The sequence below is a fragment of the Pelecanus crispus genome, chromosome 18, assembly GCF_030463565.1.
Source record: "Pelecanus crispus isolate bPelCri1 chromosome 18, bPelCri1.pri, whole genome shotgun sequence".
NCBI classification, from domain to species: Eukaryota; Metazoa; Chordata; class Aves; order Pelecaniformes; family Pelecanidae; genus Pelecanus; species Pelecanus crispus.
In genome coordinates, this window is record NC_134660.1 from 386316 (window position 1) to 508415 (window position 122100).

Genomic DNA, 122100 nt, shown 5'->3' on the forward strand with positions numbered 1-122100 from the left:
TGCCCGGGGGTTGGCGGGGGGGTGGGGGGGGGGGAAGGCGGCGGAGCGCGGCTCGCTGGCGCCCGGGTGGGAACCGGGGGCGGGAGGGGGCCGGGGAGGCGCCGCCGGGGCCGCCCGCGCTCGGTCCCACCCGGTTCCTGCTGCCTGGCGGAGGAGGAGACTGGAGCTGGCCGGCGGCGCAGGGCATGTGCGGGCTCCCCGCCTCCGCCCGACGGCCCGGCCCCTTCCTCCCCCGCCTCCTCCTCCTCCTCCTCCTCCTCCTCTCCCCCCCCCCCCCAGGCGCGGGATCCGGCCCCCCCCCCCCCCGGGGATCCCGCACCCCCCCCCCCCTCGGGGATCCCTGTGCGCGCGCACCGCGATCGCCCCCGCCACGCCCCGCGATGATCCGACGGATCCCTCCCCCTTGCCACGATCCCGCCTTCCCCCCACCCCCGGCTGCCCCCCAACCCCCCCCCCCCCCCCGGGGCGATCCCCGGTCCCCCACCCCCGGGGGCTGGGCTGATCCCACCCCGGGGCGATCCCACATCCAGCCCCCGAGGTGGTCCCAGATCCACCCCCCGCAGGGGCTGATCCAACCCCGGGGCGATCCCACCCCCCCCAGGGCTCGTCCCACCCCGGGGCGATCCCCCATTCCCCCCCCGAGGGCTCGTCCCACCCCGGGGCGATCCCCCACCCCCCCCGGGGGCTCGTCCCACCCTGGGGCGATCCCCCACCCCCCCCAGGGCTCGTCCCACCCCGGGGCGATCCCCCATTCCCCCCCCGAGGGCTCGTCCCACCCCGGGCGATCCCCCACCCCCCCCAGGGCTCGTCCCACCCTGGGGCGATCCCCCACCCCCCCCGGGGGCTCGTCCCACCCCGGGGCGAGCCCCCATTCCCCCCCCCCCCCCCCCCCCGAGGGCTCATCCCACCCTGGAGCAATCCCCCACCCCCCCCCCCGGGGGCTCATCCCACCCCGGGGCGATCCCCCATTCCCCCCCGGGGGCTGCTCCCCCACCCTGGAGCGATTCCCGATCCCCTCCCGGGGCTTGGTGGGCCCCCCCCAGGCGATCCCCAGTTCTCCCCCCCCAGGAGCTGATCTTCCCCCCAGGGCAATCCCTGATCCCCCCTGGGGCCTGGTGGGTCCTGCACCCCCAGGGCACTCCCCGATGCCCCCCCAGGGCCCGGATCCCCCCGCCGGTACCCCTCCCGAGGCCCAGGTCTCTCCCAGACCCCCCCAGGGCCCGTACCCCTCCAGCACCCCCCCGCCGGTGCCTGGCTGCGCCGCGGATGCCCCCGGCCCCGATTCCCCTGGGAGCCCTGGGCCCGGGGCCTGCCTCCCCAGGGCCGTCCCTCCTCCCCCGGGCCCGCAGCCTGTCCCCTCGGGGCGATGCCCCCTCAGGCCTGCGGCCCTGCTCCCCCCGCCACCGGATCCCCCGCAGGGATCCCCCCACAGTTCTGCCCCTCTGAGCTCTGGGGTCCCCCCACCGAGGCCTCTCACTGGCTCACCCCCTCAGGATCCGGGGGGATCCTTCCCCTAGAGCCCCCCTGGGGAGAGCCCCGGCCCCCTGGGGGGGGGAGGTCTTTCCCCAGAGCTCCCCAAATGGGCACCCCCCGAGCCCCTTGGATCTTGGATCCTGCCCCCCCGGGGAGGATCTCGCTGGATCTGTGGTGTCCCTTCCTTTGGGACCCCGCTTTTGGGGGGCGATCCCCCTTGGGAGATCCCTTGGAGTCCTGTTGGCTCAGATCCCCTGACCCCGGCTCTGTGGATCCCTCCCACCCCACCTCAGAGAGATCCCCTGAACCCTTCTCCCCTCCCATCTGTGGGGATCCCCCCTGGATCCTGCCCGCGCACCCCCTTTTCTCCTTCTCCCGCCGGGGTGGGGGCCATGCCACCATTCCAGATCCCCCCATCTCCACCCCCCAGGATCCCTGGGACCCCCCCACGCGCCCACCTGCTCCCGCCTTGTTGCCCCTGCCCCGCACCCCCCTCCAAGGCCCCCCAGACCTCGCAGGGCTGGGTGTGAGGGGGATCCCAGCTCCTCATCCACCTGGGGGGCACACATGGGCGCCTGGGCCAGGCGCCCCGCTCCCCATCAGGGGTTGGGGGCCCGCCCCAGCGTGGGGGTGCCTAGCGGGGGTCTCCCTTTGCTTGCAGAGCCGAGCGGGAGTGATCTCGGGTAGCGCGCGAGGGAGCCGGCGGGGACCGTCCTGGGCGCAGGCAGGTGGAGGATGAACGGCGAAGCCGAGTGCCCTGCAGACTTGGAAATGACAGCTCCCAAAAACCAAGGTGAGCCCCCCCCCCCCGCTGCCCTGCCACCACACTGGGGGTCCCAGCGCAATATCACCGCTGCCACGTTTTAAAAAAAGAAAAAATAAAAAAACCTCTGGGCGGCCCTTTTGTCTGAGGGATGGAGGAGCCCTGCGGGCACCAGCAAATCCCGACCGTGCCGGGCGGGGGCGGGGGGGGGGATTTGCCTCTCCCGATCCCGGCTCCGCCACGGGGAGCACGCACACGTGTGCGAGCGCGCGGATGCACGCGCCGGTGCGCCGTCAGCCCCGCCGGCCCCGGCGAAGGGCAGCTGCCGGCCCGCGGTGCCAGGGATGCGCTTTTTGGGTGGCTGGCGTTCTGGCCGGGGGGGGGCTGGCACGAAGAGGTGCTGCCTTCACCGTTCACATCTGGGCTGCATTAAAAGCCGAGCCGTTACCTTGGGCCTCCGGCTTCCAGACCCTGGGATGACATCAGAGGTTCAGCTTTTATTGGAAAAAGGGGAGGAAAACAAGAAAAAAGGGATGTTTTTATTTGGGGCAACCCGCCTGGGCAGCGGAGCTCCGCTACCCCACCACCCAAAACCTCCCTGGGTCCCCCCGAAATGCTGGGGAGCGCAGCCCAGCCCCTCTCGCTGCCTGGTCCCCCCGTCTTTCCTCCCTTGCCGCAGTCGGTTTGTTGCCCCGAGCGAACCCGGCTGAGCACGTGTCCTTCGCTGGGTCTTTAGATGGATTTAATTACACCGGGGCAGCTTTCCTAATATAGACCCGGCCCGGCCGATGCCAGGAGAGCCGGGGATAAATCGGTCCCAGGGCACAGACAACCCCATTCATCTTGGCGGGTGAACTCCGCAACTCCGGCATTTTTTGGCAAACCTCGGCCGGAGGGAGGGGGGACGGGGGGATGCAGGGCTGAGTGTGGGGTCCCCGTTGCCCCCACCCCGCTGCCAGTGAGGATTTTGGGAGGTTTCCACAGTTTCTTACATATTCCTGTGGGCTGTGGTTATTTCGGCCGTCCGCCGGCGGGGGGGGTCACGCAGGGCCAAAGCTCTCGAGGCGTTCCCGCGTTGGGGGGGGGAAGCTGAGGCACGGGGCTTGCTGATGGGGGCAGGTCTGGGGGGTCTCGTCCCTTTCTCCCTCCCCACTTGATTTTCATGGCTGTGCTGCTTTCAGTTATTTCTCCTGATTTCTGAAAGTAAAGTTGGCACCAGCTTCACAGCCCGATTCTGCCTCGTTGCTCCTTGCCTGGGGCGGTCTGGAAAGTGGATGGGAAAAATAGGAAGACAAAATTTTGGGCTCGGTGCCCCCCCCCAGCTCTGATCCCCACTCCGAGGCACTGCAGGGGCCGGGGGTTTCCCGTCTCTTTCCCCACTTCGTGACGTTTCAGGGCTCTGAAGCCCTCCAGGAGTGCGGAGACACGACCCAAGCCACTGGGCTCCCTGCTTTTTGGGGGGGCTCTTTCCATCTTCCCCCCCTCTAATTAATCCCTAACGGATTGACGAGGTAACTATGGAGACCAGCCAGATCCCAAACTGTTGTGCCTCAACCCCTCAGCTGGCAGGTCCAGGAGGCGAAACGGGGCGGGGGGAGGTCCTGGCTGTGCTCCCCGCCGGCTGCATGTCCCGCATGTCCTTTAACATCCCTCGCTCGGATTTGGGGCTCGGGGGGGGATGCCCTTCACTGGACTGATGCAGGGGCAGGACATGGAGGCAGAGGGGGTGTTTTCCTGCTCGTGGAGTTTCAGCAGGGGAGCCAGATGGGTTTTTCAGGGGGCTTGTTTGCATTCCTGGGGGCAGAGGCAGAGAGAGATGTTCCCCTCGAATCCATGACCGGCTGCGCTGTCCCCGTCTCGCCGAGATGCTCTGTGCCCCTTAGGCAGCTCCGAACGCCCCAGTCTCCTCCTGGCAGTGATGTGGGGCAGGGAGCGCTGTGGAGAGCCAGTCCTGCGCCCGGGGAGCCCTTGGGCTCGGGTGCCCGTCCCGGGCTGAAGCAGACAGGGCCGCGTGGGCAGGCAGCTCGGAGCTCTGCTCCTCCTGCAGCCCGTCCCCGGGGACCTCTCTTTCTGCTCCCAGGGCCCGCTGCTTTTCCCCAGGGCCACCCATCTCTGCGGAGCACCTCGGGCTCCTCTCCCCAGCTGGCGTGGAAGCTCGGAGCAGAGAGCCCGGCAGAGGAATTCCCCTGGCGAGGAAGCAGCCCCAAAGTCGGTGCTGGATGGGGCGTTCGGTGCTGGGATATCCTGCCCGCTGCCTGCCCTGGCGTGGGGCTGCTGCCCGTCCTGGCCTCCCGGTTGCTCCAGGCTCCCTGGCTTTGCCATGTGCCCGTCCCCGCCATCCTGGCAGCTTGTCCCCGTGGGAGCTGGGGACGCTCCTCCCGGCAGCTCGGGGGATGTTGGGGTGGCATAGCCATCACCCTGCCCCGTCAGGGACCCTGCTGCGAGGCAGCGGGGCTGTGCTGGGCTCTGCCCCCTCCCCGCTTTGTGGTCTCTGAGCTTTGACCTTGGCAGAGGTCAACACGGAGCTAGGTCCCAGGTGATGGCAAGGCTCTCCGAGTTGAAGGAAAAGCAGCGCTGGGGGGTTCCCCATTGCTCCGGACACATCTTTTCCACTTAGAAAGTGGGTTTCCCTGTTTCCTCCTTGGCTGCAGAGCATGTCGCTCCCATCTCGCTCCGCAGGGCTTTGCTCCTGTGCATCGGAGTGGCCCTCTGCTCCCGTGTGGCAGAGCCATCGCCTTATCTGATGGTGTACTGGGATGAGCGAGTCTCTCTGGTTTGCACCGAGTGGATTTTCTAGCTTTGCCTGGATTGTTTTGGCCCGTAGAAAGTTGCTCGAGGGTGATGGAAACAGCCATGTCCCTTTGATCTTTAATCTCGAGAGGCAGCATGTGGAGATTACGTGTCCCGGCGTGTGGTCCGGAGCTGCACGCTGGGAACTGTAGTCCCCGTGTCCTGCCAGGAAGGCTGCCTGCCCGTCGCTGCTGCTAAGTCTGTTTCTTTGCTGCTCAGACCGCTGGTCTCAGGAGGACATGCTGACTCTGCTGGAGTGCATGAAGAATAACCTGCCCTCCAACGACGGGAGCAAGTTCAAAACCACCGAGTCCCACCTGGATTGGGAGAAAGTGGCTTTCAAGGACTTCTCTGGGGAGATGTGCAAGATGAAGTGGATGGAGATTTCTAACGAGGTAACCGACTGCCGCATGGGGTTCAGAGGGGTCTGCGAGAGGGACCAAGCGTCCCGGTGACCTCCCAGGGCTGTTTGAATCGTTCGAGTTCCACACCCTGAGTCCTCGGCCCTTAGTGCTGACACCATCCTGCTGCCATTGGTGTTGCAAACCCTTCGGAGGTGCTGGGATGGGTCATTTGCACGGCGGCATTACGAAACCCTGTGGGTTTATGCCGTGCCGAGCGTGGTTCGGTGCCAAGGGGGGATCTGCCCTGTCCCCTGCGTGCAGCCTGTTCACGTTTGTGTTCCTTTGTTACCCCGCAGGTGAGGAAGTTTCGGACCCTCACAGAGCTCATTATGGATGCTGAAGAGCATGTGAAGAATCCTTACAAGGGCAAAAAGCTCAAGGTATCGGGCAGGAATTGGGGTCAGTCCCTAAAGGGGGGCCTCCCCCTTCCCTGGGACGGGGGGCTGTCACCCGTGTGGCACCCCAGACCCACGTGGCTCTGCTGCCAGAGCCCCTGCAGGCACCTCACCGCCCGTAATCCCCGCGGCCGGCTGCCCAAGGCTCCGGAGGCCGCGGGCTCTGGGCCCGGGCCAAGTCCAGGGTACATTTAATATGGCCGGCTGTATTGCTGGCAGCCTGCATCCAAGTTTAGCACCGGGGAGGCCGGGAAGCTGCCGTCCTATTCCTGGCCTGCCCGGTCGGGTGGGGTGCTGCTTTTGGCCAGGCAGCTCCAGGGCAGCCGATGCCCTGCCACTGGCCCTCCCTGGGAGGTGAGTCCCGTCCCCTCCTCCTGCCTCAGTTTCCCCTATTGCAGCACAACTGCTCTGTGCTAACAGCTCTGGATGGCCGGAGGCTGCTCCCGAGATACCCAGCCCTGGGATATTGTAGTTCCTGGGGAAGGGAGCCCTTGTTCCCAGTGTTTCCCCCCTCCCTTGCCTGCAAAGCCAGGGTGTTCCCATGTCAGGGAGCTGGATCCACGGCAGGGCTGGATGGAGGCAGGTCTCCCGCAGTACCGGGGAGAGCTGGGAGCCAGCGGGGTTTGGCTGTGCCCTCCGCGGTGCCGCCAGCTCCGCGCTCAGTGTCTGCCGCTCTGCTGTCTCCCCAGAAACACCCCGACTTCCCCAAGAAGCCCCTGACTCCCTATTTCCGCTTCTTCATGGAGAAGCGGGCCAAATATGCCAAGCTTCACCCCGAAATGAGCAACCTGGATCTCACCAAGATCCTGTCCAAGAAATACAAGGAGCTTCCCGAGAAGAAAAAGGTACGGGGGGAGTCAACAAGCCCCTTCCCACTTGTGTGCCTCTGTGCTGGGCTCTGCCTGCCCAGCTCTCCCAGAAAAACCAGCAGAGCCCAGCCTCTGCCTGGCAAGGGTTTAATCCGGCTCTTGATGGGAGAAAGCCGGGTGCTTGTTCAGTCCTGTCGGACCAGTAAGACTTCCTTTCCTTTTTCTGTCCTGGTTCCCAGGATCCGTGGGGTGGAGGCTAGCTGGGTCTGTCCGTTGGTCTGTCTCTTCCAGATGGGCCTGGATGGTGACTTTGCTGTCGGGTGGATCTGTATTTAACGCTGGGGTTAAATCACACACCTCGCCGTGGTCGCCCTGTCCGAGCGAGGGATGGGGGGGCAGGCTCTGCCCCAAGCTGTGGGAGACGCTGGGAGGAGAGCTGCCCACCTCGCCTCCAGCTCTGGAGGTGGCCCTGGGCTTGGCCAGAGGCCGGGCAGGCGTTTTGGGTGCCCCGGCGCTCGGTCTGGGTGGGTTTGCCACCAGCAGGAAAGGTCCAGGGCACAAAGTCCTGCTGTGCCCTGCTGCCCAGGGCTGCTCAAGGGCAGGGAGACAGGGGAGATGCTGCCTCTGAATCCCTGGGTGGGCTGGAAGCCCTCATCTGGGAGCTGCAGGCCCAGTCTGATGGGCTGGAGAGCCCTTGAGTCCCTTTGGGGGGGGTGCCCAGCTGGCAGGGTCGACAGGGAGGTATCTGCCTGCCCATTCCCCAGTGCTGACGTCCCTCTCCACTCCCCCGGTGGCTTTGTGTCCCCAGATGAAATACATCCAGGACTTCCAGCGAGAGAAGCAGGAGTTTGAGAGGAACCTGGCGAGGTTCAGGTGAGCGGGCAGCCCCCCCGGCATTTCCCCAGGCCCCTCCAGGCAGACCCAGTGTCCCCTCCTGCGCGTAGCTCATGGAGGAAGCCCTGATGGGCGCTGCGGCTTGAAAGCAGGAGGGAAGGGGGGATGCTGAAAAAAAAAAAGAGCAAAGAAAAGGTGTCTGAGAGCAACCTTCCAGCTGGGAGACTTGGTGAGGAGGAGAGAGCGGAGGACCAGCGGCACTCTGGGGGTTAGGGTCTGCGAGGGGAGGACAGGAGCCGGGCCACCGGCACCATTAAAAGCTGAAGCAACCGCCCCGTTCCCCCCAGACCTTCCCTTTGAACGTGGTCTCTGTGGCCCAGGTGGATCCTGGCGTTCCCGATGACCTGCCGCTGCTCCAGGGATGCAGCCCAGCCTGGCGCATTAAAGGGGGTGCTTGTAGCCGATGCTGCCCCAGGAGGGGCAGGCTCGAATCTCTCCTAAAACCCTCCTGCTCTTTTTGGGGTCCCCCTGAGCCCGTAGAGGCTCAACCCTGCAGGTTACCCTGTAGCGGGGAGGTTTAGGGGGTGCTCTCCTTCCACCTGCAACCTCTGTAACGTTCTCCCTTCGCCGCCTCCCTGCCGGGTAAAGGGAAGATCACCCGGATCTCATCCAGAACGCCAAGAAATCTGACGTCCCTGAAAAACCCAAGACCCCCCAGCAGTTGTGGTACAACCACGAGAAGAAGATCTACTTGAAAGTGCGTCCAGATGTGAGTACGGTGGGTGGGAGTGCGTGTGAGAGTGAGTGTCGAGGGGTCCTGTACCCCGCTGCTGCTGGGGAGAGGAGGGGGAAATGAGAGAAGCATTTTAGGGGGGGGACGGGAAGGAAGACACCGCTAGAAGCTCCCAGCAGTCTGGACGGAGGTAAGAAAGGGCTCTGCACATCTGGAAGAGGCTCGGGGATACAGAACCCCACTTTTTGCCTGCAGTTGAAGGGGTGACCGCAGCCTTGAGTCAGGGCAGGAAGGATTTCCAGCACAGACATCCACCTCTGGCCATGCCCCTCACTTGCACGCACACCCTTCCCCGGCCGCAAGCTCGGCTTGCAGCCACCCCGCGGCCCCAAGCTGGGTGCCGCCGGGACGAGATGGCGGGCAACACTATTTTTGCCTCTTTTTTTTTTTTTTTTTTTTTTTTTTTTCCCCCCTCTTCTTTTTTTGGATTTTACCCCTCTGCCCTCACCTCTGGCTTTGGGTTTTCAGGCCACCACGAAGGAGGTGAAAGAGTCGCTGGGCAAGCAGTGGTCTCAACTCTCGGATAAAAAGAGGCTGAAATGGATTCATAAGGCCCTGGAACAGCGGAAGGAGTACGAGGTAGGGAGCAGCCTCACCCGTTCCCCTCCACACTCGTCCCTGTGTTCACTCCGAGCCACTCTGCCTCCCGGCTGCTAGCCGCCGGCGGCTAGCCAGCCTCACCCGATAGCCAGCGTGGGGGTTCAGCCAGATCCCTGCAGGTCCCTAGCAAGTCTGAGCCCTGCCTCCTCCAGCAGCATTCGGGGAAGGGAGAAGTACCCCTGGGGAGATGATTAGGGAAATGGTTGGCTTCTCTTTCCTCCTCCTCTGGCCCCCAGCCAGGCGGGGATCGGAGCCCCTCTCCTGACCGCTCTCCTTCCTTTGCAGGAGATCATGCGTGACTACATCCAGAAGCACCCCGAGCTGAACATCAGCGAGGAGGGCATCACCCGCTCCACCCTCACCAAGGCTGAGCGCCAGCTGAAGGACAAGTTCGATGGGCGACCCACAAAGCCACCTCCGTGAGTCCTGTCCCTCCCCGTCTGCGTGCGAAGGATGTGCCCCTCTCTGAGCTATCGCTTCAGGCTCTTGGGCAGCTTGGGCGGGCGCTGGTTCTTGCTAATGAGGGAACCGGGGCTCTGCCGGGCTTTGAGAGCCCCAATCATTTCTGGGACCGTGGGCATGGGCTGTCGATGAGCCCATTAAACTGCTCCTTAAATATACATGAAATACACATTTGCAGAGAATCTGAGTGAGGTTTATGGTGATGCTGGGTGCTCCGGGTTAGGGGGTAATCCAGCCCCTAGCTTCCCTGAAATGCAGACACCTCTGGCACAGCACTTCACTGCCTGGTGCAACCCAGAGGGCAGCTGGGGGGTCTCGGGGGGCTCTTAGCATGCAGCCAGCTCCGCAGAGGGGACGTGAGCGGGGCAGGTTGTCCCTAATGCTGGGTCCCTCCGTCGGTTGCAGGAATAGCTACTCCCTGTACTGTGCAGAGCTGATGGCCAACATGAAAGACGTGCCCAGCACCGAGCGGATGGTGCTGTGCAGCCAGCAGTGGAAACTGCTCTCCCAGAAGGAAAAGGATGCGTACCACAAAAAGTGTGATCAGGTGAGCGACTGAGGATGGGCAGACGGGTGGACAGGCAGATGGGCACCGGTGTTGTGGGGAGGGAGGAGTAGGGTGGGAGAGCTTGGGGTACAAATCTTGCTGGAAACGAGCCCCTCACCCTTCCTCAGTGCCTGTTCTTGTCGTCGTGATCACCAGTTCCCCCTGAGGTCCTCAGTCACCTCCCTTGGTCCTCTGTCTCCCCGTCCATGCGTGTGGGACCAGCAGATGGTCCGGGTGGAGGATGCTGTCGCCGAGGGGGCTGAGGCTGGGTCGGGGACTGCACAAGGCAGGGATGGGGCAGGAGATCTCTCTGTAACTGCACGTCTCCCTCTCCCTCCAGAAAAAGAAAGACTACGAGATTGAGCTCCTCCGCTTCCTGGAGGTGAGTGATGTGGGGGTGCCTTGGCCATCAGGTGCTGGAGACCCCGAACGCAGGGAGGGAGCCCTGGCCAGGACCGACATGGGTTAAACAGGGACTGCACTGATGCTGCCCTCTCTGCTCTCCCCAAAACGTGGCTGGACCCAGCCCTGGGTGCTTGTGCGGAGCTGTTTGCACATAGTCTTGACCCTTCCCCAGCTGCCCTAATGCCTGACCCAGTGTCTTCCAGTTGGGCACTGGGAGGTGGGGATCGGCCCCCCCAGCCGGGAGAGGAAGCCGGGGGTGAGCGGAGGGCTGGTGCCGGAGGAGGGGTTGCTGTCAAGTGGCTGCGGCTGTGCAGGAGGCAGCGAGTTTCTCGCTTCCTTCCCTCGGCCGGGGCGTAGGCGGGGGGAGCTGCAGCGAGGCCGTCCCAGCATCGTGCTCAGTCTCCGGGCGGACGTGACGTGGCTGCGGCTGTGGCTGCGGCTGCAAGGGCAGGGAGTGGAAAACCCAGGGGTGCACCTGGATCCGGGCACCTGCCCGCCCTTCCTTTGCGGAGAGGAAGCAGATGAGACTGAGCCAGGGAGGGGACAGAGCTGGGGAAGAGGGGTGTTGCCCAGCGAGGGGGGTGACACAGGCATGGGGACCCCCAGGCTGTGCACCCAGGCTTGCAGTGCCTGATACTGGCCCTGGCTGGGGCGGCTTTTGGATCAGGACAACCGAGTGCATTAGTTCCCCCCTCCCCAGTGTCCCTATTCCCTAATTGCATCAAAGCCTCGTTAGTGTTGGGCCGTCTTAACCCTGTCTCTCTTCCGTGCCACCCAGAGCCTGCCCGAGGAGGAGCAGCAGCGGGTGCTAGGTGAGGAGAAGATGCTGGGCAGCAACCGGAAAGGGGCGACGAGTCCTGCATCCAAAAAGTCCTCACCAGAGACGGGCAAGGTGAGAGCAGCAACTGGAAATGCACGAGCCAGAGACATGGGATGGGGTTGCTGGCACCTCAGGGTGCTTTGAGGGCTTCATTCCCTGGTTCTTTCACCGTGTTTTTCCTGGGGTTGGAGGCTGCCAGTGCAAGGCAGGTCCCTCTGTGTGCTCACCCCCACCCACAGCCCCATGTCTCTCCCACAGGCGAGCTCAGAGAAGCCCAAACGGCCCATCTCCGCCATGTTCATCTTCTCGGAGGAGAAGCGGAAGCAGCTGCAGGAGGAGCGGCCGGAGCTGTCAGAGAGCGAGCTGACCCGGCTCCTGGCCCGCATGTGGAATGACCTCTCTGAGAAGAAGAAGGTTGGTGCCGTCCCCGACCCTTCTCCTCCGTCCCCATATCCACCGCCCTCACGCACCCCGTTGGGCATCTCCGGCAGCCCTGGGGACGCTGCTTGTCCTTGTCCTGCTGCAAGGGGCAGCTCAGCCCCAGGCACCGCAGCGGGGGACAATTGTCCCCGGGAGCATCACGGCTCCAGCGAGCCATCGCCCAGGCGCCAGCGTCGGCACTGATGGGTGCCCCCAGCTCTGCCCTCTCCCTCTTGTGACCGGGTGGGTCAAAAACCAGCAGTTTAAGAAACCTTGGAGGGTCCTTGAGCCTCAGTTTAAAGGCTTGATGGTTTTCCTGGCGGGGGAAAGTCCTGAGATGTGGGTGTGCGTGGCGGGGGGGCTGCCGGCGCTGCTGCGGGGATTGCGCTGGGGGAAGCTGCAGCGTCCTGCTGCCTGCCCTCCCGGTGCTTAGCGGCTGGGGGCTTGTGCCCAGGCAGCTGAGCTGCCTCTTCAGCCCTGCCGTGCACCCCTGCGCAGGCCAAGTACAAAGCGCGGGAGGCGGCGATGAAGGCACAGTCGGAGAAGAAGCACGGCTCCGATAAAGAGGAGCGCGGGAAGCTGCCCGAGTCTCCCAAGACGGCCGAGGAGATCTGGCAACAGAGTGTTATCGGAGACTACCTGGCGCGTTTCAAGGTGAGGAGTGAGCCGGGAAAGGAACTGGAAAGAGGGGTGACCACTCCCATCAGCAGGAATTGCCTTGCACTTTCTCCCCGGTTTCACACCCGAGGCAACAGGTTGGGGCTGGGAGCCGTGGGGAGGACAGGGGTCACGGCAAGGGAGCGGGCGCCCCGTGGTCTGTGGTGGAGCCGGCGGTAGCACCCCAGCTTCCCAGGCATCTTGGGTGCATCTGTAACGTGGCGTGGGGGATCTGTGCCGCAGAACGACCGGGGGAAGGCGCTGAAGGCCATGGAGGCCACTTGGAACAACATGGAGAAGAAGGAGAAGCTGATGTGGATCAAGAAGGCGGCAGAGGATCAGAAACGATACGAGGTGGGTCCCTGCTCCTTCCTGCCCCTCACCCTGCCCTCGCGGCAGTGCCACCCCTGTCTCCCTGATGCCTCTTTCTCCTCTGGCTCAGAGGGAGCTGAGCGAGATGCGGGCCCCTCCTTGCTCCACCAACTCCACCAAGAAAATGAAGTTCCAGGGAGAGCCGAAGAAACCCCCTATGTGAGTACCTGGGGTCTGAAAAGCTGGGTCTGGCTGGCCCGGCTGGGCAAGCGGGCTGGTGCAGGAGCCTGGAGCAGCCCCGGAGTGGAGGGACCGTGGCCTGGACCGTGTTGGGGATGGCTGGTGCTTAGTGCGGGTTGCTTATGGACACCCCGGTTCTCCATGCACGCCGTCTGATCCGGTCTACGTGCTCCCCGCTTGCAGGAACGGTTACCAGAAATTCTCCCAGGAGCTGCTGTCCAACGGGGAGCTGAACCACCTCCCGCTGAAGGAGCGGATGGTGGAGATCGGCAGCCGCTGGCAGCGCATCTCCCAGGGCCAGAAGGACCACTACAAAAAACTGGCGGAGGAGCAGCAGAAACAGTACAAGGTGCACCTTGACATCTGGCTCAAGGTGAGCATCGGGCCCTCGCACCCGGTGGGGGGCACTGGGGGGCCCTGGGGTTGGGTGTCCTTGGGGATGCTTGGTGTGGTCTCTGCTCACAGCCTTCCTCTGGGAACCACCGTCTCCAGACCCTTTTTTGGCATTTTGTTACTTAAAGGGCCTTTAAAAAAAAAATATACGCGGGCAGGGGGTGCCCTGTGCCAGAGTCCTTCCCCGCTCTGTCCCCCCTCGCTGTGCCTGCCCAGCCCTCCCTGCGCCCTGACCGTCTCCCCTGTCTCCACAGAGCCTCTCGCCCCAGGAGCGGGCTGCCTACAAGGAACACACTTCCAACGTGAGTATCCACCCGGCACCGCCGTGGGGAGCCCGGGGAATTGGGGCTGGGCTGGGATCAGCGCTGAGCGGGGTTAGGCTGTGCAGTAGCCGAGCTGAGCTCAGGAGAGCCCCTCAAAGGGAATCGCCCTCGTAGCAGCTCGGCAGTGGGGTTTTCTCCGTGCCGGGCACTGGGAAGGAGCCGAGCTTGAGCCCTGCAGCTCTAAGTGGTTTTGCTTTGTTCTCCCCCTGCAGAAACGCAAAAGCATAGGGAAGATCCGGGGCCCCAACCCCAAGATGAAGCCAACGATGCAGTCCAAGTCGGTGAGTGCACGGCGGCCATGCTCCGTGCTGGGGACACCCAGCACCCTCCGCCTGGGGAGGGCGTCCCGGGGGGGGGGGGGGCACACAGACATTCGAGGCATCCCTGGCGCTTTCTGCTGCCTGCCCTTTTCTTGAGACAGTAAAGCCAGGGCCCTCCCCAGATCTGTGCTCAAAACCCACCCAGGTCTGATTTTGCCCCCCTGCAGTCTGTGACATCCCCTTGCACCCGCTCTGGCCCCCTTTTTGGGGCCGTTTGTAACATAAAGGGGGAAAGAAAGGCTCCCAGGCAAGGAGTGGGGCAGGAGCCAGCTGATCCCGCTCGGTGGATGGAGGAGCCCGAAGGCTGATGGCCGAGGATGGGAGCTGGTGCCCTGGGGCGCCCGCTCGCAACCAACCCCCTCCCGCCCCGCAGGAGTCAGAGGACGACGACGAAGAGGAGGAGGAGGAGGAAGACGATGACGAAGATGAGGATGACGACGACGACAACGGTGACTCTTCAGAGGAAGGCGGCGACTCCTCGGAGTCCAGCAGCGAGGAGGAGAGCGAGGACGGGGACGAGGTGAGGCTGCGGTGCGTGCCGGGGGGAGGGCGGCGGGGCCGTCCCGGGCCCCGCTCTGCTCCCGTACCGTTCGCTGTGCCCCCCCCCACCTCCTGCGGGGCTGGGGGGCATCCGCACCCGGGCTCAGATAGGACGGTGGCAGAGGAGCTCCCGGGAAGGGGGGGGGCACGGGGAGGCGAAGGGGAACGGGATCCCGCCCTGCCCGGCATCCCCGGGGGGGGTGCGAGGAGCAGCCGCGGGGCATAGTTAGGAGCAGCCTCGGGACGTAGAGGTGCGGGTTGTGCAGAGCCCCCAGTGAGCAGAGAAAAATCTCCTGTCTTTTTCCTGGTGGAGATACTGAGTCTGGTCTCGGCTCCGTTTGCGCCAGTGTGAATGCCGAGTAAGTCACCAGAGTCAAAGTTTTACACCGGTGCAACTGAAATCAGAGTATGCTGGATGGCGCTGGGGCCAGAAACCGTGTCCGTGCCTTGTGCTCGCCACCGGACAGGTGAGGTGTTTCGACCCCCTCGTTGGTCTCAGCTCACGCCTCTTCCTTCCCTGGCTTTAGAGGGGGGAAACTGAGGCACGAGGCGGGTCGGGTACCCTACCTCGGATCGTGTAGCGAGACAGTGGCAGAGGTGAGGGTAGGACCCCCGCGCGCTGCTCCAGCACGCTCCCCTGCCCCCGGCACCCCCGAGCTGAGCCCTTGCGAACTCACTGCTGCCCCGTGTCCCCCCTCCGTCCCCCCCGCCCCGGGGTGGCAGCGGCGGGAGGGATGGCGTTGCACCCCCCCTCCATGGGGACCCTCCCCATGCCACAGCGGGGAGGGCGAGCAGGGGGCAAGGGGGAGATGATGGACAGCAGCCGGGGCCCCCCGCCCTGCTGCTAACCCCCCCCGTCCTCTCTGCCACCCCCTCCTCCCCAGAACGACGAGGATGACGAGGATGAGGATGACGAGGATGAGGATGACAACGACTCGGAGGGCAGCAGCAGTTCCTCCTCCTCCTCGGGGGACTCCTCCGACTCCGACTCCAACTGATCCGGCCAAGTTCTTAGAGTAACGTCGTTTGGTTTCTCGGTTTCAGTCCCAAATCTCCCCTCCAGCCCCCCAAAACCCCTTCCTCCTCTTCCTCCTGCCCCCCCGGCGAGCCACAGCCCCCCACGGGACCCCCCAACCCGGGGAGCGGGGGCCGGAGGGACCCCTCCGCCGAGCTCACACTACGGAGGGGGAGCCAGGCGCTGCTCACCCCCTGGGCCGGGGGGAGAGGAGGGGGCGAGCCCCCCGTCCCTCCCACCCCCCTTTACTCTCCTTTTACTGAGGGAGGGGAAGCAATTTTTTTTTTTTTTTTTTTTTTTTTTTTTTTTGAGATTTCACGATTTTCGGAGGGTCACCCTGTCCTCGCCCCCTTCACACCCTCGCTACCAGCTCTGGACTTTATAGAAAGATAACAAAAACACACAGGAAAAAAAAAAAAAAAAATCCCCCTCCCCCTTTTTTTTTTATTAAAAAAACCCCACAAATGGAAAAAAAAAAAAAACACCCACCACCCCGCGCAGACCCTCCCGTCCCGCCCCAGGCAGCGGGCGCGGAGCATGAGCCGAGCTGCTCAGGACTCAGCCGTTGGGACAATGTCTCTCCCCCCCACTCGCCCCCCCGGCGTCTCGGCCCCCCCCCAAAACCCTTGTACAGTCTGGAAGCTGCACCGGGAGCTCTCCGGGACCTCCGCATCCACGGCACTTGGGAGCGCCGGCCACGGACCGTGACCCCCCCCCAGCGCGTCCCCATTGAGGGGGGAGGGAGGGTGGATGGGGTGGGGGGGAGCGTGCGTGTGTGTGCGAGCGTGTGTGCCGGGGTGGGGGGCACCCGGGGCCGCGGCGCGCGCGGCCGCCCCCCGCCCGGGGTCCTGGCTGCTCAGCGTGACCAAGGGGGGGGGCGCGGGGGTGCTGCCAGAGCACCCCTCTGTGTTGTCGGTGGTTGTTGTGCCGTTGTATTTTATTTTATTCTTTTTTTTTTTCCTTTTTATAAAACAAGAAAGATCCATCTTTTATTTTTTCTTCCCCCCCCCCCCGCCCCATTTCCCCCGCATCCCCCCCATTTTCCCCCCCCAACCCCGGTGAAGCTGCTCCTCTCCCTTTGCCCCCCGCCCGCGGGGGACCAGCATTCCCCTTGTCCCGGTTGCCCCAGTGACCCCCAGTTTGGCCCCCCTGGGGCTCTTGCCTCCCCGGCCACGCTGTAAATATTGGTGCGGTTTGGGTTGATTTTGGGGGGGTCGATGCCCCCCTTCCCGGGAGGGGGATGGGGCTGCGGGGACCGGGGTGGGTGCATGGGGGGGGGGCCTGGCGGCGCCTGCCTGGGCCCCCCCCCCTTTTTTTAAGCAGACACGAGCACCAGCAATCCCACGGCACCTCCCTGCAGGGTTCCCGTCCCCCCACCCCGTCATCCCCCCCCAAAATGCCTGGTGCGATTGGGGACCCCCCCCCCCGGGGGGGCACAAGGTTTGTCCCTTTTGGTCCCCCCCGTCCTGTCCCTGGAGAGGAGCTGGGCTGGGGGACAGGATTTGGGGGCCACAGGGAAGGGGGTGGGGGCACCTACCCCCCCGGGCTAGGGAGGGAAGGCTGGGGGGGCTTTTGTGTGCTTTAATTTAGCCATTTTTCTCTTCTTTTCACCCAAATCTCAGCTCAGCGGGCGGCTGGGGGGGGCCAAGCTGCAGGTTTGGGTTTTTTCTGGCTGCAAGGGGAGGGGTCCCACCCCCCCAGCCATGACCCCCCTCTGGGTTTGCTGCTCTCAGCACCCCAAATCCAGCCCCCCCAAGACCTTGAGTCACCCCAAAGCATGGCGGGGGGTGACAGCCTCTGTCCCGGCCTCGCGCCTCGAATCGGGCTGGAAAACCATTTTGGGGAAAGGGACCCCAGCCCCGGGGTGGGGGGGTGAACCCGGCTGCCCCCGCACGGACAATCCCCCCGTGTCCCCCCCCGGGACCGGGGCCCCGCAGAGAACCCGGCCGGCGTGTGTCTGTCCCCCCGTGTCTGTCCCCCCGTCCCTCCGGCTCCCCCCCCCCGCCCCCCATTTGGGATTTTCCTTTAATTTTCTTCCCAATTTTTAATTCCCCCCCATCCCCTAAGGGGAAACCCATCCCTTTTTCTGCTGAATGTACCCAGCACCGTCGTGTTTTAGTGGATGTGTTTTTAGTACAAAAAAAAGACAAAAAAAAAAAACCTTTTTTTTTCTTTTTTTCTGTTTTAAAAAAATAATTAAAAAATAATAATAAAAATGAAAAATTCTTACAGCGCCGACAATTGGGGGAAAAGGCGTTTGCGCTGCAAGAGAATTGAACCTGAGTGCATTTTGGCACTGCCACAAAAACCCGGGATCCTTTAGATGGAAGTTCTTGTGAATTACATTAAAAAAAAAAAAAAAACGAACAAAAAAAAAATCATCTTTTTTTTCTAATATTTAAAGAGTGTTTTTGTAGGTTTAAAAAAAAGACAAAAAAAATAAAAAAAAAAAATAATCCCAACTTGGAATTTGTACGGCTGAGCGGGACGCGGGGGCCTCGCATCTGCGGTTTCCCGGTTTGCTTGGGTTTCGGTTCTTTTTTTTTTTTTTTTTTGGTTCGTTTTTTGAGTTTTTTGGGTTTTTTGGTTTTTTTTTTTTTTTTGTATAATAAAGTGAAAAATAATGTTTCTGTTCTCATGTCATTACTATAAAAAATAAAACTTTAGGAAAAAAAAAAAAACCCACAAGTGCAAGGAGTGGTTTTTTCCCCCCCCCGTTGTGGATGTGGGGGATCCGTGGGGATCACTCGGGGGGATCCGCTGGGGGGGCGATCCCGGGGGTTCACTTTTGGGGGCTGCATGGGATGGGGGGGATCCGCGGGGATCGGTGGTGGGGAGCGGGTTGGGGTCCCTCGGGGGGATCTGTTGGGTCCGTAATGGCCCAGGGAGCTTTTGGGGGGCATCTGTAGGATGAGGACTGAGGGGTCCGGGGGGGTCACTGGGGGGGTCTAAGGGTAGGAGGGATCCATAGGGAGAGCGGGGATCCATGGGGACAGGGGGATCCTTGGGAAGGTGGGGGATCCCCAGGGATGGGGGGTCCCTAGGGATGGGGGAGCCCTCGGGGTGGGGGATCCGTGTGGATGGGGGGGATCCATAGGGGTGGGGGGGTCCCTAGGGACGGGGGGGGGCCGTGGGGATCGGGGGGTCCATAGGGGTGGGGGGTCCCTAGGGACGGGGGGGCCGTGGGGATCGGGGGTCCCCGGCGTCTCTGTGGAGGGACCCGGGGGGGGGAGCCCCGGGGCCCCGCCCGGAGGGGCCCAGGCCCCGCCCCGCCCCTCTCGCCCCGCCCCCCGTGCCACACCCCCCCCGTGCCCGCCCGCCCCGCCCCCCCCCGCCCCGGCGCCCCTCTGACTGGGTGTCGGCCCCGCGCGGCGGCGGCGGCGACGGCCGCTCCCATTGGCCGCGCCCCGCACGGCGCCTCCCCATTGGCGGCGGGCGCGGGGGCGGGCCGTGCGCGCGCCGGGTGCGGCGCCCCGCCCCTCTTCACCCCCCCACCCCCCCCCCCCCCCCGCTCCGCTCCCTGGGCCGCCGCCGCCGGGCGGAGGGAGCGCCAGGCCCGGCCCGCTCCGCGCACCGCTCCCGCCCCGGCCCGCCCCGGCCCCGGCCCCGGCCCCGGCCCCGGCAGGGCGGGCGGGCGGGCGGCGCTGCCGCCGAGCATGGCGAGCCGCCGCCGGGCCCCGCGGCGGAGCGGCGGGGGGCGCTGACCCGGCCCCGACGGGCCCTCCGCGCCGGTGAGTGACCGACCCACCCCTCTCGGCCCTCCCGGCCCGGAGCTCCCGCTCCCGGGGCCCCGCCCCGCCCTGGGGCCCTGCAGCACCGGAGGGCGGCCCGGTGGCCCCGCCCCGCCGCCCCGGAGGACCCCCGGGCCCCCCCGCCCCCCCCCGCGCTGCTGTGGGCCCCCCCGGGGTCCCCGCTCCGCCGACCCCGTGCCCGGCCCCTCCCTGGCGCCGCCCACCCTGCGTGTGCCCCCCCACAAAAGCCCCCCGTGCCCTCCACCCGCTCCCGGCCCCCCGGGCCCAGCAGACCCCCCGCGCCCCCCCGCCTGTGGAGACCCCCGGCCCGCTCTCCAGCTGCCCACCCCCCCCTCCTGCCCCCCCCCGGGCCCCAGCCCGGTGCAGCACCCGGCTCCCGCAGGGGCTTCTCGGCCGTGCCCCCCCCCCCCCCCCCCCGGGGCTGGCATCGCCCTCCCCAGGCTGGCATCGCCCCCCCCGGCTGGCAGCGCCCCGGGGGGCAGGCAGGGTGCACCCCCCCCAGCTGGGTGCCTGCCTCCCTTTTGTTCGGCTCCCGCGGGCCTTGCCTGCGGGCCTGCCCGCAGCGGGGGGGCTGGGCAGCACCCGGCAGCACCCCCCGCCCCCCCGGCTCCTGCCTGCGCCACAGCGGCCTCCCCGATGGGGGGGCCCGGGGGGGGTCCAGGAGGAAACACCCCGCGGGGCGAGGACGGCGCAGGTCTGCGCCGATGCCAACCGGTGTTTCCTCTTTCCGCGGCGGAGGGAAGAAATCCCCGGCCCAGGCCCGGAAGCGGGTGCCGGGGTGTTGGGGGGGGCACGCACGGGGACCCCCCCGTCCCCGTGGTTGGGTCGGAACCCCCGCTCCGTGGCAACCGGGGGATGCAAGCCACTGGCCAGTACCCACCGTTTGTGGGTGCTGGCAGCAGCACGGCGCTGGTGGGGGTGTCCTGAAGTGAGTTTGGGGCCCCCCCTCTTTAGACCCAGCGTTGGAGGGGGGGTCTGGGGTGCCCTCTGCAGAGGGGGGACGTGGTGGTCGCCGTCCCTGCCCGGTCCCCCCCCTCCATCGGCTTCACGGGAGGGTGATGCAGCAAAAGCCACTGTCCGTCTGCGGGGGGGGCTCAGCTTTGGGGTGCGGGGGGGGGCATCCCGAGTCCCCTGTGCCCCCCTGCAATCCAGAGACGATGCTGGGGGCGGGGGGGGGCTCCTGGGGACCTGACGCCTCGGTGATGGCCGGGCATGTCCTAGGCCGGCCCTGGGGGGGCCCTGGCAGTGGGGCGCAGGGGACGTCTCCCCCATGGCGGCAGGCGGGGAGAGGCCTTGTTTATCCAGACGAAAGGACTGGGGAGCGGCCGTCCCTCCCTGGGAAGGAGAGGCCGTCCTGCAAGTTGGTGGGGGCCGGGCAGCAGATCCAAATCCAGGACCCTTCCCCGTCTCCCCTTGACCGTGGGGGGGGGGGGGGAAGCCAGGCTGGGGGACCCCCGTGGCCCCCCATTGCTGGGGGGTTTAACCCAGGACTCTGCCTCATGGGCTTGGAGACACCCCAGAGGTCTGGGGGCCTTGCCCGTTCCCCAGGGCGCGCGGTGGGCTTTTGGCTGGGTGGGGGGCAGGGGGGGTCTGCTGGCTGCGGGTGAGGTGCCAGCACAGCCCCTGCCTCCCCCTCGCAGCGAGACCCCTGCGCGTCCTGTGCTATGAGCGTTTGGCGTGACTTCTCCGCGAGCAGTTGCAAATGAAAATGGAGGATATGTCTTTGTCTGGCCTGGATAACAGCAAACTGGAGGTGAGCGGCCCCCCGGGGCTGTGTTTGTCCCCCTGGGCTGTCCGTCTGTCCCTCCGCGGCCCCCGCCTCCCTCCTCGTCTCTAACACCCCAACCCTTGCCCCAGGCCATTGCGCACGAGATCTACACGGACCTGGTGGAAGATGCTTGCCTGGGCCTCTGCTTTGAAGTCCACCGGGCGGTCAAGTGCGGCTACTTCTTCCTGGACGACACGGACCCCGACAGCATGAAGGACTTCGGTGAGCGCCCCGCGGCTCCCTGGGGACAGGGTGACACTGGCCACAGGGACACAGCCAGCGTCCCGCTCCCGGTGCCACCAGAAAAAGCCACGGAGAGGCTGCGGGGGGATCTGTTGTCCCCACACGTAGGGATTTGGGCACAAGCGCTGCCGAGGAGCGGCCCAAGCGTGCTCCCAGCGGTGCCGGTGCTGCCGGGACGTGACCGGCCTGTCCCAAAGGAGCCATTTTGTAAACCCTGGGGTGAACTGAGCCCCAGAAATGTTGCCCCGAGGCACGGTGCTCTGCCCTGGGGGAGCACGGCTGGGTGGGTGGGGGTAGGAGAGACCCCCCCCAGCTGCGCTGCTCCTGGATTCAGGCCCCCAAAACTGAGCTGAGGGTCTGGGAAGGGACCAGCGGCCCAAGGGACCCCCCCAGAGCAAAGCACCAGAGCTGGGGGGCGTGGCCAGCGTTGCCTCCGCAGCAGAGGGAGGTCTCGGGGGGGCTGACTCGTGTGCCTCCCACAGAGATCGTGGACCAGCCCGGCGTGGACATCTTCGGGCAGGTCTACAACCAGTGGAAGAACAAGGAGTGCGTGTGCCCCAACTGCAGCCGCAGCATCGCCGCCTCCCGCTTCGCCCCCCACCTGGAGAAGTGCCTGGGCATGGGCCGCAACAGCAGCCGCATCGCCAACCGCAGGTGAGCACGTCCCCCCAAAAAGAAAGCCGGGCTGGGGGCTCCCGTGGTCCCCTCTGTGTGGGGGAATCAAGGCACAAGGGGGGACTGAGGCTGTGGGGCTGCGTCTCTGCTCGGTGGGGGGGTGCAGAGGATTTGGGCACCCCCATCTCAGCACTGATGAGCCTGGGATGGAAATGGGGCATCCAGGCTCTCCCCGCTCCCTGCTTTTCGTTGTGGGGGTGTGCGTCCTTGACGCCCAACCCTGGAGGCCCACCTCCAGCTCCTCTTGCTCTAACCCGCCGCTTCCTTCCTTCCTGGAAAAACAAACCGGGAATCCTGGCTCCTCTGTGCCCCCCTTGCCTTGGTGGCTGCTGGGGACCCATCCTGGATCCGGGGCTGGGACTGTCTGGGGTAGGCAAGGCAGAGCTGGTGGGGTGCAGGGTGGATCCTGGGGTGCCGGGGAGGCCGGGAGGATGTGGGACGGATCCCGGCTGTGGGCCCCTGACCTTCCTCCCCTCCCCGCGCAGGATCGCGAGCAGCAACAACATGAACAAGTCGGAGAGCGACCAGGAGGACAACGACGACATCAACGACAATGACTGGTCCTATGGCTCGGAGAAGAAAGGTGGGGCGGTGCGGGGGGCACGGGTGCCGGCTCAGACGGGGGTCCCTGGCCCCCCTGAGGGCTGGGGGTCGTGGCCCGGCTGCTCCGTGGCCCTTGCAGCCGGGTCCTGAGCGTGTGTGCAGTGGGTGGTGGGGTGAGAGCAGCCGTGTGGGGGTCCCCGACTGCCCCCCCGTCCCTGGGGAGGGGAGCGTCCCAGCAGCGGGGGTGGAGGGTGGGCTGGAGGTGACCGCTGCAGCAATTGGGGCTAAATCCACCAGAAAAGGTAAAAGTCGTCCCTTCTCTGTCTCTCCCTGTAGCAAAGAAGCGGAAATCGGATAAGGTGAGGGGGCCGGGGGGCTGCTGGGGAGGGGGCCGGGGCGGGGGCTGTGGGGGGCACGGGGGGCGCACCCTGCCCCCCCCAACGCCCCCCCCTCTCCTTGCAGAACCCCAACTCGCCCCGCAGGTCCAAGTCCCTGAAACACAAAAATGGTGAGGGGGGCGGGGCTGCCGCCGGGGGCGGGGCGTCGGTGTGGGCGGGGCGCCGGGGCGGGGCGGGGCTTGTGGGGAGGCGAGCAGGGGCGGGGCGTGCGGCGGGGGCGGGGCGTTTGGGGGCGGGGCGAGCGGTGGGCGGGGCGCCTGCAGTGGGCGGAGCTTGTTGGGAGGCAGGCGGCTCCCTGGAGGGGCGGGGGGCACACGGGGGGGGCCGGGCCGCGGGCAGGGACCCTCCTCACCCCTCCTCTCTTCCAGGCGAGATCGGCGGGAACCCCGACCCCTTCAAGGTGAGCCTGGGCCGGGGGAGATGGCGCCCGGCCCCTCCTCCGTCCCCCGGGACAGCCCCGGCCCCCGCCGGCCCTGACGCCGCTCTGTGCCCCCCCACAGTACAGCAACTCGGCGGGGATCAACTACGAGACGCTGGGCCCCGAGGAGCTGCGGACGCTGCTCACCACGGTGCGCGGCCGGGGGCGCAGGGGCTCGGGAGGCACTGGCGGACGCAGGGGAGCTCCGTCCCCAGCCGGACGGGATGCACGGGGACTGGGACCCCCGGGTTCTCTCCTGGCTCGGCTCTGTCCCAGCGGGGCTGGCTTCCAGGCTGGGAATGGGGACGGTCGTGATCTGAGCCTGGTGACAGGGATGTGCGTCTTCCCCTGGAGAAGCCCAGCACCTCGCTGGGCAGTCCCAGTCCTGGGAGCGTGGTGGCCTGGGGCGGTGGGACTGGTCTGTCTAGGGGGACGGGACAGCGCTGGGAGGTTGAGGGCCGCGTGGCTGCTCCTCTGCCCGCTCACCCGTCCCTTCTCTCCCCAGCAATGCGGGGTCATCTCTGAGCACACCAAGAAGATGTGCACCAGGTGAGAGCATCCTGGGCTTTCCCTGCTCGGTGTAGGGCTGTGGGGGGCTTTGGAGGGGGGTCCTCAGGGTGCCTGGATCCCCATGGGAGCTGGGCCGGGGGGAATGACAGAAAAAGGCCTGACCCAGTCCCGTGTCTCCCATCAGGTCCCTGCGGTGTCCCCAGCACACAGATGAGCAGCGGAGATCGGTCCGGGTTTACCTCCTCGGTCCCTCCGCGTAAGTGAGCACACACACGGGGTCTGCAAGGTCCCAGGGCCACCGTCCCGGTGTGGGGACAGGGACGAGGCTCTGCCGCCCAGAGCGAACAGAGGCTGGGGGGGCTGCACGGGGTGCCCAGGGCCCGAGCAAGGATGGGGATGGGGATGGGGATGGGGACACCTCCCGGGGAGGCTTGGAGAGCTGGGATCGGGATGTGCAACCCAGCCGGGCCCCGGGGAGCAGGATCGAGCCCCTGGCGTCTCCCTTGCATCGAGGCGTGCAGCACCGTGGGCTCCGTCCCCCCATCCCGGGGGCTGGGGACGCCCGTGACACCTCTCTGCCCAGGTCCCTGCCCGAGGCGGAGGGCAGCGTGGAGAACGACAGCTTCGAGGTGGCGGAGAGCCAGGCCATCATGAGCCGGCTGCAGTGGGACGGCTCCTCCGACATCTCGCCCTCTGACTCAGCCTCCTCAAAAGCCAGTGAGTGTTTGGGGGGGGACAGATCCTGTGACACAGACCCCTCTGGGAGGGCAGACCCGGGTGTTCCTGGCATCTCTCCAGCACAAGAGGGGACGGACAGACGGACCGTGGCTATCCAAAGCCACCCCAAAGAGTCCCTAGAGTATCTGCTGGGGACATCTTGTCACCCACCTTCCCAGGGTGGGGGGGAATGTTTTGGGGTACATTTTCCTGGGTATGGATCGGTGATGGGGGGATCCTCTCTGTTTTGGGGGGGGGGTCCTGCTGGCCCAGCTGTTCCCCAACACCCCCATCTTCTCCCTTTCCCCCCACCCCAGGTACAAACAACTCTGAGTCCCGCAAGACCAAGAAGAAGAAGCCCCACTTGGGGCTGGTGAGCGGCGCCCCAGGGCTCGGCTCCAGCAAGAAGAAGAAGCCCAAACCCCCCGCGCCCCACACCCCCAGCATCTACGACGACATCAACTGAGCGCAGCGGAGCTGACAGGGTGAGGGGACGGACAGACAGACGGACACAGGCTGGGGCAGCCCCTCCCGCCCCGGCTGGGGCAGCCCTGCGATTCGGACACAAAGCGGGTACCCGGGGTGCGGAGGATGGAGGACTTGGCCATCGCTGTGGCCGGGGCTGGAGGGGGGGGGCTGGATTTGGGAGCCCCCATTAGTGCCCCCCTCCCCCTCGCCGCCCCCCCCGCCCCTGGTGCCTCTATTTATTCTGTGACAGTTTTTGTACATGGGGCTCCCATCAGGGCTCTGAGGGGGCATTGCGCTCGGAGATGGGGGCACAATCCCCCCTTCCCTTCCCACTGCCCACCCAAAAACCAGCTGGGCCCCCTCCCACGCTCGCTCCTCCAGAGCACCCTTACCCCAGCGGGGCGGGGGACACCTGGGCCCCCAGGGCAGGTCCAGACCTGGGTGAGGGGGGTGCAAATCCCTCCTGCCCCCGCAGTTTGGGGTCAGCCCCTGGCCTGGGGCTGCTCCCCCTCTCCGTGCCCCAGGCCGGCGCTCGCTGGTCGGGCTGGCTCAAGACAGGGGAGCATACTGGGGGGGACTTTTCCCCCTCAGAGGAGGCAAGTGGGGACCCCCACACACCCCAAATCTGCTGCAAGCAGCTGGATTTGGCTGCTGGGGAGCATTTGGGGCCCGGCACTGCCTCCGCAGGGCTTGCCCAGGTGCCAGTGGGGCGGTCTGCATGCTGCATCCTTCCTGTTTGGGGCTGTTTGTGGGGGACACCGGGGCTCTGTCCCCAGCCTGGGGTGGCGGGGGGCTGCTGTGACCTCCCCTGCTCCGAACGGGCCCCTGTGTGTGGAGGGGGGGCCCGGCCTGCCGGCACAGCCCTTGTGCCAGGCTGGGAAATGCGCCGTACCCCTGCAGGCACCGAGTGCACTTGGCGGGGGGAGCACAGCCCAGCTTTGAGGCTGAGCCCCTGCCCCCATGGCCCCAGGGCAGCTCTGTGTCCCTACTGGGGGCCTGCTGCTGCAGTTGGGGGGGGCCCTTTGGGACCCCCAACAGCTCTGGCTGGTGTTTGTACCCCCACGGGCTCCAGTATTTGGCTGGGGGGGGCCTGGGACCAGCACTCCGCTGTGCGGGCCTGGGGAGGCCAGGTCCCTCCGGCGGAAGCCAGCTCCCCGCAGCCTGGCGATAACCCCGCTCTGGCTGCTTGCCCTCGCAGGGGCTGCGCTGGGGATGGGGCTGGCTCAGCCCCCTCCGTTGTTGTGTCCTGTTCCCCCCACCCCCCCCCCCCAGCTGTCTGACACCCCGAGTTTGGCTGTAGTCTCTGGGGGGGGGGGGGGGTTGCTCCTGCCCCCCACAATGCTGTGGTGGTGTGGCCGGTCACTTTGGTGGGTCTTGCAAATTATGGTGCTCTCGACTCTGGATTCACTATTGTTTTACTGCTGCTAAAGGCTAGTGCTGTGGCAGGAGCCAGGGCACGGGGGGGGGGGGGGGGCCATGGAGCCCTGGGCACCCCAAACCATGGACAGGGAGCCCCCAGCTGCATGGGGACCCCTATGCTCCCTCCCTGCTGTGGTCGGCAGTCACTCCCGGCACGGCTTCGGGGGGGCACTGGCCACCGGAGCATGCCGAGCTGGCCTTTGTGTGCCCCGGGGCTCGAGGACGGGGGGGGTCCAGGCACCCAGAAACACGGGGGACGACCCTGGGCCCCCAGCTCCAACCACCTGGGGCGGGCATGGTGACTGGATGGGACAGCCTGAGCCCCTCCGGCTGTGGGAGAGGGGCCGCAATTTGGGGTCCAAGGGTCGTAATGGGGCTGGGGGGTGGCTTGGAAGTGCCCTGCCCCCTGGTCCGTGTCCTCGCCCACGTGCCAGCGCCGGCAGCTGCTTGGAGCCCTCCCGGGCTTGAGATTTGTATTTTTGCGCACGTACTCCATCCCATACGGGTAGTTGAGCCGTTGTAAGGTCTGTGTGTCCCATTAGTGGGTTGTGGCTGCCCCTGTAAATAAAACTGCATCTTGACTTGGTATCTCCGGCTCGTGGCTGCTGTGCGGCACCAGGAACTGCTTAATTACACGCATTTAATTAAGCAGGGCTATCACAACCCGCCCCCTGCTCCTCTCCCAGCCTGGCTGCCACCGCTCCATTTACCGAAAGCCACTTGCAGGGCTCTCTGCGGTTTTGCCGGCAGCCACCCCTTGGGCAGGAAGGCAAGCGCTCGGGCTGACTTTACACCTTTTATTTGCTTTAAAAAGTCTCTGGGAGGAAGTCGCAGCCCGTTCCGGCGTGGGGCCCTGGGCTCGCACCCAACTCACTGTTCACTGTGGCCAAGCTCCTGCCCCAGAGAAGGGGACGGGGCAGGATGCGTGCGGGGTGCGACGCTGCCCTGAGCGCGCACGGGAGCGAGCCCCAGCGCGCAAAGCCGGCACGCCTGCCGGAGAGGAGCGGAAGGCAGGAACAGAACCCGGCTGAGTGAGAAAGGATCACGCCTGCCTGGCTCTCCTCCCCAGAGCTGTGCTCGAGGCCGGGAGGGAGGAGGACAGCATCTGGGGGGGCACAGCCCCTTCTGGGGGGGGGGGGACGGGGACGACAAACCCGGCACCAAGACTGGGAAGAATGCACCAAGCTGCCGCCATGCCAGCTCCAGTCACCGTAACACTGCAGTGGAGAAAGCAGCGCCCGCCTGAGCGCCGTGCTCCACAGGGACAGGGGAAGCTGTGGCACCTCCCAGTCGCATCCCTACTGTCCGTACATCCCAAACACCAGGAAGCTGAACAGGACAGTGACACTGATCAAGGAGACGGTGGCCGGGGCAGTGAAGAGCTGCCGGTAGTTGATGCGGAGATACCAGATGACTGCCAGCACCACCATGACAGCAGGGACCATCAGGTTCCCCATGCCGAGGGGGAGGCTGCCAGCATCAGGCGCGGCAGCGCTGGTGTCGGGCAGGGCGGCATCGGCGCTCTGGGAGCGGTAGCAGTGGATGACGCAGTTGTCCGTGATGTGGAGTGAGCGCAGCGTCCGCCCCTGGTCCTGCAGCAGCTGCCCGCGATAGATGAACTTCATCTGGCTCTCCTGGCCCGGGAAATACTTGCTGCAGGAGGGAAGAGGGCAGAGATGGGGCTCACGGACGCACCTGAAGTGACATGGGGCTGGGGGAGCCCCCCCCATCATAAAATTGAGGAGGGTGCTGGCTTGGGGGGACAGTGACGGCACTGCCACCACGTGCCGTCCTGTCTTTAAACTCATCATTTTAAAATTGGCACCTCCTCGTTATTGTTGGAGGGATCCCTCGGCAAAGCACAGGGGTAGCAGCGCAGCGAGCACGGATGAAAACCCTCCACGGTTCTCAGGCAGAAGGGTGGGGAGGGGGCTGTTTGTACGAGGGGGGGGGGCACAAGAGCCATGGGGAGGGGTTTGCAAGCAGGCAGCGCTCCCTCGTGTCGCCCGCTCCCTTGGGACTTACCTCTTGAGGCCCCCCACGGTGTCCTCAGGCCGGACCACGGCCACCTCCTCTGTGTCATTGAGGAATTTGAGCCGGATCTTGATGAGGCCAGAGCACAGGTCGCTCCCCGCCGGGGCGGGCGGCCCCCCCTGGCCCCCCGGGGTGCTGGGCTCAGCGGCTGAGGTCCGTTTGGGCGAGCTCCGGATGTCCAGCAGCCGCTCCAGGCCGGGGTCAGCGGGGCTGCCACTGTCCCCCTGCTCTGCTGCCGGCCCTGACGCCGCTCCCCCTTCCTCTTCTGTTTTCTCCTCCGGGTTTTCAGGGACCCTGGGGGGCTCCAGGGCTTCGGCCGCCCCAGCCGTCCCCACGTACCGCTCCACACGGCTGAGCTGGATGACAGCCGTGTCCCCCGCTGCGACGATCGTTCCCAAAAGCTGGTTGCTGCTGTCAGCGACGTAGGTGGACAGCCACGCCAGGACCAGAGCCAGGACCAGCACGACGACACCGGCCACCACTGTCACCTCGTCCCCCACCCCTCGGATGAAGGTGGCAGTGGGGGGCTCCATCTCGGGAGCCGGGGTTCCCCCTCAGCCCGGCAGCTTTTTTTCTGGCTCGACTCCGCCACGAAGCCCCAGCACCGGGCGCGAACTGGCCGTGCGGTGGCAGCGGGGACCCCGGGGCTGCTTCGTGGTCACGTTCGGCCTTAAATCCCGCTGCTGCTCCAGCGGCGCGAGGAGCTGGAGGGAAGGGAGGTTGCTTTACTGCAGACGCTTCCTTTTTGTTACCGGGATACGAAACGGGCGAGAGCTGGGGCCAGGGCCATGCCCGCGGGGCAGCTCCGAGCCAGGCAGGGGAGGCGGCAGCCCTTCGGCGAGCGCGGGGTTTCTTTTAGGAGCCCCCGGCCCCGCGGGGAGGGCGATGCTGTCGCTTCCCACGCACCAGCTGGGAACGCGGGGCCTGGGATTACAGCGGGAGCTGGGACCGGCCCGGGCAGGAAGGAACCGGCGGAGGGTCCCGGCTCCCCAAGCCCCTCGGCGCCCAGCCAGGGTCACGGCGTCCCCGAGCAGCGGCCCCGCTCCTGGGGGGGGGGGGGGGGGGGGGGGGGCAGAGCCAGGGCCGCCAGCGGGGCGAGGAGCCCGGGCAGCGCCGGTCAGAGCCTCCCCGGTTCCTTCTGCAGCGGCGCCCGGCCCGGGACGGGGCAAACCCGGCGGGACGCGGCGGGCCCAGCTGGGGAGCGTTAAAGCCCCGGGAGGGGGCGGGGGGGGCCGGGCCGAGCAGGGGCAGCGGCGCGGGTCGGGGCAGGTCAGTGCGGGGGGTCCGGGGCGGGGCCCGGTGAGGCCCAGCGGTCCCGGGGGTCCCTGACGGGCCCGGGGGGTCCCGGGGGTCCCGCCCAGCCCCGCCCCGCCCGCACTCACCGCGTCCCGCCACCGCCCACGCGCCGGAAGCGCCACGTCACAGCGCCGCCGCCGGGGGAGGCGGGGGGGGGGGAGAGGGCCGCGGGCGCGTACGTATTGCGTCACGGCCGTGCCGCCACGCCACGCCCACTAGGCGTGGCCCGGCGCGCGCTGATGGCGTGAGGAGGCGGGAGGGCGGAGCGCCCGGGCTGGGAGGAAGGGGGCGTGGTCTCGCGGAGGGGCGGTGAGCGGTGGGCGGGGCCACGGCGGGGACGGCGTGGGGCGGGGCGTCGGGTGCCGCGCGTGCCCCGGGGCCTGGCTCCGCCCCCGGGCCCAGACCGGGCCCGCAGCGCGCTGGGAGCGGATCCGCACCGTCCCCCGGGGCCCCGCACCGCCCCCCGGGCCCCGCACCGCCCCCCGGGCCTCTCACCGCCCCCCGGGCCCCGCACCGCCCCCCGGGCCTCTCACCGCCCCCCGGGGCCCCGTACCGCCCCCCGGGCCTCTCACCGCCCCCCGGGCCTCTCACCGCCCCCCGGGGCCCCGTACCGCCCCCCCGGGCCCCGCACCGCCCCCCCGGGCCCCGCACCGCCCCCCGGGGCCCCGCACCGACCCCCGGGCCTCTCACCGCCCCCCGGGGCCCCGTACCGCCCCCCCGGGCCCTGCCCCCCCCCGGCCCCGTCCCGGCCGCTGCGGGGCCGTTGCCCCGCCTGTCCCCGCGGGAAGGAGACGCCGCGGGAGCCGCCTCTGCCGCGTCCTTTATTGAGCGCGGGGCGCTTGGGGCACACGGGGCGGGGGGCCGCGCTCAGGAGATGAGCCCCTGCGGCGGCAGCTGCAGGTAGCGGCGCAGGGGGGGGCGGCAGGGCCAGCTGGGGGACGGCGGGCGTGGCAGCGGGCGCCCAGGTGCCGCCGGACGGCGCAGCGGGCCAGGTGCTGCAGCCGCCGCGGTTGGCCCGCCATGCGCACCGCCGAGGCGTAGAAATCCCGGTGCTCCTGGAGAGGGGACGGGGCGGAGGCAGGGGTGAGCGAGCGGGGGGGGGGGGGGGCGGGGGGGGCCCGCGCCGGGGCACCCCGCACCCCCTTACCTCCCACAGCTCCGGGGGCACGGCCCCCACCCAGCTCTCGGCGGCGGGGGATGCGGTCGTAGGCGTTGAGGACCACCTCCAGCGCCGGCGGGTGGCGGCAGCAGAACCTGAGCATCTGCGGGCAGAGGCACGTCGCCGACAGCGGACACCGCCACCGCGCCCCCCTCCCCCTCGCCCCCCGGCACCCCCCCGGTCGCCCACCTTGGGGTGGACGGGGCCGGCGCCGTGGTCGAGGAGGAGCGCGATGGTTTCCTCGGGCCGCTGGTGCCGGTGCTCCTCGACGGCGTGGAGGGCGCAGTCCAAGGGGGTGTAGCCGGCGCAGTTGCGGGCGGTGGCGTCGGCGCCGTGGCGCAGCAGCAGCCGCGCCAGCCGGGGCTGCCCGTTGCCGCAGGCGTTGTGCAGCGCGTGTGGTCCTTGCGGCCCGCGGCCCGGGGGTCAGCGCCGGCCGCCAGCAGCCGCTCGGCCACCCGGTAGTAGCGCTCGGCGGCCTCGGGGCGCTCGGCGGCGGCGCAGGCGGCGTTCAGGGGGGTCTCGCCCTGGCGGCTGCGGCGGGCGGGGTCGGCGCCGTGGCGCAGGTACAGCTCCACGTGGGCCACGAGCCCCTGCCGCGCCGCCACGTGCAGCGGCGTCACCTGCCGGTCCCGCGTCCCCAGGTTCACCCGCGCGCCGTGCGCCAGCAGCAGCTCCGCGCACCTGGGGGGGCACAGGGGTGAGCCGGGGCTGGGGACCCCCCCCCCCGGGGACCCCTGCCACCCCCGGGACCCCACACACGGGTGAGCCGGGGCTGGGGACGCCCGGGGACCCCACTCACGGGTGAGCCGGGCTGGGGACCCCCCACCCGGGACCCCCCCCACAGGTGAGCCGGGGGCTGGGGACTCCCTCCCCCCCCCCCCCGGGACCCCTGCCACCTCCGGGACCCCACTCACGGGTGAGCCGGGCTGGGGACCCCCCACCCGGGACCCCGCACACGGGTGAGCCGGGGCTGGGGACCCCCCCACCCGGGACCCCGCACACGGGTGAGCCAGGGCTGGAGACCCTCCCCCCCGGGACCCCCCCCACAGGTGAGCCGGGGCTGGGGACTCCCTCCCCCCCCCCTCCCCCCCCGGGACCCCTGCCACCCCCGGGACCCCCCCGGACCGCGGGGACACGGGGGCTGCAGCGCGGGGTTGCGAAGGTTGGGGCCCACAGGGAGCCCCGGGCCCTGGAAGGGCGGGGGCTTGGCTTTGGGGGGCGGGGCTTGTCCCGGGGTGAGGGTGGGGCTTGGCTTGGGGGCGGGGCTCGTCCCGGGGTGAGGGCGGGGCTTATCCCTAGGGGTTTGTAGGTGGGGGTGTGGTTTGGGTGGGAGGTGGAGCCTAGCATGCAGATGGAGCTGCCTGTGTGGGCGGGGCTCAGGCTGTGGGTGGAGCTTTGCCGGCAGGTGCCGGTGGAAGGGATTGGGGTGTGTGGGCGGGGTTGGTATGCAGATGAGGATGTGGGAGGTGCTTGGCGTGTGGGCGGAGTTTGACATGCAGATGAGGGTGTAGGAGGGGCTTGATATGCAGATGAGGATGTGGGCGGGGTTTGGTATGCAGAGGGCGGTGTGGGAGGGGCTTGGCATGCAGATGAGGGTGGAGCCGCCGTGCGGGTTGGCTGGGGCGCGGGGGCGGGGCTCCGCATGCAGATGAGGCGCGGGGGCGGGGCCTACGCGAGGCTGTCGGGCGCGGCGCAGAGGTGCAGCGGGGCCGAGCCCCCCGCGCTCAGCACGTCGGGGTCGGCCCCGAAGGCCAGGAGCAGGCGGGCGCAGTCGGGGCGGGGGGCGGCCACGCTGTCGTGCAGGGGGGCCTGGCCCCCCCACCACCGCGTCCACCTCCGCCCCCCGCAGCAGCAGGTGCCGGGCGCAGTCGCCGTAGCCCCGGCCGGCGGCGATGCGCAGCGCCGAGGTCTGCTGCCGGCGGGGGCTCAGCACCCACAGCCCTGCCGGAGGGGGAGGCGTCAGCGGGGGCACCCGTGGGGGCTGCCCGGCCCCCCCGTACCCCCACCCAGGGAGCTGGTGGTGAGCCCCGACATCCCCCCCCCCCGCCCCCCCAGCCGGGAAAAGCCCGGGGGGGGGGGGGTAAACTGGGATCACCCCCCCCACCCCTTCCCAGGGCGCCCTCCCTGTCCCACCACCCCCAAATCCGAGCCGCCAGCCCTCCTCCCCCAGCCCCCTGAGGAACTGCATCCTCACCCTGGCTCCCCTTGCCCCCCCCCCCAGCTCCCCCCGTTATTTTGCAGGGACCCCCCCCCAGCCCCGTACCCTGCTCGGGCGACCACACCAGCTCCTCGCTGACCGTCTCCATGACCAGGTTTGCGGTGGTCTCGTCCTTGAAGATGCTCTTGATGCGCAGGAGGTCCCCGGTGTACAGGGCGTTGTGGATGGCGGGGTCCCGGCAGTACTGGGGCCGCCGGCGGGGGGTCAGGGGGGGCCGGGGGCTCGCTGGCAGGAACCGTCGTGTGGCCGATTCCCGAGCCAGGGCTCTCCGGCGATCCTCCTGCTCCTGCAGCTCCTGCTGGAGCCGCAGCGAGCGCAGGGCGGAGGAGGTGAAGGCGAAGGTTTCCTGGGCCATGGGAGGGCAGGGGGAGACTAGGGGGCCAGCGAGCTGCCTCCTGCGCCCGGGTGGGGGTTATAAATAGGGCTGTGCCCCACGCACAAATGCTGAATCAAGAGCTCAAGCCAGGCCGCCCTATAAATAACTCCCCCGGGGTGGTAAACAGAGTCACGTTGGCGCGGGGCTGCCAGGGAGTTGAACTTGCTGGTGGGTGCGAGAGGGGGATGGTCCCAAGGGGCTGGGACCCGGGTGCCCCCCAGGGCTTGGGCCGAGGGCGCACAGGAGCCCCGGGGGTAACAGCACCTCATGCCTAGGGGAGAAGAGGGAGAGCGGGGACCCCCCCAGGGGAAGGGTTTGGGGACACAGGGGCACGGCTGGCTGCGGCGGCAGAGGGGACGGCGACACACGAGCAGGCAGAGCGAGGCAGGGACAGAACAGCCCTTTAATGCAGGTTTGGGAGCTGAGAGGGGCTGGCCTGCCCAGAGGGGACAGGAGCTGAGGCCGTGCCCACCCCGGCCTCCCCGGGTCCCCCCAGCTCTCGGCTCCAGAACAAACATGACAAAGGAACAGGTGAGTGGCCGGTGCCTCGCCTGCTTGCTTGGCGTCCTCGCCGGGCCGCGGTTCGGCCCAGGTGGTGCCAGCAGTAGCCGTCTCCCCGGCCCCGCGGCTGTGCTGCCGCTCCCTGAGGTCAGCAGCAGTCAGCTTGGGCCGGAGCGGAGAAGAAATCCTCAGGCAGCTCTCCCAGGAGCCCATCCAGGTCATCTGCACAGGCGCAGGGAGGATGAAACACACGAGTTTTCCATGTGTATAGAGAAGGAATCAACTCCACGTACCAGGAACATGGCAGGACAAGACCCCCTTTGGCACTACAGGGGAGGGGAGACGCTGCCCAGCCCCAGGACCCGTTTTCCGTAGGACATAGAGCTTTTCCTCCCCACCCAGTGTGGGTCCAACTCACCCATGTCGCAGCTGTCAGCTCCCACTGGCTCTTCTTGCCCAGGCCCGGGGCTCTGCGGGTGCAGGGAGAAGCCCCCAGGAGACGGCTCCGTGCCTGTGCTCCACCGGCCCCGGTCCCCAGGGGCAGGAGCACCCCGGGGGGTCTGCGCGGGGTGGTCCCGGAGTAGCCCAGCCTGGGCCAGGACCTGCAAAACCCAGCAGGTTGTCGGGGGCCCACAGGAGGATTTATCTGTCCCTCCCAAGCCCCCCACTTCCTCCCCGGTTGCTCTCGAGGGTCCCCGCAGTCCAGACCCCCCGGTAATACCCTCGGGGGGTCCCAGCATCCCTGTGCCTCCAGGGCCAGCAGCACCTCACCTCCCGCTCTGCTGGCGATGGCTGCGAGAAGCTGCCCTCGGGCTCCGGCGGGTAGATCTTGAGCAGGTTGTTGGGGGTGACATTGAGGTAGTGGTTGCGGTGGGATGGGGAGAAGACGCCCACCTGCAAGGACAGAGCGGTGGGTCGGAGCCAGAGCTCCGGCTTCCGATGGCACCAGCGGCCACAGCCTGGGGAGGAGCTGGCCGGAGCTCCTTCTCCCGTTCCCATGGGATGTGAGCCCAGCAGCTGGGCACGGTGACCATGGGTTAGTGGCACCCGTGGCAGAAACGTCCCCAAACACGTTGCTGCTGCCAGAGATCTGCCTCTGCGTCTCCTACCTGCTTCAGGAGCAGCACCGAGCCAGGCCTGAGCTCGCTCTGTCTCTCTTCCAGCAGCAGGCGATGCACTGTGCCTTGCATCTCTCCTGCGGATGAGGACAGGACCTGTTAGCCATGGGGAGCGATGGCCGGGACCCCCAGCCCGACCCGGGCATGAGCGTGGCCACGCTTACCCGTTGGGTCCCTGAACACAGCACCGGCATCGATGTTGGTCCTGGACAGGGTCTTGATCATTACCGCCATGCTGGGGACCTTGTTCTTCGGGAGCTGCTTCAAGGCTGCCTGCACACGCCAACCCCCGTCACACCGACGTCCCCGAGGGCAGCCCCGCAGGACGTCTGCAGGCAGCCCAGCTCAGCCCACTCCCCAAATTGGTGCCTGGCCCTGGAAACAGCTCCAAGGGGCAAGGGCGAGAGCCGGGAAGCCAATTCTGCGGGGCCGGTGCCCTCACCTGGGGCCCCCCCCCTCACCTTCCGCAGCACCATGACCACGCTGTAGGTCCTGAGGAAGCAGCTAGGGTCCCTCTCATCCAGCCCCAGCTCTGTCTTCATGGCAAGCCAGGGGCCCTTGCCAAAATCCTCTTCCGTGGGCGGAGAGGAGCTGGGCAGTCCCTGGAGTCACAGGACAACAGCGGTCGCCACCCCGGAGCCGAGCCAGGGCTCAGCAGCCCCAACACAGCAAGGGGGAAGCCCTGGGGACCCCCTCCCCTTCCAGCATCGCCCTCTGCAAGCCCGCCCTCAGGGACTGCCCGCAGCAGCGGCACCAGGATTCACATCCAGCTCCACACCGGAGCAGGGGGTTACCTCTGTCCGCGGCTTTGCCACAGCCCCGTGAGCTGGAGTTTGGGGAGCAGAAATGAGGATGTCCTCCAGGAGCTTCCCAGCGTGCTTGCAGGAGAGAGACAGACGTCAGGGGAGGCTCCAAGGCTGCCCCAGGGTTTTGCATCTCTTCACCAGCTGCTCCCATCCCACCCCATCCCATCCCACCATTTCCCCTGCACTCACCTGCTGGGGCAGGATCCCGGCGGGCCCCGGGAACCGGCGGGTCTTCCCCTGTGGTGGGAGACGGGGGGCAGCCCCGGGCGCTTTGCTGGCCGCTGCCACCAGCTGCACGAGGTGGTTGGTGACCACTGGTGTCTGCAGGCTGCCCGGGGCCGGCCTGGGCGGTGGCCTCAGCGGGGGCTCCACGCAGCTCGCCAAGGCCGGCGCGTTGGCAGGGGGCAGCCGGGGCGGGGGGTAGCTCTGCCGGGGAGCCTGCGCCGTGGGGGTCCGGGGCATCTGCAGCCCCACAGAGGAGCTGCTCGCTCCTGGCTGGCACGGAGACGCTTGGAAAGGCCTCGGGGCCGGGCCCTGGGGAGCGGGGATGGAGCCCCGAGAGCCGCTCGGCTTTCCCAGGTGGGTGGGGGGGGCCGGGGGGGCAGGCACCGGCCGCACTGGGCCGCAGCACCAGCCTGGGAGCTGCCTGTGGGGCGGGCAGGGGGTCCTGCCTCTGCTCTGGCCCCCTGCAGCCGGGGGAGGCCAGCTCCTCGCCCACCCGCAGCTTCTTGGGGGCCGCCTGTTCCTGGGGGGTCTCCTGCCCCGTGCCCGTCCGGGGGGGGTGCTCCCACTGGCCTGGGGGTGGCCGGGCAGCACCAGACCCCGCCAGCAGCTCAGGGCCCTCCAGCTCCATGCAGGCGGCCAGGAAGAGCTCGTTGTCCAGCTCATCCTGGGGGGCTGCTGCCCTGGCTGGGGGTCCCTGGCAGCCCACGGGCTGCTCCCCCTGCCCAGCGAGGGGCCGCAGGCCGGGGGGTTTACCGGAGCGGTGACGGGGCTGGGGTGCCAGCGGGCGGAGGGGTTGCGGGGCTGGGGACGGCACACTGGGAGGGAGCGGGACCACGAACTGGTTCTCTGCGTCCTCCACGGCGGAGAGGAAATCCTGCAGGAGGAGAAGGCGCCGGGCAGCCAAGCGGCCCTGGCCCCCCGTGTCCCCCCGCAGAGCCACCCACGGGCGACCAGGCCCCCGCCCTGACAGCCCCTGGGGGTCAAAGCCAGGGGCAAGGACCCTCTTAATGACCTACGGCCGCTTAACGAGCCACCACCCCCGCGCCCACCAGCCGAGGCCCCCCCGTGGGCAGCTCGGGGGGCCGGGCGGTGCCGGTGCCCCCACGGCCGGTGCCCCCCCCTCACCTCGTCCGCCAGGTCCCCGTCGGCCCCGAACAGCTTCTGGAGGGGGCAGGCCTGCGGGAGGGGGCAAAGCGGGGGGGTCGGTCATGGGGTGCCCCCTGCCCTGCGGGGACCCCAGAGCCGCCCTGTCCCCCAGCAGCGGCCCGGGGGGCTCCCGCAGGGACACCCCGCACCCCCACGGCCGGGCCCCCCCCCGCGGGGAGCGAGGGGCCCCCAGGGCCCCATGGCGGAGGCCCTGCCCCCCGCGGGGACCCCAGGCCTCCCCCCGGGCCGGGCCCACCCCACGGGGACCCCAAACCTCTTCAAGGGGACCCCAAACCTGCCCCCCCCCCCTCCCCACCACGGCCGGGCCCCCCCTCCGGCCCCGCTCCCGTTACCATGGCAGCGGCGCGGGCCAGGCCCCGAGGCGGAAGTGGGCGGGGCCGGGCCGCGAACCCGCGGGCGGGAGCGGCGCCTTTAAGAGCCTCGCGCCGCCTGTCGGCGGGCAGGGGCGCGGCCGCGCCTCTTAAAGGGGAGGTGGCGGCGCCGCCGCCCCGCGCCCCCCCCCCCCCGCCCGTCTGTCTGTCCGTCCGTCCCTCCCGGTGCCGCCTCCCAGCGCTCGCCCGCCCCTCGGGCACCCAGGCGTGCGTGTGTCCGCGCGTGCCCCGTGTGCACACGCGTGTGCCCCGCGCCGCCCCCCGCGGCCCGGCGTGGTTCACCCCCGCACGGCCCCGCGTGGGCCGCACACGCAGCGCGGCGGCGACCTGCCCCTCCCCCCCCGCCCCGGCTGGCACACGCGTGTCTTGCACGCACGCGTGTGCACGCGTGCGAGGGCGCGCCAGCCCCTCGTGCATGCGCGCGCACGCGTGCTGCCCGCCGGCGGCCTGCGTGCTCACGCGCGTGCGCAGCTGCGTGCCGGCCCATCGCACGTGCGCGCGTGTGCACGTGCAGCTGCACGCAGGCCGTTGTGCAGGGCACGCGCGTGCCGGTGCACACCCACTCCTCGTAGATGCGCGCGCGGGGTTGTCTGCCAGCCTGTTGCGCACGCGCATTCATGCACGCGTATTTGCGCGCTCACATGCAAGAGCAATGGCACACCCGCCTCTTGTGCGTGCACACACGCGTGTGCGGCTGCACGCAAGCCTGCAGTACACGCGTGTGCTGAGTGTGCTACCCTGTCACGCACGCGCACGTGTGCCGTTGCGTGCTAAGCCGTCACATATCTGTGCTGTTGCACACCAACCCACGGCAGGCACGCTCATATGCTGTCACACATGCATCCTGTCACGCAGCAGCCTGTGGTACACGCGCACACGTGTTGTCAGACAGCAGCCTATGCTGCACACACACTCGCGTGTGCTATTGCACATGGGCTTATCACACACTCACACATATGTCATTGCACGCTAGCCCGTGGCGCACGCTCACACGTGTGGTATGGCATGTCAGCCCATACCTTACGTACATGCTCACACACGCATGTCGTCGCTAGCACATGGCACACGCTCACACGTGTGCTATCGTGCGTCAGCCCGTAGCTTACATGCGTGCTTACACATGCATGTTGTCGCTAGCACATAGCACATCCTCATACATGTGCTATTGCACGTCAGCCCGTAGCTTACATACATGCTCACACACGCGTGTCATCGCTAGCACATGGCACACGCTCACACACGCGTGTCATCGCTAGCACACGGCACACGCTCGCACGCGCTCACGCCAGTGCCCGTGCACGCCCGTTGCACGCTCACACGCGGGTCAGTGCTCTGGGCTGCGGCGCGCGCCCTCGCGCACACGCGTGTGCCATTGCACGCCCCCCGGCCCCTTTAAGGCGCGGCCCCCCCCCCTCTCCCGCCGCGCCCCGCCCCCGGGGGAGGGGGAGGGGGGCGAGGCTATTTTTAGCGCAGGGTTCCGTCACGTGACGGCGAGTGACGTCACCGAATGTTGTTGTCGGGGCGGGCGGGGCCGCGCTGCAAAGATGGAGGGGCGGCGGGGCGCGCGCGGGGCGGCGCGGCCGGGGACGGCGCAGGTACGGGGGTCGTGCAACGGGGGGGGGGCCCGGGCAGTGCGGGGGGGCCGGGAATCGCGGGAGGGGGGGGCACGGAGCGATGCGGGGCGGGGGGAGCGGCGGCGGCGCGGTGCAGCGGGGGGGGGGGGGCGTGCAGTGCGGGGGGGGGGGGCGTGCAAAGCGCGGGGGGGGCGTGCAGCGGGGTTACGGCGTGCGGGGGGGGCTGCAGCGCGGGGAGCGGGCGGGGGGCGCCGTGCAGCGGGGCGGGGGGGTGCGGGGCGGGGTGGGGGGGCTGCAGTGCCGGGGGGGCGGGGCGGGGGTCCCCGTGCAGCGGGGTTGCGCCGGGCGGGGGGGGCCGAGCGCCAGCTCCGCAGCGCGGGCCGTGTGCGGGGGGGGGGGCGTTGCACCGCGCCGGGCTCGGGTCTGCCGGTAGCGCCCCCGCCCCCCCCGTGGGGTCCGTGGCGCCGCTGGCAGCCGAGCGTGGCCCCCACGCGTGGCCCCCCCCCCCGACCCCCGTCTCGGGGCGATGCCTGGGGGGGGGCTGCAGCACCGGGGGCCTCGCAGCGGGGGGGGGGGGAGGCAGGCCAGCCCCCAGCGCGCCCCCCCCGGGTGCGTGTGCCCCCCCCGTGGGGCTGGGCCCGACCCCCGTGGGGTGGCCCCGCGGGGGGGTCCCAGGGGCTGCGCTTCCCCGCTGTTCTCCCCGGGGTCCCTGTTTGGGCCCCCCCCCCCCCCCTTTTCCTGCAGAGCCTTGTGTAACGCTGCCCCCCCTCGGGTCCCCTCTGCCCCCCCCCCCCCTCGGGTCCCCTCTACCTCCCCCCCTCGGGTCCCCTCTAACACCCACCCCCCCCCCCCGGGTCCCCTCTGCCCCCCCGGTCCCCCTGCCCCCGGGGGCAGCAGGGCCGCATCCTGCCACGGCCGGTGGGCGCTGGGGGGGGCACGGTGCCGGGTCTGGCCCCCAGCAGATGCTCAGGGAATTGGGGGGGGGGCACACGACGCCCCGCGGCGCTGGATCCGTCCCCCGGCTCTGCCCTCGGGGGGGTGCTCGGGGGCCGGGGGGGACACGCGGGCGCTGGATCCGGCCCCCGGCTCCGCGATGCTCTCGGCCCTGAGCAGCCCGGGCCCCCCCGCTTGGCGCTGGGGGGTTCTCATGGGGGGCAGCGGGCGGGGTGGGGGCCGGGGGTGCTGACGAGGGCGCTTGGTCCCGCAGGGCTCCCGGGCGGCGCGGGCACGGTCCCAGCGCCCCGGCCGGCGCTGACGGCCTCTCCGGACAGCCGCCTCTCCGCCTCCCCCCGGCACCGCCGCCGCCCGCCGCCCGCCATGGACCCCCAGAGCGACGCAGGTGAGAGCCGGGGGCGGGGGGCTGCGCCCAGCCCTGCGCCGGGCATCGTCCGCGTCCCCGTGCGCGGGGGCCGGGTCCCTGCCGCGGCCCCGGAGCCCCCCACCCCGCCCCGGCACCCATCGGGCGTCGTGGGGGACGGGGACAGGCGTGCCAGCGCGGCGCCTGACCCGGCGTGGCACACCGACACCGCGCCCGCCGCCGCGCGGCTCGTTAGCGCCCGCGTGGGTGTCACCGTGCGAGACGGGCGCGTGCGGAGCGGCGGCGGGCGACGGCGGTGCCGGGGCTGTGCCAGGTGCTGTGCCGAGCCGCCCCCTCCCCTGCTTATCCCGGGCTCCCGGCACCCGCCCGCCGCGGAGGGGAAACTGAGGCAGGGGGTCAGGTCAGCGCCGCGGCACGGGTCGCACGCCACGGCTGCTTCGGCTCCGTACGGGCGCAGCCCGGCGCGCCGCTCGGCGGCGGGGCCCTGCGGCGGAGTGCTTCGGCTCCGTACGGGCGCAGCCCGGCGCGCCGCTCGGCGGCGGGGCCCTGCGGCGGAGCCTGACGTGCCGGGACGCGGGGTCCCCTCGGTGACATCCCGCAGCAGCACACGGGGACAGCCTGGGTGACCGCGGGCCGCCGCGAGGGCCGTGCCCGCGCTATATCGGCTGCCGCTGGCTCCTGGTCAAAGCCGCCCTGTAATTAGCCCGCCGGGAATTCCGGCGACATCTGGACGCGCGTGCGGCCCCCGGCGCTCGGCCGGGCAGAAGCGGCTCCGCCGACCCCTGCGGCTGCCCGCAGCCCTCAGGGCGCTCGGGAGGGGAAACTGAGGCACGGGGTGGTGGCCGGGACCCCCATCCCGCTCGATGGAGCCGGGGACTCGCCGTCGGTTTGGGACAGGTTGTGTGTGTCCCCGCCGTCCCCAGACCCCCCCCCCGGTGCCGCTTGCCCCCGGCGCTGCCGCTGCCCGTTAGCCGCCTGCCGGTATTTTTGGAGCGGCCGCGGGGCTGGAACACCGCCCGGCCGTGCCCGGCACGGGGCTGGCACGCGGCACGGTGGCACGGGGACGCGGCCCGGCCGCCTCTGCCCGTCCCCGCGGTGCTCTCCTCGGTGTTCCGTGGTTCTGGATCCGGCTGGGGCTGAGCCTGGGGGGCTTGGGGGCCCCCTCGGGAGATGCTTTCCTGGGATGAAGCCCTTCGGCTGCTGTGATGAGTTGGGCAGGGCTCAGCCGGGCATCCCCGGGGGCCGCGTCTGTCGCAGGGATGTGGCGGGGGCACCCCTGAGCCCGGGGGGTCCCCAATTGCCCTTTGGGTGCTTGGCGTCCCCCAGGGCTCTCCGCTTGCGCCCCTTTCCCACGCTCGCCCCAAAGCTGGGCTGCATTTGGGGGGGCTCCGGCAGGAGCCGAGCGTCCGCCGTCATCGCCTGCATGGCGGTACCGCCCCGGGGGGTGTGGGCACCCCGCTCCCCTCCATCCCTCCCGGGGGTGCCTGGGGGTCCCCCCTCCCCTCCCCATCCCCCTGAGGGTCCCCCCGTTCCACAGATGTGCCCCCACCACTGGAGGGGGCTGCCTGCGCCGGGGCGCTGGCCCGTGCGTGCCGGGGGGGTCCGGCAGCCGGGAGGGCTCGTTCCCGTGGCCTCCTGCCCGCTGGCGGCACCAGAAATAGCCGGGCTGACGTCAAGCCCCAAAGCACCCCGGGGGGGCGGGGGGCCGCGGGGCGGGGGGGCAGCCCATAAATATCCCGGCTATTAAAAGCCTCGGCTTGGGATTAACGTGCTGGTAAATAAACGTGGCTGGTGCCGGCGGGGGGGTTACGCGCGGCCGGAGGGGCGGCAGCAGGGTGCGTGGGGGGGTCCCCGTCCCCGGGGGGGTCGCCGCCTCTGCCCGCCGTCACCCCGGCCCCGCTGAGCCGCTTCGGGTCACTGATCCGGCAGAAAAGGTGCTGAGTCGGCGTCTGCGCCCCCGCGCCGGCCCAGGGACCCCCGTCCCCTTGGGGGGCTCCGTGGGGGGGGGTCACGGGTGGGGTGGGGGCCAGTTGCCTTCGCTTTCCTGGAGTGGGGGCTAATCCCCCTCTGCGTAACGCGGATTTTGTCCCCGGCAGCGCTGTGGATTAACGTCCCCAGCAATTAGGGGCTCAGCGGGGAGGGCGGGATGGGGCCGGGGGTGCCCGGGGGGGGGTCGTGGCGATCCCGGCCCTGCCGTGGGCCCCCCGTGCAGGGGCAGCCCCTCTCCCCCCCATCCCCAGGGCGGTTTGGGGGTGCAGCCGGGTGGCCCCGGCGGGGGCCGCGTGGCGGGGAGGGGGACACGGCACACCGCCGCGTCCCACGGGAGCCGTCGTGGCTCCCCCCGGCACGCCGCCCTATTTATAGCCGGCTCCTCCCGTGCGCCGGCTATTTCCAGGCGCCGGGGAGAAGAGCCCGGACGGGGCTGGGGGGGGGACGACCGCGGGGCGGCTGCGGGCCGGGGGGGCCGCTCTGCCCACGGTGGGGGGCCGGACGCGCGCCCCTTGCCCCTAACTCCGGGAATGCTCGGTGGCCGACGGCTCGCCCGTACCGAGGAGGGGGCCAGGGTTGGGGGGCTGAGGCTGGGGGGGGGACATGCCCCAGGGCCCCCCCCCGATGCTGCAGCCTGTTTACGAGAGGGACGGCTGTTTCTCTGCAGAGGGGGGGTCCGGCCACGAGCCCTCGCTGGAGCTCCTGTCCCGTGCCCAGCTCCACGCCGCCCTCCCCGCCCCAGGTGAGTGCTGGGGGGTCCCGGCCCCCCCATCCCCCTCCCAAACCCAGCGGCATCCCGCCCAGCACCGCTCTTGTCCCTGAGGGTTGGGGCATTCTGGCTACGTGTCCCCCCCCCGGTGCTCTCCCCTGTCACAGGGCTGGGGCGGGTGGGGGGCGCAGCCGGGATGTGCCCCCCGGCATCGCTCCCATCCCGGTGATGGCAGCGGCGCCCTGGGCCAGATCCTGCCCCGAGAGCCTGGTGCCCGCGGGCAGCGCTTCCCCCGCCAATGAGTTTTGGGGTGCCCTGTCCTCGGGGTAGATCGGCCGTGCCCGGGGGGGGGGATCGCCCCGGTCCCCAGCCCCACGGCAGCCGGTGCCGTGCCCGGGGGACAGGCGCCCACCGGGGATTTTTAGCGCCAGGTCCCTGAGCCGCTCGGTGCCCACCGTGGTCCTGGCTGTGCCGGGGGATCGCGGCGTCGCCCCGCCGGGATGTGGGTTCCTCGGCTGCTCCGCGCTGGCTTGGGGGGGCGGATTTGGGTGCTGGGTGCGGCCGCCCAGGGGTGGGTGCTGCCGTGGTGGCACGGAGTGCGGAGAGGTGGCCGCGGTCTGGCACCGGGGGCTTAAGCGTGGCACGGTGGGGGGCTGCGGTGGGGCACAGTGTGATGGTGTGGGGGTGTGCATGCCCTCACACGGGTGTGCAAAGGGGAGAGCTGCTCTCCTTGCACGGGCATGCATGGGTGTGCAAGGGGGAGAGCTGCTCTCCTTGCACGGGTGTGCATGGGTGTGCAAGGGGGAGAGCTGCTCTCCTTGCACAGGTGTGCCAGGGGGAGAGCTGCTGTCCTTGCACGGGCTTGCATGGGTGTGCAAGGGGGAGAGCTGCTCTCCTTGCACGGGTGTGCCAAGGGGAGAGCTGCTGTCCTTGCACAGGTGTGCATGGGTGTGCAAGGGGGAGAGCTGCTGTCCTTGCACAGGCGTGCATGGGTGTGCAAGGGGGAGAGCTGCTCTCCTTGCACGGGCGTGCATGGGTGTGCAAGGGGGAGAGCTGCTCTCCTTGCACAGGTGTGCATGGGTGTGCAAGGGGGAGAGCTGCTGTCCTTGCACAGGTGTGCATGGGTGTGCAAGGGAGAGAGCTGCTCTCCTTGTACGGGTGTGCCAGGGGGAGAGCTGCTGTCCTTGCACGGGTGTGCATGGGTGTGCAAGGGGGAGAGCTGCTCTCCTTGCACGGGCGTGCACGGGGCTGACTCCTTGCACGGTCGACCCCAGCGCCGGCAGCGCTGCCCGCCCTGGCCTGCCCCGCGGCCCCGTTACCCGCAGGACACCCCCCTTGCACCCCCGTGGGGGGGTCCCCCCCTGCAGGGGGAGCTGGTGCACTGGCCTGGGGGCCCTTTGGTTTGGGGGTGCCGTGGGCACCGAGGGGTTAAGCAGCCCCCGTGCATCCCGGGGAAGGGGCCGGATCCCCGGATCCGTGGGGGCTGGCGTGGGGCTGCGGGCTGGTGGCACAGGGTGGTGGCCCCCACGGCAGGGTGGTGGCCCCGGCCCCTCGCCAGCCCAAAGCCACTTCTGAGCCCCTAAGTGCAGGTTTGGCTGGGGCTGGGCCGGCTCCTGCCCCGGCCCCTCCCGGGGCTATTTTTAGCCCCCCCGGGTGCCACCCCCCCCACCCCGCTGCTGGGTGCTGCCACCCCCCATCGCACACCAACACCCACTGGAGGTGCGTGTCCCCAAAATGGGGGGCTGCAGGGGCACCCCTATGCGCTGCCCCAAATCTGCCCCCGGGTGTGGGGCAGCCCCAGGGCCAACCCCCCCGGGGGTGAGTTGGGATGGGGGGGGCTGGGTGTTCCCCCTGCCCCGCGGCCCCTCTTGCGTGTCAGGGGGGCTGGCACTGACTGTGGGGCTGCTTGGCGCTGGGGGCACTGGTACATACTGGGGGGGCTGGTTCATGCTGGGGGGGGCCGGTGGGTACTGGGGAGTGCGGCGTGGTACTGGGAAAGGGGCACCGGCAGGTTCTGGGGGGGCTGGCAGAGCGGGGGGGTCGGTGCCCGAGCTCCGCGGCACGATGCCGGTGACGTCCGCGGGTCCGTCCCGGGCACACGTCAGTGCCCGACGTGCAGCCGCGCGCGCCGCGGGGGGCCGGGGCGCATTAGCATGCAGCGCGCGCCCCCCGCCCCCGCCTTCCTGTTTGCGTGGGGATGGGGTCCCCCCCCCGCCGGACCCCTCGGAACGGGGAGGGGGCAGGGGCCCGGATGCCTGGGCTCCTTCCCCGCGTCCTTCGCTGGGGGGGGGGCTCAGGGCTTGCTGGGGGGGTTCTGCCTGTCCCTGGGTTGGGGCTTTAGGGGGGGATGTGTTGGGAGGGGGCGCGATCCTGCCCCCCCCCCGGCTGCCCTCGGGGCCAGTTGTTGCAGGGTGCAGCTGTGGGGGCTCGGCTCATGGTGACCCCCCTGTTTTTTGAGTGGTGGAGGGAAACTGAGGCACGGGGCTGATCCAGGGTCCTTGGAGCTGGTGGGAGACCCCCGGGGTCCTGATGGGAGGGGCTGGTCCCTGACACCCCCCCCTCAGCAGCCCCCAAAATGCCCTCCATTGCTGGGAATGCCCAGCCTGCTCCCTGAGCATGCCCCAGCTGCCCCCCGGCCCCGGGACACCCCCAAACTACCCCCTAGGCGTGCCCCTGCTGCCCCCCACCCCTGGGACACCCCCAAACTACCCCCTAGGCGTGCCCCTGCTGCCCCCCACCCCCGGGACACCCCCAAACTACCCCCTAGGCGTGCCCCTGCTGCCCCCCACCCCCGGGACAGCCCCAGACAGCCCCCTATGCGTACCCTAGCTAACCCCCATCCCTGGGACGCCCCAAAACACCTGCAGCTGCCCCCCATTGCTGGGGCACCCCCCCAAAACTGCCCCTGACTGCTTTCCATCCCTGGAAAAGCCCCTGAATTGCCCCATCCCTGGGGCACCCCCAAACTACCCCCTGAACATGCCCCAACTCCCTCCCCATCTCTGGAACATCCCCAAACTGCTCCCCGCTCCCCCCCATCCCTGGGACACCCCAAACTGCTCCCTGCTCCCCCCCATCCCTGGGACACCCTAAACTGCTCCCCACTCCCCCCATCCCTGGGACACCCCAAACTGCTCCCTGCTCCCCCCCATCCCTGGGACACCCCAAACTGCTCCCCCCCATCCCTGGGACACCCCAAACTGCTTTCCCCCCCCCATCCCTGGGACACCCCAAACTGCTCCCAGCTCCCCCCCATCCCTGGGACACCCCAAACTGCTTCCCCCCCCCATCCCTGGGACACCCCAAACTGCTCCCAGCTCCCCCCCATCCCCGGGACACCCCAAACTGCTCCCAGCTCCCCCCATCCCCGGGACACCCCAAACTGCTCCCCGCTGCCCCGTCCCTGGACACCCCAAACTGCTCCCTGCTCCCCCGTCCCCGGACACCCCCGAGCACCCCTAAGCCTGGCGGGTGCCTGCAGGGGCGGAGGGGCCGGCGGAGGCGCGCGGGGCGCCCGAGGCGTGCGGGGAGCGCCGGGGGCCGGGTCTGGACGCGGCGGCGCGGGAGCGGCAGCTGCAGCGGGAGCTGCTGGCCCTCAAGCAGCAGCAGCAGCTCCAGAAGCAGCTGCTCTTCGCCGAGTTCCAGAAGCAGCACGAGCACCTCACCCGCCAGCACGAGGTCCAGCTCCAGAAGCACCTCAAGGTGGGCTGGGGGCGATGGAGCTGTCGGGGGGCACGGCCTGTTGGGGGTGATGGGGCCGTTGGGGGGAGATTGAGGGTGATGGAGCTGTTGGGATGTATTGGGGGTGATGGAGCTGCGGGGCATGGCCTGTCTGGGGTGATGGAGCTGTTGGGATGTATTGGGGTGATGGAGCGATGGGGCATGGCCTGTCTGGGGTGATGGAGCTGTGGGGCAAGGCCTGTCGGGGTGATGGAGCTATTGGGGACGTGTTGGGGGTGATGGAGCTGGGGGGCATCACTTGTCTGGTGTGATGGAGCTCTTGGGATGTATTGGGGGTGATGGAGACAGGGGGCATGACCTGTTTGGGGTGATGGAGCTGTTGGGGGGAGATTGGGGGTGATGGAGCTGCAGGGCATGGCCTGTCTGGGGTGATGGAGCTGTTGGGGGGAGATCAGGGGTGATGGAGCTGCGGGGCATGGCCTGTCTGGTGTGATGGAGCTATTGGGGACGTGTTGGGGGTGATGGAGACAGGGGGCATGACCTGTTTGGGGTGATGGAGCTGTTGGGGGGAGATTGGGGGTGATGGAGCTGCAGGGCATGGCCTGTCTGGGGCGATGGAGATAGCGGGGATGTATTGGGGGTTATGGAGCGATGGGGCATCACCTGTCTGTGGTGATATAGCTGTTGGGGATGTGTTGGGGGTGATGGAGCCGGGGGGCATCACTTGTCTGTTGTGATGGAGCTCTTTGGGATGTATTGGGGGTGATGGAGCTGGAGAGCATCGCTTATCCGCAGCCATGGAGCCTCTGGGGAGAGATTGGGGGTGATGGAGCCATCGGGGGGGTGACGGAGCCATAGGCCATAGTGTTCCTTGGGGTGCTGGAGCTGTGGGGTGTCGTACCCTGGCGTGCTGGAGTCACGTGGGGGGGTCGGGGCAGGGTGCTGATCCGTGGAGGGGGTGGGAGATGGGGGGTGTCGGTCCCCGAGCCCGCCCGTGCGGTCCCGCAGCAGCAGCAGGAAGCGCTGGCCGCCCGCCGGCAGCAGGAGCTGGAGCGGCAGCGGGAGCGGCAGGAGGCCCTGGAGCAGCAGCAGCGCCTGGAGCAGCTCCACGCCCTGCGCACCAAGGACAAGAGCCGCGAGAGTGAGCGGGGGCTGGGGGGCCGTATGGGGCCGGGGGGCTGGGGTGGGTGTGGGTGCGGGAGGCTCCGGGGGGGCATGTGCTGCCCCCCCCATCCCAGCCGCGTCCCCCCCAGGCGCCATCGCCAGCACGGAGGTGAAGCTGAAGCTGCAGGAGTTCCTGCTCAGCAAGACGAAGGAGCCGGGCACCGGCCCCCCCAACCATTCCCTCCCCCAGCACCCCAAATGTTGGTAGGTCACCCCCGAACCCAGACGGCCCCCCCCAGACCAGGACGGGGGGGGACCCAGGCGTCCTAGTGGGGTCTCTGCCGCCTTCGCCCCCCCGCCAGGGCTCACCACACCTCGTTGGACCAGAGTTCCCCCCCCCAGACCGGCAGCCCGGGGACGCCCCCCTCCTACAAACTCCCCCTCCTCGGCACCTACGACGGCCGGGATGATTTCCCGCTCCGCAAAACCGGTGGGTGCCCGACAGCCGGCGGGCGGGTGCCGGGATGGGGGCGGCGGGGGGGGATGCCGGGAGCTGTGCCGGGGCTAACTCCGCTTCCCGGGTGCCCCCCCGCAGCCTCCGAACCCAACCTGAAAGTGCGCTCGCGGTTAAAACAGAAGGTAGCGGAGAGGAGGAGCAGCCCCTTGCTGCGGAGGAAGGACGGCACCGTCATCAGCACCTTCAAGAAGCGCGCCATCGAGATCACGGGTGAGCCGGGGGCGCCGGCTGCGCCGCCTGCCTCGGTTTCCCCAAGTCGCCGGGCGCTTCCCACGCGGCGGGGGGGCCTCCGGCCGGGACCCCGCGTGCTCTCCCCGCCTGCCAGGGCGCGCCCGTGCCTGCGTAACGTGTGTGCACACGCGTGCTTTTGCGATATGCGTGCTTGTGCAATGTGCGTGCACTTAGTGCTCACGCGTTTGCACACTTTTGCGTGCGCGTGCACGCTCGGGCGCAGGCTGCCCCGTCCCTCCCGTGGCTGTGCACCCTGGCAGGGGTCCTGGGGCGGGCTGGGGGCGGCGGCGGCCCCCCCGTGATGGCCGCGGCCCCCCCGTGACGGCCGCTGGCCCCGCAGTGTCCTCGGTTTGCAGCAGCGCCCCGGGCTCCGGGCCCAGCTCCCCCAACAGCTCCCACAGCGCCATCGCTGAAAACGGCTTCACCGGCTCCGTCCCCAACATCCACGCCGAGGTAGGAGCTGCGAGGGGTGGCACGCGCGCGTGTGGGGTGCGTGCCGTGAGCGTGCAAGGGGTGCACGTGTACGTCCGGGTGTGTGCCATGAGCGTGCTCAGGGTGCACATGTGAGTTTGGGTGCGTGCCGTGAGCGTGCAAGGGGTGCACGTGCACGTCCAGATGTGTGCCATGAGCGTGCTCAGGGTGTACGTGTGCGTCCGGGTGTGTGCGGTGAGCGTGCTCAGGGTGCACGTGCACGTCCAGGTGTGTGCCATGAGCATGCTCAGGGTGCGCGTGTGTGTTCAGGTGTGTGCAGCCGGGGTGTGTGCTGAGGGCGCACGCGTGTGTGTGGATGTGCACTGTGAGCATGCTCAGAGTGCACACGTGTGTTCAGGTGTGTGCAGCCAGCGTGTGCATGTTTGGGGTACACACATGCGCTCAAGCGTGTGAAGCCGGTGTGTGCGTGTCCAGGTGCATGTGTGTGCTCAGGCGCATGCAGCCAGCGTGTGCTCCCAGAACCGCAGGTTGTGCACGTCCGTGGCGTGTTTTGGCACGTGCGTGTGCATGCTCACGGCATGTCCGTGCCGTGTCCCCCCGCTCCACAGCAGCTCCTGCCCCAGCACCGAGCCCTCACCCTGGACGGCGCCAGCCAGCTCAGCCTCTACACGTCCCCGTCGCTGCCCAACATCTCCCTGGGGCTGCAGGCCACCGTCACCGTCACCAACTCCCACCTCAACGTGAGTGGGGCCGGTGCGGGGGCTCGGCGTGGGGACCCTGTGCCCCGTGGGGGTGGCATGGGGACCCGGACCCCCATAGGGGCGACGCGGGGACCCCACGGGGGGTGGCACAAGGACGCGATGTCCCGTGGGGTGGCCCGGGGACCCTGTGCCCGTGGGGCGGCTGTTGGGCAGGAGGGGGGTTCCAAGCCAGGAACCGGGCCCCCCCCATCGCTCGGGGCTGGGCTTGTGCCTCAGTTTCCCCACGGGAGAGAAGCCGAGGCTCGCGGCGGGAGGACTGGCAGCATGCCGGTGTCCCTAGTTTGGGGTGCTCCAGGCTGGGGGGCGCGGGGTTGGGGTGGGGGCGTCACCCAGCACCTCACGGGGTGACGATGGGTGGGAGCATCCCTCTGCCCCCGCGTGCGGCTGCCGGGGGGGCCACGGTGCCGTCCTCCGTCCCTGCAGGCGTCCCCCAAGCTGTCGCCGCAGGCGGAGGCCGAGCGCCCGGCCGTGGCCGCCCTGCGCCCCGGGGCCGCCCTCACCGGCAAGTTCCTGAGCACCTCCTCCATCCCGGGCTGCCTGCTGGGGGTGGCCCTGGAGGGGGACCCCCCCGCCGGCCCCGCGTCCCTGCTGCAGCACGTCCTGCTGCTGGAGCAAGCGCGCCAGCAGAGCACCCTCATCGCCGGTGAGTCCCCCGCTCCGCCTCGGTTTCCCTCGCCCTGCCTCAGTTTCCCTTGCTGGCAAACCCCTTCCCTGCCCCCCCAGATGGTTTTTGGGGGGGCGTTGGGACGCCCCGCTGACCACGGCCGGCTCCCGCAGTGCCGCTGCACGGGCAGTCGCCGCTGGTGACGGGGGAGCGCACGGGCAGCGTGCGGACGGTGAGCAAGCTGCCGCGGCACCGGCCCCTGAGCCGCACGCAGTCGTCCCCGCTGCCCCAGAGCCCCCAGGCCCTGCCCCACGGCGCCCTGCCCCACGGCGCTCTGCCCCACGGTGCCCTCCAGCACCACTTCCTCGACAAGCAGCAGGTCCAGCTGGGCAAGGTGGGGCAGGGGCTGCCGTGGGGCTGGGAGAGGGACTGGCGTAGGGCGTGGGGTGGCCATGGGGCTGGCACTGGGTGGGCATGGGGTGGCCATGGGGCATGGGGTGGGCATGGGGCATGGGATGGGCGTGGGGCGGGTATTGGGTAGCTGTAGGGTACGGGGTGTGCCCAGGGTGGATACAGGGTGGGGATGGGTGCAGTGCGTATGTGGGGTGGCTACGGGGCATGGGACAGGCGTGGGGTGGACATGGGATGGGTGTGGGGTGCGTTGGGCTGGGCACGGGGTGGGTATTGGGTAGCTGCAGGGCACGGGGGGCAAAGGGCAGGGGCTGGCACGGGCAGGGGTGCTGGGGGGGGCAGTTTGGCCCCCCCGCACCCACCACCCGCTCCCCAGCTGCTCCCCAAGCCGGGGGAGCTGGCGCGGCAGCCCCCGACCCACCCCGAGGAGACGGAGGAGGAGCTGACGGAGCAGCAGTCCCCCCCGCCAGGGGAGGGGGTCTCCCCCGGCCCCCCCCTCGCCACCCCGGACACCGGGGACCCCCCGGAGCAGCTGCAGGACCCCGAGGGCTGCGGGCTGCCCCACGAGGAGCCGGGTGACAGCGGGGACGAGGCGGAGACCCCCGGGGCCCCCGACGTCACCGAGCTGGGGGTCACGTACAAGCAGGTGAGCCCGTGGATCAGCGCGGGGGGGCCCCAAACATCACCGGCTCCCTAAATGCCCCCTGCTCAGTTCTTGCACAAGCATCCTGCACGTGAGCATCCCCTTTGCACAAGCATTCCTTGCATAAGCATCCTGCATGAGTGTCCCCTTTCTATGAGCATCCCTTGCACGAGTGTTCTGCGCATGCGTGCCCTTTGCACGAGCATCCTCCACGAGTGTCCCCTTTGCATGAGCATCCCTTGCACAAGCATCCTGCGTGAGTGTCCCCTTTGCACGAGCATCCTGCGTGAGTGTCCCCTTTCTATGAGCATCCCTTGCACGAGTGTTCTGCGTGCGAGTGTGCCCTTTGCACGAGCATTCTGTGCATGTCCCCTTTGTACGAGCATCCTGTGTGAGCATCCTTTGCACGCTCACCTCTTGCACGAGCATCCCTCACCTGACCGCCTGGTCCCCGGCTCTCGGCCAGCCGTGCCCCCCCCCCCGGCTACCTGGGGGCCGGGCCCCCCCGCGCGCTGCCGCAGCGATGACTCGGAGGGGCCGGTGACTCATCCCCCCCTCCGGCCTCCTGGCTCCGCCACCCCCGCACCGCGGCCCCCCCGGCCCCCGCCGTGACTCATCCCCCCCCACACCTCGGACGTGGCCGCCCCCTCCCCGGCTGGGATGGGGACGGGGACGCGCCTCGTGCCGGGCAATGGCTGCCGCGGGGGGCCGGGGCTGACGGGGGGGCCGGACCCCCCCAGGTGTTCCCCGAGGCACCGCTGCAGCTGTACCCTGCCCCCTCCCTGGGCGTCCTGGCGCTGTCCCACCCGGCCCTCGCCCGCACCCAGTCGTCCCCCGCCAGCGCCGGCATCAAGCCCCCCGCGCCCGACGGGCCCCCCAAGCACCTCTTCACCACAGGTATGGGGGGGACGGGGTGGTGGCTGGGGGGCTGCTGTCCCGTGGGGTGCCCCTGTCCCTCGGTGTGCCCATGGGGTGCCCCTCTCCTTTGGGGTGCCTGTGGGGTGCCCCTGTCCATTAGGGTGCCCATGGGGTGCCCCTCTCCTTTGGGGTGCCTGTGGGGTGCCCATGGGGTGCCCCTGTCCATTAGGGTGCCCATGGGGTGCTCAGGGGTGCCCCTGTCCCGTAGGGTGCCCATGGGGTGCCCCTGTCTTGTGGGGTGCCCCCATCCATTAGGGTGCCCATGGGGTGCCCAGGGGTGCCCTGTCCTGTAGGGTGCCCATGGGGTGCCCCTCTCCTTTGGGGTGCCTATGGGGTGCCCCTGGGGTGCCCCTGTCCATTAGGGTGCCCATGGGGTGCTCAGGGGTGCCCCTGTCCCATGGGGTGCCCCTGTCTTGGGGGGTGCCCCTGGGGTGCCCCTGTCCATTAGGGTGCCCATGGGGTGCTCAGGGGTGCCCCTGTCCTTTGGGGTGCCTGTGGGGTGCCCCCATCCATTAGGGTGCCCATGGGGTGCCCGGGGGTGCCCTGTCCTGTAGGGTGCCCCTGGGGTGCCCCTGTCCATTAGGGTGCCCATGGGGTGCTCAGGGGTGCCCCATCCCTTGGGGTGCCCAGGGGTGCCCCTGCTCCCCAGGGTGCCCCTGTCCCGTGAGCTGCCCCATCCCTTAGGGTGCCCGGGGGTGCTCCTGTCCCATGGGAACCCCCCCATCCCGCAGGGTCCCCTGTCCCTCGGGGTGCCGGGGGGTCCCCGGGGGTCCGGGGGGGCCGGTCCCAGGCGTGCCGCTGTGGCTGCCCGGCGCAGGCGTGGTGTACGACACGTTCATGCTGAAGCACCAGTGCGCCTGCGGGAACACCAACATCCACCCCGAGCACGCCGGCCGCATCCAGAGCATCTGGTCCCGCCTGCAGGAGACCGGGCTCCTGGGCAAGTGCGAGGTGAGCGCCCACCTCCTGGGGGTCCCCTCCTTGCCTTGGCGGGGTCTCACCCCCGTGCCCCCCTCCCCAGCGCATCCGGGGCAGGAAGGCGACGCTGGAGGAGATCCAGACGGTGCACTCGGAGCATCACACGCTGCTCTACGGCACCAGCCCCCTCAACCGCCAGAAGCTCGACAGCAAGAAGCTCCTGGGTGGGTGCTGGCGGGGGGGCGCGCCGACGCCTGGCTCCCTTTTTGGAGTCAGGGGGACGCTGTCCCCGCCCGCCCCGCCCCGTCACGGTGCTCTCTGCCCCACCAGGTCCCATCAGCCAGAAGATGTACGCGGTGCTGCCGTGCGGGGGCATCGGGGTGAGTGCGTGGTGGCAGCAGGGGGGTCCCCGGGCTGGGCGGGCCCCGCTGACGCGGCGCCGTGTCGCCCCCGCCGCAGGTGGACAGTGACACGGTGTGGAACGAGATGCACTCGTCCAGCGCCGTGCGCATGGCAGTGGGCTGCCTGCTGGAGCTCGCCTTCAAGGTGGCCGCCGGGGAGATCAAGGTGAGTGGGGTGGGCTGGCACACGCAGCCCCTGGGCCGCCTGCACGCTTGTGTGCGCGTGTACTACCCACGTGCATGCTCACCTGGGGGTGCAGCGGCCCGTATGCACACTCGTGTGCATGTGTGCTGCTTTCTTACACACTTACCTGGGGGTCCGATGATCCTCACATGCGCACACATGCGTGTGCTGTCCTTGCGCACCCGGATGTGCAAGCTTGCATGTGTGCGCGCTTACCTGGGGGTGTGATGGTCCTCAAGCATGCTTGCACGTGTGTGCTGATACCGTGCACGCTTACCTGGGTGTGCGCGGTGGCCCTTCCACGCACTTGCACGTGTGCAGCGTCCTCGTGCATGGTTACATGGGGGCGTGATGGCCTCTGTGCAAGCTTGCACATGTGTACAGCACTCTTGTGCGCGCTTACCTGTGTGTGTGCGATGGTCCTGAAGCAAACTTGCATTTGTGTGCTTGCACGCACACTCACCTGCGTGTGCGTGACGGCCCTGATGCACGCTTGCACGCGTGCCCTGTCCTTGTGCGTGCTTGTATAGGGGTACGCGATGGCATGTGTGCACGCTTGTATGTGTGTGCGCCACACTTGCGCATGCTTGCATAGGCGTGCATGACGGTCCTTGTGCACACTCGCCCGGGTGTGCGCCGCCACCCTCGTGCGTGCGTGGGCGCGTGCCACGCGTGTCCCTCTCTGTCCCCACAGAACGGCTTCGCCGTCATCCGCCCCCCGGGACACCACGCCGAGGAGTCCACGGCCATGTGAGCGCGGGGGGGGCCCATGCGGAGGGGGCCGTGCCGCGGGACCCCCGCCTTGGGGGGGACCCTGGGGCCACCCCGCTGCTCACCCTGGCCCCTCTCCCCAGGGGCTTCTGCTTCTTCAACTCGGTGGCGATCTCGGCCAAGCTGCTGCAGCAGAAGCTCAGCGTGGGCAGGATCCTCATCGTGGACTGGGTAAGGCCCCCCCGGGGAGGGGGACAGCGACCCCCCCAGGCGACAGGGACCCCGTGGTACGGGTGGGGGGTCCCTGACGCCGCGGGTGCCCCGGCAGGACATCCACCACGGGAACGGCACCCAGCAAGCCTTCTACAGCGACCCCGACGTCCTCTACATCTCCCTCCACCGCTACGACGACGGCAACTTCTTCCCGGGCAGTGGGGCGCCCGAGGAGGTACGGGGGGGCTGCGGAGGTGGGGGGGTCACCCCGTGCCCCCCCCCCCCCCGGCTGTGGCATTGGGGGTCACCCATGGCTGTGCCCAGGTCGGCAGCGGGATGGGAGTGGGCTACAACATCAACATCGCCTGGACTGGTGGCGTCGACCCCCCCATCGGGGACGTGGAGTATCTCACCGCCTTCAGGTGGGGGTCCTGGGGGGGTCCCCGTGTGCTGGGGAAGGTCCCCGTGCCCTTGGGGGGAGGTCCCCGTGTCCTTGGGGGGGGTCTCTGTGCCCTTGGGGGGGGTCCCCGTGTCCTTGGGGGGAGGTCTCCATGGCCTGGGGAAGGTCCCCATGCCCTTGGGGGGGTCTCCGTGCCCTTGGGGGGAGGTCTCCATGGCCTGGGGAAGGTCCCCGTGCCCTTGGGGGGGTCCCCGTGCCCTTGGGGGGGTCTCTGTGTCCTTGGGGGGAGGTCTCCATGGCCTGGGGAAGGTCCCCGTGCCCTTGGGGGGGTCTCCGTGCCCGGCCGTGACCCTCTGCCCCCAGGACCGTGGTGATGCCCATCGCCAACGAGTTCTCCCCGGACGTGGTGCTGGTCTCGGCCGGCTTCGACGCCGTCGAGGGTCACCTCTCCCCGCTCGGCGGCTACTCCGTCACCGCCAAATGTGAGTGGGGTCCGGGGGCGTCCCCAGGGCGGGGGTCCTGGCCGAGCTGCTTGTCACCCCCCCCGTCCCCGGCGTCCCCCAGGTTTCGGCCACTTGACGAAGCAGCTGATGATGCTGGCGGGCGGCCGGGTGGTGCTGGCGCTGGAGGGGGGGCACGACCTGACGGCTATCTGCGACGCCTCGGAGGCCTGCGTCTCTGCTCTGCTCGGCCTGGAGGTATGGGGGTCACCCATGGGCACCCCCCGACCTGGGGGGACTCCCCCTGCCACCCCCCGACCCCCGCGGGGTGCATCGGGGTGCGTGCCCTGTGCCCTGTGCCTCAGTTTCCCCGCCAGGTTGATGAGAGGGGCTCCGGTCCCGTCCCTGCTCTTGAGGGGGGTTTGGGGGTGCTGGTGGCAGGTTTGGGGGTCTTGACGGTTTCCCCACCCCAGCTGGAGCCCCTGGATCCGGCCCTCCTGCAGCAGAAGCCAAATGTGAACGCGGTGGCCACCCTGGAGAAGGTCATCGAGATCCAGAGTGAGACCCCGCGGCCGGGGGGGACGCGGACCCTGCCGGGGTCCCCGGGGGGTCCCTGGGGCTGCCCCTGCCACTGGGGGATGTGGGAGGGTCCCTGGGGCTGATTCTGTTGTGGGGGTGCATGGGGGGGGTCCCCAGGGCTGTCCTTGCCATCGGGGGATCCCAGCGGGTCTGTCCCTGCCTTGGGGGGACCTGAGGGGGTCCCCGGGACTGTCCCTGCCTTGGGGGGGCCCCAGAGGGGTCCCCAGGGCTGTCGGTGCCATGGGTGGGGGTCCTGGGAGGTCCCCAGGGCTCTTCGCTCCATGGGGGTCCCAGGGGGGTCCCCAGAGCTGCCCCAGGCGTGGGGGACACGGAGGGTCCCTTGGACTGTCCCCCCAATGGCAGTCCCATGGGGTCCCCAGGGCTGTCTCCTCTGGGGGGGTCCCAGGGGAGGTCCCCAGGGCTGTCCCAGCTGTGGGTGACACAGGGGGGTCCCTTGGGTCCCCCCGGGTTCTCCCCGCCGTGGGAATCCCGTGGGTCCCCCCAGGTTGTCCCCACCATGGGCGTTCTGGGGGATCCCTGGGTTGTCCCTGCCCTGGGGGTCCCGGGCCCCCCGGGGCCGCGCCCAGCCCTGCCCGCGCCTGCAGGCAAGCACTGGGGCTCGGTGAAGCGCTTCGCGGCCGCTGTGGGCTGCTCGCTGCTGGAGGCGCAGAAGGGGGAGGCGGAGGAGGCCGAGACGGTGACAGCCATGGCCCTGCTCTCGGTGGGCGCCGAGCAGGGGAGCGCCGACCCCCAGCCCAGGTACGGCCCCCCGGGATGCCCCCGGCTGTGCACGGAGCCACGCATGTCCTCGGGGGCATGCGTGTCCCTCGGGGCTGTGCATGGAGCTGTGTGTGTCCTCGGGGGCACGCGTGTTCCCCTGGGCCTGTGCATGGAGCCATGCGTGTTCTCGGGGGGGACGTGTATCCCCTGGGTTGTGCATGGAGCCACACGTGTCCTTGGGGGGATGCGTGTCCCTTAGGGCTGTGCACAGAGCCATGCGTGTCCTGGGGGGGCACGCATGTCCCTCAGGGCTGTGCATGGAGCTGCATGTGTCCTCAGGGGCACGTGTGTTCCCCTGGGGCTTTGCATGGAGCCACGCATGTTCTCGGGGTGGATGTGTATGCCCTGGGTTGTGCATGGAGTCACGCGTGTTCTTGGGGGGGATGTGTATGCCCTGGGTTGTGCATGGAACCATACGTGTCCTCGGGAGGATGCATGTTCCTCAGGGCTGTGCATGGAGCTACGCATGTTCTCGGGGTGGACGTGTATCCCCTGGGTTGTGCGTGGAGCCACGCGTGTCCTTGGGGGCATGCATGTCCCCCTGGGCTGCGTACAGAGCCACGCGTGTCCTCGGGGGGAGGCGTGCTCCCCTTGGCTGTGCACGGAGCTATTCGCGTGCTTGGGGCAGATGCGTGTGTCAGGGAGCACGCGTGTCCCTCAGGGCCATGCCTGGAGCTGCCCACGTCCCCGGGGGGACACGTGTCCCCCCAGACTGGCACGTCCAGCCCGTGGACGATGGGGAACGGGGGGTGGCGGGGCCGTGGTTGCGGGGGGCCGGCGGCGGCCGTGCCCGGGGCCCAGCTCCTGCATCGCTGCCTCTGCCCCCGGCCAGGCCGGCGGAGGAGCCGATGGAGGCCGAGCCCACGCTGTGATGCGCCGGCCCCTCGCCGCACGGCCGAGATTTTTTCCGTTTCCGAAAAAGAAAGAAACACCAAGAAGAGAAGAAAAACACACACACACACAAAAAATCACATTAAAAAAAAAAAAAACACATTAAAAAAAAAAAAAAAAAAAAAAAAAACCCAACCCTGCAATGGAAGAAACCAGGAGGAAAAACAGAAAAAAGAGGAAAATATTTTCTTTTTCTATTAAAAAGAGGAGAAAAACACAAAAAAAATACCACCCCCCGTCCTGTTGGACCCCAGCTCCACGCGGTGTTTGCGGTCGTGTCTCTTGTGCAGCATCGGTTCCACCAGCACCCCCGCTCCTCCCGCCGCCCGCCGTCAGTCCGTCCGTCCGTCGGGTTTTCCCGTCGCTGCCCGGGCCTCCCCCCCGGTCCCTGCCGTGGCTCCTCTCTCTTTATTTTTTTTCTTTTTTTAGGGGGTCTTCCTCATTTTCTCCCCTTTTTTTTTCCCACTCGTTCCCTCCCCGGCTCTGGCGTCCGTCCCCCCACCGGGGGGAGGCGATGGGAAACATTTGTGCCTTTAATTAAGTCGTCGTCTTTTTTTTTTTTTTTTTTTAATGCCTTAATTTCCCTGTGATTTTGGGGGGTTTCTCAGTTTTCTTTTTTTTTTTTTAATTTTCCCTTGGCGTCCCCGTTTCGGAGGGGGACACGAGACGCAGGGGACGGGCCCCGTCCCTTTGTCACCCTGGGTCAATGGGTGACGGATCCCAGCACCTTTGTTGGGATAAAACTTTGTCCATTCCTAAAAGAGAGGAGGAAAAAAGACAAAAAAAAAAAAAAAAGGGAAAAAAATACTTAACTTTTCCTGTTACTTCACCAGCCGGAGGGGACTTGGAGGGATTTTAGCTTTAAAAGAGAGAGAGAGGGGAAAAAAAAAAAACCACACAAAACAAAGGTATATAATTTTATTACAGATGTATTATTTAATAGTATTTTTTTAATGGGTGGCACCGGCTGCGGTCCCGGGGCGGAGGGGGAGGACGGGGATGGCGCTTCGTGTTTTAAGTTATTCCGGGGGGTTTTGGGGTGGCTCCGGGGGGTCCCCCAGTCGGGGCGGCGGGGATGGGGGGGGTGTCCCCTGTCACCTCCCGGGGGGGACCCCAGCTTGGGGCGATGAGTGGGGAGGAGGAAGGGGGGGGCACCGCTCCGGCTGTCCCCAACTCTGGGGACACCCCTTGGGTGGCGGCCCGGGACCCTCCCCACCCCTCCCCTTCTGGCGGGGGTCGCAGCCCCTGCCCGGGAGGGAGGAAAGGCCTCGCGCGGGGGCCAGCGGCCTCCGGGGGGGCGAGGGGTGCTGGCCCCCCGGCAGCGAGGCCGTCTTGCTTTGGGCTGCCGTCCCCCCCGTGTCCCCCCCAGCCCTGCCTCGGTTTCTTTTCTGTCCGTCCGACGCCCGCTCGCGCGCTCTCGATATGGTTTTCAGTTGAGTATTTTGTAAGATGTTACCGATGTTCGTCCTTGTATAAATAAAACTCGTTTCTGGCAATACCCGGCGGCGCCCCGCTGCGTTTGGGGGGGCCCGAGGGAGGTACGGGGGGGCTGCCAGGAGCACCGGTGCCTTCGTGTCCCCTTTCCCATCTCTGTTGGGGCAGGACGCGCGTCGCCAGGGCTTCGCTGTTGCCCTCCGTGCCTCAGTTTCCCCACCTGCAGCAGCAGGGCTGCCCCTTTCCCATCGATCCGGCGCGACATCGGGGTGCGGGGCTGGACTGGCTGGGGGGGGGCTCCGTCCCCCTCCGGTACCCCCCGGCCCGGGCTCTGCCTGCCCTGGGGGTCCCCAGCCCTGCCCGTGTCCCCCCCGCGTCTCTTCAAAGGACTCGGGGCCAGCAGGTTGGTGACGGTGCTTTTATTTGGTTGGAAATGGGGTGGCCCCTCTGACCACTGCGGTACGGTGGGGGTCCTGGTGTGGGGGGGTCCTGACCCCCTTCCCCTCCTTGCCCCAGAGAGGGGGGAACCGAACTGGGAGAACTGGGGCAGCTGGAAGGTCAGGGGGGAGCGGGAGGTGGTCCCACTCGTGGGTGACCCCGCGGCTGGGGCTGTCCCTGTGCTGTGTCCCCAGACCCGCTGGGCACGGGGGCACCCCCAGCTCTGCCCCACGCCGGGGGTCCCACTGTGCCGGGCGGGGGGAGCAGCGCTGTTAGCGCAGCGAGGGTCCAACAACTGGCCTGTGGTCCCAAGGGTGACGGCGGGTGCCCTCCTGGCGCGGAGCCGGCGGCTGCGCTCAGGCCAGGAGCCGTGGGCGATGGGCGCAGCCGAGGGCAGAGCCGGGAGGGGGGTGCAGGGCTCGCGGGGTCACGGTGGGGACCCCTACTCGGCGCGGCGGGAGCCCCGCAGGCGGGCAAGGGAGAGGATGAGCCGGGGCAGGAGCGATGCCACCAGCCAGGGCCCGGCGGTGTACTTGAGGAAGCTGGTGCCGTACCACAGGGTCAAGTCTGCCGGCTGCGGCAGCCGGTGCAAGCCCTGCACGGCCCCCAAGGCCAGCACGGCGCCGGCCGCGCGCTGCCGGGGGTCCAGCCGCTCCCCCCGGTGCAGGGGGAAGCCGGCAGCCAGCCCCAGCCCCAGGGCGCTGCCGGCGTCGCGGCAGATGGAGGCGAAGGGCCGGGTGTCGAGGCGGAGCCAGGCGGGGTGCGAGCACCATTTGGTGGCCAGGCGGATGGACCTGCGGTGGGGGGAGAGGGGTGAGCGGGGCGGGGGGAGCTCTGGGGCAGCCCCCCGGGCTCGCCCTCCCCGCCGGGCACTCACCAGTCGATGTCGATGCCGGCGGCGAGCGCCAGCCCACGCAGGACAAAGGAGCTGAGCAGCAGGGCCAGCGCGGCGGCGACGAAGAAGCCCGGAGAGCGGGCGGCCGGGACGTGAGGCTGCAGCCCCTGGCCCAGGGCTGCCCCTGGATGGTGAGGACAGGCAGGCTGGGGTGGTGGGGTGGGGAGGGGGGCTCGAGGGGAGGGGAAGGCGCCCAAAACACCCTGGCCCAGGCGCGGGTGTCGGACTCCGGGTGGAGGGACCAAACGTTCCCCCCCACCCCACTCACCTGCCAGGATGCCGCTGACCACCTGATGGGGGAAGTGGGCCAGGACGAAGACCCGTGAGAGCCCCACGGCCAGCAGCAGCAGGGCGTAGGCACCGAAGGGGCTCAGCTGCACTGCCGGGCTGCAAGGCAAGGAGGGTCAGCGGCGGGGAGGCTGCCGTCGGGTCCCGCTCGCTGCTCCCGCGCGTGTTGTGTCAGGCAGGGCAGGGTTGGCCCCGCTTGGCAGGAGGAATGAGTAAAGCACAGGTGAAGAAGGCAAAACAAAAAGCAGCTCGGTGGGGCAGGGGGGCTTTGCGGGGGTCTCCAGGGCTTCGCAGCCCATTCTAGCAGCAGCCAGAGCTGCCAGGGTAGAGCTGTGTTCCCCAGGAAGCTGGCCTGCTGGGAGGGGAAGGCATCCTTCCCAGCCCCCTGTGCCTGCTGCCCGCTGGGAAGGGTCCCGCATCACACCTCCCTCTTCCAAAAGGTGCTCCGGAGATGTCCAAGCACCGGCTTTCCCGTCCCAGGACTCACTTCCTGGAGTGTCTGGACGCCAGCGCTGTCAGAGCGGTGACAAGCGGCCAGAGGGCTGCCCCCGTGATCATGCAGTGGCCGGAGGGGCTGCCTGCGAAGGAAGCACAGGGCGCTGACGGGGCGGGGCGGGGGGGGAGCACGTCCCAGCGGGGCGAGCGGCTGAGGTCACCCCAGCGAGCTGGGGACATCTGCTGAGCCTCTCGCCACGGCAGCTAGGCAGCCCGGCCCGTGCCCTGGGCTCCCTCCGGGCCACGGCTGGTGCGGGGGGCTCGGCTCAAGGGTGAGGATGGAGCAAGCCAGCGTCTGTGGGCAATGGTCACCTGCCCAAAAAAACCCTGGCAGGGACGCGGGCTCTGTGGGCAGGGGAAGCCAGGCGGGAAGGGCAAGCGAGGTGCCCTGCTCCCTGCTCCCGGCAGACTCTCCCATCGGTTTCCTGGCCCCGCAGCCGCCTGTGCCGTGCGCGCCGTGCCAGCAGCCGTGGCGCCCAGCCCACTCCCCGCCGCTCGCTCGTTTGCTCTGCCGCGAGGCGCTGGCTGACGAACGGCTTTCCCACTCGGCGTATCCTGCCAGCCCAGCGGCACCCTCCAGCCACAGCGTTCCCATCCAGACGGGGCCTCCCGGCTCCCGCAGCCCTTCCCTACGGATCCCGGGGCCTGCCGGAGATGCAAGGAAAAGCCTTTGCCCGTTACTCACCCGGTCCCGTTTCGCAGGAGACGGGGAACTGGCGCAGCACGACCAGCTCCTTGCTGGCAAGCCCCGACTCATGGACCCACCAGAACGGGCGCTCCCCGAATAAGAACCTGGTGGGGAGAGAAACCACAGAGCAGTGAACGGCCAAACGCAGCCCAACGCCTTCGCTGCCCATCCCTGCGGATCCAAGGGCTGAAGCCAGCAGCGGGAGGGCAGGATCCCTGCCAGTTCTTACTGCTCCCGGGCTTTTTTCTGCTGTGAATGCCTGGCAGTTGCGCTACCGCGGCTCGGGTGACCTGCAGAAACTCCGCAGGCTTTCAGCGTGGCGCGGGCAAGGAGCAGCGCTTGTCTCTGCCCGCCGAGCGGAGCCCGCGGTTGTGTTTCTGGTGTTGTGAACGTGCCACTGCTCAGCCGTTGGGGTGTCACCAGGTGTGACGGGGCCCCGTGACTCCCCTCACCATTTAAGGACCACGTTGAGCCACTCTGACACCAGGCCGATCCACAGCACCGACACCCCCACCTTGCGGTCGAGAAAATAGGCGAGAGGGAAACAGATGGTGAAGATGCATTTGGGATCAGCCAGGGAGGTCACTGAGATCCAGAAGTTTTCCAGCCAGGGCGGCCCGGACTGCAGCACCTCTGCGAAGCGGATCCCGGCGGCGTGCAGGGCATCCATCGCACCGGGCTGGAGGGAGAGAGGGAGCGTCAGAGCTCAGGCCTCGGCACAGAGCCCGCCTGGGAGGCAGAGACCTTGGGAAGGGGGCGGGCGGTGGCTCCCCAGGGCAGGCGTCGTGCTGTGGCTCGCTCCTGCACGCAGTGTGACCCTGAGGGACACCCTGGCGTGCGATGCCAGTGCTGGCATGGCTTCAGGGAGCTGTTCGGCACCTGAAGTTTGCCCACAAAGGACTCCCAACCTTTGCATGCCGCCCGTGGCTCGGCAGCTCCCGGTGCTGCAGATAGCCGCGGTAGGGATGGCGGTGTTGGGCAGCATCGCCATGCGCGCAGGGCTGGCTGCTGAGGGCCAGTGCCGGCTGCTGAGGGCCAGCGCTGGGCACGGCCCCGAACGTTGGGTGCTGTGGGCTGAGCCAGCACGGGCACATGCCGGGGGCCTCAGCGTGGGCTTCACCGGAGCAGCCGGGCTGCCCTGAAGACCCCAGCCTCCCTGAGGCTCCCTGGGGCTGGCCTAGAACCTCCTTGGGGTCTCCATGGAGCAGGCCTGGGGGGGGGGGGGGCCGGGGCCCCTCTGGGGCTCCCTGGGGCTGGCTCGGGAGTCTCCACAGAGCTGGCCTGGGGCTGGCCCGGGGGTCTCCACGAAGCCGGCCTGGGCTCCCTGGGGCGGGCCCGGGGGTCTCCACAGAGCAGGCCTGGGGCGGGCCCGGGGCTCCCGGGGGTCTCCACGGAGCAGGCCTGGGGCGGGCCCGGGGGTCTCCAAGGAGCAGGCCTGGGCCTTCCCTAGGCCAGGCCTGGGGCCTCCCTGGAGCCGCCGGGGCTGCTGGGGAGGCCCGGCCCCCCCGGGGGTCCCTGGGGCGGCTCCCGCAGCTCCGCTGGGGCCGGAGGGTGCCCGGGGGGGGTGGGTGTCTGCCACCAGGCCCCCCCCGCCGCCCGCTCCCCCCGGCCCCGCGGCCCGCTCTCACCCGGCCTCCTCCGCCTACAGCCCCCAGCAGCCCCCGCGGCGCCGGCCGCTACGGGGCGGCGAGAGGGACAAGGGGCGCGGCGAGCCTGGAGACCACGCCCCCTCCCCGCCCCCGCGCCAAGGTCACCCCGCCCCTCGTCGCGCGCGGTGACGTCGCGCGGCCCCGCCCCGCCGCGCCTGGCCGAGGGAGCCGCGGCGGCCGCTGCGGGCTGAGAGAAGATGGCGGCGCCGGGCGAGTACTTCAGCGTGGGCAGCCAGGTGTCCTGCCGCACCTGCCAGGAGCAGCGCCTGCAGGGCGAGGTCGTCGCCTTCGACTACCCCAGCAAGATGCTGGCGCTCAGTATCCCTTCGGCGCTGCGGCGCCCGGCCCGCCGCGGCCCGGGCTCGGCCCGCCTGGGCCTCCGCCGCCCGCCCGCCGGGGAGCGGGGGGGGCCCGAGGGGAGGGGGGGGCCTCGGGGGCCGGGGGGGGGCTGGGGGGGTCGGGAGAGGCCGGGGGGGGTGGGGGGACTCGGGGGGGGTGGGCTCTCGGTGGGGAGCCCCGCGGAGAGGCTCTGGGGGAGCGGGGGGCCGATGGGGGGCTTTGGGGGGAGAGGGGGGCCCTGCAGTGGGGTTACTGGGGGAGCGGGGGTCCTGCAGTGGGGTTACTGGGGCAGCGGGGGTCCTGCAGTGGGGTTAATGGGGGAATGGGGGTCCTGCAGTGGGGTTAATGGGGCAGCGGGGGTCCTGCAGTGGGGTTACTGGGGCAGCGGGGGTCCTGCAGTGGGGTTAATGGGGGAGCGGGGGTCCTGCAGTGGGGTTACTGGGGGAATGGGGGTCCTGCAGTGGGGTTACTGGGGGAGCGGGGCCCCTGCAGTGGGGTTAATGGGTGAGCGGGGGTCCTGCAGTGGGGTTACTGGGTGAGCGGGGGTCCTGCAGTGGGGTTACTGGGTGAGCGGGGGTCCTGCAGTGGGGTTACTGGGTGAGCGGGGGTCCTGCAGTGGGGTTACTGGGGGAGCGGGGGTCCTGCAGTGGGGTTACTGGGGGAGCGGGGGTCCTGCAGTGGGGTTACTGGGGGAGCGGGGGGCCTGCAGTGGGGTTACTGGGGGAGCAGGGGTCCTGCAGTGGGTTTAATGGGGGAATGGGGGTCCTGCAGTGGGGTTACTGGGGGAGCGGGGGTCCTGCAGTGGGGTTACTGGGGGAGCGGGGGTCCTGCAGTGGGGTTACTGGGGGAGCGGGGGGTCCTGCAGTGGGGTTACTGGGGGAGCGGGGGTCCTGCAGTGGGGTTACTGGGGGAATGGGGGTCCTGCAGTGGGGTTACTGGGGGAATGGGGGTCCTGCAGTGGGGTTACTGGGGGAGCAGGGGTCCTGCAGTGGGTTTAATGGGGGAATGGGGCCCCTGCAGTGGGGTTATTGGGGGAGCGGGGGGCCCTGCAGTGGGGTTAATGGGGGAATGGGGCCCCTGCAGTGGGGTTAATGGGAGAGCGGGGGGCCCTGCAGTGGGGTTAATGAGGTAATGGGGGCCCTGCAGTGGGGTTAATGGGGGAGTGGGGGGCCCTGCAGTGGGGTTAATGGGGGAGTGGGGGGCCCTGCAGTGGGGTTAATGGGGGAGTGGGGGGCCCTGCAGTGGGGTTAATGGGGGAGCGGGGGGCCCTGCAGTGGGGTTAATGGGGGAGCGGGGGGCCCTGCAGTGGGGTTACTGGGGGAGCGGGGGCCCCTGCAGTGGGGTTACTGGGGGAGCGGGGGCCCCTGCAGTGGGGTTACTGGGGGAGCGGGGGCCCCTGCAGTGGGGTTACTGGGGGAGCGGGGGCCCCTGCAGTGGGGTTACTGGGGGAGCGGGGGCCCCTGCAGTGGGGTTACTGGGGGAGCGGGGGGCCCTGCAGTGGGGTTACTGGGGGAGCGGGGGGCCCTGCAGTGGGGTTAATGGGGGAGTGGGGGGTCATGCAGTGGGGTTACCCTTGATTGGTTTAGAGTGGACTTGGTAGTGTAGGTTAATGGTTGGACTGGATGATCTTAAAGGTCTTTTCCAACCTAAACGATTCTGTGATTCTATGAATGGGGGCCCCTGCAGTGGGGTTAATGGGGGAATGGGGGTCCTGCAGTGGGGTTAATGGGGAATGGGGGCCCTGCAGTGGGGTCATGGGGGGCCCTGCAGTGGGGTTAATGGGGAATGGGGAGCTGTACAGTGGGGTTAATGGGGAGCGGGGGGCCCTGCAGTGGTGTTACTGGGGGAATGGGGGCCCTGCAGTGGGGTTAATGGGGGAGTGGGTGGCCCTGCAGTGGAGTCATGGGGGGAAATGGGGGGCCCTGCAGTGGGGTTAATGGGGAATGGGGGGGCTTGCAGTGGGGTTATTGGGGAAATGGGGAGCTCTACAGTGGGGTTAATGGGGGAGCGGGGGGGCCCTGCAGTGGGGCTGTTGCGGGAATGGGGGGTCCTGCAGTGGGGTCACTGGGGAAGATCCAGGGTTCCTTATAGGGAAGTTTTGGGAGGGAAAGAGGAGCCCTGTAGTGGGGTTGGGGGGGGTGAGTGGGGAGCCTTATAGGGAGCTGCTGGGGGGAGTGAGGAGCCCCGTGTTAGGGTTAATGGGGGGGAGTGGGGTGCCCTATAGAGAGGTTTCAGGGGGAGTGGGGCACCCCACAGGATGGTTTTTGGGGGAGCGAGGAGTCCTTTAGTGGGGTTATTGGGAGTGGGGTGCCCTATAGGAAGGTTTTTGGGGGGAGTGGGAAGCCCTGCAGTGGGTTCATTGGGGAGGAGTGGGGCACCGGATAGGGAGTTTTGGGGGGGTTGAGGATCCCTTTAGTGTGTTATTAGTGGGGGAGCCTTGTAATGGGGTTAATGGGGGGAGTGGGGCACCCTATAGTGAGGCCTGGGGGGGCGTGGGGTGCCCCATAGGAAGGTTTTGGGAGGAGTGAGGAGCCCCACAGTGGGGTTGTTGGGAAGCTGGGGGGCCCTGCAGTGGGGTTACTGGGGGTGGGTGCCATACAGGAGGGTGCTGGGGGGAGCCCTATAGGGGCCTGGGGGTGGGGGTCTCTCGCAGGGCTGGGGGTTTTTAGGGGAGGCCTCGAAGTCATGGTGAGGTGCAGGGGGGCAGGGGCACCCTGCAGGGTTCAGGGAGGATGGGGGGGCCCTGGGGGGGGGTGTTACCTCTTTGGGGGTGCAGAGGGAGGCCTTGGCACGGTGAGGTCCTGTGCGGTGGCCAGGGCCTGGTGGGGTTTAGGGAGGGTGGGAGAGGCCTGGGGGATGGGATCCCCTAGGAAGGGGGTGTGCCAGAAGTGCCCTGCGGTGGGGGAGCGAAGGGGTCGGGGGTCTGGGGCTGCCCGGGGCCTCGTGTGGAGGAGAGGCAGGAAGGCAGTGCTCGGGGGTTTAAAATCTAAATATACATGCATGTGGAAAAAAAGGATGTGCTTTTCTTTTTAACCTGCAAGTAAGGTGAAGGCAAAGGGCGGCTGGAGGACAGCAGAGAGTTCAGGAAGGTGGATGCTCAGCCCAGGGACTGGGCTGGAAGGGTGCTCGAGGCCCCGGGGCTGGGCTCTGGAGGGAAGGGGTGATGGAGGAGCTGTGAGAGGGTTCACGTCTGGAGGCTGGGTCTGCGATAGGAAAAGCCCTGCTGGGTGCCCGGGCATGACTGGGGACCTGTCCCGGGCTGAGCTCCTGTTTGTGCCGGTGCGGTTCAGGTGGGGGAAGCTCCCCAGGCCTGGGTGGAGGCTGCAGAAAAGCCTTAAAGGATGTCCAACAGGTTGGCTTAGCATGTCGTGCTGCCCGTCTGCTCTTGAGAGGGCTGAGACTCCTGTTCTGGCTTTCCCCGAGGTCTGGCTCTTCTTCCCGAAGCTGGGATGCTCCGTCTCATCCCCCGAAGGAAGAGACCGGAGTTCCCTGGGCATCCTTCGTTTTCTGTCCTTTATTGAACGGTGTTTGCTAGGGAGGGCTTCACCTGCACAGCCGGGCCGAGGAGGGACGGGAGGAGAGGAAAAGTGCCCTCCGCGAGCATCTCTTCCGAGGAGGAGACGGCGGCGGCGTGGAAGACGTTCTCCGTGCCGTGCTCTCCACTCCTTCCAGCTTCTGGGGGAGCGGAGGGCTAACAACGCAGCCTCCTGGGGAACAGATTGCACAGGAATTAATGTCAGCTCTGGAAGGGTTGTGTGGGGTTTTTTTTTTTTTTCTGGGGGTGGTGCACTGTTGTCTGATTTACACTTCCTAGTCGTGCTGCGGTACCGACCACAACAAACCTCGCTGCGTTCAAGGTGCCGCCCGGCCGGCGCGCGAGGGCGAGGAGGCCTTTCCCGGGGAGCCGCCGAGTAGCTCCTCGTCCATCTGCGCTAGGGACTGCTCCCGGGGAGGCTCTGGCTTAGCTGCTGCCTGCAGGAGGAAATAGTTACGGTATAAAAGGTGCAAATTTGAGGCGCAGCGGTTGTTCTGGTTCACTTCCCCATGCAGACCAGCGTTTGCTGGCTGGTGCTTGTGGTGAGCAGGGAAGCGGGCGGCACCGCAGCTGGGGCCCTGGCAGCAGCACCTCCACACCTCTCCGGCTAGTCAGGACTAAATCGCTTTTTTGGAGGAGACCACGCAGCATCCCAGGCTGTGTGCGTTGTGGGTACAGCAGCTGTTGGCTGGAAAACCCATGCTATAGTCAGGAAAACTGAATTGGCATCGAATAGGTCCAGGAAGAGATGGTCAACCTGGGGGTCTGACGGATGACCCCCTGCTTGGCTGAGTGGGGACAAGGGTGGTGGAGGAACTCGCTGAAAACCAAATGTTCTGCTTTGCTCCTGGACAGCTCTGTGCTTCAGGTCTGTGAACATCTCCATCTGGATTTGTTTTCCTTAATGTTTTTTCCCCTCCAGAATGCCCCTCTTCCAGTGGAAAGCCTAATCACGCAGATATCCTGCTTGTAAACTTACAGTATGTTTCAGAAGTGGAAATAATTAATGACCGCACAGAAACGCCTCCTCCTTTAGCTTCACTCAATGTTAGCAAGGTAAGAACCTACCCTTGCGGGCTCGGAGGCGTTCGCTCCTGGGAGGGAGGGATTTGCTGGGGGAAGTCCCTGTCGGGGACGAGGTAGCTTTTAAACTTCAAATCACTCTCTTCAATCAGACGTGCTGCAGCTCTGTTAAGGGTTTAGACGATGATATTTTGGGAGCGTTGAGTCTCCATGACCTGCTGCTGGGGTTTCTGTAGCAAGGCCGCAGCCGGCTGATCCCCTCTGCTTTGGGATTGCTCAGCGAGGGAGCTGAGGTCCTGGGTGAGGCAGAGGGAGCTCCCAGCTTCGTTTCATGCGAGAGGCCGTCCTGGTGAGCCTGAACGAGGGGCCGGGCGCTGCGCTCGGCTGGGGAGCTGGTCCTGTGCTGCACTTGGCTCCCCCGGGCGCCTGCGCACCCTTTCGTCTGTGCTTACGCCGGGTTTGCTCCAGTGTTGGCTGGCGTTTCCAGCGTGGTCCTGCCACGTAGATTGAATTGCCTGGGTGACGCTGCATCCTCCTGTTAAAGCACTGGAGGTGCTGAAGGTGTGTACTGGGAGCTCGGCGAACAGCTGCCCTGTGCCGAGCCCTGCGTCCTCTTTGGAGGCTGCTCCGCTGCGTGCTGGCCTCCTGCAGCAGGAGTAAATGTGGATTTCTGTGCTGGCAAGCGGGTGCAAGTTGCTGCCTGAAATGCTGACCGAGAATTTCAGCATCAGGACCTCTGGAGTGCTCTCGGTAACGTTCAGGCTGCAAAGCACCTTTTCGCTCAGGAAGAGTCCAGTGGTCTCGATCCTCTGGCTCCGTGGCAGCCCCAGCGCCTTTGGTAGAGGGACGTGGTGCTTCGCTGGCCGGAGAGAAGGGAGGATGGAGCTTTTCGTAAACATGCAACAGGTTCTTTCCCTGACAGCAAATGACTCGAATGCTCAAATCAAAGCCTTCCGGAGAAGATGGGCATGGCTGAAGCTGCTACTCTGCTTACCCGAGCCCGTGCCGCTCCCCCTGGGTGCCCTCTCTTCCAAGATCCTGGGTTAAGAACACATTAGAGCTCTTCCTGTGCTCCCGTGGATGATGCTAGACGACTTTGTGCTTCAGTGGGTGCCCTCTCTGCCTGCAGCCCCCTCTCCACGCGGATGTTGATCCTCTTCAGAAACAGAACGATTTGGGGTGAAGCTGAACGGCAGGAGAAGCGGACAGGAGCAGTGAAGCATGTGTGCAGCTAGTTGAATTTTGAGGAACTGCTTTTCAAGCATCCTTCTGGAAGGGGATCGCTTCGGATTCCCAATGATGGTGCTGAAAAAAGGGAAGGTGAACCCGAGCCCTCGATGCTAGCGTGAAGTGGCTGGAGGCAGCCGGGCTGCAGGGAAGCCGGGCGTGGGTCTGGCTGTGGGGGTTTTCAGTTGTCGCCTCCTCATCCCACGGGGAAACCTCCTCTCCTGGCAGGCGGGCGCGGACAGGCCCTGCCTGCAGGTCGGCGTCGTGTGGGCGGCACTGGCTGGGCCTCCGTAGCCCCCGTGGGTTCCCTCTGGGTGGATTGGCACGTTGGCGGAGGTCTCGAATGAGACAACTGCCGAAAGGATGCAGCTGTTGGTTGTAATTGCATCGAGGGACATCGCTGGGAGCGCAGCCGGGAGGTGGATGGGCCTGCTGAGGGGAAAACGCCCCACCTGACTTCAAATACGCGCTTCAGTCTTTCCAGCATCAAAATAATTGCTGTGCATTTTGGCGCAGAAGTGGGGGGTGTGAATGAACCGAGTTGTGTCTTTGGTGGATGGCAGTCGGTGTGCAGCCGCCGGCGTGTCCGTGTGCTCGTCTCCCGTGACGGGAGGGTTTTTCCATGTTGCTCTGACCCACGTCTCTCCTGCGAATGCACAGGCAAGCTGGGGTCTGGTGGTGCTGCGGGACTGGAATGTAGACAAGCTGATACTGGCCGTACTGGGAGAAGGAGCTGATGGCACATGGGAATGCTTGTGGTGCTCCGGGGCAAGCCCTTGCTGCTCTGGAAGGTTCCAGAGAGCGAGCAGAGCCCCCCGGAGATGCTCAGCCCTGCTTGGTCCTCGGCAGAGAGAAAACGTTGGGAGCAGAAGACTTGCTGGGCTTGGAAGGCCGCAGGGTCCCGCCGTGGGGGGCCCAGTCTGGCGGGGGTCCGAGCCCCCGTTGGAAGGGGGCCGGGGCGCAGGCTGCCCGCACCTCCTCCCTGCGGGAGGCTGCGTCACGGCGCTCGGCGGCCCTCGCCGGCTCTTCTTGCCGCGCGCCGCGTTTTCCATCATTCATGCGGACGTGAACGGGGGAAGCGGCTCGTTCATTCATGCCGCTGTCGCACAAGGTGCCTACCCGAGCCTTCGGTGGCCTTCGGGTGCTCGCTGGAGCGGGGCGTGAAGCCGTGCGGCAGCAGGGCCGCGCTGGCAACGAGGGGGTGTTTGGAATGCTTGGATCGGGGAGGCTGGAAGTTGGAGGCCCGGCGTGTCCGATTCGTTTCTTGTCCGGGGATAGCGGCGATGAATAGGGAGAGCACATCCTATTGCAGGGGCGAGAGCGAAGGGACCCTGGATCTTGGCCCTCGGTTCATAAACTAAACCAGCGTTGCGAGCCGGCGCCGTGAGGGCTGATGTGCTCCAGCTGGAAGCAGGAGGGTGAGGTCGCGCTTTGCTGGGTGCTGTTAATCCTGGGGTCTAGGAGCGCCCCGTGAAGTAACGTTGGGACGCTGCCCGCGGCGGCCGCACGCGAGGGGCTGCTCTTCGTCCGCACCTCTCTGGGGCTTCCTGGCTCCTCGCGGTGGCCTGTTCTCCCCCGCCTCCTCGCAGGGCTGTCCCGCGGCTTTGGAGAGGGCGATGGAGCCGGTTGGGAGCCGGGCACGGTTGGGAGCCGGGCACGCCGGCCTCGGGGAGCAGCCCCGCTCAGGTGAAGTGTCGGTGCGGCCCCGGGGAAGGCTCGCGGTCGCGTGCGTGACTCGGATGCAGGGACGTTACTGGGGAACGTTGCGCCCAATCTTACAAACCAGTTTGGAATCTGGACTGGTGGTCTTGGAGAGAGCAATTCCTATGCGGAGTGGGGCGAGCAGCTTCAGAGCCAGCTTGTGCCGGGGGCAAGAAAAGATCCCTGCTTCTCCTGTGCCCCCGTTAAGGCTTCCTCGCTCACCAAGAGGCTGAGGAGCACGGGGGGAGCAGCCGAAGGCTGCTGCGGTGAGCCCCGCTCGCCGGGGCACGGGGAGCAGACGCCATGGGCTGTGCCTGCCCGGGGGCTGCCGATTCAGGGGATGGGCCGGCTGCGAGGGGGAACCTTGTCCCTTGTTAGCGTTATTTGCTACAAAAAGTGCCCCCGCTCAGTGGGAGCCCGGGCTTTTCCTGCCCGGAGAGGCCTTCAGAAAGGGTGAAGCCATCCTCGCGCGGCACGGCGAAAGCCGCTCTGGCCTGGGGAGCCCTCGCAGGTGCGAGGCTGCTCCAGGGAGGAGGAGGAGGAAGAGGGCCGGCGTGGGCGGCAGTGCTAATGTGGCTCTTCCACTGCGGCAGCTCCAGCCGGGGAAGTGCGGCTGGTCCAGCGCCGCCTGCCCGTCTCCGGCCCCCAGGCAGCCTCGGCTCCTTCTGCCACCGCTGTGGGATTTAACGCGGGGGATGCCAGCGCTGGGATTTCCCCTCCCTATTCCGGGACCCCGCCGGTGTAATTGCACTTCCCCGCACACGGACGTCGTGAGCTGCCAGGGTGACTCCCAAATAACCGATTCTGCTTTCTTTTTTTGGAACAGAATAACTGCTCCGGGATGAAGTTGCTCATACTCCTGCGTGGTCTGTACGGAGGCATTTACACCCCGCGAGCCCTAATGTAATGGTTATTCTGGGCTCGTCTTTCCCATCTGCAGCTCTGAGTAAACAAGCGGCGGAAGGTGGTTTGGACCTAAAACGCAGCAATTAATTTGGAAAAGGCAGAGGGGAAGGTGATGCTTGTGCGTCCGGCCCCTGGCAGCCGATTTCCTCCCTGTGCCTGAACAGGGGGATGCGAAAAGACAGCGCCCACGTCCCCGATATATTGGGGGGATGCAGGCGGTGGCGACACTGACTCAAAAAGGAATTAAGCCGCGGCCTGAAATCCGTGCGGCACTCGGGGATGTGCGGAGAAGGGTGTGGTGGGAGGGTGGAAATTGCACGCTTGTCGTTACCCTGATTTAATTAGCGATCCGGACGGCGAGCGGCAGAGCTGTGTCTGCCGGGGGGACCCGTGTCCCCTTGGAGCTCCCACGGCTGCTCCGGCGACGCTCAGCCCAGCTCCCTCCCTCTCTGTCTCCCCTCCAGCTTGCCAACAAAGCGCGGACGGAGAAGGAAGAGAAGATGAGCCAGGCGTATGCAATTAGTGCTGGTGTCTCTCTGGAGGGGCAGCAGCTCTTCCAGACTATACATAAGACGTAAGTCCCCTCGTGGGTGCCTCCTGCGCTCGGCCGCGGCGCCGCTGGCCGGCAGTTGCCCGTGTCCCTGCGTAGCTGGCTAGAAGGAGCCCGGGGAGGGTTTGGCGTTGCCTGCTCCCTCGGGCTCGCCACGAAACGCTGCTGATGCGCGCTGGGACGCGCCGGCTGGAGCCACGCGGTCCTCGGGGGCAGGCGATGGCTCCCTGCCCCGTCCGTGCCCGCGGGCTCGCACCCCTCTGTGGGTGGGCACCCAGGAGGTACCGGGTGGCTCCTGCGCCCACGTCACCCCGTCGGCGAGGCGCGGGCTGGGGCAGGCGGCAGCTTTTGGAGGGGCTGGGGATGCGGGAGCACAGCCCGAGCCCCCGGCAGTCACGTTCGCTGATCCTTTTCCCCCTCCCCGCAGCATTAAAGACTGTAAATGGCAGGAGAAGAACATAGTTGTGATGGAAGAAGTCGTTATCGCCCCTCCCTATCAAGTGGAAAACTGTAAAGGCAAAGAGGGAAGCGCGCTGAGTCACGTACGCAAAATAGTGAGTACGGGCAGGGGGTCTGGTGGCGCTGGGGCTGCCGGGGACGCCGGGAGGGTGCCAGGTCCCCGGGGACGCCCGTGGTCCCTCCGTGGGTGGGTTTGCCCGCCCCGGGGGTCCCCTGCCCGCCCCGGGGGTCCCCTGCCCGCCCCGCCACCGCTAAACCCCTCTTCCTGTCCGTCCCGCCCTCCCCGCTGGCAGGTGGAGAAACATTTTCGAGACGTGGAAAGCCAAAAGGTAATGCAGCGTTCACAAGCACAGCAGACACAGAAGGAGACCTCCCTCTCGTCCTGAGGCCCACCGCCCGGCGCCGGGGACTCCCCCACCGCCCCGCCACCGAGCCACCGGAGGCGGGAGGGCGGCGGCGGGGGGTTCAACTTTTATTTCCTTTTTCGAGCTCGTTAATGGGGAGCTCAACCGATTCCAAACCTTAGACTTTAAAACAAACGAGAAAAGAGAATAATTTAAAAGCTCATGCATTACTTGACTAACAGACTTTCTTTTGTCCGCCATGTTTTCTTTCCTACCAGCCAGTCAGACTTTGTTAGTTTTATTTTTTGACCTTTCTTTTCCTTTTTCCTCCCCCTTCCCCTGCTGCCAAGCCCCCTTTACTTTTCTAAAGGGGGTCTGTCACCCCGTCACCCCCTCTCTGCCTGTCCCATAGGAGGATCTGCCCCCTGTCCGTCCCCCTCCCCACGAACCCCTCCAAAAATAAAAGTAACGAGCTGACTGCGGTGGCCGAACCGGGACCCTTGTGACCAGCGCGGTCTCGTTTTAATTTTGTTTGCACAGGGCAAGGCTTGAATTAGTCTTATTTTTCTTATCTTTAAATATATATATGAATATATATTAAAATGTTCTTTAAATATTTTCTGCTTCTAGCAGTTCTCTCGACCAGGATCGTGGCAAAAAAACCCCCCCGTCACCTCCCACCGCCCCGTCCTGCCCCGGGGAGCCCCGGGGGGGCTGGGGGGTGCAGCCCCTCCCTGCCCCCCACCCCCACCCGGGGCCACGCTGGGGCCGGGCTTGGGGTTTTTTCCCCCCCTTTACTTTTTTTTTTTCTTTCTTTCTTTCCTTTTTTTGCCCCTTTTTTCTTTTTTTTTAATTTTTTTTTTTGCCATGATCCTCCCCCCCTCCCCTTTTTTTGTTTTGTTTTTTAAAATAAATGGATCAAAATCAAACAATTCAAGCCCTGCCTTTAGAAGAGTTAAAAATTTAAAAAAAAAATTAAAAAAAAAGGAAAATTTTTTAGTATTGTTTAGCAAAAACAATAAAACCCGAAATTTTTTTAACCATCACCCGTGTCTGGCGCTCTGGGGGCGGGGCCTGTGGGAGGGGCGGGGTCTTCTTAGGGGCGGGGCCTCCTGCAGGGGGCGGGGCTTGTGGCGCTCCGCTTCCGGCGCGGGGCGGGACTTCCGGCGGGGCGGCCTGCGGCGATGGCGGCGGGCCGCGGCTGGCGGCGGCGGGCGCTGCGGCTGCTGACGGCGGGCGGCGGCGTCCTGCTGACCCGCTTCCCCTTCTGGCACTGCTTCAGCGGGCTGCTGCTCTGCGCCGAGCGCGCCGACGGGCGGCGGTGCGGGCCGGGGCGGCCCCGGGCGGGTGTGGGCCTGGGGCGAGCCAGGGGGCCTGGGGCTGGTGGGGCCTGGGCCGGGAGTGGGGCTGGTGGGGCCTGGGGCTGGTGGGGCCGGGGGTGGGGCTGGTGGGGCCTGCAGGTGCTGTGGGGCTGGGGCTGGTGTGGGGCCGGGGGAGCTGCTTAAGCGTGGGGGGGGCCGGGGGAGCCGGTTACGTGTGGGGCGGCTTGGGGGGCTCCTGGGGTAAGGGTGGGGCTGGGGCGGGGTGACGGGGAGCGGGGGGGATGGGGGGAGGGCAGAGGTGCGGGGAGGGGGCTGGGAGGGCTGTGCTGGGGTTAGGGGGTGAGGGAGGGGCTGGGGGTGAGTTGGGGTTCTGGGGGGGGCAGCTCGGGGGGCTGGGGGTGAGCAGGGCCGGGGCAGTTGGGGGTCAGGGGCTGGAGCTGCCGTGCCCCCCAGGAAGCCGGACATCCCCGTCCCCTACCTGTACGTGGACATGGGGGTGGCTGTGCTCTGCGCCAGCTTCATGTCCTTCGGGGTGAAGCGCCGCTGGTTCGCCCTGGGGGCCGCCCTGCAGCTCGCCGTGGCCACCTACGCCGCCCACGTTGGCGGCCACGTCCACTACGGCGACTGGCTGAAGGTGAGACCCCCCCCAACCTGCGACACCCCCCCCGCCCAGCCCACCCCGCCCTCGGGGGGCCCGGGGGGGTGACAGTGGCCCTGGCGCAGGTGCGGATGTACTCCCGGACCATCGCCATCATCGGCGGCTTCCTCATCCTGGCCAGCGGCGCGGGCGAGCTCTACCGCCAGAAGCCGCGCAGCCGCTCGCTGCAGTCCACGGGGCAGGTCTTCCTCGGCATCTACCTCATCTGCCAGGTACGGCGGGGCGCGGGGGGGGTGCACCGTCCCGGGGTGGGGGGCACGGCCCCCTCCTGCCCCCACCCTGCGCAGGCGGGGGGCCGGATCCGCCGGGGGTTCCCCCCAAGGGGGAGAAGCCTCGGGGAGCGCTGCCGGTGGCACCGCGCTCCAGCCCCCCGTCCCCCCCAGGCCTACTCCCTGCAGCACAGCAAGGAGGACCGCCTGGCTTACCTGAACCACCTCCTGGGCGGGGAGCTCGCCCTCCAGCTCCTCTTCATCCTCTACGGTCTCCTGGCCCTCGCCTTCCTCTCCGGCTACTACGTGCGGGCGGCGGCGCAGGTGCTGGCGGTGCTCCTGCCCCTCGCCATCCTCCTCATCGATGGCAACATCGGCTACTGGCACGACTCGCGCCGGGTCGAGTTCTGGAATCAGATGAAGCTCATCGGGCAAAACGTTGGCATTTTCGGAGCCGTCGTCATCCTGGCCACTGACGGCTGAGCGGGGTGGCCACTGGCCGGGACTGGGGCGAGGGGGGGGGGGGGGGGGGGCAGTTTTTTTAAAGAATCACCTCTATTTATTCTTTTTTTTTTTTTAATTTGTAAATATTTGATAATTTTGCTGGAGGACGGGGCGGTCGCTGCCCTGCGTGTGTGGGGGAGCTGGGGGGGCTCCTGCCCGAGGGTTGCTGGCCACTGTGTGGCCAGGCCCCCTCCCCGCCGAGGTGCCCCCCCGGGTGTGTTTTTACTGATGAAACGAGAAATCTTTTACCTCGTCCCTGGGCTGTCTCAGCTGTTGTGTGCCAGCGGGGTCAGGCCCAGCCACTTTGGGGGGCTTGGAGGGGGAGCTGCTTCCAGGGGGGCCACTTTGGGGGGGCTGGGGGGAGCCGGCGCGCAGCGGGGTGTGGGCGACGCTGGGTGTTCCGCTCCCTTCGGCAGGGAAACTGAGGCAGGGGGGAGAGCAGGGGCCCAGGCTGGGATTTGCTGCCATCCCCGTCCCGTCCCCGGGGTCCTGCCCTGCCTGTGCGCTGCCTGCACCCTGCCGCAACCCGGGCCGGGGGCTCGGCTCCTGGTTTATGGTGGGGGGGCGGCCTGGCACAGGGGGGGACATCGCGGTGGGACGTGGCGAGGGGCTGCCAGACCCCGGCTGTCCCCACGGCCATATCCTTGCTGTCCCCATCCTGCCGCAGGCGTGCCGTGTCCCCTGGCTGGGCAGGCAGGTGTTGTGTGTCCCCCCCGAGCCGGGCAGGGGGGTGTTGTGTGTCCCCCAATCCGGGCAGGCGGGTGTTGTGTGTCCCCCCGGCCAGGCAGGCGGGTTTTGTGTGTCCCCCCCAGCCGGGCAGGCGTGCCGTGTCCCCCCTGGCTGGCGGTGGAAAAGCAAACAGGGGCTGATAAGGGCCTTCCTCCCGGGGGGGGCACGCGTGGCCCCTAATGTGCCTCCGGCGGAACCGGGGGCCATAAAGCGCGGGGAAGCGGCAGGGCCCTGTTTGCTCTCCCTGCGCCTTTTCCGCCCCACGCCCCCGGCTGGGGGGGGCCGCGGGGGCTCCTCGCCCTCCCGGGACCCCCCCGGGGCTGCCTGGGCTCCAGCGGGCGCCTTCAGCCCCGGGCCCTCCTCCTCCTCTTCCCTGCCCGTGGTGGAGGCGGGGGGCACACAAGGGGCACCCCCCGGGCCCCCCTTTTGCCTTGGCCCAGGGGGGGCTGCAGCCGGGCCCCCAGCTCCGTGCCGGGGGGGCTCCCCCACGGGCAGAGCCATCCTGTGACCTTTGGAAAATTGCTGTTTGCTGTCACTCGGGGGAAATGGTGCAGAAAACCCTCGCCTCCCTTCTCCCCCCTCACGACAGCGGGGGCTGCTCCGTGCCGGGGGGGCTGGGGGCCGCCCCATCCCCATCCTCGCCCCCGGCCTGGGGACGTCGGTGCCGAGCGGCGACACTGCTGCTGTTTGCTGGGCTTCGGTCCCCGGCCGCCGCGGCGGAGCCGTGGGTCGGTGTCCACGAACCCCACGATGGGGCAGACCCCCCCGGGGCACTCCAGGCAGGGGGCTCGGCCCCCACCGCGGCGCTGGATTCAGCCTCGGTGTCCCCAGGGGCACGTGGCAGGGCGCTGCGGGGGGCGTCCGCGGCCCCCATGCACCTAGTGAGCCCTTCGACCAGGCCTTCGCCTGCAGGGACGTGAAAAGTGCTGGGCTGGGGGGGCCGCACCCACCCCCCGGCCCCGCGGGGGGCTCGGCCCCCTCCCAGGCTGGCGTGGAGCCAGGCACCGCGTGGCCGGGGCACCAGGGACCCCCCCCGGCTGCATCCCCGCGCACCGGTGTGGCACCGCGGCCACGCCATGGGGACGTGTTCCCCTGGGGCTCGGGGATGGCCGCGGGGCTGGGACCCCCGCGCTGGCGCTGCCGTGAGCCGGGGTGACGGCCAGGTCGGGAGTGGGGAGCGCGTCCCCTCCGGCCGGGCCGGTGGCCGGTGGCACCCTGCGGGGTCCGAGCCGTGTCTCCTCTGGCCGGGCCGGTGGCCGGTGGCACCCCGCAGGGTCCCAGCTGTGTCCCCTCCATCCCCTGGCTGCGGCTGCGGCTGCCTCCAGGTGGGAGCATCCCGGGGCTTTTGGGGACCCCCTTCTGCCACCTCTCCCAGCACCTACCCGGTGGCTTTGGTGGCCCCTTCCCGGTGGGGACCCGGAGCCCCCGCTCACAGCACGTCCCCACCGGCGCCTCTGTGCCTCAGTTTCCCCCCAGAGCGCCGGGCCGGGCGATTGCTCCTTAATGCCAAATCCATAACGAATTAGTGTCCCCCCCAGCGCAGGGCTCACGGCGGTGGAGCGGAAAGGGCAGCTCATCCGTCCTGGAGGGCTGCGACAGCGGGCGGGGGCGGCGGCGGGGGCTGCGGTGGCGGTGGCGGGGGCTGTGGTGGCGGGGGCTGTGGCGGTGGCTCCGTGCCCTGCCCTGGCGTCTGGGAAAACTGAGGCAGCTGCGGGCCGTGTCCCTGCTGTGTCCCGTGTGCTGCGCCTGTGCCATGGCTGTGCCATGTTTGTGTCCCTGTGTGCCGCTGCCATGTCCCGAGGCTGTCTTGGGGCCTCGCGTGTGTGCCATGGCTGCCTGTCACATCCATGTCTGTGTGCCATGTCCGTGTGCTGTGGCTGCGTGTCACATCTGTGTCCATGTGCCGTTGCCATGTGCCATGGCTGTGTCTGTGTCCCGTGGCTGCATGCTGCGTCCCTGTGCCATGCCCGTGTGCCATGCCTGTGTGCCATGGCTGCATGTCACATCTGTGTCCGTGTGCTATGTCTGTGTGCTGTGGCTGCATGTCACATCCATGTCCATGTGCCACAGCTGTGTGTTGTGTCTGTGTCCTGTGGCTGCATGCCATGTCCCTGTGCCGTGCCCGTGTGCCATGCCTGTGTGCCATGGCTGCATGTCACATCCGTGTCCGTGTGCCGTGCCTGTGTGCCATGGCTGCATGTCACATCCGTGTCCGTGTGCCGTGCCTGTGTGCCATGGCTGCATGTCACATCCGTGTCCGTGTGCCGTGCCTGTGTGCCATGGCTGCATGTCACATCCGTGTCCGTGTGCCGTGCCTGTGTGCCATGGCTGCATGTCACATCCGTGTCAGTGTGCCGTGCCTGTGTGCCATGGCTGCATGTCACATCCGTGTCCGTGTGCCGTGCCTGTGTGCCATGGCTGCATGTCACATCCGTGTCAGTGTGCCGTGCCTGTGTGCCATGGCTGCATGTCACATCCGTGTCCGTGTGCCGTGCCTGTGTGCCATGGCTGCATGTCACATCCGTGTCAGTGTGCCGTGCCTGTGTGCCATGGCTGCATGTCACATCCGTGTCAGTGTGCCGTGCCTGTGTGCCATGGCTGCATGTCACATCCATGTCCGTGTGCTGTGCACGTGTGGCATCGCCGTGTACCACATACCGTGTCCGTGTCCCATGTCCGTGGGCCGTGTCCAGCGTCCCGCCCGTGCCCCGTGCAGCCCCCCTGCTCCCTCGCCGGGGGCCTCTGCCAGGGGACGGTGCCAAGGTGCTGGCACGTGTCCCCCCGGGGCGGGTGGCGGGGGGGCTGCCGGGGTCCTGCCGTGCCCGTGGGTCGGTCACGCGTGAGGGAGGAGCCAGCAGCCCCCCCGGAGGCTATAAAATCCCGGGCGGGTGGAGGAGCTGCTGTGTCCCCGGCACTGTCACCCCGCTGCCAGGCCCTGCCTGTCACCTCCTGCCTCCACCGTGAGTGCAGGGACAGCGCGGGGACGGGACTGGGGCCCTGGGGGGTCCCGTGGGGGTCCCGTGGGGGGAAGGCATCCCCTGGGGAGGGAGGTGATCCCTTGGGGACATGGGGGGTCCCTTGGGGACAGGGGTCTCTGGGGGTCCTTTGGGGTGGGGGATCTCCCTTGGGGGGTCCCTGGGGGGGGGGATGTCCCCTTTGGGAGATGGGGGGGGGGGGGTCTCTGGGGTCCCCGGGAGGGATGTGTCCCCTTGGGGACTTGCGGGGGGTGTCCCTGGAGATGGCCCTTTGGGGAGAGGGGAGGAGGCTCCTGGGGGTCCCGGGGAGGGAGGTGGCTCCTTGCGGATGTTGGGGGGGGTCTCTGGGTCCCTGGGAAGGAGATGGCCCCTTGGGGACATTGTGGGGGGGTCTCTGGAGATCCCTGGGGGGAGACGTCCCTTTGGGGAGGCGGGGTGGTCTCTGGAAGGGAGGTGCCCTGTGGGGATATGGGGGTTCCCTGGGGGGACCTTGGGGGGAGATGGGGTCCCGGGCAGGGGAGGGCCACATCCCCCTGGGGAGCGGGGGGGCCCCGGGGGCGCGGCGGGGTCTGGGGGGCGAGACGTCTCTGCGGGCCCGGGGGGGGACGGGGGCTTTGGGGGGTGCAGAGCTGCTTTGGGACGAGATGGGGGTACCTGGGGGTGGCGGGGGGGATGCACAGGCAGCTGAGGCCGCCCCGCGGCCCCGTCCCCGCGCAGATGGCGACGTCCCCGAGGCTGCGGCGCGCGCTGGCGGCCGTGGCCCTCTGCGCCCTGCTGTGCCTGGGCACGCTGGCGGCCGCCTACCCCCCCAAACCCGAGAGCCCCGGGGACGACGCCTCCCCCGAGGAGATGGCCAAGTACTTCTCGGCCCTTCGCCACTACATCAACCTGGTGACGCGGCAGAGGTGAGCGCGGCGGGCGCGCGGCGGCCCTCGTGCGAGGCCCTCGGCGTGCTCTTGCCTGCGCCTTTGCATGCCTGGGGGGCTCTGTTGCACGCACCTGCCGGTTCCCGTTTGCACGCTTGTGCACGCCCCTGCGCACGCCCCTGCGGTCCCGTTTGCACGCCCACACCCATGGGTGCCGTTTGCACGCCCGCACCCACGTGCTCCGTGTCCCGCAGGTACGGCAAACGCGCCAGCCCCGAGGCCGTGGTGTCGGAGCTGCTGCTCGGGGCCAGCAGCGACAGGTCGTGGTGAGTGTCCTCGTCCCTGTCGCCATCGCCCTGCGGACGGGGCAAGGGCTGCTCCCTCTCCTGCACCCTGGGGTGGGGGTCCCAGGGGGTGCTGGGGGTCCCGTCCCCCCTTTTCTCATGCCAGCTCTTCCCTGCAGGTACGACGGTGACTCTGCGTGGTGACCGGCTCCCCCAGCCCCCCAATCCCCCGCATCCCCCCCGTCTCCCTGTGTCTCCCCGAGGGACCCGGGGCTCTGCCGCAGGGTGGGCCCCAGCACCCGGGGCCAGCGCAGGCCCCCCCCCGCCGGGAGGGCCGGGGACCCCCAGAGCCCGGCCTGGGGGTGTCCCGCCGGGGGGGGCCCTGACCCCATCCCCTCCCCACCGCTGTCGGGGGTCCCGCACGGTCCCTGCACGCCCCCGCCAGTGGCAATAAAGAGCACGATCGTGGGCACCCATCTGGGCTGTGTGTGCCAGGGATGGGGGGACGGAGGGAGGGGTGTGGGGGAGACAGAGGGGTGCAGGGGGGATGGAGGGGTGTGGGGGGCACGGAGGGAGGGGTGCAGGGGGGGATGGAGGGGTGCAGGGGGCACGGAGGGAGGGGTGCAGGGGGGATGGAGGGGAGGATGCAGAGGGGAGAGGCTGGGGAAGGGAGCAAGGGGCAGAGGACCTGCTGGGGTGCAAGGGTGGAGGGATGGGGGGGGTCGGTGGAAGGGGGTGGGGAGGGAGGGATGGGAGTGGGGTGCACTGGGGGGCTGGGGCACACTGGGGTTGGATACTGGGGTGCACTGGGTGCAGGGGTGCGCTGGGGGTGGTGGGGGGTGCTGGCAGTGGGTGCTGGGGTGCACTGGGTGTGGGGGGATACGCTGTCGGGTGTTGGGGTGCACAGGGTGGGGGGCTGCAATGATGCTGGGAGTCACGGGGTGCAGGGGTACATTAGCGGTGGGTGCTGGGGTGCACCGGGTATGGGGGGTGGCGGGATGTGCGGGTCACTGGGGTACACTGGGTGCTGGGGTGCACCGGGTGGGGGGGTGCGGGGAGCACTGTTGGTGAGTTCTGGGGTGCACTGGGTGCCGTGGCTATCGGGGTGCACTGGCAGCGGGTGCTGGGGTGCACTGGGTGCGGGGTGCGCTGGCAGCGGGTGCCGACATCGCCGCGGGGTCCCTGCAGGGACTGCGGCCGTCGGGGGCTGTGTCAGGGCTGGGGCCCCCACCCCTGTGACCCCCACCCCTGTGACCCCCAGCCCGGGCCGTGGTGGGAGCAGGGGGACAGCCATGTCCTCGGGCACGGCCACCGCGGGGCTGGCTGCTGCCCCCCACTGCAGCCACTGCTCCTGTCCCCCCGTCCCTCTGTCCTGCCATCCCACCCCTCGCCTCGATGGCAGACCCTTCACCTGCCCCACACCCCCACCTCCCGTCCATCTGTCTGCTCGTCCAGTGTCGCTCTGTCCCCCTCCCCATCCCTCGTTCCGTCCCTCGCTGTCCCTCTGTCCTGCTGCCCACTCCTCCCGCCAGCCTCCAGCCTCCACCCTTGCACCCCACCGGCTTCCCCCAGCTGTCCCTCTGTCCCCATGGCTGTCCCTCTGTCCCCATGGCCGTCCCTCCATCCCCACAGCCGTCCCTCCATCCCCTCTGTCCCCACGGCTGTCCCGCTGTCCCCACAGCCGTCCCGCTGTCCCCACGGCCGTCCCTCTGTCCCGACAGCCGTCCCTCCGTCCCCATGGCTGTCCCTCTGTCCCCATGGCTGTCCCTCCGTCCCCACAGCCATCCCTCTGTCCCCACAGCCATCCCTCCGTCCCTCGGTCCATCTGTGGGGACCAGATGTGCTGGGGACAGACACTGGTCACCTGGGTCCGTGTCCTGGGCCCCGCCGGGAGCCCCCCCAGCCCGGGGTCAAACATTAACCAGGGCTGTGCGAGGGGCCAGGTGTCCCTGCCACCCCCCGATGGCCCCTGTCCCCCCCGGCCACATGGCCACCGGTGCTGCGTGGCAGGGTGACATCAGCGGGGGGGACAGGGGGGATATAAGGGCCAGCACCGCGGTGGCAGCGGTGTCACCGAGGAACCGGGGAGTTGGCAGCAGCGTCCCCCCATCTCGCTGTGACCCCTCGTCTCGCCGTGTCCCTGTGCCGCCGCTCGTGGAAGCAGGTGAGTGGGGCCGGGGCCTTGCCCCTGCGGGGGGACGGGGCTGGGGGGGGTGGCAGCACCCGTGCTGGAGGACGAGGGTCTGAGGGGTGTGCAAGGGTGTGCAGAGGGCTGGCGAGCGTGGTGCGTGGCAAATGGGGTGTGCACATGTGCATGTGGCTGTGAATGGGGTGTGCACGCATGTGTGCAAGGCTGAGTGTGTGCATCTGCGTGTGGAGGTGTGAAACGGGGCGTGCATGCACGTGTGGGTGTGCTTGGGGGTGAACTGGGTGCGTGTGTGCGCTGGGAGCGGGGAGAGCGTGCGTGTGTGCGTGCAGGTGCGCAGACAGATGCGCATACACCGATGTGATGGCTGTAGGAGTGGAGGTTTTGTGCACACGCGTGTGCACACTTGGAGCAGAGATGGGTGCGTGTGAGCGTGCAAGGTGTGTGTGCATGGCTGTGTGTGTGTGCGCACGGCCTCAGGAGCAGAGGTTTGCTGCGCATGTCTGGGTGCGTGCAGAGCGGTGCATACTGTAAGGGGGGGGTGTGTGTGCTCATGCAGGGTGGTGTGCACGTGCGTGTGTGTTTGCCTGTGCGTGTGCGTGCAGCCGGGTGGCATGCGTGCATGCATGCGTGCGTGCAGCGCGGTGCCCTCAGCAGAGCCTGAGGCCGCGGTGTGCAGCGCAGCCATGGCTCCCCGCTGGCCCTCCCTGCTGCTCCTCGCCTGCGCCCTGGCGCTGCTGGCCGGGCGCCCCAGCACCGCCGGCCCCGCGCAGCCCACCTACCCCGGCGACGACGCGCCTGTCGAGGACCTCGTCCGCTTCTACAACGACCTCCAGCAGTACCTCAACGTGGTCACGCGGCACCGGTGAGCGGTGGGGCGGTGGCGGGGGCACGGCGGTGGGACCCCTGCGACGTGCTGCCTGATTGCGACGTGCTGCCTGATTGCGACACGCTCCCCATTGCGATGCGCTCCCCGTTGCGACGCGCTCCCCATTGCGACGCGCTCCCCGTTGCAATGCGCTCCCCATTGCGACGCGCTCCCTGTTGCGACATGCTCCCCATTGCCTTGTACTCCCTGTAGCAACACACAGCCCCATGCAGTGTGTTCCCTGTTGCAGTGTACTCCCCGTTGCAACATATTCCCCATAGCAATGCACTGCCCCATTGCAACGTGCTCCCTGTTGCAATCCGTTTGCCTGCTGCAACCAGGTCTTTCTTGCAATGCACTCCCCGTTGCAGCGTGATCCCTCGTTGCAACACATTGCCTGTTGCAACATGCTCTCCTGCTGCGACCAGCCCCGTCCTGCAACAAGCTCCCCTGTTGCACCACGCTGCCTCGTTGCAACCTGCTCAACTGCTGCAACCGGCTCCCTGCTGCAATGCAATTCTCGCTGCGGCGCGCTCCCTGCTGCAACCTGCTGCCATGGCCATGCGCTCCCGATTGCAGCGTGTTCCCCGTTGCAACGCGCTGCTCCCTTGCAACCTGCTCCCTCACTGCACCCTTTGCTCGCTGCAGCCAGCTCCCCCGTTGCAACACGCTCCCTGTCGCTGCATGCTCCCCGTCGCATGGCGCTGCCCCCCAGTAATGTGCTTCCCCCCCGCAGGTATGGCAAGCGGTCGGGCGGCCGGGCGCTGTGTGAGGAGCCCCTCGGCGCCGCGGGGTGCTGAGCCCCCAGGTGAGGGGGTGGCAGCAGGGGTCTGCGCAGCAACCGGGCTGGGGGGTGGGGGAATCCCCAGCACCAGCCGTGCCTCGGTTTCCCCAACAGGCATCGTCCTGGGTGGAGGTGGGGGAGTCCCGGGGTGGGGGACACGGGGCTGGGGGGCTCGGGGGGGGACTGCGGGGTGCCGGGGTTCTGAGCCCCTCTTGTTGCAGGGACATCGCTGGGGCTGAGCGGGTGAAGAGAAGCTGGGGGCCTGCTGCACCCACAGCTTCCACAGCACCCGCAGCACCCGCAGCACCCGTAGCACCCGTAGCACCCACAGCACCTGCAGCTTCCACAGCACCCGCAGCTTCCACAGCACCTGCAGTACCTGCAGCACCTGCAGCACCCATCACCCCGGGGCCAGGCTGGCCCCCCAACAATAAACCCCCTTGCAGCCACCTCCTGCCTCTGCCTGCTCAGGGGGACGGGGGCGTTTGGGGGGTGCTCGTACTGGGGACACTGGGGACACTGGGTCTGGGGACGCTGGGGACACTGGGTCTGGGGACGCTGGGTCTGGCCGTGCTGGGGGCCCTGGGGACACGGGGGTGGCTGTGCTGGGGACACTGCTGTTGGTTGTGCTGGGCACCGTGGAGGCACTGGTGGTGGAGACACTGGGAATACAGGTGCTGAGGGCACTGGGGACGCTGGGGCTGGCTGCGCTGGGGACACTGGGAATACTGGTGCTGAGGGCACTGGAGACACTGGGGCTGGCTGCGCTGGGGACACTGGGAATACAGGTGCTGAGGGCACTGGGGACGCTGGGGCTGGCTGCGCTGGGGACACTGGGAATACTGGTGCTGAGGGCACTGGGGACGCTGGGGCTGGCTGGTGCTGAGGCTCTGGGGACGCTGGTGCTGGGACACAGCGTGGGTGCCCCACTGTGGGGGGGTCAGTGCCAGCACTGGGAGTTTCCCCCCCCCCCGTGGGGCACAATGTGGGGCTGGGGGGGGACATGGGGGCCTCGTGTGTCCCTGCACACCTGTGGTGCACTCCCATGCATGCACACGCGTGTGCAAGCACGCGCCCATGTGCCCGAGGGTGCCTGAGCGTCCTGGCCACCGCACGCCTGCGCGGCTGCCGTCGCCGCCGGTGCCAGTCACGCGTGCCCGGCCGTGCCCGCAGCACCGTGCCCGCAGCACTGCCGAGATGCCGGCGGCCGCCCCCAGCTCCGCCACCGGTGAGTGTTCACCAGGCCCGGGCTTGCACGGGCACACGCGTGTGCAAGCACCCCCCGGGCGTGCGTGTGGGTGCGGGGGGTGTGTGTGTGTGTCTCGTGCTGGGGCCACAGGGTGCGTGTGGCGCGGGGGCTGCGGGCGTGGAGCGCGCACACGCGTGTGCACGGGGCACACCCAGGCCTGGCGCCACGCGTGTGCAAGGGGGGGTGGTGCCTGCGCGGGCGGGCACTGCGGGGGGGGGGAGCGCTGCGCGGGTGGGCTCCTGCCGTGCGTGTTTGCGCGTGTGCGTGGGGGCGCGCGTGTGCAGGTGCGTGCGTGTGCAGGTGCGTGTGCGCACGAGCGGGGCGCGGACCCTTTAAATCGGCGCCCCCCCCCGCGCGGCGCTCCCCGGCCCCCCCGGTTGCCATGGCAACCGCGCGGCCCCGCGCCCCCCGCCCGCCCCCTTAAAGGGGCCGAGCCCCCGCCCCGGGCCGCGGGAGGCTGCGTGGCGGCGTGCGGGGGGCTCCGCGGGTGTGCAAGCAGGGGTGAGCAGCGCGGCGTGTGCGTGCGCGGGGGTGCGCGTGCACACACGGGCGGGAGCGCGGGGGGCAACGTGCGAGCCAGCGTGTGCGCACAGTGGGCGTGCGTGCGTGGGTCTGCACGCGTGTGTGAGCATGCAGGGCACGCGTGCCCGCGGGCGCTCAGCCTGGCGCGCGCTCACGCACGCGTGTGCGCAACGGCTCCGCCGGCGTGCAACGTGCACGGCGCGCGCAGGTTGCACGCGCACGGGTGTGGGCGCGCACAGGCGCGTGCTTGTCCACGCACGGGGGCGCGCACGCGTGAGCGCGCAGAGGTGCGCGTGCCTTCGCCGTGCGCGCGCGCGCCCGGCCGCGGGCGTGCAAGGGGTTTTCGCGCGCGCGCGCGGGGGCCGAGGCGGCGCGGCCGTGCCGGGGGCCGCGCGTGCACGCGTGTGCACGCGTGTGCAAGGCCCCGGGCGGGTGGGGGCCCCACGCGGGGGCCGCGGTACCCGGATCTGGGGGGAGGGGGGAGGCCCGGCCGCGCGCCCGCAGCCATGAGCGGCCCCGGCCGAGGGTCCCCGCCGCGCGCCCCGGCCCCCCCCCGCCACCGCCCCCCGCGGCCCCCAAGGTAGGGGGGGGGCGGGTGATGCCGCGGGAGGGCCGGGGGTGCTTGGGGATGGGGGGTAGACGGGCGGTGGGGGATGGGGGGGTCTCTTGGGTCATGCCGTGACCCCCAGATACGGGGGGGGGGGGGTCTGGATTGCAGCTCCCCCCGGCTGCATCGCCAGCATCCCCCGCCATTGCAGCGCTGCCGCTCCTCGCGGTGCAGCGGCTCCCGTTTGCATTGCACCCCCCCGTTTGCATTGCACCCCCCCGATTGCATTGCAACCCCCCCCGTTTGCACTGCAAACCCCCCAATTGCATTGCAATCCCCCCGTTTGCATTGCACCCCCCAATTGCATTGCACCCTTCTCATTTGCATTGCACCCCCCCAACTGCATTGCAATCCCCCCCGTTTGCATTGCACCCCCCAATTGCATTGCACCCCCCCGTTTGCATTGCACCCCCCAATTGCATTGCACCCTTCTCATTTGCATTGCACCCCCCCCAATTGCATTGCACCCCCCCGTTTGCATTGCAAATGCCCCCAGCTGCATCGCACCCCCCGCCTGTGTTGCCCCCCCATTTGCATGGCACCCCCCGTTTGCAGGGCACCCCCCAACCGCTGCATGCACTGGGCGTGGGTGTGGGGAATATCCCCCCGCCGGGGGCTTTTGGGGGATTTCCCCCCACATCACCAGGGCAGCCCCCCCAAAGTGCTGGCTTTGGGGGGGGGGGCTCTGCCTGTGGCCCCCAGCACAGGGGCTGGGGGTGCAGCGCAACTCCCTGCAGGTACGGGGGGCTGGGGGGCCCTGGGGTGGGTTTGGGGGGAGAGCGGTTCCGTGTGAGCTCTGCAGGGGGTGGGATGCTCCTCGGCTGGGGAAACTGAGGCACGGGGGGGGGCTGCGGTGGGGAGCAGCCAGGGTGAGACCTTACCCCCCCGGGGGGTGTCGGGGGGCTCCCGCCCACGCGTGGCCCCCAGCCGGGCAAGGCAGGGTGACGATGCTGGGGGACACGTCCGTGTGTCAGTCCTTCCTGTAGGACCGGGGGGGTGGTCCCTGCTCCCAGGGGTCCCCCACACCGTCCCCCCATTCCTTGCCAGGTCCCATAATGGGGGGGGGGCGCTGGGGCAAGTGGGACAGGACGGGGCTGGGGGGCACAGGCTCCCCCGGCTGCGTTTGGCTTTCGCCCACGGTGCTGCTCTCTCCCGCTCTGCCCCCCTGCTCCGTGCCCCTGCATCCCCCCCGTGCCCCCCCGTGTCCCCCCGTGCCCCCCTGTGCCCCCCCAGCCATGCAGCAGGTCCTGGACAACCTGATGGGGCTCCCCGGCGCCCCGGGGGCCGCCGACCTGGACCTCATCTTCCTCCGCGGCATCATGGAGAGCCCAATAGTAAGGTCCTTGGCGAAGGTACAGTGGCGCGGGGGTGGCACCGCGGCCCCCCCGGCCCCCCGCTGCAGGTGGCAGCGAGCGGGGCACGGGGGGGGGGTGGGAGCACGGGTGGGCGTGCGCGGGTGGACGCGGGTGTATGGCTGTGTAAGTGTGTGTGCGTGCATGCCCGTGTACGTATGCGTGTATGTGTGTGCGTGCAGGGAGGTGCGCGCACGTGTTTGCACGTAGGTGCGTGTGCACGGGTGGAGGTGAATGTGCACGTTTGCACGTGTGTGCGTGTACGCCTGCGTGTGCGAGGCCGCTGTGTTTCAGCGCGGGGGTGACGGAGGGCCGTGTGCGGGGAGGGTGCTGGTTGTGCGCATGGCTGGGGAGCGGGTGAGTGGTGGTGTGCAAGGCTGTGTGTGCGCGCGTGTGCATACCTCTGTGTGTGTGCACGTGTGTATCACCCGCTGATGTGGTGCGTGTGGCGCGCCCCACGTCCCGTGTGTTTACCAGTCCGTGTGCGTGTTTGCACGTGCACGCAGTTGTGCAACGGCACACATGCGCGGGTTGGTCTGGTGACGCACGTGCAAGGGCGCGTGCACAAACGTGCACTTGAGGATCTGCACGTGTGTGCCTCCAGAAGGGCGTTTTTGCACGTGCAAGTGCACGCAGGGCCCCGTGCGTGTCCAAAGGGCACGCGTGTCTGTGCGTGTCTGTGTTTGTGCGTGTCTCCGCGTGTGCGCGCGTGCTGGGCCGTGTCAGGCTCCCCCGCTGCGGGCCGGGGGCCGCACGCCCCCGCCGTGGCGGGAGCAGATGCCAGGGGTATTAGCGGGCGGGGGGCCGGCGCGGGGGTCCCTAATCCCCCCCGGCCCCCCCAGGCCCACGAGCGGCTGGAGGAGACGAAGCTGGAGGCGGTGAGGGACAACAACCTGGAGCTGGTGCAGGAGATCCTGCGCGACATCGGGCACCTGGCGCGGCAGGACAGCGCGGCTGCCGAGCTGGCCCCGCATCCTGCGCGAGCCCCACTTCCAGGTGGGCTGCGCGAGCCCCCCGCGTGCCGCGTGCCTGTGCGCGCGAGGCCGGCGTGACGGCCCCCGCCGTGACGGCCCCCGCCGTGCGTTGCAGTCCCTGCTTGAGACCCACGACTCGGTGGCCTCCAAGAGCTACGAGACGCCGCCGCCCAGCCCCGTCCTGGACCCTGCCTTCAACAGCCAGCCCGTGCCCCCCGACGCCGTGCGCATGGTGGGCATCCGCAAGACGGCCGGCGAGAACCTGGTGAGCCCGAGCCTGGGCCGCCGCGGGGTGCTGGGGCATGGAGGGGTGCTGGGGGCTTTGCTGGGTGCTGGGGGCTTTGCTGGGTGCAGGGTGCAATCCTGGGTGCTGTGGGCATTGTGGGGTGCTGGGGTGCAGAGGGGTGCTGGGGTCATTGCGGGGGGCATTGCGGGGTGCTGGGATGCATTGCTGCATGCTGGGGACATTATGGGGTGCTGGGGGGCATTGCGGGGTGCTGGAGTGTTGTGGGGTGGTGCTGGGGTGCACTGCAGGGTGCTGGGGTGTTGTGGGGTGCTGCTGGGTGCTGGGGGGCATTGCGGGGTGCTGGGATGCATTGCTGGGTGCTGAGGTTGTTGCGGGGTGCTGTGGGCATTGCGGGGTGCTGGGGTATTGGGGGGTGCTGTGGGTATTATGGGGTGCTGGGGTGCATTGTGGGGTGGTGGGGTGTCGCACGGTGCTGGGGTGTTGCAGGGTGCTGGGGCACTGAGGGGTGCTGGGGGTATTGCCGGGGTGCCGGAGCATCGCGGGGTGCCTGGAGGCTGCTGGGTGGGCGTCACGGGACGCCGCGGTGGGGCCGCCAGCATGGGGCTGAGGCGGGGCTGTGCCGGGCAGGGGGTGACGTTCCGGGTGGAGCGGGGGGAGCTGGTCATCGCCCGCATCCTGCACGGGGGCATGGTGGCGCAGCAGGGGCTGCTGCACGTGGGGGACGTCATCCGGGAGGTGAACGGGCGGGAGGTGGGCAGCGACCCGCGGGCGCTGCAGGACAGCCTGCGCCACGCCAGCGGCAGCGTCGTCCTCAAGATCCTGCCCAGCTACCAGGAGCCCCACCCGCCCCGGCAGGTACTGGCCCCCGCACCTGCACCTGCACCCGCATCTGCACCCGTATCTGCACCTGCACCTGCACCTGCACCCGCATCTGCACCCACATCTGCACCTGCACCCGCACCCGCGTCTGCACCCATGTCTGCACCCCGTGCCCAGCACCCTGCCCACGGCTCCATCTTCCCCTGCCCAATGGTCCCCCCATCTCTGTGTCCCCCATCTCTGTGTCCCCCATCTCTGTCCCCTGATGTCCACATTGTCCCCGTGCCAGCCTGCCAGTCCCCATACTCGTATGTCCCATGTCCCCCTGCCTTGCGTGCTTGTGCCCACGTGCCCCGTGTCCCCTTGCCATGTGCCTCATCTCCCCGTGTGTCCCCATGTCCCCTGGCCCCCTGCCCCTGGTCCCCGCACACCGGTAGGGACTTGCCCTGTGCCCACGTGCCCCATGGCTAGCGGGACCCCCGTGTCCCCCGTGGTGCCTTGCACGCCCGGCGCTGGTGAGGGCACGCGGTTGCGGTGGCACCTGCCCTGTCCCCATCCCCATCCCCACGGCAGGACCTGGCTGCCCGGGTGGCAAAGGGTGCCCTGTCCGTCCCCCCCTCCCCGTGCCAGCCCGGCGCAGGCGCCTGCCGTCACCCTGGCTCCCTGGGGACAAAGCAGCGCTGTCGTCGTGTCCCCTGGCACCGCGTGTCCCCGCACTGCGCTGGCCCTGCGGCACCCTGCTGCTGCTGTCAGCGCCGGGCAGGGGTCCCGTGTGCAAGCACACGCGTGTGTGGCGTGGCGTGCGTGTGCGTGGTTGCCCCCTGCACGCTCCCGCCCGCATGTGTGCCGTCGTGGGCACGGCGGTGGCGGTGCTGGGCGCGTGCGTGTGCCTGTGCGTGGGCGTGGGGCTGTGCGTGGGCGCCGCCGTGGGTGCCCTGTGGGGCGCGGCGGCGGCCGCCGGTGCCGCCTGCGTGTGCGTGGGTGCCGCGCGTGCCTGGCTGCGCCGGGCGGCGGGGCGGCGGGGCGGGGGGGACGCCTAGCAGGGTGCACACGCGTGTGTGCACGCGTGGCGCAGCTCCTGCGTTTCCCACCGGTGCGCTGGGGAAACTGAGGCATGGGCCGGCGGCGCCCAGGCGATGCGGAGCGGGGAACCCAGGCGGCCGGCGGCCGCCCCTGCGCCCCCCGCTGACCCCCCCGGTCCCCAGGTCTTCGTTAAGTGCCACTTCGACTACGACCCGGCCACCGACAGCCTCATCCCCTGCAAGGAGGCCGGGCTCAAGTTCGCCGCCGGTGACCTGCTGCAGATCGTCAACCAGGATGACCCCAACTGGTGGCAGGTCAGGGGGGGTCCCGGGGGGGGGTCCTGGCCCTTTGCTCCCCTCCTGGGGGTCCCCCTGGCAAGCTGGGGTCCACAGAGGGTCAGGGGGGTCCTGGGGCTGGGGGGATCCATGGAGCTGGGGGGGGTCTCTGGGAGAGGGAGGGGTCCCTGGGAGCTGGGGGAGTCCCTGTGAGGCTGGGGGGGTCCCTGTGAGGCTGGGGGGGAGTCCCTGGGGCTGGGGAGGGTCTCTGGGAGCTGTGGGGGTCCCTGTGAGGCTGGGGGGGGGTCCCTGGGGCTGGGGAGGGTCTCTGGGAGCTGTGGGGGTCCCTGTGAGGCTGGGGGGGGTCCCTGGGAGCTGGGGGGGTCCATGGGAGCTGGGGGGCATTCCTGGGAGAGGGAGGGGTCCCTGGGAGCTGGGGGAGTCCTTGTGAGGCTGTGGGGGGGTCCCTGGGGCTGGGGAGGGTCTCTGGGAGCTGTGGGGGTCCATAGGAGCTGGGGGGCATTCCCGGGAGAGGGAGGGGTCCCTGGGAGCTGGGGTGGTCGCTGTGAGGCTGGGGGGGTCCCTGGGGCTGGGGCAGTCCCCGTGGGGCTGGGGGGGTCCCTATGGGGCTGGGGGTCCCTGTGGGGCCGGGGTCCCCACACACAGCGCTGTTCCCCCAGGCGTGCCACGTGGAGGGGGGCAGCGCGGGGCTGGTGCCCAGCCAGCTGCTGGAGGAGAAGCGCAAGGCCTTCGTCAAGCGGGACGTGGAGGTGGCCCCCGCGCCCGGTACGGGGCCTCCAGCCCTCGGAGGGGACACGGCCCTGGGCGGGGGGACAGGTGGTCACCTCCCGTGGGGGAGCACGGCAGGTCCCCCCCATGGCCACGTCCCCGTCCCCGTGGCACTGTCCCTGCGGCAGGTCCCCAACTCCCCCATGGCCACGTCCCCATCCCCATGGCCACATCCCCATCCCCGTGGCACTGTCCCTGTGGCAGGTCCCCAACTCCCCCATGGCCATGTCCCCATCCCCGTGGCACTGTCCCCACGGCAGGTCCCCAACTCCCCTATGGCGGTGTCCTCATCCCCGTGGCACTGTCCCCATCCCCATGGCCATGTCCCCATCCCCGTGGCACTGTCCCCACGGCAGGTCCCCAGCTCCCCCGTGGCACTGTCCCCATCCCCATGGCACTGTCCCCATCCCCATGGCACTGTCCCTGCGGCAGGTCCCCAACTCCCCCATGGCCACGTCCCCATCCCCGTGGCCATGTCCCCATCCCCGTGGCACTGTCCCTGTGGCAGGTCCCAGCTCCCCCATGGCCATGTCCCCATCCCCGTGGCACTGTCCCCACGGCAGGTCCCAGCTCCCATGGCGCTGTCCCCGTGCCACGGCGCTGTCCCTGTCGCCGTCCCCAGTTCAGCCAGCCCCTTGTCCTTGGCAGGGGCCCTGTGTGGCAGCCTCAGCGGGAAGAGGAAGAAGAGGATGATGTACCTGACGACGAAGAATGCCGGTGAGCGTCCCCTGCTGGCGTGCCCCCAGGGAAGGGGGGACGGTCCCCAGGCGTGCCCGTGGCAGGCTTGTGGTGGCACCTCATGGGACGGGGTGCCCCGGGGTCCCCATGCCACCCGGCTTGGGGTCCCACCACGGGTAACAGCCCTGTCCCTCGCCCAGAGTTCGACCGCCACGAGCTGCTGATCTACGAGGAGGTGGCCCGCATGCCGCCCTTCCGCCGGAAAACCCTGGTGCTCATCGGCGCCCAGGGCGTGGGGCGCCGCAGCCTCAAGAACAAGCTCATCATGTCGGACCAGGCACGCTACGGCACCACCATCCCCTGTGAGTGTCCCCGTGTCCCCACCAGCAACGCTGTCCCCGTGAGCATCCCTGTTCCCCACCAGCATCCCTGTCCCTTGCAAGCATCGCTGTCCCCGTGAGCATCCCTGTCCCCTGCCAGCATCGCCGTCCCTGTAAGCATCCCTGTTCTCCACCAGCATCCCTGTCCCCTGCAAGTGTCACCGTCCCCATGAGCATCACTGTCCCCGTGAGCATCCCTGTCCCTGCCAGCATCGCTGTCCCTCACGAGCATCCCTGTTCCCCACCAGCATCCCTGTTCCCTGTGAGCATCCCTGTCCCCTGCCAGCATCGCTGTCCCCGTAAGCATCCCTGCCCCCCATGAGCATCCCTGTCCGCGTGAGCATCCCTGTCCCCCACCAGCATCCCTGTCCCCTGCCAACATCGCTGTCCCGTGAGCATCCCTGTCCTCCATGAGCATCCCTGTCCCCTGCCAGCATCCCTGTCCCCCATGAGCATCCCTGTCCCCCATGAGCATCCCTGTCCCCCATGAGCATCCCTGTCCCCGTGAGCATCCCTGTCCCCCATGAGCATCCCTGTCCCCTGCCAGCATCCCTGTCCCCCATGAGCATCCCTGTCCCCCATGAGCATCCCTGTCCTCCATGAGCATCCCTGTCCCCTGCCAGCATCCCTGTCCCCCATGAGCATCCCTGTCCCCGTGAGCATCCCTGTCCTCCGTGAGCATCCCTGTCCTCCATGAGCATCCCTGTCCTCCGTGAGCATCCCTGTCCCCGTGAGCATCCCTGTCCCCCATGAGCATCCCTGTCCTCCATGAGCATCCCTGTCCCCGTGAGCATCCCTGTCCCCCATGAGCATCCCTGTCCCCGTGAGCGTCACCGTCCCCAGCACAGCCCAACCCATCTGGCACTGGGGGGACGCGGCCCTGGGCGTGCGGGTGCAGCATCGCAGCCCCGTGGCCGTCCCCATGGGCTGTGGGTGCCCCCCAGCCCGGGACCCCCGGGGCAGGCGGGTGGCACTCATGGGCCGTGCCCGGGCAGACACGTCGCGGAAGCCGAAGGAGAACGAGAAGGACGGGCACGGGTACCGCTTCGTGTCGCGGGGGGAGATGGAGGCGGACATCAAGGCGGGGCGGTACCTGGAGCACGGCGAGTACGAGGGCAACCTCTACGGCACCAAGATCGACTCCATCCGCGCCGTGGTGGAGGCTGGCAAGATGTGCATCCTGGACGTCAACCCCCAGGTAGGGGACCCGGGGGGGACACACGCACCAAGGGGGTGGCCGGGGCTGCCCCCCCCGGGGCTCAGCGCCATCCCTCCTGCCCAGGCAGTGAAGGTGCTGAGAACGGCTGAATTCGTGCCATACGTGGTCTTCATTGAAGCCCCCGGCCCCGAGACGCTGCGGGCCATGAACCGGGCGGCGCTGGAGAGCGGCGTGGCCACCAAGCAGCTCACGGTGGGTGCCCTCGCTGGGGCGAGGTGGGGGGGCGCGGGGAAGCGACGGGGAAACTGAGGCAGGGTTTGTGCGGGGCAGGAGGCCGACGCCAAGCGGACGGTGGAGGAGAGCGGCCGCATCCAGCGCGGTTACGGCCACTACTTCGACCTCAGCCTGACCAACGACGACCTGGAGCGCACCTTCGGGCGGCTGCGGGAGGCCATGGAGCGCCTGCGCGCCCAGCCCCAGTGGGTGCCCGTCAGCTGGGTCTATTAGTGCCCCCGGGGGTCCCCCCTCACCCCCGCCCCGGCCCGGCCGGGGGGCTGCGGGGGGAGGCGGGCGGCCGTGCCCCCCGTGTCTCGCCCACTGGTGCAATGAGCGTGCCGTGCTCAGCGACGGGGGGGCTGGCTCTCTGCAGAGCCCCCCCTCGAGCCAAACCCGGCCCCTCTCTCCCTCCTACCCAGATTTTAGGGGGGGGGCAGGGGCAGAAGCAGCCGGTGGGGTCCCATGGAGGGGACAGAACCCCCCCGCCGTGCCCAGCACCCACACAGCTATTCACTGCCAAAACCTTGCCCCCTCCCCGTATCATGCCAGGGGACCGTGCCCCCCCAGCCAGGGTCGCTGCATGCTGGGGGTGCGGGGGGGCCGGGGTCCTGCAGCGCTGCGTGCTCCAGCCCCTCGGAGCCCCGTGCCTCAGTTTCCCCATGGGGAAGCACACCCCGTCGCGGGGCAGCACGTGGGCCGGGACCCCCAGGGCTGGGGGGGGTGCGACGGGGGGGGTCACACCCAGCTGGAGCCCCGTGAGCGGCCGTGGGCCCAGGCACCCTGGCTTACCCCGTCCCCAGGCCGCAAGTCCCCCGGGGACCCCCTTTCACCCTTACCGGGGTGGGGTCCCTCTCTGTCCCTCGTGCCCCCTGTCGCCCCTTCCCAGGTAGCAATAACCCCCCGAGACCCTCTGCCTGCGGGGGTTCGGCCCTGTAACTAACCCTTAATTAACCCTGTAATTAGCCCTGTAATTAGGGGGGGCTGCAGCCGGGGGCTCACTGGGGCGCAGCCGGGGGTGTCTGGGGGGGAGCTGCCACGGGGGGACCCCGAGGGGACCCGGGGAGCGCAGGGTGCGCGCAAACAGGCGTGTGCACACGTGTGTGCCCCCATGCTGGCGGGGCGTGTGTGCCCCCCGTCCTTCCTGCCCCGGGGTGCCCCTGCCGCAGCCGCCCCCGTCCCCATCACCCCCGGTTGCTCCTTTTTGGTACTTTGCTGTGACTTTTATTAAAGGAGGGAAAAGCAGCGGCCTCGTCCCTTGTGGCCAAATCCGGCTGGGGCGGGGGCACCCCGGGGGGGCACGGCGTCACCGGCGTCACCTCCGCGCCACCCTGGCCCCCTCCCACCTGGTGCTGATGGGGTTTTCTCTGCAAATCAGGGGTTTGCCCCAGTTTGGTGCCTGGAGGGTGTTTGTGGGGCTCTGTGTGTGTGTGTGTGTGTACGTGCACGCATGTGTGTGCACGTGTGAGTGTGCACACGTGGCTATATTTGGGGGTTGGGGGTTTCGGGTGGTGTTTGGGTGTTGGGTGGGTCGGGGGGCTGTGTGTGCTGGGTGTGTGCTGGGTGTGCGTGGCTGTGGGTGTGCGTGGCTGTGGGTGAGTGTGCCATTGCACGCACAGGCCTTTACTTGGTGCTGCCGGGAGAGGTCAGCAGAGCTGCAGGCACCAGAGCTGGGGGTGCGGGGGTGTGTGTGCACGCGTGGGTGGGTGGGTAAGGCTGTGCAAGTGTGTGTTTGCACAGACGTGTGTGTGTGTGGTGCGTGCACGCGTTAGCCCGGGTGTGTGTGTGCAGGTACGGTTTGCTTGCACAAGCGTGTAGGGGTACATGCGCTTCCTTGCACAAGCGTGGGTGCGTGTACATTCGCACAGCTGCACGTGTGCACGCTCACGTGCGTGCATGCAGCGCCCAGCGTACCAGCACGCACCCCTCCACCTCACGCACGTGCGTGTGCACCACCCAACATGCTTGTGCACACACGCTGCCGCCCCGGGGCCTGGCCCGTGTCCCAGCGCTGCCGCCAAGGACCTCAGGTGGGTGGGCCCGTGCCGGCCCCCGGAACCCCGTGCTTCCTGGGGTGCACGCGGCTATAGGGTGCCATGGCCATAGGGTGCAGCTATAAGCTCCTGCGGCTGTGAGCTGCGGTGGCTGTAAGCTGCTCGGCTACAGGGCGGCGTGGCTGTAATCTCCCGTCTAAGCTGCCGTGCCCGTAAGCTGCTGGGGCTGTAAGGCACCGGGGCAATACGGTGCGGCGTCCGTAAGGTGCTGCACGCGGTGCAGCCATGTGGGCCACGCTGCTGCTGCTGCTGCTGGCCCTGGGCGCGCTGGGGCTGGGGCTGGTGGCCCACCGGCTCCTGGCCCCGGCCGGCAACCCCTTCGCCCGGCCACCCCCGGGGCCCCCCCGGCCACTGGTGACGGAGCCGCGTGCCCGCGAGAAGGTCCTGAAGCGGGGTGAGTGCTGGGTGCGTGCTGTCCGTCCGTCCATCCCATTGCACTCCGGGCGTGCTGTCTGTCCGCACGCCCCCGTGCAATGATGGGGGGGAGGAGGGGGGCTCAGGCACGCGCGTGTGCGCAGGGTTCAGCGCCCAGCGGGTGCCGCCGGAGCTGGACGCCGTGGTCATCGGCAGCGGCATGGGGGGCCTGGCAGCGGCGGGCACGCTGGCCAAGGCAGGCAAGCGGGTGCTGGTGCTGGAGCAGCACGACCAGGCCGGCGGGTGCTGCCACACCTTCCAGGAGCACGGCAGCGAGTTCGACGTGGGTAAGGACCCCCCAGCACCGCTGCACCCCCGGCTGCCCCCGCCCCGGCACCCCTCAGCCTGCCTGCACCTGGGCGTCTGCATGTGCTTGTGCATGCAGGCAGTGTGTGGGTGTGCGCGGGCAGCGTGCGCGGGTAGCGTGCAGCTGTAGCTCGGTGCACGCAGGGTGGGTGTTACTTACCCTGCCGTGTGTCCGCAGGCTGGTTGCACCCTTGCATGCGTCCCTGTGCAGCGGGGTGGCAGGGTGGGTGCGTTTGCAATGCGTGCACGCAGTGCCTGTGCACGTGCAGCGTGTGCAGCGTGCCCTGCTTGCACATTCAGTCAGCGTGTGTGCACAGGCAGCGTGTGCATCACGTGCGCTGCGCGCACAGACGTGCCTGTGCCTGTTTACAGCGTGTACCGGGCAGGTATGGCAGTATGTGCGTGCAGCGTCTGCAGTGTTTTTGCAGCGCATGCACCATTTGCGTGCAGCATGCATGCGCGCGCTGTTTGCATGCAGCACGTGTGCACACAGCGTGTGTACAGTGAGATCATGCAACGCACGTGCCGTTTGCGCGTAGCTTGTGTGTGCAACGCGTGTGCGTGCAAGTGCATGCACGCAGTGCGCGTGCCGGGCTCGCAGCCCAGGTCACGCCGCCGCCTCTCAAGGTGACCCGCAGCAGACGGAGGTTAAGCACTTAACTCTCCCGTCTGGCACCCCAGGGGGGTCCCAGCGCGTGTCCCCGGGGGGCACCGGCGGCCCCCAGCCCCTCGGCCGGCTGACCCCCCCGGGGCCCGCAGGCATCCACTACGTGGGGCAGATGCACGAGGGCAGCATGCTGCGCGTGGCGCTGGACCAGCTGACGGACGGGCAGCTGTGCTGGCAGCGCCTGCCCGACCCCTACGACGAGGTGTGCCTGGGCCCCCGGCGCTACCAGCTCCGCGCTGGCAAGGCCGCCTTCGCCGCCGCCCTGGAGGAGCAGTTCCCTGCGGAGAAGGCAGCCATCAGGGAGTTCATGAGGATCTCCAAGGTGGGAGGCCCCGGGGACACCCTCCCGTGGGTGGTGGCACGTCCCCAGCGTGTGGTGCTGGGATCCCGCTGGCTCGGACGTGTGGGGTGTGGGGATGGGGATGGCGGTGGTGGCACTGGTGGGTCTGGGCATGGTGGGGACGTGGGAGATGGGTGGACGTGGGTGATGGTCATGGTGGGGAAGGGGCAGTGGGAATGTTGGGGACAAGAGTGATGGTCATGGTGGGGACAAGAGTGATGGTCATGGTGGGGACAAAAGTGATGGTCATGGTGGGGACAAAAGTGATGGGCACATTGGGGACAAGAGTGATGGTCATGGTGGGGACATGGGTGATGGTCATGGTATGGGACAGAAGTGATGGTCATGGTGGGGACATGGGTGATGGTCGTGGTATGGGACAGAAGTGATGGTCATGGTGGGGACACGGGTGATGGTCGTGGTACGGGACAGAAGTGATGGTCATGGTGGGGACACGGGTGATGGTCGTGGTATGGGACAGAAGTGATGGTCATGGTATGGGACAGAAGTGATGGTCATGGTGGGGACACGGGCATTGGGTGTGGTGGGGACGAGTGATGGGGATGGTGGGGCCATGGGCGGTGGGGGTGGGTGCTGGGGACACGGGTGGTGCTGGGGTCACGGCAGTGGCGGTGCTGAGGACGTAGCGGTGGCAGCGGTGGGGCCGTGGCTGCGGAGGTGGCCAGGGGTGATGTGGGGCCGGTCCCGGCGCAGGTGGCCTCGCGGCACGTGGCACTGCTGGCGGTGCTGAAGATGGTGCCGTGGTGGCTGGCCGCCCTCCTGGTGCGCACCGGCCTCGTCTACTGCATCTCGCCCATCTTCCGCATGGCGGCCACCAGCCACAGCGAGGCCGTGGCCCGGCTGACTGCCGACTGCGACCTGCGCGCCCTGCTCAGCTACCTCTTCTACGGTCAGGGTGCTGTCGCGATAGGGAGGGGGCCGTCGCGATAGGCAGGGGGCCATCACAATAGGGAGGGCACCATTGCAATAGAGGAGGACCACGCTGCAACAGGGGAGGGCACCATCACGATAGGGGAGTGTGCTATGGTGATGGAGGAGGGCGGTATTGCAATGGGGGGGCTGTGTCGTGATAGGGGAGGGCCATGTCATGATAGGGGATGGCACCAACAGGATAGGGGAGAGCCGTGTTGCGATGGGGAGGGCTGTATCGCGATGGGGAGGGATGCAATAAGGCAATAAGGCAGGCTGTGTCATGATACGGGAGGGCCACGTTGCAATAGAGGAGAGCTGTATTGTGACGGGAAGTCTGTGTCATGCTAGCAGACAGGTGTGTTGTGATAGGAGAGGGCAGCATCACAACAGGGAAGGGCTATATTGTGACAGGGAGAGCTGTATCGCGATAGGGGAAGCCATATCGCGATAGGGGAGGCCATATCGCGATAGGGGAGGGCTTCCCGGCGTTGGGGCGGAGGCTGGCTGTGCCCATCCCTCCCCATCGTCCCCCGTCCCCAGGCACGGCCCCGCGGGACTCCAGCTTCCTGGTGAACGTGCTGATGGTGCACCACTACCAGCGTGGGGCCTGGTACCCGCGCGGGGGGGCCAGCGAGATCGCCTTCCATGCTGTGCCCCTCATCGAGCGCGCGGGCGGGGCCGTGCTGGTGCGCGCCCCCGTCACCCGCATCCTCGTCTCGCCCGCCGGCACGGCTGTGGGTGAGCGCCGACACCCCCGCCCCAGCCCCCCGCCGTGGGGGGACACGCGACGGGGACAGGGCACCGCCACCCCGCGCCCCTTTCACTCCCCCGCGCCTCCCAGGGGTGGTGGTGCAGAAGGGGCCGAGCGAGGAGCAGGTGGAGATCTTTGCCCCCGTCGTCATCTCCGACGCCGGTGTCTTCAACACCTTCGGCAAGCTGCTGCCCGCCCCGCTCCGCAGCCACCCAGGTACCGTGTCCCCTGTCCTGCATCCCCACTGTCCCCGTGTCCCCAGCATCCCTGCATTCCCAGCATCCCTGGCATCCCCGCATCCCCAGCACGTCTGTGTCCCCGGCATCACCACTGTCCCCAGCATCCCCACATCCCCAGCATCCCCACATCCCCAGCGTCCCTGGCATCCCCAGCATCCCTGGCATCCCCATGTCCCCAGCGTCCCTGGCATCCCCAGCATCCCCACATCCCCAGCATCCCTGGCATCCCCGCAACCCCAGCACACCTGTGTCCCTGGCATCACCACTGTCCCCAACATCCCCACATCTCCAGCGTCCCAGGCATCCCCGTGTCCCCAGCGTCCCAGCATCCCCAGCATCCCCGCATCCTCCACATCCCTGGCATCCCCACATCCCCAGTACGCCTGTGTCCCTGGCATCACCACTGTCCCCAACATCCCTGTCCCCGGCATCCCTGTGTCCCCAGCATCCCTGGCATCCCTGCATCCCCAGCATCCCTACATCCTCAGCATCCCAGCATCCCCGGCTTCCCCGTGTCCCCAGCATCGCCGCATCCCCATCATGCCTGTGTCCCTGGCATCACCGCTGTCCCCAGCATCCCTGGCATCCCCACGTCCCCAGCATCCCTGGCATCCCCGTGTCCCTGGCACCCCCGTGTGCCCTCCGCAGGGACGCGGTGTCTTCTCCCGCATCCCGATCCACGTCCCCGCAGGCATCCGCTCCCGCCTGGCCATGGTGCGGCACGGCATGGGCTCCTTCCTGGTGTTCGTGGGGCTGCGGGGCAGCGCGGCCGAGCTGGCCCTGCCCGCCACCAACTTCTGGATCTACCCCGACAACGACCTGGATGCCATGTAAGGGGTCCCTGGGCACCCCGGGGCGGGTGCACAGCGGGGGGTGGGGGGTGGGGGGGTCCATGGCGCTGTCCACTCTGCCCGCAGGATGACCCGCTACGCCGCCCTGAGCCGCGATGACGTCCCTGAAAACCTGGCCATGATGTTCATCACCTTCCCCGCTGCCAAGGACCCCACCTACGAGCAGCGGCACCCAGGTATGGAGCGCGGGGAGCCCCCGCATGGCCCCCCCAGCTCTGCAGCCCTGGTCCGCTCGGCTTTGCGGGCTCAGAGGCTCCTTAATGCCCCCAGCCGGGATTATGGCATGGGCATCGCCACCGCTGCCGCGTCCCGGGCTGACACCGGCACCGGGACGGGGGTTGTCACCAGTTGTCCCCCCGCCCCGCAGGCCGGTCGTGCATGACCATCCTGACCATGGCGCGGTACGAGTGGTTCGAGGAGTGGGCCGGGACCCGCGCCAAGCACCGGGGCCCCGACTACCAGCGCTACAAGCTGGCCATCGCCCAGCGCCTGCTGGAGCGGGCACTGCAGCGCTTCCCCCACCTCCGTGACAAGGTGACGGGGTCCCCGCCGCGTCCCCTGCCACGCAGGGCGCCCAGCGGGGAGGGTGCGCGGTGGGGACAGGGTGTTCTGCAGGCATGGGGGGGCTGTAGGGGTGGGGCGCCCCACAGCCCCAGGGGGTTGGGGTACCCTTTCAGAGTTTGGGTGCCCCGCAGGGATGGATGCACTGTGGAAATGGGGTGCACAGCGGGACCGGGTGCCCCGTGGGGCTGGGGTGCCCAGCAGGGATGGGTGCCCTGGGGGGGGGGGTGCCCAGGCAGGGTTGGGGTGCCCAGTGGGGTTGGGGTGCCCTACATGTTTGGGGTTCCCGGTGGGAATGGTGTGCCCTGCAGGTTTGGGGTGCCCAGCGGGAGTGGGGTGCCCTGCAGGGTTTGGGTGCCCCATGGGCATGGGTGCAGAGTGGGGACTGGGTGCCCAAGCATGTCGGGGTGCCCTGTGGGGACAGGGTGCCCTGCAGGGATGTGCTCAGCGGGGACGGGGTACACTTTGGGGTTGGGGTGCCCAGTGGGAATGTGCCCAACAGGAAGGGGTGCCCTGTGGGGTTGGGGTGCCCCGCGGGGACAGGGTGCCCTGCAAAGCCATGGGGCGGGCACCCACCGGGTAGAGTTGGACCTGTTGCGGTGGGACATGCTGTTTGGTGGCATGGGTCAACCCCTGCCCCTGCGTGCCCCCTGTGCACCCCCCCCATGTCCTGGGCACCCCTGGGTGTCCCCCTGCACCCGTATGTGCCCTGTGCACCCTGGCATTCCCCGTGCACCCCCACATGCCCTGTGCATCCCTGCTTGCCCCATGCACCCCAGCATGTCCCATGCAGCCCCCCGTGCCCCGGGCACCCGTGTGTGCCCCGTGCACCCCGCCGTGCCCCGAGCACCCCCGTGCCCCTGCCCGGGCAGGTGGAGTTCTTGGAGGCGGCATCGCCGCTCACCAACCAGCACTACCTGGCCGCTCCCCGCGGGGAGATGTATGGGACCGAGCACGACGTCAGCCGCTTCAGCCCGGCCGTGGTGGCCGCCATGAGGGCCAAGACGCCCGTGAAGAACCTCTACCTGACGGGTAAGGGACCTGTGTCCCCGTGTCGCCCTGTCCCTCTGTCCCCATGCCCAGCTCCAGGCTGCAGACAGTGTCCCCAGGGGCTCCCTGCAGCGTGGGGTGTCCCCCGTGGGGGTGGCCACATCCCCCATGGTGGTAGCCGTGTCCCTCCCGTGGGTGCCCGTGCCCCACCGCTGCCCGTCCCCCAGGGCAGGACGTGTTCAGCTGCGGGCTGGCGGGGGCCCTGCACGGGGGGCTGCTGTGCGCCTCCGCCGTCCTGGGCCGCCTGCTCTACCTGGACCTGCTGCTCCTCAAGAAGAAGATCAAGCGGTGCCGGGGCCGGCAAGCGGCGTGAGCGGCCAGGGGCACCTGCCACGGGGACAGTCCTGTGCCGGGGAGTGTGCTCCCAACTCAATAAATCCCGACGTCCCGCTGGCCTGGGCCCATGTCTTGTGGGGATGGGATGGGAACAGGGACAGGGATGGGGTGGGATGGGATGGGGACAGGGATGGGGATGAGATGGGGATGGGGACAGGGACAGGGATGGGGACGGGCATGGGATGGGGATGGGGATGAGATGGGGATGGGGACAGGGATGGGGATGGGCATGGGATGGGGATGAGATGGGAATGGGGACAGGGATGGGTATGGGGATTGGGATGGAGATGGATTCACTAGGGAAGTGATTGTCCCCTGTACTCGGCGCTGGTGAGGCCGCCCCTGGAATGCTGTGTCCAGTTTTGGGGCCCTCAGCACAAGAAGAACATTGGGGTGCTGGAGCGTGTCCAGAGAAGGGCAGCGGAGCTGGGGAAGGGTCTGGAGCACAGGGCTGGTGGGGAGCGGCTGAGGGAGCTGGGGGTGTTCAGCCTGGAGAAGAGGAGGCTGAGGGGAGACCTGATCGCTCTGCAGCTCCTGAAAGCAGGTTGTCGCGAACTTGGGGTTTGGTCTCTTCTCCCAGGGAGCAAGCAATGGAACAAGAGGAAATGGCCTCAAGTTGCACTGGGGGAGGTTTAGATTGGATGTCAGGAAAAATGCCTCCACGGAAAGGGTTGCCAAGCCCCGGAACAGGCTGCCCGGGGAAGGGTTGAGTCCCCATCCCTGGAGGCATTTAAAGGACCTGCAGACCTGGTGCTCAGGGACGTGGTTTAGCGGTGGGCTTGGCCGCGGTGGGTTAACGTTGGACTTGACCTTGAAGGTCTTTTCCAACCTGAACGACTCTGTGACTCTGTGGAGGTGGGGATGGGGACAGGGTGTCAGGGCTTCAGCTGACGCACGCTCGCGTGCCTGCCTGGCGAAGTCCAGCGGCACCCAGGGTGCACCCACAGCGGGGGGGGTGTGGGGTGCAACCCTCCCTCCCCCCAAACATTCCCCCTTCTCCCCCATACCCCCCCGAACCTCCCCAGCCCCCCAAAACCAGCAGAGCAGGGAGGTCTTTTACGCTTACGCTTTTAAAAATAATAAATAGAGAACCCCCACCGCCATGTTCCAATGGCATGGGTTGGGGGGGGCATGGGCCCAGGCATCCGCGGGGGGCACATGGCCCCCTCCCGGGCCGTCCGGATGCCTGGGCCCATGCCCCCCGCCAGCGAAGGGTAGTGTTGTCACCAGTCCTCAGGGCGGGGGGGTCACCCCTAGAAGCTGGTCTGGGTGGCAAAGAGGGGCTGAGCCCCGGCACCGCGGCCGCATTCAGGACACGGCCCCTGCGGCAGCGGGTAGAGGAAGGGCTTCGCCGTCACCTAAGGGTGCGTGGGGATGAGTGGCGGGGTCCATATGGCACCCCCCCGCTCCCGGGATGCCGGGGTCCCCAGGGGAAGTAGGGTGCCCCCACCCCAGGGCTGAACCCAAGACACTGGAACTGGGTCCCCCCTTTGGGGCAGGGCAAGGCAGGGTGCGTGGGAGCAGGGGAGGGTGCGCCTGGCATGGGGGGGGCTCGTGGGTCCCCATAGTCCCCCCATGCCCTGCTGAGCCCCATAGCCCCGGCGTCCATCACCCCACAGCCCCAGCACCCACCACCCCATAGCCCCAGCACCCACCACCCCGTAGCCCCCGCACCCCGTAGCCCCCGCACTCAGCACCCCATAGCTCCAGCACCCACCACCCCACAGCCCCAGCACCCATCACCCTGTAGCCCCATCACCCCGTAGCCCCAGCACCCACCACCCCGTAGCCCCATCACCCCGTAGCCCCAGCACCCACCACCCCGTAGCCCCAGCACCCATCACCCTGTAGCCCCATCACCCCGTAGCCCCAGCACCCACCACCCCGTAGCCCCAGCACCCATCACCCTGTAGCCCCATCACCCCGTAGCCCCAGCACGCACCACCCCGTAGCCCCTGCACCCAGCACCCCACAGCCCACCCTGTCCCCCCATGCCGGGCTCAGCTGGGTGCCCAGCACCCACCGCCGGCTGGGACCCACCTCGCTGTAGGGTGGGGGCTCCAGGCCCACCGGGATGGCCCCGCCGGGCAGGCTGGGGAGTGAGGGCATCGGGGCCAGTGGCGGGGGCACGGCGCCCTGGGGGTCCCTGTAGGGTGGGGGGGACGCGGGGTCGTGGCAGAGCTTGCGGCAGGCGTGGAAGACCATGATGAGGAAGGTGATGGCTATGAAGATGATGATGATGATGAAGAACATGATCCTGGGGACACCGAGAGGCATGTGCTGGGCACTGGCAGGTCCCCCCTCCCTGGCACCCTGGGGTGCCTGCCCCCTCCAGCCCCCCCAGCCCTGTCCCCTCACCCACGGGGCTCACGGGGTCTCTCCCCATCCCTGACTCACAGCCCCCATCCCTGGGGACCCTTCCCGGGCACGAGCCCCTCTGCGGGGTGTCCCTGGCTTCCATCCCCCCCAGTCCCCCCTGCCAACGAACCCAGGCGTCCCGGCACTGCCACGCCACCCTCCTCGCCCGAGCCGGACTATGGACCCGGGCGCGGGGGGCACCCAGCACCCAGCGCCCTTCGCACCCTCCCTGCCCCGCTGCGGACTCTGCCCTGGGTGGGGGGCACCCCCGCGGTGGGGCAATTTGGGGTGAGTTGGGCCACTTTGGGGGCTTTTTTAGGGGTGGCATCACACCGAGGGGTGCTGGCACCCTGCTGTGGTGTGCTGCCCCCCCAAATCGGGGCTGGGGGGGCTGAAGTTATCCTGTTACTGGGATGGGGGTCCCTGAGGTGCCGGGGGGCTCTGGCCTGGCCTGTCTGTCTGTCTGTCCTCTGGCGCTCGGTGCTGCACGTGGGGGGTTCGTGGCACCCTAGGGGGTCCCGCTGCCAGCCTGGGTGATGGGGGGTCCCAAATCGGGGGGTGTAGCAGGGCCCCCAGGGACTGGGTGCTCCTGATATCCCTCCCTGGGGGGGGGGCTGGGGAGGGGGACGGGGGTCCCGGCCCTGGCTCCTCTCCTTCATCCCCCCTCCATCCCCGCTCCGTCCCTCACCCCTCCTCCGGCCCGTCCCTCTGTCCGTCCCTCGCTCCGCGGGCCCCCCCCCCCCCCCCTTCCCCCGTTTCGGGGAGCTCGGGGGTCCCGGCTCAGCCCCGTGTCCCCATGCCCGCCTCGGGGGTCCCCGGCCCGGGGGGGCAGCTCGGGGCTGGCCCCGACCCTCGCCCTTCCCCACCGCCCCCGGCTCCCAGCTGCGCGCCGGGGGGGCCCTTCCCCGCCGCTGCTGATGTGGCAGCGCCGCGGCCCCGGTGCTGCGGCCCCCCCGCCCGTGGGGCCGCGCCTCCCCCCGTGGGGCTGCCCCCCCCCCGCCCCTCTCCCCATCGCCGCCTCCCGGAGCCAGCCGCCCCCCCGCGCACGCTTCGGGGGGCTCGGGAGTGGACGGGGCTGAGCCCCGGCTTTGCGTGGGGAGGGGGCTTGGGGTGCCCCCGCCAAGGTTTAGGGTCCGGCTGCTGTGGGGGCAGCTTGGGGGGGGCATGCAGGGGCTGGGGGGTGCTGGGGGGTGCTGGGGGGATGCTGGGGCTGGGGGGATGCTGGGGCTCGGGGGTGCTGGGGGGTCCTGAGGGGTGCTGGGGGGTGCTGGGGGGTCCTGAGCGGTGCTGAGGGGTGCTGGGGCTGGGGGTGTTGGTGCTGGGGATACGGGGGGCTGCGAGAGCCAGGGGATGCCACGTTCGCTCCCGTGGTCCGGTGCCGGTGGGATTTGGCACTGGAGCTGGCAGGGAAGCCCTGAACCCTGCGGGGGGGGTGTGGTGGGGTGGGGGGTGTCGCCCACCTCCCTGCTGGGCAGAGAAGGATTTCGGGGTCCCGCCGGGCTGCGTCTCCCCTACTTCCCCAGGGACAGGCGCTTGCCTTTGGCGGCAGAAGGGGCCACGTGTCCCTGGCCATGGGACGTGGAGCAGCCCCCGGGGCCGCCCACGGGGGTCCTGCACCCCCCAGCAGCCCTCTTGCCCCCCCAGAACCAGCTGCAGCGGGGCAGGCGACCGCCGGCTCTGGGGGGTCCCCAGCTGCGGCACCCCCGGGGCTGGTGGGGCAGCAGGAGATGGAGCCTGGGGGACCGAAGGGCTGGGGAGGAGGAGGAGGAGGAGGAGGAAGAGAGGCCTGGAGCAAAGCTGCAGGCAGGGAGGGAGCGAGGATGGGAGGGGAAGGAGGGATGGGGACAGGGGCTGGAAGGTGTGGGGGGGGTCTGTCCCCACAGGGCCCCATCCCCTCCGCAGTAGCGGGGGTCCCGGCCCAGCTGGCTGGTGTGTGGGCGCCTGGCTCCCCGCCACCCTCCAGCAGCACCGTGCGGGGTGCGGGGACCCCCCTGCCCACAGCCCTGCGGGGAGCGGCTGGGTGGGTGCTCGTGGCGGGGGAGGTGGTGCATGTGTGTATGCATGCTACACACATGTGCTTGTGCTCAGTAGTTGGGGCGTGTGCGTGTGTGTGCACATGCTCTGTGTGTGAGCAATGTCTGTGCGTATGCGATGTCTGTGTGCAATGCACGCGTGCAGTGTGTGTGCATGCGATGTCTGTGTGCAATGCACGCATGCAGTGTGTGTGTATGCGATGTCTGTGTGCAATGCACGCGTGCAGTGTGTGTGCATGCGATGTCTGTGTGCAACGCACGCGTGCAGTGTGTGTGCATGTGATGTCTGTGTGCGATGTGTGCGCTCTGCAGCTGCATGTGCCCAGCCGGGGAGCGCCCACATCAGCACATATGTCTGTGCACGTGCAGTGCACGCTCGGGGGGTGCGTGTGCACAGCAGCGCGTGCAGTGCACGCTCGGCGTGTGGGGACCGTGCACAGGGGCCGCTCAGGGTGGCACAGGGGACGCTCAGGGTGGCACATGCAGTGCACGGCGTGGCACAGGGGATGGCCGGGGTGGCACGGGGGACGCCCGGCCTCGCACACGCTCTGGTTGTGCCCTGCTGCCGTGCCAGAGCCACGTCCCTGGGCCGAGGCGAGGGCGAGGAGCCGGTGGTGAGGCCGAAGGAGCAGGATCGTCTCGCAGGTGTGAAGAGCTGCCGAGCCGCCGGCTCAGGGCTGTAAGCCCCCCAAAGCTGATCAGCGCCCTTGAGCCCTGTGCCGGGGCAGCCGCCGGCGGCAGTGCCGTGGGCTGTGCCTGGGGGGCTGCCCCACGCCATGCCCCCTGGCACGGAGGCGGTGGGCCGTGGGCGGCGAATGGGTGAGTTGCCCAAGGGCAGGCGGGGAGGCGGTGGCGGAGGGGACGCTGGGGGGGGGGCAAGGGGATGGTGTGGGGCTGACCCACGGCTCTGGGGGAGAAAGGGGGCTTGGAGACGTGGGGGGTGGGGGTGACGGGGCCGTGGGGCGCCGCTGTAAGCAGGATCATCCCCCCTAAGGGGTTTATGGCTGCCCGGGTCACGGGGGCTGCGCTGCACGGGCTGCGGGGCCGCTCTGGCGGCGTAATTGGCTCAAGGGCTTAACGAAGGATTTGCCGCCATGCGTCCTCCCGTGCCCCCGGTGGATCCCAAATCAGGGCCCTCCCAAAATCAGCCTCCTGCCGAGGCAGAGCCCCGCCACAGCCAGGCGAGACCACCCCCCCCACCGGCTCCAGTCCTCCCAGCTGCACCGAGTTTGCCAGGTCTCTGCGGCGGGGGTCCTTGAGCCCCTCGGGGCCGGCAGGGCCAGCGCCGCGGGCGCCTGCACCCCGTGCCCACCCCAGGGCCAGGGTGCTGGGTGTGCACCCACCCCTGAGGATGAGAGGGTGCCCGGAGCTTTTTTTGGGCTCCTAATTACACGCCAGCCGTGGGCAGGGTAGAATTAAATCCAGGCTAGAGGCAGAAATAGCCGCAAAGCCAGGTGGGTGCCGGCGGCCAAACCCGGCCGGACACGCGGGCACCAAAACGGGGGGGGTGCATGTGCGCGCGCACACACATGCATGCACATATACATGCACATGCATGCACATGCATCCCCCGGCACACAGGGCCCCCCCGGCTCCATCGATGTCTCCCCATGCCCGCAGGGACCGGCGTGCCAGCCCTGTGCCCACTGCCAAGGCTGCCCCGGTGCTACCGGCTCCAGCGGGCACAGCCCTGCCCTGGCAGCGGGGACAAGCGTCGTCCCCAGACGCCGTCCCCAAATGACCCCGTCTTGGCGCTGCCTGTTTCCCAGCCCAGGATGGTGAGGGGGGCACCGGTGCCGCCCTGGCACAGATACGGCAGGGTGGGACACCGTCCCCTCCAAATCCCCGGCGTGCCACGAAGCAGGAGGAGCAGGGTGGACTCTGGGCTCCCTGCTCGCGTCCCGCGCTCCCCCCCGCTCACTTTTGGTTGACTTGGCGGTGCTGCCGGCGCTTGCAGACATGTGGTTGCGTAAGCGGCTCTGCCGAGGTCCCCCCGAAAATGTGAGAACCGGCTCCGGCTGCAGCGGGAGCCTCCCGGCGCCCTGCTCGCTGCGGCCAGCGGCGGGCACACCCAGCGTGCCTCAGTTTCCCCCGCAGGGCAGGGGGCTGGGGGTCCAAGACATTGCCATGCACATGGATGTGCCCAGCCGTGTGTCCCAGCCCCCTCCCTGGGAATGCTCACGCTATCGGGCGTGCACAGACGCTGTGCTCGCCGGCCCTGCGCGCACAAGCGCATACAAGTGTGCACAAGCGCACACATGTGCACACAAATGTGCACACAAATGTGTACAAGTGCGCACATGCGCCCAAACTCCCCAAAGCGGACCCAGCTGCTGCTCCCCGGGGACAGGGACACTGCAGAGTGGACCGTACGTGTGTTCGTCCCTATCCCTGCACCCCATCCAGGCCACCCCGACCCCCTCCCCACCCCCCCGCCTGGCCCCATGCCCCCCTTCCCCACCGCGGCCCCTCTCCCCTCCCTCGGCCCAGCCTTTTCCCTTCCAGCTCTGCTGTTTGAAGCTATTTTTTCCACAGCTCCTGCCAAGAGCTGCTAATGAGAAACAAACGCGCTCCTCCGACCGCTGCTGCTCCCAGCCCACACACCTCCGGCTGCCCATCAGACAGGACCGGGGCACCGTCCTCCCGTGGCACCGCTCTCCTGCCCAGCCGGCACCATCCCGGGGCACCCCAGCCTTCCCAGCCAGCACCATCCTGGGGCATCTCTGTCCTTCCCATGTGCCACCATCCCCGGGTATCTCCATGCTGCCCAGCCAGCACCATCCCTGGGCATCTCCAGCCTTCCCAGCCGGCACCATCCCGGGGCATCTCCATCCTGCCCACCCAGCACCATCCCGGGGCACCCCAGCCTTCCCAGCCGGCACCATCCCGGGCACCCCAGCCTTCCCAGCTGGCACCATCCTGGGGCATCTCCATCCTGCCCATGTGCCACCATCCCTGGGCATCTCCAGCCTTCCCAGCCGACACCATCTCTGGGCATCTTCATTCTGCCCACCTGGCACCATCCCGGGGCACCCCAGCCTTCCCAGCCGGCACCATCCTGGGCCATCTTCACCCTGCCCATGTGCCACCATCCCTGGGCATCTCCAGCCTTCCCAGCCGGCACCATCCCTGGGCTTCTCTGTCCTGCCCATGTGCTGCTGTCCCTGGGCATCTCTGTCCTGTCCATCCAGCCACCATCCCGGGGCACCCCAGCCTTCCCAGCCGGCACCATCCTGGGGCATCTCTGTCCTGCCCATGTGCCACCATCCCAGGGTATCTCCATGTTGCCCAGCCAGCACCATCCCTGGGCATCTCTGTCCTTCCCAGTGGGCACCATTCCTGGGCTTCTCTGTCCTGCCCATGTGCTGCTGTCCCTGGGCATGTCCATCCTGTCCATCCAGCCACCATCCCTGGGCATCTCTGTCCTTCCCAGCCAGCACCATCCCTGGGCATCTCTGTCCTTCCCATGTGCCACCGTCCCTGGGCATCTCCAGCTTGCCCATGTGCTGCTGTCCCTGGGCATCTCCATTGTGTCCAGCCACCATCCCAGGCATCTCTGTCCTGTCCATCCAGCCGCCATCCCTGGGCACCCCAGCCTTCCCAGCTGGCACCATCCCTGGGCATCTCCATCTTGCCCATGTGCTGCTGTCCCTGGGCATCTCCATTGTGTCCAGCCACCATCCCAGGCATCTCCACCCTGTCTATCCAGCTGCCATCCCAGGCATCTCCGTCCTGTCCATCCAGCCACTATCCCAGGCATCTCCGTCCTGTCCATCCAGCCGCCATCCCAGGCATCTCTGTCCCACTGCGGCGCAGAGATGGGCCAAGGAGGGGTCCCGCCAGCCCCCAAGCACCGCCTGTCCCCACAGCAGCCTCCTGCGCCGCATCTGTCCCCATGGGAACGCGGCTGCAGCCAGGGCCAGGCGCAGGGCTGGGCGCAGGACCGATGTGGGAGGCGGGCGAGCGGGAGGGAGCGAGGTGCGAGGGAGTCCCGAGCTGTCCCCCCCGCCGGGTCCCCCGGCCCCCCCGGCCGCCGCGGGCTCAGCCGGGGCCGCAGCCAAGCCCGTGCTGTTCCAGTTGGCCCCGGCCCGGCCCCGAGTTATCTGCAGCTCCGCGGCGGGTCACATTTTCCACTGAGCTATGTTTGTGTTCGAAAGGCGGCCGGGAGGAGAGGAGGGAGCACGGGAGAAGGGCAGAGACCCCCTCGGATTCGCAGCGCGGGGAGGGGGGCGGCGGGGGAAAGGTGCATGCGTGGAGGCGGGGATGGCAGCAGGATTCGTGCCCAGGGAGGGAGCGGTGCCCAGGGACGGGAGCAGCAACCGGAGGTGGGAGCGGTACGAGGGGATGGGAGCGGTGCCCGGGATGGGAGCACGGGTCAGGGCGGGAGCATGCCCTGGAGATGGGCATGGCACCCAGGGACGGGGACGTTGCCCGGGGATGGGAGCGTGACCGGGGAGTGGGAGGACAATTTGGGTGTGGGAGCGTTGCTCAGGGATGGGAGCAGTACCCGGGGACGTGAGAGGTACCCAGCATCGAGCGGTACCCAGTGACGGGAGCATCACAGACGGCGCGGGCGTCGCGTGAACCAAGCGCTCCCGCCCCGCTGCATCGCAGCCTTGAGGCTCCCGGGGTGCTGATGGCCGAGCCAGCCCCGCAGCGCGTGGCTCCCCTCGAAGCCCCCTCCTCATCCTCAGGCTCTCCAGGACCCCGAGGAGGCAAATGCCCCCGTTTGGGGCTCACCCCACGGCCGGGGCTGCAGGGCCAGGCCGGTTCCTCGAGCGAGCGAGCAGCGGCCAGGCGTGGGCTCCGCTGGCGCACGCCGTGCGCGCCGGAGGGGACGTCACCAGGGCCGGATCCTCGCCCTTCTTCCTCGAAGGAGCCGGCCGCTGCCTGCCAGGGTGACGCTGGCGGCTCGGGGCTGACCTGCTTTCTCTCCTCCAGCCCTTTTTCGCTCCGGCATCCCTCCGGCCCGGCCTGGCCTCTGCGCAGAGCTCGCGCTGAGCTCGCCGACGGCTTCCTGTGGGGGCGGAGGAATTTGGCACCCGGCCGGCGAGGCTGGGAGCCGGACACCGCGCAGCGCCTGGCAGCGTGGCCCACCCGGCACCGCCAGCCCCGAGCACCGGCTGCGGGGAGATCTGTGTCCTCCCTGAGCATGGGCCCTGGGGTCGAGCCCCCCATGGAGATGGGGACATCAGAGGGGGGACAGAGGTGACGAGGGGTGGCCCGTGTGGGTCTTGCTGCGTGTGCAGCCTCAAGCATGCAGATGCATGACACAGGCATGTGGATCTGGCTGGTGCTGCCTGGCACACGCATGTGCACGAGCAGGGGTGGCACACGCAGGGGTTACACACGCAGGGGTTGCACACACAGAATTGCACACACAGCGGTTGCACGCACAGGATTGCACATGCAGGGGTTGCACGCACAGGGCTTGCACACACAAGGATTGCACGCACAGGGCTTGCACACGCAGGAGTTGCACGCACAGGGCTTGCACACGCAGGGGTTGCACGCACAGGATTGCACACACAGGGCTTGCACGCACAGGGCTTGCACACGCAGGGTTTGCACGCACAAACCCTCTCAGCCCCCTTCCCCCAGCCCCTGGAGTGGCTGGGAGCAGAGTGTCCCACTCAGCCGGGGGTCACAGACGTGACGCCCGCTCCCAGACTCGTGTCCCTTGGGGATGTCCCTGTCGCCGGGGCAGAGCACTGAGGGACTGGGGGCCCTCGCTGTGACCCCGTGGTACTGGAGCAGCCGGGGGGGGACACGGGGACCTTTGTCCCACCCCGTTTCCCTGGGGACCCCCAGGGAAGCCCCAGGGCTGTGGGAGATGCTTTTCTCTGCTCTCAGCTCGGCCGATCCCGACGCAGCTCCGAGAGCAGGGAGCGGACAGTGCGGCATGGGCGCGGCGGTGGCACGCCCAGGGACGAGGCTCAAGATGCCCGTGATGGTGGAGGAAGGCAGCAGGGTCCTGCCACGTGCCATGACCTGCCGTGGTCCCCAGGGAGATCCTGGATATGGCAGAGGCTCCAACTGCCCCGGGGCGCTGGCTGGGAAGTGCTTGGGAGCGGAGACGTGGAGTTTCCCAGTCTAACACACTCCGTGGCCCGCGGGAGAGCGGGTTTGGGGCTAGGGAGCTGGGGGCAGCGGGTGCTCAAGCCCCTGTTAAACATCAGAGAATCCCCACCGCTGCCCCAGGAGCAGCCGCATGGCAGCCAGGGCTGGGTGGCTGCACTGGTGTGACCGGCATCCCCATCGCCGTCCCCATCGCCGTCCCCATCCGCGTCCCGCCCAGCCTGGCTGGGCAGCCGGAGGAGGAACGCTCGGGGAGCTCAGCCTGGGCGAGCGCCCAGCGGCTCCTGGCAGCTCCCCGAGGACGGGAGCCGGGGGCTGCTCCAGCTGGAAGCACCCCAGGGTGCTGCTGTGGGCAGGGCGAGGGGGCCGGGGACGCACAGCTGGGGGGCTGTGGCCGGGGGGCATGGAGGGGATGGACGGAGCGGCCGATGGAGGCACCCATGGAGGAGAGGGAATGGATGGAGCAGAGCGAGGGAGGGAGGGCTGAGTGCGTGGGCATGGAGAGGGAGGGAGGGACGGCAGGATAAATCAAAAAAGGAATGGACAAGCAGTGGGATGGATGGATGGATGGTGGGATGGATGGGACAAGGGACAGATGGCGGAGGACAGGCAGGCGGCTGGAGCAAGGGATGGCTGTGTCGCGGCCAAGGGGACATTTAATGGCGTGGCATCGCAGACCCTAAAAGCAAAAAAGCCACCCTGGGTTTCACCACGAAACCCATTTATTCCCGCTCTGCCCCCAAGCCCCCTCCCTTCTGCAGGGCAGCACTAACGTCCCCCTGCCCGCCCCGGGGATGTGCCCACGGGTGCCGCAGGCGGCGGTGACGTCCCGCTGGCTCTCGGGGACGGCACCCAGGGTGTCCCTGCGGCAGGGCCCCGCGTGCCCGGGCTTGCAGGGGTGAACCCCCCCCGGGCTGGTGCCCACGGGACGCGCTCGCTCCCCGCCGTGCCCGCGGGCAGGGGTCGGGGATGCTCCTTAATCCCACCCCGACCTACATGGGGGGCCCCAAGCAGCACCTGCGGGGCCACGACCGGCTGCCCCAGCGTGTCCTGCCCCGCGGCCGGTGGCACCGTCCTGTGCCGGCACCAGGGACCGGCACAGCCCGTGCAGTGGGGTCTGCCCATGGCATGGCTTGGGGCACAGCCCCGATGCTGCCCACGGTGCGGTCCCAATGCTGCCCAATGTGTGCCCCCCGCGCTGCCCACGGCGTAACCCCAACGCTGCCACGGCGTAACCCCCGCGCTGCCCACGGCGTAACCCCAACGCTGCCACGGCGTAACCCCCGCGCTGCCCACGGCGTAACCCCAACGCTGCCCAAGCATAACCCCCAATGCTGCCCAGTGTGTGCCCCCCGCGCTGCCCACGGCATAACCCCTGCGCTGCCCACAGCGTGACCCCGGCACTGCCCACGGCGTAACCCCAACGCTGCCCACGGCGTGACCCCGGCACTGCCCACGGCGTAACCCCAATGCTGCCCACGGCATGGCAGCACACACGCCCGGCTCTGCCCATGCGTGTGGTGTGGCCCCACCACTGCCTGTGACACAGCTCCAGCACTGCCCACGCTGGGTCCCCAAGGAGGTGCCCGTGGCAACGCAGGGAACATCCCAGCCCTGCCGTGGCACAGCGTGGCACATCCCAGCCCTGCCGTGGCACAGCGTGGCACGTCCCAGCTCTGCCGTGGCATATTTCAGCTCTGCCGTGGAAAAGTGTGGCCCATGCCAGCTCTGCCTGTGGCAATGCAGGGCACATCCCAGCCCTGCCCTGGCACATCCCAGCTCTACCCTGGCACATCCCAGCTCTGCCCTGGCACATCCCAGCTCTGCCATGGCACATCCCAGCCCTACCCGGGCACATCCCAGCTCTACCCTGGCACATCCCAGCCCTACCCTGGCACATCCCAGCTCTGCCATGGCACATCCCAGCCCTTCCCTGGCACATCCCAGCCCTACCCAGTCACATCCCAGCTCTACCCTGGCACATCCCAGCCCTACCCTGGCACATCCCAGCTCTGCCATGGCACATCCCAGCTCTACCCTGGCACATCCCAGCCCTGCCCTGGCACATCCCAGCTCTACCCTGGCACATCCCAGCCCTGCCATGGCACATCCCAGCCCTGCCCTGGCACATCCCAGCCCTACCCTGGCACATCCCAGCTCTGCCATGGCACATCCCAGCCCTTCCCTGGCACATCCCAGCCCTAACTGGGCACATCCCAGCTCTACCCTGGCACATCCCAGCCCTGCCATGGCACATCCCAGCCCTTCCCTGGCACATCCCAGCCCTACCCGGGCACATCCCAGCTCTACCCTGGCACATCCCAGCCCTGCCATGGCACATCCCAGCTCTACCCTGGCACATCCCAGCCCTGCCATGGCACATCCCAGCTCTACCCTGGCACATCCCAGCCCTACCCTGGCACATCCCAGCTCTACCCTGGCACATCCCAGCCCTGCCATGGCACATCCCAGCTCTACCCTGGCACATCCCAGCCCTACCCGGGCACATCCCAGCTCTACCCTGGCACATCCCAGCTCTGCCATGGCACATCCCAGCTCTACCCTGGCACATCCCAGCCCTGCCATGGCACATCCCAGCTCTACCCTGGCACATCCCAGCCCTGCCCTGGCACATCCCAGCCCTACCCTGGCACATCCCAGCCCTGCCCTGGCACATCCCAGCTCTACCCTGGCACATCCCAGCCCTGCCCTGGCACATCCCAGCTCTACCCTGGCACATCCCAGCCCTGCCATGGCACATCCCAGCTCTACCCTGGCACATCCCAGCCCTGTCATGGCACATCCCAGCTCTACCCTGGCACATCCCAGCCCTACCCGGGCACATCCCAGCCCTACCCTGGCACATCCCAGCCCTGCCATGGCACATCCCAGCTCTACCCTGGCACATCCCAGCCCTACCCGGGCACATCCCAGCTCTACCCTGGCACATCCCAGCCCTGCCATGGCACATCCCAGCTCTACCCTGGCACATCCCAGCCCTGCCCTGGCACATCCCAGCCCTAACTGGGCACATCCCAGCTCTACCCTGGCACATCCCAGCCCTGCCCTGGCACATCCCAGCTCTACCCTGGCACATCCCAGCCCTGCCATGGCACATCCCAGCTCTACCCTGGCACATCCCAGCCCTGCCCTGGCACATCCCAGCGCTGTGCAGGCTCCTGCGGCCCCGCGGGCCGTGGCCGGGCGGGTGGGCCCTGGGCTGCAGCCCCCGCAGGGCAGAGCGGGGCGGGGCCCGGCCCGGCACAGGGTGGGGGGGCTCCCCCTGGCCCCCCTGCCCCCCCCCGGCCCTCCCGGGCCCCCCCCGGCTCCCGGCCCTCCCCGGCCCCCCCCGCCTGCCGACGTGGAGGCTGTGCCGCGGACGTGTCAGCCGTGGGCCGGGGGCCAAGGGCATCGCCTGCCCCCGGTTTCGGGGGGGCCGGGGCCGTCAGCAGCCGCCCCGCCGGGGGAGGAGGCAGCGGCCGGCGGGGCCGAGGAATGCGCCGGGCACCGGGGCCGCTCGCCGGTCCCCGCGCGGGGCCGTGGGACGGGGCCACGCTGGGGGGGTCCCCCCTGCACCCCGGTGCTGCCCCTCCCGGGGGCACCGCATCGGGGACGCCGCGGGCTCCGTCACGGCCCCTCTCGCCCCGCCGTGCCTCAGTTTCCCCTCGAGGCGGGGGCACGCGTGGGCAGGGACGGGACCGTCAGCGGGGCTTTTGGGGGGGGGGGCGGGAAAGGACTTTTTAACTTTTTTTTGGCTTTGCCCCAATTTCATCCCTTTGAAATCCTGTTGAGTGGCCCCGCCCCCCGGCCAGCACAGGCCCCGCCCCCCGGCCGGCCCCGCCCCACCCCTCCCAAATTTCCACGATGGCCGGATTCTGCTGCCAGAGCGGCAGGGCCGGGGGGGGACGGGACGTGGCGGGGATGGATGGGGGATGCCGTGGGGATGGATGGGGGGGGAACCGTGGGCATGGGGGGACCGTGGGGATGGGGGGGACCCCGTGGGCATGGGGGGGACCCGGTGGGGATGGGGGGCACGGAAGGGATGCGGGGGACCCCCATGGGGAGCAGCAGGCTGCGAGGGAAGAGTTAAAGAGTCCATGCTGGTCCCCCGGGCAGGGAACTGGGATGAACTGGGGGGAGCGGGGAGGGAGGGCTGGGAGGAAGGTGCTGACGTGGGGCTGGGAAGCGGCCGGGGAGGAGGAGGAGGAGGAAGAGCTGAGGCTGGGCTGGAGCATCGCTGCTGCTTGGGCCGAGCTCCAGCTGGAGGGACCCCATGTCGGGGGCGGTGGAGCTGGAGGGGCCTGGCTGGGGGGGCCGGGCTGGGGGCACCCGTCCCAGCTCCCCCCGCCAGGCCCCAGCTGAGCCCTGCCCTCCTCTGGGCGCACGGATCCTGCCCCGCAGCGAGGCCAGCCCTCCCACCCCCAGAACTGCCAGCACCCCGGGACCCCCAGCCTTGGGGACCCCCTGCTCCCCAGGGACCCAGCACCTCCCTGGAGAGGGGGCTGCCCATGGCTGGGGCTGGGGGGGTTGGGGGATGCCCTGGGCTGTGGGACCTCAGGGCACTGGTGTCCTTGCACCTCCCGGGGGACATCCACACCCTGCCTGGCCTCCAGCGGTCCATCCATCCATCCACCCACCTGCTCCACCTTCCGCCTGTATGGCCGGAGGACCCCTGCCCCTGAATCTAAACTGGATGAATCCTGACGAGATAAACCACCAAACCACACCCCCAACAGCCCCCCCAGCCCAGCCACCCAGCACCACCAGCCCAAATACCCCAACCACCAACCCCAACAACCTCAGCACCCCAGCCCCAAAACCCCAACCCAACAGCCCCAAACCCAACAGCCCCAAACCCAACCCAACAGCCCCAAACCCAGCCTAACAACCCCAACCCAACAGCCCCAAACCCAACCCCAACCCAACAGCCCCAAACCCAACCCAACAGCCCCAAACCCAACCCCAACCCAACAGCCCCAAACCCAACCCAACAGCCCCAAATCCAACCCAACAGCTGCAACCCAACAGCCGCAACCCAACAACTCCAACCCCAACCCAACAGCCCCAGCCAGCTCCCAACTCCCCCTAGCACCAGCAGTGGGAGGGCTCGGTGCTGGACGTGCCCAATATCCTTTGGGAACCAGGGACCTGCCACCCCTTTTGTTGTCAGGGGAGACCCCGCAGCTCTGCCCCCCACAAAACCCATCAAACCTTCAGCCCCATGAGTACCAGGGCTCCCCCATCCCTCTGGGGGGGGTCCTGGGGTTTGCAACCCCCCCTCCCAAAAGCTTTTGGGGTACAGCAGCCCCCAGGGTGCCCCCTGCACACCGGGGTCCTGTCAGGCAGGGGCGGCAGAGGGTGCGAGGCGGGTGCCGGCTGCCCCACGCCCCGGCCACGTGGCACTGGAGCCACCATCCCCGCCAGGCCCCGGGCGCCCACCCAGCCCGCGGTGGATGAGGTCACTCGGAGGAGCTGCGCCGGGAGAAATCCCAGCCAGGCTCCGGTGCCGGCCGGCAGCACGGGGAGCCCTCGCGTCCCCGTCCCTGTCCCCGTCCCTGTCGCCATCCCCATCCCTGGGGAAATGAATCCGGCAGCCCCTGGGATGCTTTTCTTGGGGGTGCAGTGATGGGAGGGGTGGGGACCCCCTCCAAAGGGAGCTGGGGGGCTGTGGGGAGGTGGGGTGCTGAGGGTACCCCCGCATCCCTCCCGCTCCCACGGTCCAATTGGGATAGGGCTGGGGAGCATTGCCCCATCCCCAGCTTGCCCCGGGGGGTGCAGGGGGGCCACGGGCAGGAGCAGCAAATTCTTCAATGAAACTGAAAAGGAGAAAAAGGGGGGGGGGGGGAGAAAAGAAGACAAAAAAAGAAAAAAAGAGCGAGCAGGGAAGTGAACTGGCAACGGAAAATGTTCAGCGTGGAGCTCGGCCCTCAGAATTTCCATCCCGGCTCTGCGAGCCCAGACGGCGGGGGCCCGGGCTGGACTGCTGCTCGGGAATACACCCCCCACCCCCCCCCCCCCAAAAAGCCCCCTGCAGCCAAAAGCCCCGGCGACCCCTGGGGGTTGCCCCTCTCCATCCCCAGCTCCACTCCGGACCCCAGCCCTGGGGTGTGGGGGTGGCAGATGGGGGGGGGGATGAGCCCCCCTGGGAGGGACCGAGCCCTGGGATGGGGCAAAGCCGAAATCCCAACCCCCCTGGACCCATCCCAGGCGGGGGGACCACCGTGCCGCTGAGCAAGACGCGGTTGTCACCTGCACGACCCTGCCTCAATTTGGGGGTCCCCGTGCCACCCCGGTGGGGACACGAGCATCCTATTTTGAGAGCCTGCCCTGCAGCCGGTGCCCCCACCGAGGAGCGGCGTGGCACTGGCAGCCCGAAGGCCACTTTAGCCGCTGCCCTGCCTGGAGCCGCTGGAAATAGCCGGGGAGTCGCTGCCCGTGATTATGGGGTTTTGCCACAATTGAGGGTGCCGAGGGCCGGACGGCCACCAGGAATAGCTGGGGCGGTGCCGGGCTGCGGGCTGCGGCCGGGCTGGGGGAAACTGAGGCACCGAGTCCCCACCACGTCCCCATGGGGGGGGGTGAAAACGCAGGAGCGAGGTGTTTTGGGTTCGAGCGGGGTGGGGTGATGGGGAAATACCCCCCCCCCCCCCAAGGGGCTTTTTGGGTTGGGGGTGCTGGTGTGCTGGGGTCCCAGCCAGCTTTGGGGTTGCCAGGGATGCCTGCATCCCTTGGGAGCGGGGGGGTTCCTGCGGTGGGGACCTCGGTGGGGTGAATTCCCCCCATGGGGGGGGTCAAACCCCTCCGTAGTGTCAACCACCTGCGTGTCACCAGCTGCCATCGTCCCCGTCCTCGCCCTGACCCCCACCCCGGGCGAGGCCGCCGAGCCGGGGGGACCCCAGCATCCCCGGTGGGGACCCATGGGACCAGGGCTGGGTGCGGGACGGGGAGCGGGGAGGCTGGGGTGGGGGGGCCAGCGCGGGGCTGGCTCCCAGGGCTGCGAGTGGGGAACGCGGGGAGGGGGGGATGAAAAAAGGGAGTTAATCCGATCCATGTGTCTGCGCTGTCGAGGGGAGTTAACTCACACCAGATGCCGGCGTCTGCTCCAGCTCTGCTCGGCGCAGGCAAACAAACCCCAGCGCCCTCCTCCCCCCAGCCCCCGGCCCCATCAGCTCTGTTTTTCGGTAGGTCCTACCCAAAGGGGATGGGGGCGGCCGGGGGCTGTCTGCCCTCCCCTGTCCTCACCCCCCCCCCCACCGGGCAACCCCTCTCCTGGATGCGGTCACTGACTTTTTGGGGCATCCACCGACTTTTTGGGGTGACCACGGAGTTTTTTTTTGGGGTGAACACCAAGTTTTTGGGGCAGCCGCCTCTGTTGCTGCACCACCAACTGCAGGTCCAGCTGGCACCAGTGAAACCAGTCCGGGGTGTGCGGGAAAGGGTCTCGGAGACCCCCCCAAAGGATGGGGCTGGCAGGAGGTGGCTGCAGGTGACGCCCCCCCTCCCAATGTCCCGGAGGAGCGGGAGGGTCCCGGGCGGGTGCCACCACCCCGGGCAGGATCC

General features: G+C 68.6%; 13 protein-coding genes across 19 annotated transcripts; 9 read left to right on the forward strand and 4 right to left on the reverse strand.

The window, feature by feature from the left end:
- Positions 1-2208: 2208 nt before the first annotated feature.
- UBTF (upstream binding transcription factor) lies at positions 2209-15366 on the forward strand. 3 transcript variants are annotated; one of them, XM_075722672.1, is made up of 20 exons: positions 2209-2266; positions 5246-5421; positions 5727-5810; positions 6515-6670; positions 7443-7507; positions 8117-8237; positions 8730-8840; positions 9147-9280; positions 9729-9870; positions 10211-10252; positions 11054-11167; positions 11354-11509; positions 12014-12169; positions 12416-12526; positions 12615-12703; positions 12908-13097; positions 13372-13419; positions 13653-13721; positions 14134-14280; positions 15185-15366. In XM_075722672.1, exons 1-20 carry the CDS (start codon positions 2209-2211, stop codon positions 15296-15298), a joined length of 2283 nt encoding a protein of 760 aa, XP_075578787.1. In that variant the 3' UTR covers positions 15299-15366. The 3 variants fall into 3 exon arrangements, with proteins under 3 accessions (XP_075578787.1, XP_075578788.1, XP_075578789.1); XM_075722673.1 differs by lacking the exon at positions 8730-8840; XM_075722674.1 differs by lacking the exon at positions 8730-8840 and having other exon boundaries at positions 2238-2266; positions 8117-8246.
- A 5347-nt stretch (positions 15367-20713) lies between these two features.
- ATXN7L3 (ataxin 7 like 3) lies at positions 20714-24931 on the forward strand. 4 transcript variants are annotated; one of them, XM_075722753.1, is made up of 13 exons: positions 20714-20836; positions 20920-21057; positions 21561-21732; positions 22239-22336; positions 22633-22655; positions 22759-22804; positions 23063-23094; positions 23195-23263; positions 23618-23661; positions 23807-23878; positions 24206-24352; positions 24587-24597; positions 24657-24931. In XM_075722753.1, the coding sequence occupies exons 1-13, from the start codon at positions 20770-20772 to the stop codon at positions 24803-24805; spliced, it is 1068 nt and encodes a 355-aa protein (XP_075578868.1). In that variant the 5' UTR covers positions 20714-20769; the 3' UTR covers positions 24806-24931. The 4 variants fall into 4 exon arrangements, with proteins under 4 accessions (XP_075578868.1, XP_075578867.1, XP_075578869.1 ...); XM_075722752.1 differs by having other exon boundaries at positions 20714-20820; positions 20925-21057; positions 22633-22659; positions 22742-22804; XM_075722754.1 differs by having other exon boundaries at positions 20714-20820; positions 20925-21057.
- A 2569-nt stretch (positions 24932-27500) lies between these two features.
- On the reverse strand, positions 27501-29064 carry TMUB2 (transmembrane and ubiquitin like domain containing 2). Its single transcript, XM_075722861.1, has 2 exons — positions 28252-29064; positions 27501-27879 (listed from the first exon to the last, which is right to left on the reverse strand). The coding sequence occupies exons 1-2, from the start codon at positions 28791-28793 to the stop codon at positions 27525-27527; spliced, it is 897 nt and encodes a 298-aa protein (XP_075578976.1). The 5' UTR covers positions 28794-29064; the 3' UTR covers positions 27501-27524.
- Positions 29065-30423: 1359 nt separating this feature from the next.
- Positions 30424-33288, reverse strand: ASB16 (ankyrin repeat and SOCS box containing 16). The gene is given in 10 exon segments (XM_075722959.1): positions 30424-30474; positions 30476-30499; positions 30501-30611; positions 30704-30751; positions 30753-30818; positions 30905-31107; positions 31110-31396; positions 32388-32533; positions 32535-32656; positions 32979-33288. Coding segments are annotated over 10 exon segments (1368 nt in total).
- A 661-nt stretch (positions 33289-33949) lies between these two features.
- Positions 33950-38527, reverse strand: HROB (homologous recombination factor with OB-fold). The gene is given in 11 exon segments (XM_075723002.1): positions 33950-34032; positions 34229-34412; positions 34582-34704; positions 34920-35005; positions 35093-35201; positions 35390-35530; positions 35723-35806; positions 35924-36310; positions 36312-36833; positions 37085-37135; positions 38450-38527. Coding segments are annotated over 11 exon segments (1839 nt in total). The 3' UTR covers positions 33950-33958.
- Positions 38528-39004: 477 nt separating this feature from the next.
- On the forward strand, positions 39005-57887 carry HDAC5 (histone deacetylase 5). Its single transcript, XM_075723003.1, has 26 exons — positions 39005-39092; positions 40279-40410; positions 46569-46789; positions 47777-47909; positions 48022-48136; positions 48235-48362; positions 48468-48599; positions 48961-49073; positions 49661-49792; positions 50237-50456; positions 50591-50811; positions 51205-51474; positions 52212-52368; positions 53207-53340; positions 53411-53531; positions 53638-53687; positions 53767-53874; positions 54587-54642; positions 54747-54834; positions 54932-55051; positions 55141-55238; positions 55580-55698; positions 55781-55914; positions 56130-56214; positions 56841-56994; positions 57848-57887. The coding sequence occupies exons 1-26, from the start codon at positions 39005-39007 to the stop codon at positions 57885-57887; spliced, it is 3369 nt and encodes a 1122-aa protein (XP_075579118.1).
- Positions 57888-60220: 2333 nt separating this feature from the next.
- G6PC3 (glucose-6-phosphatase catalytic subunit 3) lies at positions 60221-62814 on the reverse strand. The gene is made up of 6 exons (XM_075722943.1): positions 62597-62814; positions 62142-62248; positions 61449-61539; positions 60942-61060; positions 60656-60797; positions 60221-60572 (listed from the first exon to the last, which is right to left on the reverse strand). The coding sequence occupies exons 1-6, from the start codon at positions 62812-62814 to the stop codon at positions 60221-60223; spliced, it is 1029 nt and encodes a 342-aa protein (XP_075579058.1).
- Positions 62815-63990: 1176 nt separating this feature from the next.
- Positions 63991-73919, forward strand: LSM12 (LSM12 homolog). Of its 2 annotated transcripts, XM_075722870.1 has the most exons (5): positions 63991-64111; positions 68590-68723; positions 72989-73098; positions 73502-73628; positions 73827-73919. In XM_075722870.1, the coding sequence occupies exons 1-5, from the start codon at positions 63991-63993 to the stop codon at positions 73917-73919; spliced, it is 585 nt and encodes a 194-aa protein (XP_075578985.1). The 2 variants fall into 2 exon arrangements, with proteins under 2 accessions (XP_075578985.1, XP_075578986.1); XM_075722871.1 differs by lacking the exon at positions 68590-68723 and having other exon boundaries at positions 63991-64071.
- Positions 73920-75061: 1142 nt separating this feature from the next.
- TMEM101 (transmembrane protein 101) lies at positions 75062-76549 on the forward strand. The gene is made up of 4 exons (XM_075722961.1): positions 75062-75198; positions 75653-75833; positions 75923-76069; positions 76241-76549. Exons 1-4 carry the CDS (start codon positions 75062-75064, stop codon positions 76547-76549), a joined length of 774 nt encoding a protein of 257 aa, XP_075579076.1.
- Positions 76550-80991: 4442 nt separating this feature from the next.
- LOC142595272 (peptide YY-like) lies at positions 80992-81628 on the forward strand. Its single transcript, XM_075723005.1, has 3 exons — positions 80992-81179; positions 81395-81466; positions 81604-81628. The coding sequence occupies exons 1-3, from the start codon at positions 80992-80994 to the stop codon at positions 81626-81628; spliced, it is 285 nt and encodes a 94-aa protein (XP_075579120.1).
- A 2628-nt stretch (positions 81629-84256) lies between these two features.
- On the forward strand, positions 84257-85238 carry LOC142595316 (pancreatic polypeptide-like). The gene is made up of 2 exons (XM_075723060.1): positions 84257-84435; positions 85175-85238. The coding sequence occupies exons 1-2, from the start codon at positions 84257-84259 to the stop codon at positions 85236-85238; spliced, it is 243 nt and encodes an 80-aa protein (XP_075579175.1).
- A 1181-nt stretch (positions 85239-86419) lies between these two features.
- Positions 86420-95803, forward strand: MPP2 (MAGUK p55 scaffold protein 2). The gene is given in 13 exon segments (XM_075722736.1): positions 86420-86450; positions 88834-88952; positions 89795-89920; positions 89922-89948; positions 90042-90191; positions 90801-91028; positions 92198-92329; positions 92971-93076; positions 93728-93796; positions 93958-94119; positions 95133-95335; positions 95420-95548; positions 95627-95803. Coding segments are annotated over 13 exon segments (1659 nt in total).
- A 2045-nt stretch (positions 95804-97848) lies between these two features.
- On the forward strand, positions 97849-104048 carry LOC142595239 (all-trans-retinol 13,14-reductase-like). Its single transcript, XM_075722968.1, has 11 exons — positions 97849-98017; positions 98142-98324; positions 99103-99332; positions 100065-100260; positions 100824-101021; positions 101125-101250; positions 101965-102103; positions 102191-102300; positions 102492-102658; positions 103558-103717; positions 103903-104048. The coding sequence occupies exons 1-11, from the start codon at positions 97849-97851 to the stop codon at positions 104046-104048; spliced, it is 1824 nt and encodes a 607-aa protein (XP_075579083.1).
- The last annotated feature ends 18052 nt before the right edge of the window (positions 104049-122100 follow it).

Excerpts from the sequence above, each read along its gene's own strand:
- LOC142595239 (XM_075722968.1), top strand. The coding sequence starts at position 97,849 with ATGTGGGCCACGCTGCTGCTGCTGCTGCTGGCCCTGGGCGCGCTGGGG. Across the intron at positions 101,022-101,124 it reads GCCCGCCGGCACGGCTGTGG|GGGTGGTGGTGCAGAAGGGG; the intron begins GTGAGCGCCGAC and ends CGCGCCTCCCAG. Across the intron at positions 102,104-102,190 it reads GACAACGACCTGGATGCCAT|GATGACCCGCTACGCCGCCC; the intron begins GTAAGGGGTCCC and ends CTCTGCCCGCAG.
- G6PC3 (XM_075722943.1), bottom strand. The coding sequence starts at position 62,814 with ATGGATGCCCTGCACGCCGCCGGGATCCGCTTCGCAGAGGTGCTGCAG. Across the intron at positions 62,249-62,596 it reads CTCAACGTGGTCCTTAAATG|GTTCTTATTCGGGGAGCGCC; the intron begins GTGAGGGGAGTC and ends TCTCCCCACCAG. Across the intron at positions 61,540-62,141 it reads CTCCTGCGAAACGGGACCGG|GCAGCCCCTCCGGCCACTGC; the intron begins GTGAGTAACGGG and ends CTTCCTTCGCAG.
- LSM12 (XM_075722870.1), top strand. The coding sequence starts at position 63,991 with ATGGCGGCGCCGGGCGAGTACTTCAGCGTGGGCAGCCAGGTGTCCTGC. Across the intron at positions 64,112-68,589 it reads CAGCAAGATGCTGGCGCTCA|AATGCCCCTCTTCCAGTGGA; the intron begins GTATCCCTTCGG and ends TTTCCCCTCCAG. Across the intron at positions 73,629-73,826 it reads TGAGTCACGTACGCAAAATA|GTGGAGAAACATTTTCGAGA; the intron begins GTGAGTACGGGC and ends CCCCGCTGGCAG.
- ATXN7L3 (XM_075722753.1), top strand. The coding sequence starts at position 20,770 with ATGAAAATGGAGGATATGTCTTTGTCTGGCCTGGATAACAGCAAACTG. Across the intron at positions 23,095-23,194 it reads GGAACCCCGACCCCTTCAAG|TACAGCAACTCGGCGGGGAT; the intron begins GTGAGCCTGGGC and ends GCCCCCCCACAG. Across the intron at positions 23,879-24,205 it reads TACCTCCTCGGTCCCTCCGC|GTCCCTGCCCGAGGCGGAGG; the intron begins GTAAGTGAGCAC and ends CTCTCTGCCCAG.
- LOC142595272 (XM_075723005.1), top strand. The coding sequence starts at position 80,992 with ATGGCGACGTCCCCGAGGCTGCGGCGCGCGCTGGCGGCCGTGGCCCTC. Across the intron at positions 81,180-81,394 it reads AACCTGGTGACGCGGCAGAG|GTACGGCAAACGCGCCAGCC; the intron begins GTGAGCGCGGCG and ends CGTGTCCCGCAG. Across the intron at positions 81,467-81,603 it reads GCCAGCAGCGACAGGTCGTG|GTACGACGGTGACTCTGCGT; the intron begins GTGAGTGTCCTC and ends TCTTCCCTGCAG.
- HDAC5 (XM_075723003.1), top strand. The coding sequence starts at position 39,005 with ATGTTGTTGTCGGGGCGGGCGGGGCCGCGCTGCAAAGATGGAGGGGCG. Across the intron at positions 49,793-50,236 it reads TCACCAACTCCCACCTCAAC|GCGTCCCCCAAGCTGTCGCC; the intron begins GTGAGTGGGGCC and ends CCGTCCCTGCAG. Across the intron at positions 51,475-52,211 it reads TGGGGGTCACGTACAAGCAG|GTGTTCCCCGAGGCACCGCT; the intron begins GTGAGCCCGTGG and ends GGACCCCCCCAG.
- TMEM101 (XM_075722961.1), top strand. The coding sequence starts at position 75,062 with ATGGCGGCGGGCCGCGGCTGGCGGCGGCGGGCGCTGCGGCTGCTGACG. Across the intron at positions 75,199-75,652 it reads GAGCGCGCCGACGGGCGGCG|GAAGCCGGACATCCCCGTCC; the intron begins GTGCGGGCCGGG and ends CGTGCCCCCCAG. Across the intron at positions 75,834-75,922 it reads ACTACGGCGACTGGCTGAAG|GTGCGGATGTACTCCCGGAC; the intron begins GTGAGACCCCCC and ends GCCCTGGCGCAG.
- UBTF (XM_075722672.1), top strand. The coding sequence starts at position 2,209 with ATGAACGGCGAAGCCGAGTGCCCTGCAGACTTGGAAATGACAGCTCCC. Across the intron at positions 8,841-9,146 it reads AACAGCGGAAGGAGTACGAG|GAGATCATGCGTGACTACAT; the intron begins GTAGGGAGCAGC and ends CTTCCTTTGCAG. Across the intron at positions 13,098-13,371 it reads ACCTTGACATCTGGCTCAAG|AGCCTCTCGCCCCAGGAGCG; the intron begins GTGAGCATCGGG and ends CTGTCTCCACAG.
- LOC142595316 (XM_075723060.1), top strand. The coding sequence starts at position 84,257 with ATGGCTCCCCGCTGGCCCTCCCTGCTGCTCCTCGCCTGCGCCCTGGCG. Across the intron at positions 84,436-85,174 it reads AACGTGGTCACGCGGCACCG|GTATGGCAAGCGGTCGGGCG; the intron begins GTGAGCGGTGGG and ends TCCCCCCCGCAG.
- TMUB2 (XM_075722861.1), bottom strand. The coding sequence starts at position 28,793 with ATGGAGCCCCCCACTGCCACCTTCATCCGAGGGGTGGGGGACGAGGTG. Across the intron at positions 27,880-28,251 it reads ACCGTGGGGGGCCTCAAGAG|CAAGTATTTCCCGGGCCAGG; the intron begins GTAAGTCCCAAG and ends TCCCTCCTGCAG.